Source organism: Pristis pectinata, chromosome 10 (genome assembly GCF_009764475.1).
Source record: "Pristis pectinata isolate sPriPec2 chromosome 10, sPriPec2.1.pri, whole genome shotgun sequence".
Taxonomy (NCBI): domain Eukaryota; kingdom Metazoa; phylum Chordata; class Chondrichthyes; order Rhinopristiformes; family Pristidae; genus Pristis; species Pristis pectinata.
This window is the reverse complement of record NC_067414.1, coordinates 32,901,003-33,045,181: the sequence shown is the minus strand read 5'-3', so window position 1 is coordinate 33,045,181 and position 144,179 is coordinate 32,901,003. Positions and strand designations below refer to the sequence as shown.

General features: G+C 41.7%; 1 protein-coding gene and 1 long non-coding RNA gene across 5 annotated transcripts in view; one reads left to right on the top strand and one right to left on the bottom strand.

Annotated features, from left to right (window-relative positions):
* Positions 1-15,907, bottom strand: part of tnfaip3 (tumor necrosis factor, alpha-induced protein 3) — a 16,295-nt gene extending 388 nt beyond the window's left edge. The window contains exons 1-9 of one of the 2 annotated variants that reach the window (XM_052024601.1): positions 14,810-15,868; positions 7,911-8,101; positions 7,506-7,653; positions 5,961-6,131; positions 4,615-4,795; positions 3,347-3,969; positions 2,921-3,190; positions 2,048-2,265; positions 1-197 (exon numbers count right to left, since the gene is read on the bottom strand). The exon at positions 1-197 is cut by the window's left edge and continues 386 nt beyond it. In XM_052024601.1, the coding sequence (XP_051880561.1) occupies positions 1-197; positions 2,048-2,265; positions 2,921-3,190; positions 3,347-3,969; positions 4,615-4,795; positions 5,961-6,131; positions 7,506-7,653; positions 7,911-8,101; positions 14,810-15,116 (2,306 nt within the window). In that variant the 5' untranslated portion in view covers positions 15,117-15,868. Of the gene's footprint in view, positions 198-2,047; positions 2,266-2,920; positions 3,970-4,614; positions 4,796-5,960; positions 6,132-7,505; positions 7,654-7,910; positions 8,102-14,809 lie in introns of both variants that reach the window. The other variant, XM_052024600.1, reaches the window with a different exon arrangement.
* A 9,489-nt stretch (positions 15,908-25,396) lies between these two features.
* LOC127575165 (uncharacterized) lies at positions 25,397-113,104 on the top strand. 3 transcript variants are annotated; one of them, XR_007957018.1, is made up of 7 exons: positions 25,397-25,601; positions 87,139-87,259; positions 101,587-101,690; positions 104,775-104,944; positions 105,620-105,678; positions 106,987-107,104; positions 112,363-113,104. It is a non-coding gene; the product is annotated as an uncharacterized LOC127575165 (long non-coding RNA). The 3 variants fall into 3 exon arrangements; XR_007957020.1 differs by lacking the exon at positions 87,139-87,259; XR_007957019.1 differs by lacking the exon at positions 87,139-87,259 and having other exon boundaries at positions 25,397-25,609.
* The last annotated feature ends 31,075 nt before the right edge of the window (positions 113,105-144,179 follow it).

The following is a 144,179-nucleotide window of genomic DNA, read 5'->3' as shown; positions in this document are numbered from 1 at the left end:
CACCCTGGGGCATGGCAACGCTGCACTGGTGGGTGATTTGAGGCCGGATCCCGGGTGTTGTCATGATTGTCTTGTCGACACTCTAAGCAAAGTTCACAGTCACTGGATGTTAGAATGTTATTACAGGAGTTCTTCGCACATTTAATTCTCCGATTATTCAATTCATTGCGATCAGTAGGCTGAAGATAGGCTGCATTCTACAAAGATACAAGTTAAATAGATTATCATTTAACTATGAACACTGCAACAAATGCACAAAGACAAACATCTCACTTTCTGTTCATTTCTTAGTATCCCTCACGAGATGTCTTGATAAAAAATATTGTCCAAGTCAAAAGAGCAAGCAAGCAGGGTTGCCCTGGCCCCATAATTTTGATATGGAGTTGTACATCTTCCATTGTTGTACACTATTCAATTTCCATAACAACAACTTTCCAATTACAGAGCACTTATGTTGTAAGGTACATCAACTCCCAAAACGTTTCACAGCAAGCAAAAATTGACCTAACTACATTAAGAAACATTAAAGGCAGAGGACCAGATGTTTGGTCAAAATGGAAAGTTTTAAGTGGCTCAAAAGGAAGAAACCAGGCAGAGGGATTTAGGCAAGGAATTCCAGAACTTCAGGTTTTGACAACTAAAAAAGTATGCCCCAGAACTCTGGAATAATTCAATTTGGCATTGGTCAAGAGGGCAAAATTGAAGAACACCAATATTATGGAGTGTTATGGCTTGGGGAAGAGTTCAGAGACAGGAATTAGAAGACAATGGAGGAATTTGAAAACTGAGGCTGGCAATTTTAAAATTAAGATGCTGCTGAACCAGCAGTGAAAACACATCGACAAATACCAGGGAAATGCGTGAATGGGATGGTGCAAGATAGAACATAGACTCCAAAGATTTAAATGGTTGGAAAATAGACTGAGGGAGGCCTGCCAAGACTGTGTTGGAATAGTCATGTTTAGAGGTAACAAAGGCTCGGATGAGGGTCTCAGTGGCAGAAAGGCTGAGGCAGGAGGTTAAGATTAAAGAGGCAGTGGAAGGTGATGGTCTTAGTGATGCCAATTAAATGACAACATCAAAGTTCTGCTTTGGTTTCAAGCAGTTTCAGGAAGAGCACTGAAGTCAAAGGCAAGAGTATGGATTTTGTCATGAGGACCAAAGATAATTGCTTTGGTCTTCCCATTACTTAGTTGATGGAAACTTCTGCTCAAGTAGGATTGGAAGTAGAACAACTAGTCTGATAACTTAGAGACTGTGACATGGCCAGGAAGGGTGCTGATGAGGCATTGCCAGATGTTGACAGCATATGCGTTGAAACTGGTTGCTTGTTCTCAGATGCTGTTGCTGAGGGGAAGCAATATAGATGGGGACAAATGATAGACCAACTGGTGTTGATTCCACGCCTACAAAAAGGACAGTTGAATTGGGAACCAGATGAGCATGATACAACCCAGCTGTGCCATGATGAAGCAGTATCTAGTGATGGCAGTTTAGAACAAAAAGAGAAGATTGCAAAATGCAAGTGTGGATTGTTGCAAAATTTAAGTCTGAAAAAGTTGTTGTTTTTTTCCCTCTTATGATAATATTTATGAATGCTTTTTATTACTTACGCCACAATACCAAATCATATTAAGGCTAATGCTGAATTTTTCAACTACAGTGCAACTGATTACACAACCTAATAATTATTATACAACCAGTGTAGATATTCAGCAACAAGTCAACAACTTCTCAAAGGGAACCTATTCTATGCAGGAGAAGCACCTCAGATGCAACCTAAGATAAGGCCATAATTTCCTGCACAGCAAATCGCAACTTCAATTGTGAATGTGATCAATAATCAGACAAGGAGACAGGCTGAGGCAGTAGGCTATCTACTTGCCTGGTCCATTGGGGCAGATGTGCGTTGTGGGAGACCTGATGAGGGACAGGGAGAAAATATACAACAGAAGAAGGTCCAAGCGTGCCTTGGGGACATGCATCTCATTTAAAAGTCTAGATTACCGTTCTACATCCAAGTGTATATGCAGCATAAACCACTTACAGCACTAGATTGGCCTTTAGATCCTGTTGCTTCCCTGTATCTTTGATACTGTGTATCTATGAAACATTTTTGACAATATCCTTCAAAGTGACTGTTTCCAAATGCGCTGCAGTCTTGACCGCGACATCGAGGCATGTTCTGGAATCTCAAATCACTCTGAGGTGGACGGTGAGAAGACCGTGCACTCCGGCGGTTCTGATTAGCCGAAGAGCTTTCACCTTTCAAAAATAAGGATAAAAAGATAAATATTAAACGTTGTTATAACTCTTCAAAATTAGCAGCACTGCACAACTCACAGCCTAACAAATTAAACAACAAAAAACTAAAAATTAAACTACATGCATTCCGAACAAACAAGGCCTCTAAAGTGTCACTCAGTACTGATATTATTGGTTTGTCCACAATTTTTCCACAGAAATCTAAGGAAAAAAGTTCTGATGTTCACAGACTAAAACTAGTGCTTAATAAACAATGGGATAGATTAAATAATACAGTAACTGAGCAACAGGACATTGATCATATACCTCTTCTACATATTTTGATTAGAATCTGATAGTGTTTTTTCAGCTGAAGACATGTAGCACCAAAAAGAAGACTTCCCTGCCCCATAATTTGAGGTCAAAATATTAAAGATACAGATTTAAATAATGCAGAAAAATGGGGATTGTTTTCTTAAAGGACCCACAACACTGTGTATTTCAGTTTTCTGAAGGTAACTGAGTGAATCAGAGAGAAAGTAAAGCTTCCGACAGGAAACGTACACAGAATGAAGAGACACGACAGACATTACATGCTTCACTTGGACAGAACTCTTCCGGATAGCCATACTGAAAAGGATTTTGAATCATTGCCTTAAAGGTGTACACAACTTACCTACGTTTTCTCTATACTCAATATAGCAGATGGTGCAGTAACCGTGATTTTCTTTTGTTCCAAAAAACTGGCATCCAGAGTTCTTGCACGATTGGCAGGCCCTATTTGGTTCCTCTGGGATGTAGGTGGCTCGGTTTTGTTGTGTGGTGTCAGAAACCTGTGGCCCTGTAGCAGAAGCCCATACATTTGAGGTCTGGTGTTGATCACTGGCTGATGGGTGACCCACATTCCTTGTAATTTGGCTTGGATCTGAATGTGATCTCTCGTGCCCTGAAAATTGAGACCCAGAGTCTTCATGTGAAGATGAAACAATTCCTTGAAATGTCTTTAACAAGCACATATTACATAATCCATTAATTGTCTTTCCAGTGTCCTGATGACATCGACTGCACTGAGTGCACTCTTGATGTAATGGATTACCCGTACCTTGTTTAGTCCTGATGTTCTCCTGGGGCGAACCCAACCTCTCAGAGCTGAGCTCTGTTTGACAAGCTTTTTTCAACTCAGAAGTTCTATCGGAAACGTTGTTTGCCATCACTGTCCTTGATTTAAAGCAGCGTTCACATAATCCATTATGCTGCACATTTAATGTAAAGGGACAATTGGGAACCTTGCATTTCATAGCATTTGTTTCACTGAAGAGAGCAAGACTGGGAGCCGTTGGGGGTGCTGAACGAGGCCGCGATGAGCGCTCTGGGTCTGTGGATGTCGCAGCGATAACCAACTCAGTCCTAGGAGGGCAGCATCCCTTCTTTTTCTGCTGCCCATGAGCTTTTGGTTTGCTTTCGGTCTTTGTGGCCTTTGCCTGTTCAAAACACTCATGACAAAATGGCTTTGTCTCTACAGAACAATAAAAAGGACATCCGTATGTGGTGCATTTTTCTTCTGTGAGAGACCCTTGATATACAGTACCATTTATTTGTACCCGGTTGTGAAAGGGCCTGTTTTTCTCAGGCAGATTGTTCTGCCACCGCTTGTACTCATGATTCACCAGCTGATAGTAATCCTCCACCAAGTTCAAGTCTTCAGGGAGATTGCCTTCATCCAGCCTGAAAGCAGAAACAATACGCTTAAAACCTGCCCCACATTTACTCCATTAAGAACAAAAAAAAAGAAATCACACACTTTTTACAGAACCAAGTTTGTGTGAACCAGTCTGGATTGTGGAACTGCTGAAAACCAGTAGCAGGATTGCCAGACTAGTGTCCCATCAATTCCAGAAAACTGCTGACATTAGGGAGATAAAAATGAATTCAATAAAACAATGATAGTAAAAGCTTTCACATTTGATTGAAGTTTGTTTTGCAACTAAGAACAAGATGTGCAGCATTTTGCAACTTGACATGCACAAAGAGCCTCAGGGTGCAATAATAAAAGTTAGAAATGACATTCAAAAAAGTTTGAAGCTATATTCCAGGAAAAGGATTTCTACATTAGAATTTTCTATCTGATTCTTCTAGTCCTATAGTTAGTTTTATTTGAGCATTAGTGAGGAGAATCCGACCAATCTAACACTTAAGCTTCAGATAGATCTTCCACATAGTCTGAATCACAGTGAAACTGATGGCACAGCTTAACAATTAAGCAATTCTCTGTCCAGTAATACAGACACAAGCAGAAACAAAGCTATTTCTAATCAACAAGTGGCACTAATAGATTAAAAGTTGCAATAAATCAACGGGACATTTACTCACCTAGCAGCTTTAATTAAGTGGATGGTACCAAACTCCAGACCAGGTACAGGTATTTCAACCAGATTGAAGTATTCTTCCAACAGCTTATCTTTATTTTCTTCTTCTTTTGGTATCAAAAAGTGAATGGTGAAATCTTCAAATCTTCTTCTTCCATTGTGGACCAACGGAATAGCAGATATTTCTGTTAGAGCGCAAAAAAAGTTTTCATTAAACAACATGTTCTGAACATCTTCCTATGGAACAAACATTCATATTATGCAGATTTGTGGAAACCAGGTCAGAGTTCTACTTTCTGTTGAAGCAACAAATGAGTAATGGATTAGCCACATTAATGTTCACAACCAATAAAACAAGATGGATCAATAGTGCATCACATGCTTATTCTGCATTTTGCTCAGGAAATGGAAGTTCCTTTTCGAAGCAAACAGGAAATGGCAAACCCTTAGTTAAGTATCTCAAACACCTATTCATCTCCAGGTCACCTTATCAGTCTTGGGTTACAAAATATGCACAAACAATTTAACCCCGAAATCTCAGAGCCTCATCGGTGCATCGACATAGAATTTTGGGTCAGATCTGGATGTCCGAAGATACACCCCATTTTCCACCTGATTGGAATTTTAGCCACCATTATTATTTTCCTCCATGAGTATCATAACATAAACTCATGCATTTCCAGATCTGGCAAAGCTAGGAATTTTTTTCTTGTTTAAGCCTTCTGTGCAAATATTGCACCAATTAACCAGGAGCCTGGGCTAATACTTCAGAAACCATGAGTTCGAATCCTACTACCATTGTTTAAGAACTTTAATTTGGCTAAAAAAAAGTAAAATATAAAACTGGTATCAGTTTTTAAAAAATGATAACAAAGCTATTGGGCTTGTGCAAAAACCCAACCAGTTTTGGAAAGGAAGCCCATTTCTTACATGGGGGACTTAAACATGACCCAGAACCCTCAATAAATTGGGCAAACTGTTAATTGGCACTGCATCTGGCCATCCCCAAATAGGACAACAGTTGGAGAGAGCAAGTTACTTAACCCAACCTCTCAGTTGTGACTCAGGCACATAGAGAGTCAATTAAGAGTTAGCCAATTTATACCTAGATGAAGCCTAAAAAAGTTCAGGAGGAAAATTAATAATGAAACCAGCTTTACTAGCAACAGAATAAAGAAAATTGAGAGGTGGATGGGCCCACCACAACCCCGTGTTTCCAGCTTTTTGTTTTGCGTTACAGCTTTAATTTTTCTTCTTACTTAAACAAATGAATACGAAAATGCTGATAAATGAAAGCTATAATAAATGAACAAATTAAAATTAATCAAAGTAAAATAAAACAGCAGATACCTAAATTCCTGTCTTTGATAGCAACAAGCGGAGAAAAATGTTGCATGTCATAGCCCAACACGATGGGGTACTTGTAGCACTCGTGGGCTGGCCAGTGCAACGGCAAGTAAATTCCTCCAAAGTGCAAGGGAGCCAAACTAGTGTTATTGTCAAAGCTTCTCAGCACTCTGTCTGTGGAAAGGAACAGCTGCATGTTAAAGTCAATATTATGAGAGAAGCATTTCACTCTGTAGAAACAAGCTAAACTTCCAAAACATGCTCAAATTCCTAAGTTATCACATAAAGTCTAAAAAATTTCTTCTCACACACCAAACCTGTTCTAGATAAATCCATCACAATTTGCACATTGAAAGCTTCGGATATTGTAAATTCTGACACAGTTGAGTTACATTCTGCACGCAAATGGATTATGCTGCAATGAGATTACTATCCCTGGGTGTGAGTCACCCAAATCCAAATTCATCAATCCTTTTGTCTTTCCCTTATTTCCTGGAGCTGTGACAGAGTTCTGTGGCACCATCTGCCCTTCAGTTGTTCACACACATGGCTCTCTTTCATAAGTTCAATGAGCACATGAGAATTCACTCAAAAAGAGTTTCAATCTTTTCTTTTGATCCTTACCTAAACATGTTTTCCATCAAATGTGTTACTTAATCAATAGCAGCCATCCTGGAAGACTACTACCATCTCCAGAATACAGTGAACTCTGCCAATTATAGTATCCTTACCAGAAGAACTGACAATTATTTCTTGAAGCAAAACCAAAGGGATGGAATTGATCCTGACATTTGTGTCTGCTGTTTGTGTGGAAATAACACAACTAAAGACTACCAAATGCCTGCTTGCTTTAAACAACAGTGTAAACATCAAAAAATACTCAAGTCATTGTCAGAATGGTAACTTTGGATCCAGTCCCAGTACAAACAACATATAAACCAAATATTTTGGTTACTGCAACAATGTTAATTTGGAGCTGTACAAATTTATCTCTTAAAGGCTGCTATTGAAAGTGGAGAACAGACCACTGTGTAAATACATTTAGTTACACAGCAACCTGTCCAGTACTGATCTTCAGGGATGGAAAGAACATTCGTATTGAATGAAGGACCAAATGACATTGAAATTTACTTTGCTTAACAATGCCCTGGCAAGAACAGCTTTTATTGCCCATCACTAAGTATCTTCCACCTGAATGGTTTGCTCAGCCACTTCAGGATAGTTAAGTATTCGCCACATTGCTGTAGCTCTGGTATGACACGAAGGCCAGACTAGGAAGGATAGTAGATTTCCTTCCCTAAAAGCAATCGAATAATTTCATACTAAACATCACTGATACTACTATTTTAATTCCGAATTTGTTTAATTAACTAAAATTAAGTTTCCCAGGTACCGTGGTGGGATTTCAACAAACATCTCCAGATCATTAGTTCAGACCTCCAAATTACATAACAATGGTCCTACTATCTCCATATTTCCAAAGACCATTATGATTTACTCTTACAAATAATTTCCGAGGCAATTTTTAAACTTCCATTCAATACTCACCTGCAATGACAATGATTGGTCTTCTAAGAATATTGGCAAGGACAAATATGTGGATTTCCTCCAGCGAATCATATGACAGTCCACGTTGGTCTGAATTTGAAGTTACAGATGCCATTTTAACTACTTTTTTCCATTCTTCCTCCCAGTTCTAGAGAAGAAAAGTGTTATGTCAGATATGACATGGAGCAAGACCACCACAATGGCTGTTGTCAAACTCATTAATTGTATCTTCAGTGAATCTGTCCCAACAGATATCAAAGGAACATCATAAAAGGTACAGACATTATTCCATGTAATATCAAGGTATTGATTGCTCAGTTGCTGTGTATTGTAACTATTTTGATTAATATCCCACCCAACATCAAAAGCATAACCATGAAATACTTAAAGTCCCACCCTACTCACCTTGGTGTCATAACGAAGGCCCGTGGCCTCAAACTCTTGCAAGCGGACAGATTCAATCTGCCAGCGTAATTTGAAGTTTCTGGTGTCTGTTTCTGTCAGAGTTTCCCAGAGCGTCTTGCGAAGGGTGAGGTCAATGTCCTGAATTCCCCACATGAACTGGGATGCGGCATGCAGCAGGCAGTTCCCGTCACCTGTCACAGAAACAGAAAGGGGAAGAATTCAAAATGCGTCTTGAAATTAAAAAAATTGCTCCATTTCACTTTGCTATAGGTAATGCAATTTCCAGGTACATCAGGCAGGGTTTGCTAAATACCAGAGTAGACTTTCAAAAAATAATTGGTTTTTCATTTTCATATGAGCCACATAAGAGAACTGTTGTTTCACCCACGTGGAAACTTAAATGATTTCACTGCTGTAATTATAACTGTCAGCAGTATACAAAAGCCATAGATTTCATCTGAAGTTACAAATTTGATTACAGAATAATAGTGACATGCAACATAGTGAGTTCCAAGAAATTTCCCACTTTTAAATGTGAAGGATATTTCCTATGGTGCTACTAGTTGCCAGATCATTCATTAAGATGGCTACAGACAAGGTGAAAAATCCACTTTGAGAAAATAAAGCAAAAAGAAAACAAGTGCATCTGTCGCTGTCCTATCTCCTTCAGACTCCTCTGATCATCCACCTCTAGGCAAAATCAGTGGCTCACAGCTCAAAGGCAGGAGAGTCAACGTAATTTATTACTGCCGGTGGTACTGTTGAATCATTGGTAAGATAATCCAAAGACTCTTAACGAAAACTGCAAAATTGAAAATGTCACAGTCTAAACTAAATAATCCAACTTTATAATAATACACTCATGCGTAATTTATATCTTCTGGAAAATATAGTAAGTGCAGTCATAAATTGTTATTGCAGGTAATGGTTTATGTGAAAAAAAAACACAGATGATGGGCCAAGGTAGAGGAAAAATGCCCATAAGTTCTGGACTGCTACAGAAAGGGCATTCCATGATGCCCATGGGCCCAGAAAATGGAGGATGCCCTGGGGGAACCTACATTCATAACACACAAGTGTCATACTTTTGTCTGGCGTTGATACTGTGAAACTTCTTGGGATGTTTTATTAATGATGCTATTGAGAAAACCAGGCTGTTTCCCTATGATCTTTAATGGTACCAACTCTGTTGAGCCTATCCATTCCCTCACCATCAATATGCTGGAGGTTATCACTGACTAGGCATTGAACTGGATCAGGAATATCCATGAGGGTTAAAAGAGGAGGGGGACGGACTATTATATAATGGATGACTCACCCCATGATCCTTCAAAGCCACCTTGTCATTTGTGATGGTTAAGGCACATGTGTGACGGAATATTCATCACGTTTAACCTATGCCTATGCCAGTGAACTTAAATTCAATTCTACCAAAATACTGTTGCCACAGTATGTCTATAATGTAATATAGCAACTTGAGGTACTTACTTTGACTACATCTACCTCACCCACCATTGGGTACAATACAGCAATGCTGTCTGAATACGCTTACCTCCAAGTCATACAGCATCATAATTCGATTATCCCCTTCCTAGGGCCAGAAATCTGGAACTGTATATCTAATACTACTGAAGGGATACCTTAAACCTTAAGAAACCCTCATAGCCATCTTTGCAAAACAAATGGGAAAAGCAATAAACACCAGCCTTGATCACGTCACTCATATCCCAAGAGAAGTGTGAAGTGGAAAATAAGCTCCATCTGATCTGTACTTATTGTTGGAGTGTATACATAAAGCCTGTCAGAAGGGTCACTGTCCTGAAACATCAACTCCTTCCCCTTCACTGATACTGCCTGACCTGCTGAGCATTTCCAGCATTCATCAACCCCTGCTGACACAACACCAATCCTTAACAACAGGTTCTCCATTGACAAGTACAACATTCAATCAGAAACCAGAATTAATGTCAGGCAGTTAACTGAAGCAAATTAGTGCAGTGAAATTTCTTACAATTGTGCTATTTGAGACATAAAACATTTAGTACTTGGGGTTTTGCTAACCATTAATTATAAAAGCCTAACTGGTATTTTGGTTATCAACACTTTTGTCCATGTTGAGAGACTCTGGACTAAAGCGTCACTACACTTAAGCACATAAGCTCAACACTTCAGTGCAGCAGTGAAGACGTTTTGCTATGATGCTTTCAGATGTGACATTTAAAGATTCCATGGAATTTTTTGAAGAGTGGTGAGATTTTCCACATGTTCTGGCCAACAGTTCTCTCTCAGCTAATAAATCCTGACCATATGATAATTCATTCATTTTACTAGTTGTACCATCTTGTGTACAAACCAGCAGCTTTTCCTCCCCTACTCACAACATCAACTGGATTTCAAAAACAAACTCAAGTTCATTCAAGTTCTTTTTTGATTTGAACAAAAAACACAAACAGTTGATTATCCAGCCAGATTGGTGCTATTTCTGTCTATGATACATGAACAATGATCCCCCTTATTAAAGCATTGGAAACATCAAATAGACAAAATTTTGTCCAAACTCTCTTTAAATAAAAAATATAACAAAGAAATTACAAAAGTGGCAAATGATTGCGAATGTGCTTTGTGTAGTACTTGTGTAATAAATTCACACATACTGTACAGCATGAAGGACCCAAAGTCATTGAGTTGTGTACAAAAGAACTGAAATGTGGGGAAGTATTCAATATCAAACATTAATTAATCTGGTCCATATGGAGGTATACAAGCTACCACACTAATTTTCAATGCGGCTTTAAAATCTTAATATTTTCCTTCATGAAATTAAGGAAGAGATGGTTCAGGTGCAGTTGAAGCACATTCCCATGTGGGTCAAAGGAAGAACAAACAGAGCTCTTTGGATCATGGATAGAGGAAGATAAACCAAAAATAAGGGTGCTTATGACAAATGCTGGGTTGTAAATCCCAGCAAGAAGTGTGCTGATTACAAGAAAGAATCAGAGGGAAAATAAAAAAGTTAAATAAACATGGCAAAGAGAGTGAATGACAAAGGATCACATAAGTGGGAATCTGAATGTGTTCTATAGACATATGAATAGTAAAAGCAGTGTACACAGAGGAGAGGGGACTCTTAAGGATAAAAATGGGAATTTGTACATAGATGCTGAGGGCACTGTTAAGGTACTAAATCAGTACTTTATATCAGTCTTCATCAGGAAAGAAGCTGCTCTCACATTGTAAAGAAGAAGATAGGTGACATTATAAATTGATTACATTGAGCTATCAGAAAAGTTGGCAGAACTTAAAGTAAGTCACCAGGGTGGGATGGGATGCATCTGAGGGAAATGTTGGAGGAAATCATGGGTTACTGACCATAATCTTCCAATGTCCTTTGGATATGAGGATGATGCCTGAGGGCTGGAGTGTCGAAAATGTTATTCCCTTGTTCAAATACAACAGTAAGAATAAGCTCAGTAACAACAGACCAGTCAGTTTAACCTCAGTTGTGAGAAAGATTTTAGAAACGTTGGCCTGGGACAGGATTAATAGTCACATGGAGGGATTAATTAAGGTGAGCCAGCACGAAGTTGCTAACAGCGAATCATGTTTAACCAATTCAATAGAATTTTTTTGATGATCTAACAGATGAGGGTAATGCAGGTGATGCAGAATATATTTTCTTCCAGAAGGTTTTTGATAAGGAACCATATAATTGAACGATCAGCAAACCAGAAGCATAAAAGAAATAATGATGGCATGGATCTGAAGTTGGCTAAGACAACAGAGGAACATGATGAATGGTGGTTTTTCAGACAGCAGGGAGTGGCGGTCCCTGGGGATCAGTGTTAGAGCCATGGCTTTTTTCCATCTATATTAAATGACCAAGATTGAGGATGCAAGTCCCAACTTCTAACTTGGCAAATGACACAATTCCTGGCAGTATTGTGAACTAAGAGATGGATATGATAGATTGCTGCAGGGTATAATGGCCAAATATAGCAGATGAAGTTTAATGCACAGAAATGTGAGGTGTTATACTTTGGTAGGAGGAATGAGGAGAGATAACATGGAATAAAGGATATTGTTCTAAAAGGGGTGCAGGAACAGGGAGATCTGGGGGTATGAGTGCACAGATGATTAAAACTGGCAGGGAAGGTTGAGAAAGTGGATAGAAAGGCATATAAATTCTGGGTTTTATCAATAGAGGTATAGAATATAAAAGTAGGGAAGTCATGCTAAATCGTTATAACACTGGTCTTGCTTCAACTGCAGTAATATGTTCATTAGTGGTTGCCACAGCATCGGAAGAATGTGAGGGCATTAGAGAAAGCCCAGAAATGATTTACCAGCATGGGTCTTAGAATGAGGGATGACAGCAATAAGGACAGATCAGAGGGGCTGGGACTGTTTCCTTCAAGAAAAGGCTGAGGGGAGGTTTGATAGAAATATAAAGCAAGGAAGGATCTGGACGCAATGAATATCAGGAAATGGTTCCCATTGGTGGAGGTGTTAAGGAACAGAAGTCATAGGTAGAAAATAAAGGGGGAAGAGAATTAAGAGTAACACGAGGCAAAAGTTTTCTTTACATGGCATGTGATTGGATTCTGGGATGCACTGCCTGCAGATATACTGGAGGCAGGTTCCACTCTGGCCTTCAAGAGGGAATTGAATAAATATTTGTTGGAAAGAAATGTGCAAGGTTGTGGAGAACAGGCTGGAGAAGGTGGGGAATCTACTGCTCTGGTAGAGAGATGGCACAAAGATGATGGACCAAATGGCCTCTTTCTAAGCATAGAACTATGATTCTATGAAATACATCGATCCATTCAACCATAAAGCCTGTACTGCATGAACCAAAACATAAAAGCACAGTAGAGCTTTTAATCAAGCATACAATGCTAAGAACTGTTAAGCTTGCTTAATGATTTTATTAAAACATTTAATGGAAGTCATATGGCATATGACGTCTACTTCAATAACATGTGCAGCAGTTTGCACAGAGACTTAGAATTCTGTCTGCAATGGCCTACATGCAAAACCTGTACTTTTTACATTAACTTTCCTGAATGAATCATTTGTAATTTTTTTGTGGGGCGGAGTTAGAAAGAGGGGAAGAAAGAGAAAGGAATAATAAAACTCAGTCAAGTATTGTAACCAAATTTACCCCACATACACACAAATCTTTTTACAAAGGGCAGCAAAATGAATCAGCTAGGGAATGCACAGAGTTCAGTGTTTAGACTTCCTTTTTAAGAATGGGCCATGTAAAATTCCCGTGTAATCTATGGAATTTCCAAATGAGTAGTACTTTGACTAATATTATATGTTGTCAGTCACCATTACTCTTTAGTAATGTATGGCTATCTGAACCCTATTTTATGCAGTGGAATTTCCAAGTGGGTGTGGTTGGGGAGTTTGGGTACTTGGAATGTTTATGCATTACACAAGTCAAATTTGATACAACCAATCGCAGTTGGGACTTTTAGGGGAAGTTTTAATTTTAATAGACACCTACACTCTTCCCCATTTACTATATTTTCACATCCCCAGACACGTCAGCATTGAATCACCAAAAATACCTAAATTTCTGAATGTAGATATATGTGCATACCATGTTAGCAAATACCATGGATAAAAAGTAAACACTAATTTGTAAAGAATATTGTCTGCACATTCCAGATAAATCTGTACATTTTTTTAAACAAATATTCTTCTTGCAGTGCATGTTAACCTATTGAGTTATTTAAATGTTTTATTCCTTAGCTGTATAAACTGAAAATGAAACTGTAAAAAGTTAGCCCTAGACGGTTTCAAGATAACTTGAAATTTTCAAAAACTACATCATGTAGCAATGGTTATCCAACCATTCATGCAGAATTAGAGAACAATGTGCTTCTGAAGATTCAGGGGCTCTCCTGAATTTTAACACCAAATTGTGAAAGGGAATATATAAGTGTAAACTTCATTGTCCCAAGGAACTTTCAAATTAAATTATCAGCTTTTAGTAACCCATACCTAATAATCCCAGGCATTTTACTTTCATGAGAAAATTCAGTATTGAGCAGATTCCTATCTTGCATATTTGCTTAAAAATGAGACCTCAAATTTTGCAATAACATGTTCATAGAAAAGCAAAACTGAAAACTACACATATTATGGATTCTACTTAAATCAAGCAGAAGGATGGAAACACAAATGTCATTGTACCAATATGAAGCAAACTTACAAAGTGGTCCAACATTTGGATTCTAAACCAACTTGCCTGCTTATTTCTATGAAAAGTCAAAATACTATTTACCACAAAATATGCCCACATTGGAAATATACCATGAGATTTTGACTGAGAACTGAAAACATCATACCAACTATTTGTTCATTGAAAACCTAACAAGCTAAACAGATTTAAAAAAATCTATTGTATGGTGTTCCTTCTTTATATGTTATTTGTAATAACCAAAAAAAAGACACAAAAACATAAGCTCTAGGAACAGGAGTTAGCCTTCTCCACCATCCATCGACATCATGCTTGATATTCTACCTCAACTCCATTTTCGGAACTATCTCCGTAACTCTTGATTCCCTTAATATCCAAAAAAATCTATCGGCCCATTTCAACTGAACACAGTAATTTATATTCTCAATACACCACATCTCTAATTTTGAGTAACAAAAAAAATTCTTTATTACCCTGGAATAATGGCGATTTAACTCACTCTCATTCTGCATTGGGTACGTTTGTCCAATAAAAACAACAAACCATAAGTTAGAAAGCACATATGCTCCCTCCAAGTTAATATGCTAAAAGACAATATGCAATTGAAGGTAATGTTCCTGCAAATGCAAGCATTTACAAAAGGAATGATATAGCAAGCACAGATTAGAAAAAAAGTTTTCATTCTCACCGTTTGTTTTCAAAGGGACAAGTTTCTTGACCTCTCTGCACCAGTTGAGATTCCTGTCTCCTTGAAGGGCGTTCTGCTGGGCCCTGTCGAGCAGAGTCTCCTGGATCATAGTCCTGAATTGAGGGCTGAAGTGACTCTGCCGAAAGAGCTCCACCGTGTACTTGTGCAGGCTCCTGAAATGGTGGATCAATCCGTTGGCACAGGTTGGCTTGACCAGGTCCCTCTGGATCTTCTCCCTGAGCTTCACGTACTTGGTCAGGTTGCTGGCAAAGAGAAACTGAGGCAACAGGTTGCCCTCAGCTGCCATCTTCCGCGCACACTGCAGCGAGAATGGGGCTCACTGACCGAGGCACACTCGGGGGAGGAGTGGGACAGGGCGAAGTGAGCAACTCAGCGCACACAAACCCCGCCAGAAGCCGCCAGCAGCCCGCTCGCCGTTTGCAAAAGTGACATTTACCGGCTGAGTGGAGCCCTTCCCCCTCGCCCTGAATGACCTGAAGTCTTAGCTCGCTGTCTGTGCCAGCAGCTGGCTCCACTGCTCCCTCTCCGTCGCGTTGTAAGCAGCTCGTCTGAGGACACTCCTATTTTTCTCTCCCTTCTCTTGGTAAACCAAGAGAAACCAGCTGAGAAGGGGGAAACACGCCGGACTTTCCAGCGGGGGATTTCCAGCCGGCGGTGCCGTGGGACGGTCTTTGCTGCCGGTAGGGGGAGCAGCGGAGCCCCGGCCGGTTTCTTGTGTGAATCACTCACACTCACACACACACACAGGGCTGTGCATCATTGCTCTGCAAATAGCTGGTGACCCTTTCCTCTGCCAACCCAGCCTCAGCTCCTGCTGACTGACCGACCGACCCCTCCCCTTTCTGCTGCTTTGATCTCATTTCAACACCACTTCACCAAAGCATGGAAATGATGTCGCAAATTAAGCTCCCTGGCCAACTGCTGCACCCCTTTGGTGACATAAGAGACTGCAGATGCTGGAATCTGGAGCAACACACAAGCTGGAGGAACTCAGCGGGTCAGGCAGCATCTGTGGAGGGAAATGGACTGTCGCTGCTTCGAGTCGAGATCCTTCTTCAATCCCTACAAGATTCTACCATTCACCTACACACTAGGGGCAATTTATAGTGACCTATTAACCTACCAATCTGCATGTCCTTGGGGATGTGGGAGGAAACCGGAACACTTGGAGGAAAACCATGAGGTCACAGGGAGAACTTGTAAACTCCATACAGACAGCATCCAATGGCAGGACTGAACCTAGGTGTCTGGCGCTATAAGGCATTAGCTCTGTGCCACTGTGCCAACCAAGGTGTCCAGGTCATTGTCATTGCCATTGAAAGGACTGCGCAGTGGTCACTTGTGGACAGATATGTATGTGCCAAAGGCATTGGTGAGAACAATATAAAATGGATATAAGAGCTAAATTCCAGAGGTGCACTGAGAGAGACTTGCACTTGACCTCAAAGCAGTTTCACTGAGTGTGGCATCCAGGAGTCCATGGGAATCAATAGGAAAACTTCACTGATTGCTTAAAGCAGAAATTTGGAGCCAATTATCCTAGCTCCAGGAGGAATTCCATCACACAGTGACTTAGACTCAATCATTTATGGACACATTGGCAAGAAATAGAGGGGAAAAAACTGATGACGAAATAACAGAGATTGGAAGTGAGGAAATGTCAGCAGTGAAACAGCAACCTAGACAGATTGGGTTCCAGCACAGTAACATATAGAAAATTGCTCATCATCCTGATTGCCTCCTATGAGAATTTGCCCCGGAGCATTCTGTCAGTCTCTGGCAATTCCCCTCACCTTCTAATCCCCCCCCCCAATGATTTCTGATCTCCTCTTCTAGTCCACCCCTTCTAAGTCAACCCCTAAGTCATATCCCTGCTGTTACGGAGATTCCACAATCTTCGCTGGGTATTGTGTGGAGTGAAGTATGATATGCCCTGAGTTTGGGAGTGCTTTATCATTGGTTGAATCATCTTGGCTGAAGAATGGCACTGCCTGTATTTGTTTTGTCTTGTGAATGGGATGGGAGGGGGGAAGAGGTGGAAATTGACAAAATTCCTATGGACTAGTCTGGGAGTTTGAGGTGTGTGATATGATAATGAAGCTTGTTGGATCATTATTGATCACAGTGGCGCTGTAACCTAGAGTGGATTGTGTTATCCCAATCAGGTATTTGTATAACTTCCAGTCTAGAAATTTCTCTGGGCATTTTTTTTCATTAATCACCTGCCTGCTCTGTAAGCTACACATGAGCTAGAAATTTCATTGCCCCCTGGTGTATATGACAATAAGCTAATCTGGATCTGGGTCTAGTTACTGTAACCACCACCAGAATATAACAGTAGTTCTCTTGTAGACACAAGAGACTGCAGATGCTGGAATCTGGAGCAACAAATAATCTGCTGGAGGAAAACAATGGGTCAAGCAGCACCTGAAGGGGAGAAGAAATTATTGACATTTCAGGTAGGAGCCTTGCATCAGGACTGAGAGGGGAGATAGCTAGTATAAAGAGAAGAGGGGGAGCGGTGAGACAGGAGCCCAAGGTGATTGGTGACTGAGGAGGGTTGAAGGATGACAGGCTGATCAAGCCAGGTAGGGAAAGGGAGGGGACGAGTGACTGCATATTGGTATTGGTTTATTATTGTCACTTGTACCGAGGTACAGTGAAAAAATTGTCTTGCATACCGATTGTACAGGTCAAAGGAATCTGGAGCAACAAACAAGTTCCCTTGTTCCCGTTAACAGTTGTGAATTGTATCAGGGATCATTTGTTACTGTCCTATCAGCATCCTTTATCCTGGACCTGTTCTACTATGCTCCCAAACTCCATGCTGGATTTGCATTACTCTGGGTTATTTGACAGAAAAGAAGTAAAAAATCTGACCCCCTAGCAGAAGCAGAGTGATTTCTCAGGAGTTGTGTCAAGTTTTTCATTCTTGGCTGTAAAGTAAGTTAATTCTATCAGTAGAGGTGAGCCTATAAAGGAGTTTGGAAGCTCAGAGGAAGTCTTGTCTGAGGTGATAGACAGGAAGAGGGCATTGTTTTCACACATAGCTTGTGATTGCAAGGGGGATTTAATAATTGAGTAACTTTCTAGCCACTTCCTCAGGGCAATGATGCAAGGAGATTGCATTTACTGCTAACTGTCTATGTGATCTCCAGGAGTAATTTCAGCCAGAACATTGTGATGGCCTTTGGGGACCTCACCCAGGCAGCAAGCAGCTGCTTTAAGGCCTGCTTTGGCTTTCTTTTGCAAGTGAATATTAACTACTTCCACTGAACTATATCCTATCTGCATTGTGGAAGAGGGTTCAATGATCTTTTGTGTTACTGCAGGAATAGACATGCTATCTGCCTGTTCTGTTTTCAATCACAGCTGACAAAAATCTTCTATGAAGCACTCTATGAAGGACTGCAAAAACCAGGGAATAGTTTTTTTTTCCAGTTATTTGTTTTCAGTTTGTCCTTTCTAGCACAAGAGACAGAATAGCCCAAGAGTGCACTAATCTCATGTCACGATTCTTGGCATGATCAAAGGTTTTGGTGACAAAGGGGAGTATTGAGTTCTTCAGAATGAAGCTGCAGTAATCTCACACTATGCTCTTTCATCTCTAGTCTAGTGGTGGCATCACTAACTAAGATACTTACTCATACCTGGTCAATGCTGCCAAAATATACTGCAGATAATGTTGGCAAAAACAATTTGCATTTATGTAGCAATATTAAAATATTAAAACATCACAGCAGGTGTTATCAAGCCAAGCCACATAAGACAGACGACCCAGAGCTTAGGCAATAGAATGTCTTTACATCAGAAAGGGAGATAGAGAGCCAAAGGCTCAGGGAGGAAATTCCAGAGGTTGGCGCCTAAGCAGGTGAAGGCATAACCATCAACGATAAAGTAATTACAATCAGACCTAGAGGCTAGATCTAAAGGAGCACAAATATCTTGGAGCATTGTAGGGCAGGAGGAGAAAGGAACATAAAAAGTAGGAGCAGGAGTAGGTCTAACAGCCCCTCGAGCCTGCTCTGCCGTTCAGTGAGATAATGGCTGATGTAGTCTTGGCCTCAGCATCACCTTCCCATCTTTTTCTCCATACTGTTTGTAGTTTAAATGTTGTCACTCTCGGTCTTGAATATGTTCAATGACTCTACCTCAACATCTCTTTAGGTTAAAAGAATTCCAAAGAATCATGGCCCTCCAACAGAAGAAATTGCTCCTCATCTCATCTGATTACAGGGTTAGGATAGTTGACTCTATGGATGGATTTGAAAACAAAGACAAAAGTTTTAAACTAAAACGTTGCTTAACCAGGAGCCAATGATGTTGGACAGCAAACACAGAGGTGGCAGGTGAATGGGACTGACTGTGATTTGACATGAGCGGCAGGTTTTTAGACAGCTTAGCATATATGCAAGGTAGAAAACTGGAAAACAGCGAGGAGTGTGTTGCAATAGTCAAATCTAGAGGTAGCACAGTCATGTGCCAAGGTGTCAGTCATGTGCACTGAGGCACAGGGAAAGCTGGGTAATGTTACGGAGGTGAAAATAAGCAGTCTTAATGATAGGGTAGGTACCTATGGTTCAAAATTCTTTTCACAGCAACTGTGGTACCATGGCAGCCCGCACACACGGGACTTGAACCACCATCGGGAGCCGCGGGTGGATGCACGGTAGCGCGTTTTGAACTACCCGTTTGGGGCGGACCTTCCAGGAACAGTCGGACGTCACGTCCACCCCGCAGGTCGCAGTTGCCCATGGGTAGAGAGTTTTGCGTGCTTTTTCACTTCTTGGAGTAAAGAGTCTTGAGTTCAGCGCCCTCTGCCTCCGTGCATTCCTTCAGTAGAGCATTGCGTTCGGCTACATTAGTGACCCCGACGTTCGAGACGGCATTTGGAACCAGCGACTCAGCGACCAGACATGAGTTCGAGTAACTCGCACAACGCGGTCTCTCTGAAGCTCCCGACATTTTGGGCCACTCAGCCCCACATTTGGTTCGAGCAGGCTGAGGCCCAGTTCAATATCAGAGGCATTACAGCCGACGCCACGCGGTACTACTACGTGGTCAGCGCGCTTGACCAGGACACGACAGGCCGGATCATCGACTTCCTACACCAGCCACCAACAGAGGACAGGTACACTAAGATTAAGGCGCTCCTGATCCATACCTTCGGACTCTTCCACCGCGAACGAGCTGCGCGGCTCCTACACATGGACGGTCTGGGCAACCACACGCCATCCGAGCTCATGAACGATATGCTGGCGCTCATGGACGGCCATAAGCCGTGCCTTTTATTTGAGCAGTTGTTCCTTGAGCAAATGCCAGAGGACATTCGCCTCCTCCTCGCGAGTGAGGATTTCAGCGACCCACCCAGGTTCGCGGCTAAAGCAGACGTCCTTTGGCAGAGTAAACAACGTGGAGCAGCCTCCATCGGCCTAGCCATGACTGTGCGGCCCAAAGCCCAGGCCCCACAACCGAAGCCGTCGAGACCCACGGGGGTAAAGGACGAAAGTTCCAAACAATGGTGTTTCTATCACCAAAGATGGGGTTCAAGCGCGCGCCACTGACGTCCACTATTTGTTTTCCGGGAAATGCTGGGGCCAGCCGTCGTAGCCATTAGCGACGGCTGGCCACCGAGACAGCCTCCTGTACCCCTGGGACTGACGCTCCAAGCGGCGCTTCCTGGTAGACACCGGAGCAGAAGTCAGTGTACTTCCCCCCTCGAACATGGACACTCGTAACGCGGTCCCAGGCCCGGAGCTCACCGCTGCAAGTGGCACCAGTATTCGGACGTACGGCTCACGAACTATCCCACTGCGTTTCGGGTCCAGCCGTTTCACTTGGACTTCCACGTTGGCAGCGGTGTCACAGCCACTACCAGGGGCATGCACAAGTCACCTCTACAGTGGCCGTACAAAGGACCCTTCAAGGTGATCCGGCACAATGGATCTATGTGTGTCGTGGAGGTGGGTGGCCGGGAGGAGACTTTTACAGTGGACCACCTCGAACCGGCGCACTTGGACATTGAACAACCAGTGAGGGTACCTGCACCACGCCGGCGTGGCCGGCCACCCAAGGAAGCCACACGCACTGGGGGCTCCACTCTCCCGATGGACGTTTCTGGGGGGGCGGGGTGGTGTGGTGGCCCACACACGTGGGACTCGAACTGCCATCGGGAGCCGTGGGCGGATGCGATGTAGCGCGTTTTGAACTACCCATTTGGGGCGGACCTTCCGGGAACAGTCGGATGTCATGTCTGCCCCGCGGGTCGCAGTTGCCCATGGGTAGAGAGTTTTGCGCACTTTTTCACTTCTTGGAGTAAAGAGTCTTGAGTTCAGTATCCTCTGCCTCCGTGTGTTTCTTCAGTAGCGCATTGCATACGGCCACAATACCATGTTTGCAAACAGTCCGTTTAACCTCATGCAGTCACCAGTGAAGGGAATGGAATTGTTGACTAGGTTTGGAGTTTGTAGATTGACACAATGGCTTTGGTCTTTTCCATATTTAGTTAAAGAAAATGTTTGCTCATCTAGAACTAAATGTTAGACAATTAATCTGACAGTTCAGTCACAGTGAAGGGGTCTGATGAGGTGCTGGTGTGGTAGAGCTTGGGGCCATCAGCTGGGTTTCCAGCAATATATTGGGGCAGGCTGTCTGAGTCCCAACTACTGCTACCCCTGTTCTTCCTTCCCCCTTCTTATTCTCCTTCCTCCTTTGCTTCCTACAAATGCTGTTCTGGAGTGATTCAGCTCGGAACCGTGACTTGATATTGAAAGGTTGGGTAGCCTGTACAGAAGAAAAGGTATCCCTTGCTAATTTCATATTGGACAGCCAACTTCTGATTTAAATGTGGGTGTCCTGTACAATGCTATCACCAGCAGACGTGTAGAAAATTATGTTGTGTTTTTGGTTGATATCACCAGGGGCAGAATGTGAATGGAAACTTGGATGTATTAAAATAAATATATTATTGCTTCTGTTGGAGTATGGAAAATATTATGGGAATATGGTAATTGACTATCTGCTGATATTGTTGAAAGTAGCTCACAGTTTTATCAATGCCTAACTTTTATTAATCATCATCTATCCTGAAACACTCTCACCTGTTTCAGGAGGGTTACCTTTCATTTCTTGGTATTGATTTATTATTGTCACTTGTATCAAGGTACAGTGAAAAGCTTGTCTTACAAATTGATCGTACAGGTCAATTCATTACACAGCGCAGTTACATTGAGTTAGTACAAAGTGCATTGACGTAGTACAGGTAAAAACAGTAACAGTACAGAGTAAAGTGTCACAGCTACAGAGAAAGTGCAGAGCAATAAGGTGCAAGGTCACAACAAGGTAGATCTTGAGGTCATAGTCCATCTCAATGTATAAAGGAACCGTTCAATAGTCTTATCACAGTGGGGCAGAAGCTGTCCTTAAATCTGGTGGTACGTGCCCTCAGGAACCTGTATCTTCTACCTGATGGAAGAGGAGAGAAGAGAGAATGTCCTGGGTGGGTGGGGTCTTTGATTATGCTGGCTGCTTCACCAAGACAACGAGAGGTAAAGACAGAGTCCAAGGAGGGGAGGCTGGTGTCCGTGATGCGCTGGGCTGTGTCCACAACTCTCTGCAGTTTCTTGCGGTCCTGGGCAGAGCAGTTGCTGTACCAAGCCATGATTTCCCTCAAGATAAAATGTTTGCAAACTCTGTGAAGTATTTTGTGATATTTCACTGTGTTAAAAGCATGACTTTAAATGCAAGCTTTGTTGTTGTTGTTGTGAGGTCAATGTAGTTCCATGCACAGGCAGTTTCAGACCTGATGCCAAAGGCTAGAAAATGCTCTGCTGTGCAACAGAGCAGTCTGAAGATAATGAACACGACAGAATCAGCATTGGTGACTCTTAAGACAAAGGCTGAGCAAAACACAAAGCAGTTACAACATATCCCACAATCAAAGTAGACTCAAAAGTAAAGCGGATACAGCAATATTATAAACATCAGCATGGTTAAGAATGTGAGGATTCAAGACTACAAACTGCCTGGTGAGTTTAAGCTTGTACCTCAGTCATAGATGAAAGACAGCAGTAAATGAGGGTTGATGGAGCTAGGGGTAAAGTGGAGGGAAAGCATAGAAACATGAGTGCAGAAATACTTGGACCTGTGGGATGGACAAAAAAGAATCAGCAGCAACCCACTGCTCAGGTAGAGGGTTACCCAGAGTCGCATTGATTTACAGACAATTGTAATCTATCTCATTGTAATTATTGGTGTGAAACCTGTAGAAATAGGTGTGGGAGATTTTGATCACAATTAACCCAAGTCTGTTGGATGTAATGCAGGCAATTGGCACCTTCATGCTGTCTACTCAATTATGTGATTTCTACCTGTAGCATTAAAACCTGTTGTTGGTCAGCTGCACGTCAGCAAACATGCTGGCAGAACCAGCCCGCGAAACTTAAAACATTGGGCAAAATCTTCCTGGCTATGGCAATGGTTCTGAAGGGAACCATTATACTTAACCATTCAGATGGAAGTATATCCCAGATTTATGTGGCCTCACAATAAGCCTGGGACTTGCTGACTTACAGATGCATCTGTCACCACATTCCATTGTAGGATTCCACATCAAGTCCTGTTTGGATTCTCTAGAATTTCGGTCATGAATCACCTTTTTGATCCCACATCATGCAAACTCGGCTTAGGAATGGAAACCGTATTCATTTCAAGGAGATTCTTGGGCTGTGGAATGGAGAAGGTAAGTTATTTTTTTAATATTTTACTTTAGAACATAGAACATAGAACATTACAGCACAGTACAGGCCCTTTGGCCCATGATGCTGTGCTGATATTTTATCCTGCTTTAAGATCTATCTAACCCTTCCCTCCCACATAGCCCTCCATTTCTCTATCATTCATGTGTCTATCTAAGATTCTCTTAAATGTTCCTACTGTATCTGCCTCCACAACCTCTGCCGGCAGTGGGTTCCACGCACCCACCACTCTCTGTGTAAAAAAACTTGCCTCTGACATCCCCCTTATACCTTCCTCCAATCACCTTAAAATTATGCCCCCTCGTGTTAGCCATTTTCGCACTGGGAAAATGTCTCTGACTGTCCACTCGATCTTTGCCTCTTATCATCTTGTACACCTCTATCAAGTCACCTCTCATCCTCCTTCCCTCCAAAGAAAAAAGCCCTAGCTCACTCAACCTATCCTCATAAGACATGCTCTCCAATCCAGGCAGCATCCTGGTAAATCTCCTCTGCACCCTCTCTAAAGCTTCCACATCCTTCCTATAATGAGACAATCAGAACCATACACAGTATTCCAAGTGTGGTTGAACCAGAGTTCTATAGAGCCACAATATCACCTCATGGCTCTTGAACTCACATAGGCACAGTAGTGTAGTGGTTAGAGTAACACTTTACAGCGCCGGTGACCCGGGTTCAAATCCAGCCACTGTCTGTAAGGAGCTCGTACATTCTCCCCATGCCTGTGTGGGTTTCCTCCGGGTGCTCTGGTTTCCTCCCACGTTCCAAAGACATACAGGTTAGGAAGTTGTGGGCATGTTATGTTGGCGCCAGAGGTGTGGTGACACTTGCGGGCTGCCCCCAGAATACTATGCAAAAAGATGTATTTCACTCTGTGTTTTGATGTACGTGTGACGAATAAAGATATCTTGTCTTATTTTATCTTATCAATACCCCAACTAATGAAGGCCAACACACCATACACCTTCTTAACAACCCTATCGACCTGCGTGGCAACCTTAGGGGATCAAGGTTTAATGATTTAATCTTTTCTAAATGTTTTGATATGTTTTTAACTAAGTTACTTTTGTTTAATATTTCAATATCACTTAATTTACATTGATGTTAACAGTTTTGAATATCTCTAACTGTTTTACAAAGCCTCACACATGTGACAGAAGACAAAGCTCTGCCCCACCTTTGCCAGCTATCAAAGGCTGTCAATGATGTGAGCATGACCTCTACACCACTGCCTGAGGCCTACTTGCCATTTGGTCCTCAACATGCCACTCCAGCTTGCAGAAGGCCAGAGAGATCAACCCTCTGCCAATAGAGAAGGGATGTGGACATGCATCCAGGTTGTGAAACTGAACATTGTCATAGACAGTGGAAGGAACCATTGGCTACATGAACAGTCTATGATCTGTCTGACCTGTACATCTCCGGTGAATGTTATCTGCATATGTGATCATGTTTGCACAGAAATGGCATGCTGTATTCTTAGCAACACAAAGGACACTGTCTTAAACACTTACACCATGCAGTACACAAAAAAATGCTGCTGACACTCCCTGTCCTCTTGACTTTACATTCTGCAGAACAAATTAACTCAACAACTGAATGTTATTCAACTGAAATACTCATTAAGATAAAACCAAACAGTGATCAAATGTCACCTGTTTGAAATCCACAAGATCAGCTATCACATGGTTAGGTGACACAAGATCAAATCTCCAGTAATATATTAGCTAGAATTGTCAACCCACAGACCCACAGCAGGAAGCAACATCACAAGGTCTATGACTACAGTAAAAGGAAAGATGATGCCAAATAAACAAAGCAAATCAGCTCAGTCAGCATTAGGTAATACCAGTGGCATAGTAGCACAGTGAGTAGAGCTGCTGTCTCACAGTTCCAGTAGTCTGGATTCAATCCTGACTTCCAGTGCAGTGTGTGTGGAGTTTGCACGTTCTCCATGAGACCACGTGGGTTTCTTCAGGATGCTCCAGTTCTTCCCATGCACCAAAGACTTGCAGGTCCGTAGGTAATTGTCCACTGTAAATTACCTCTGGTGTGTAGATGAGTGAAGTGGTAGTGGTAGAATCTGAGGAAGTTGATTGGGAAGTGATGAATAAAATAGGATTGGTATAAATGGGTGCTTGATGATGGGTGTGGAGTTGGTGGGACAAAGGGCCTGTTTCTGTGGTGCATGACTCTATGAATTTCTTTGGAAAATGTTGTTAAAGTGTGTCAGGGACCTATTGCATGGATTGAAAAGTCTGCAATGATCCTTACAGATCCTGCATGTACCTGATACATTAGTACATTGAAGCACCCAGATGTGTGCTGTAGTATCTAATGTAGTCCTATGTATGAGGGTGGATGCCAATTGAGTGATAGTCTATTACATGTGTGTGCCCTTAACATGATCATGTCTGAACTGCACCCCATTCATCCAACCAATAACAACCCTGTCTACCCCTCACCCTAGTAGCCAGAGGCATCCTCCCCCCAACGATGTCCCAGACTGACCCTTGCAGGAACCAATTCTCAGTATGACTGATGCCTGAGCCCTCCCTCTCATTGGGTCCCATGTGCTCCCACGCAATCCGCAAATTTACCTGTGACCTGCCTGCTTTCCTCCTTGCACTCTGAAATGGTGAACCACACGAAGGGAAGGCGTGTTCGTTGTGTGAGTTCAATTTATGGCACACTGCAACCATGGGCACTCATAAAAACGTTTACCAGCTCTCCACCCACCACCAGTTTTACATGCCTTTCCTGGTGCCAAACAAACACCTTGGCCCATTTATTTGAGCAGTCTTGACTTGTCAATAGTTTCAATTAAAATAGGTGTTACTTTTCGTTGAAACAATGACACATTTTTGTGGAAAACCCTACAATGTGCTGTACCTAAAACTCCAAAAAATATTCAACAAAATTGTAAACTGGGAGACTGTTAGTCAAAGCAACAGAACTAGGGTAAATGCTGGGAATAGATCAGAACTTCCCTGATCAACAGAAAAGGAAAGGAAATTGGAGGTGGTGTTTGTCAGGAGTTGGGTGTGGGGGATTCCTGAAAGTGCTGGCTCAAGGCTCAATCCTGGAAACACTCAAGTTTCTGATTTGTAACAATATCTTGGATTCAGAAGCTGAGTGTAATCAGGGGAATTTTGTTGATAATACCAAGATAGAGAAAGGTAATATGATGTTAGAAGGCCGATCTAAGTAGAGGCAGCAGTTTACAAAACCAAAGAAGAGGGATTTGAAAATAACGTTGCAGAATCTATGTTGTATTTTTATAAAGAGTTGATTAGGCCACATCTGGAGTATTGGATTCAATTCTGGTCGCTCTATTATAGGAAGGATGTGGAGGCTTTGGAGAGCATGTAGAAGAGGTTTACGAGGATGCTGCCTGGATTAAAGGACATATGCTATAACGAGAGGGTGGACAAACTTGGGTTGTTTTCTCTGGAGTGGCGGAGGCTGCAGGGAGAAGTTTATAAGATTATGAGAGGCATAGATAGAGTAGACAGCCAGTAGCTCTTTCCCAGGGTTGAAATGTCTAATACTAGAGGGCATGCACTTAAGGCGAGAGGGGGTAAGTTCAAAGGAGATGTGTGGGGCAAGTTATTTACACAGAGAGTGGTGGGTGCCTGGGATGCGCTGCCAGGTGTGGTAGTTGAGGCAAATACAATAGGGATGTTTAAGAGGCTCTGAGATAGGCATATGAATGTACAGAGAATGGAGGGATCTTGACACTGTGTAGGCAGAAAGGATTAGTTAGGCATTTAATTAGTTCAGCCCAACATTGTGGGCCAAAGGGCCTTTTGCTGTGCTGTACTGTTCTATGTTCTATGTTCAAATGGCATATAATAGCGAAGTGCAGTCCCTCTGTAAGACAAAACCTTGATTACTGGATTCAGTACTGTTCACTAAGAAACATGAAAGATATTCAAGGTGTAGGGATGAGACTTGAAACTAATCTCTATTGAACAAGAGTTGAGTTATGAGGAAAACCTGGAGAGACTTGGGAGTGGAAATTTTTTCTTATTTGCCTCTACTAAATACAGAATCCAATGTTCTTTTGCAAGAATTCTGAAATTACATAGCTGCCTGCCCACTAAGCACCTCCTACTCCACTTATGGCAGAGTCTGTGGGTCCCACGTTGGGCTCATCAGTCACTTCAGAACTCTCAGGACCAGAGTGAGAACAAGTCACCCTCATGCCTGAGAGACTGCCCAAGAAGACTATGTCCAAATCCTGGACCTCCCGATCCAAAAGCATTGTGGAAGTGTTTTCATCAGACTGAACAGTTCCAAGCATTGACTTATCACCCTTTCTCATTATCTTCCAGTATTTAATTAAAATAAACCTAAAACACTTATGAACACAGTAAGTAATTGACCATTCCTTCAGCACTGTGACCAGATCAAGCTCTCTCCATGTCAAAGGTTATTAAAGTAACAATCGTGGCATTTTGCTTGATGTGCTCTGTGTGTGTGTGTGTGCGTGCGTGCGTGCGTGCGTGCGTGCGTGCGTGTGTGTGTGTGTGTTGGGATAGAGGTTGTTTATCAGCTTTTCCTGCAATCATTCCAAAAATGTGCTTTGTAGGTTATTTCCAAAGTTTATATTGTCTCTGTTGTTCCATGAAAGAAGAGTACATGACAATTTTAACTGGATAATATTCAGGGAAAAAAAGATAAAATTATAATATGCAGGTACTTCAAGCACATTGGAAAGCATTCCTTTGTCAATCCTTATCTGAATCTTCGACAGGCTTTTGAAGAAAAATAACTCTGCTCCTTCTAGGGACTGAGTTCAGGTGGAGAGTTGGTGAAGGAACTGGAATTTCAGAATTTCTGCTCAATGGTGTTCAATTATTTCTTCATGATTCTTAGGGCGCCATAAAATTCTAACTCAGTAGATCAGTTGTTCACCTACCTATGTCCCAACTGCAAATTGATGGTTGTTTTGAGGCTTTGCTTCAGAAATTCAGCCAATTAGACCAAACGTAGGCTGCTCAGCATAATGCATGTGGTAAACAAGTGTAGTTGGCATTCAGTGCTCCCTGCATGCCACACAATGAAGGACTGTGTTGCTGGTGGAATTTGAGACTGCCAACGGGTGAGCACCCCTGACCCCAAATGGCCTATTCCCTTTCAAGGCAATATTGATTTGATACAGACAAGGGACTCTATACTGGCTGTGTCAAATCACACAATGGTCAAAGTGGCAGGTGGACTTTCTGCCCATGTCACTGCTGGCATTACAACTCCATGATCAGAAATCTATCATCATGACTCCATTCTGCAATGAATTACATTGCACATTGTACCTTTTCTGAGTATTTTACAAGAACAAATGCAGCCTTTCTAAATAGCTGTCAATTTTCTTATAGTAGGTTCTAGCTTAGCACACATTACCACCATAGTGGGCTGAATCTCAAATAACGATGAGTCAGAGTACAGGAAGGAGGTAGAGAGCTTAGTGGCATGGTGTCATGTCAACAACCTTTCCCTCAAAGTCAGCAAAATAAAAGACCTGGTCATTGACTTCAGGAAGGAGGGCAGTGCACACTGTCCTGTTTACAACAACGGTGCTGAGGTCAAGAGGGTTGAGAGCTTGAAGTTCCTTGGAGTGAACATTACCAAGAGCCTGTCCTGGTCCAAACACACAGACACCATGGCCAAGAAAGCTCACCAGTGCCTCTACTTCCTCAAGAGGCTAAAGAAATTTGTCCACGTTGACTCTCACCAATTTTTATAGATCCACCATAGAAAGCATCCTATCTGGCTACATCATGGCCTCGTATGGCAACTGCTCTGACTGGGACTGCAAGAAACTGCAGCGAGTTGTGGACACAGCTCAGCACATCACACAAACCAGCCTTCCCTCCGTGGATGCTGTCTACACTTCTCGTTGCCTCAGTAAAGCAAAGTTAAAGTCAAAGTCGAATTTATTGTCATATGCACAAGTACATGTACGCATGGGTGCAATGAAATTACTTGCAGCAACATCACAGACACATAGCATGATATAAGCAGCATTGACAAGAAAAACATAAATTAAACATAAATTATACACAATTTTTAAAAGAAAACACAATTAGAACAAAAAAACAAAGTCTATTTTAGTCAAAGTGGTCTAAGTGGTCATAGTGTTGCTAAACTGTAGTGATTAGGGTTTTGTTGGTTGGTTCAAGAACCAAACAGTTGAAAGGAAGTAGCTGTTCTTAAACCTGGTAATGTGGGGCTTCAGGCTTCTGTACCTCCTGCCTAATGGTAGCTGCGAAAAGGTGGCATGGCCCAGATGGTGGGGATCTTTGATGATGTTGCCTTCTTGAGGCAGTGCCTCATGTAGGTACTACCGATGATGGGGAGGGATGTGCCCGTGATGTATTGGGCAGAGTCCACTATTCTCTGCAGCTTCTTATGTTTTTGTGCATTCGAATTGCTGTACCAGACCATGATGCAACCAGTCAGGATACTTTCAACAGTACATCTGTAGAAGTTTGTTAAAGTGTTGGATGACAAGCGGAACCTCCTTAACCTCCTAATAAAGTAAAGACTAAGAAAGCAGCCAACATAATCAAAGAGCCCACCCACCCCGGACATTCTGTCTTCCCCCCTCCCATCAGGCAGAATATACAAAAGCCTGAAAGAAAGCTCGAACCACCAAGCTCAGGGATAGGTTCTATCTGGCAGTTATAAGACTATTGAATGGTCCCCTGTACAATTATATGGACACTTGACCTCACAATCTAGCTCATTATGGCCTTGCACCTTATTGTCTGCTTGCACTGCACTTTCACTGTAACTGTAACATTTTATTCTGCATTATGTTATTGCTTTTCCCTTGTACCACTTTGATGTACTGATGTGATGAAATGATTGATATGGATGGCATGCAAAACAAAGATTTTCACTGTACCTCGGTATATGTGACAATAATAAACCAATTCGTCATTATGTTAGTCAAAGAATTTGTCTGTGCTTCAGGTTTTAATCAGCATTTTCCACACACATAAACACAGGCTGGAATGCTCTTCACAACTGCCTGAATATGAAGCAAAAGAAAAGAGTGAGTTTCATACTTCCTTTGCTTAGATGAATTGATTAAAAAGAAGAGACTTGATTAAATTTAAATAGAAGGAAGACTTTCTTACATCTTGTGGGTTGTTTGGTGTTTTGAATCCCATTGTGGCTTATTTATTAGTCTAGGACACTGACTGCTTCTGGTACCCTGTTGATTACTAGGATTCAAGAGGCGGTGCCTCAAGAAGGCAGTATCTATCATTAAGGACCCTCACCACCCGAGACATGCCCTCTTCACATTACTGCCATCGGGGAGGAGGTGCAGAAGCCTGAAAACCCACACTCAACATTTCAGGAACAGTTTCTTTCCCTCTGCCATCAGGTTTCTGAACAGTCCATAAACCCATGAACACTACTTCATTATTCCTCTTTTGCACTATTTATTGATTTTTGTAACTTACAGTAATTTTTTTTTATATCTTGCACTATACTGCTGCCACCGAACAACAAATTTCACGACATACGTCAGTGGTAATAAACCCGATTCTGATCCTGACTCCCCACACAGAATCACTATAATGTCCCAAATTCCCAAATGCATGCTGGTAAGTTTTCAGAAAGTTTTCTAGGCTGTTTCAGTTACTGGAACAAAAAGGAGCAGTCAGTTTAGAAAATTCCACCGTGTGAGCCCTGAGGCAGTATGAGCAAATATAAACAATCTTGTGATTTTCATGTGGAACCCTTGCATTCTTTATTTTTTGGTCATACATGGCATTGTACGTCTGTACAACTAGTTTGATATCTTTCTTTCTTTTTCAATCTTTTTATTAGTTTTCAAATTAATACAGATTAATATATCAATGTTTATACATGTAATACAAAGAGAACAATCATGACATGGATAATCATAAAGAACAATAGAGTATAAAAAAATCTGTAGATCCAATGATCTGTTAGTGAATGAATATAATGTAAAAGAAAAAGATTTATTATAAAATATAAAAAAAGAAAAAAAACCCAAAACAATAAGAAAAATTATAAACAATATATCAAACCAAACTAAGCTGAAGAAAAAAAAACAGAAAAAAAAACTGGACTAAAATTTCTCAGTAGAAACAGAGCAATATTATGTCATCAACTCCGTTCCTCTAAATTGAAAGGCTATTATAAGGGGATCTATATCATGTGAAAATATTGAATAAATGGACTCCAAACTTCCCCAAATTTAAGCAAAGGATCGACAGTACCACTCCTAATTTTTTCCAAGTTTAAACATGATATAGTTTGAGAGAACAATTGAAAAGTAGTAGGGGGTATTGGATCCTTGCATTTAAGCAAAATGGATCATTTGGCCATTAATGTAACAAAGGCAATCATACGGTTAGCGGAGGCAGATATATGGCCAGATTCTATCCTTGGTAAACCAAAAATTGCAGTGATAGGATGAGGTTGTAAATCAATCTTCAATACATTTGAAAGAATGTTAAAAATATCTTTCCAATATTTTTCCAAAAGATGACAGGACCAAAACATATGTGTCAAAGAAGCCACATTCGATTTACATCTGTCACATATAGGATTTATATGTTGATAAAAACGAGCTAGCTTATCTTTTGACATATGGGTCCTGTGAACTACCTTAAACTGTATCAAAGAATAGTTTGATATCTTTATCAACTAATTTACAGATCTTAATCCCTTCTAGGTTAACAGTAGTAGATAAACATTACAACCATCTAGCTTTGTGTCCTCATCAATTGTTCCTTGTTTGAATTTTTCTAATTTCTGACTGTCCTACGCATAAAATCAATGCTATGCTGGTCAAAGTCACAAATCTTATCAATCATTACTCCTCCTTGACTTCTCCTCACCATTTTATGCTATTGAACATTTAATTCTGTTCCAGTATCTCCTATTTTTTTGTACAGATCTATAAAACTGGCCTGACGTGGCCTCAATTTTCTACTGGCAAGTGTTTAAGCAGTGCATCCCTCTTTCTTCCTGCCATACTTTAAGCTATAATTGAATTTTCTCCAGCTGTACATAAGAAAGATAAGAGACATGCCAAGAAATATGTTCTAGGTCACATGCATTAACAGGGTGATATGGTAATATTCTGTATTATACTCTGTTTCTAAAATTTGGTTCCATTGAAACCAATGAAACTGAATTTTGGAAGAGGAGAGCACTGTCCTTGTGGGATTAATACATGCAAATGAGGACAAATATCTAATCCAAATTTATATTCACCAATGTATTGATTTCTTCTGAATGAATATAACCCTAAGCCCATTTGTTCTTTATTGCTCAACCTTAAAGCATTTTTCAATGGCTTTTTACTGCAGACCAGGAGCCTAGTAGCTAGGATTTGCTTATCTTCTTAATAGTATGAGATCATATGGTTTCAAATTTGAAAACTTGCTTTACTAGGAGGAGTGTGTGAAGGATGTTGCTTCCCTTCCAAAATACAACACCCACAGCACAGGCCGGTTCCAAATATCTGGTGCTAATCGAAGGTAGTGGCCATCATCAGGTCTGAGAAACCACTTGACAGTGACGTGTATATCTCTCATATATAGGAGGCCATACAGCCCATCGAGTCTATCCTGGTTCTCAGACCATTCCCATCATTCAATTATCCTACTAATTTCTCTCCCATTCCCCTCACTCTACTTTCAATAACATTCTAGAACACCTCCTGCTTGAGTCTCATTTTGCCCAATGGCACGGTGTGGCATGCTGTTGAAACTCTCAAAACCATCTGCTGTGTCAAAACTCTACTACTAACTAATTCCATGATTAGCAACTGACAACCCATGGTACACCTTGGAGCACAAGTCACTACCAATGCACAATCAATAATAAGTGCACACAGGGATCACTCTAGCAACTGCCGCTCTTCAATTTAAACATCAGTGTATCTCCCACAACACCACAACTCTTCACCTGGCCCAGGCTAGAGAGCTCCAGGAAATTGTACACACTTTGACAAGTGATTGATGTTCTTTGGCACCCTACTTTAAAAAATGGATGCTTTGACCAAAGGCCAAGATGGTCATTTCAGTGACCATCACGGCAGTTTATCTCAGACAAACATCTTCTGATAAAATGCGGACTGAATCTGAGGGCTGAGGATAAGGGAAGTTCTGATATAGGAAGTCCCTGCTAGCTCCTGCATCGATGACCTTGCTTGGAGCAAGTAGAAGCTCTACCGACAGTGCACTTCTCTGAAATCCCCAACAGTGTAGTCAGGTCCTAGCCAAATTAAGACAAAATTTTAATAAGCCAAAAGTCTACTGCCTTAATTAGGCTTTTCATCTGAACAAAACAGGGAAGCTTCATGTCCAGTTGTGCAGCAAACCACTCATCCATCATCCAACACCAAAAGAAAACTAGCATCAGTCTTGAACCTATAGCCAAAACTTCAGGACGTCAGAGCTGAGGTCAAGACAAGATTGGTATTGGTATTGGTTTATTGTTGTCACTTGTACCAAGGTACAGTGAAAAACTTGTCTTGCATACCGATTGTACCGGTCAATTGATTGCACAGTGCAGTTATATTGAGTTAGTACAGAGTGCATTGTATGTAAACTGGTGGATATCACACAGAGTAGAAGATCCAGTTATGTTATATACTGTTACCCTTGCTTGGGACTGCAGCTGCTGCACAAGTTGGTTGAGAAGGTGGCACATAATTGTGGGAAGCCACAAGGATCATGTCTGAAGCACTGAGACCAAAAAAGCTCAAGTGGTTTCCTCTGTTCACTGCTATTTGGCTACCTGATGCCCACAGGGAATACATCCTCCTTAAAGAACACCACCAGCTGACAGCTATCAAAGCACAGCCACCAACAAAGTACCTTAAAAAGTTGAGCTACGAAAAGCACATAGCATCCATTACTTAAACCTTTACTTCCACTTCTATGTAACTACCTACCTCATTCCTTATGCCAGTGTTTTATCACACTTTAATGGATAAATTCTCGTGGCAGAAAATGTGCCGAGATGAGTCATTCTTGCCTACGTTTTGTAGTGGCAAGCAAAGATGGTTTTCCCCCACCCCTAACATCTTACGAGTCAATATGGTGGGTGCAACTGCTCTGATGCACCCAGATAGGAATGTTTGATTTGGACTCTTCAAAAGTTTCCAACGTCAAAGGGACTTTGGCTGGTCTTGGTTCTGGACTGGAGACAACAAAGGTTGTACAGCTTCCCACTCATCCACCCCAGTGTCTGACTTGGAGGTGGGGTGCAGTATGGTGGCAAGGAAGATTGAGAAGAGGGTTGGTGCAATGATACAGCCTTGCTGGAGCCCAGCCTGTGCAGGGATTGGGCCCATGGTGGATCTTTTAGTGAGGATCACAGCTCACATGTCATCGTGGAGCAGGTGGAAGATGTTAAGGAGTTTTTGAGGACAGCTAAATTTGAGAAGGGTTTTCCACAATCCCTCTTTCTTCACAGAAATGAAGGCTTTGGTGAGGTCATAAATGGTCACGTACCACGGTTCCCATTGCTCCCTACATTTTACAAATGGATGTCACTGGCGGTTCAATTATTCAGGCCCCCAGCTTATTTGTGGTCCCGGAGAGTGGCCACTTTGGCTACTTGGTATGCTGACATGGAAGTTGATCTCAAATATCCTCTGATAAAATGCTGACTGAATCTGAGGTCTGAGGATAAGGGAAGTTCTGATATAGGAAGTCTCTGTTTGCTCTTGCATCAATGACCTTGCCTGGGACAAGTGGAGGCTCCACCTACTGGACACCTCTCTGAAATCCCCAACAGTGTATTCAGGTCCTAGCCAAATTTAAGATGAAAGTTTAATAAGTCAGAAGTCTACTGCCTTAATTAAGCCTGGAGTTATAGAGCCAATATTAAAAGACCAAGATTCCAGTTGTCTCTGCATAGATCATCCATTTAACATGGATTGGTGCCCAGCAGAAGAATGTTACAGACAGAATTTACACGTAATGGGTTAATATTTCTAGCAGTAATTTCTAGGCTTTCAAGTGACACTTGATTGCACAGGATGGGCCAGAAACTAGAGCAATGTGCAGCTCTGGTTAGCAGAAATTAGGTATCACAATTTAGCTTATTCAGCAAGTGGATGAAATGCATCTACTTGCAATGCATTTTACTGATTCCCTGAAGAAGTGACTGGAGACAGCCCCGGGCCTGCAGTCAGTAGGTGTGTTATAGTTAGCTACAGGTGAAGGCAGAGATGCTGAGTCTCCTGACCCAGTCATTAAAAAAAGGAAGAAATATCTATCATCACTTTCTACCACTATTTCTCTATTTTCATGGTACATTTTTTAAAAACAAAATTTTGTATCCATAGAGACATATGGAAATACCCCTCCATGTAAGGTAATTTGCACTTGTGTAGTTAGCTTTTTTTTCATGGGAAATACAGTGTTCAGAGACTAGTTCCTCTTTTCTGCATCTGGGATGTAGCTTGAACTTTTGTACCTTATTTAATGATGGTTTCTTTAACCATGAATGAGGCTTTACTGAAGATCAACAGCATGTACAACCACAGGGTGATTAGAAATAGAATGATCTGGAAGGTGGGTTGTGTACAGTTGGGAGAGAGTTGCCCCAGGAGTCCTTGAAGTCCTCAATACTGACTCAGCACCATACAAAACCTCATGGCTTTTGATCAAGTATAGGCAAAGTAACCCTTGCCAGCTACAAACTACTACCATCCCTCAGCTGATGAAATAGTTCTCTCCCATTTTGAGAAGAAGAGCTGAGGACAGCAAGAGGATATGTTGAGTGAGCTAGGGCTTTTCTCTTTGGAGAGAAGGAGGATGAGAGGTGACTTGACAGAGGTGTACAAGATGATAAGAGGCATAGATCGAGTGGACACTCAGAGACTTTTTCCCAGAGTGACAATGGCTAACATGAGGGTATATCATTTTAAGGTGATTGGAGAAAGATGTAAGGGGGGGATGTCAGGGGTAAGTTTTTTTACACAGAGAGTATTGGGTGGGTGGAAGGCACTGCCGGCAGTGGTTGTGGGGGCAGATACATTAGGGACATTTAAAAGACTCTTAGATAGACACATGAATGATAGAGAAATGGAGGGCTATGTGGGAGGGAAGGGTTAGATAGATCTTAGAATAGGTTTAAAATGTCTGCACAACATCGTGGGCTGAAGGACCTGTACTGTGCTGTAATATTCAATGTTCTATGTTCTAAGCACAGCATCTCACTGTTTCCTGCTGACTGCAAAATCAATCTCAGTTTGTTGACATTCTTTCTGATTAACAACTCTCTTTTTCTTTTTTGACCATCTTTATCACAACCTCTCAGTGTGGACTCCCTCCAGTCTCAGAAAGCTATGCTGGGTCTCAGCCTGTTGATTCTGGGCCCAATGGCGTGCTGGTGGGTGTTTGAAAGTGTGGCCCTGCCACTCTTGTTATGACAAAACTAGGGTATGAATGAAGTCCCTGGATGGGCTGACTTGGTATTATCTGCTCTTTCCGTACCACTGGTGTGTACCACTTCAGAATACAATCCCAGCCCCCAAAATGCTCTCTTCATTCAATATGTGTCTGTAGATCAAAATCCTGTTCTGTTACAGTAGGAAAATGTCAGAATCAGAATCAGAATCAGGTTTATTTTCACTGACATATGTCATGAAATTTGTTATTTTGTGGCAGCAGTACAGTGCAAGACATAAAGACGTAAAAATTACCATAAGTTACAAAAATCAATAAATAGTGCAAAAGAGGAATAATGAGGCAGTGTTCATGGGTTCACGGACTGTTCAGAAATCTGATGTTGGAGGGGAAGAAGCTGTTCCTGAAATGTTGCTTGTGGGTCTTCAGGCTCCTGTACCTCCTCCTTGATGGTAGTAACATGAAGAGTCAGATATCTCTTGAATTTCTTGTTTACTTTTTTATCAGCACTTGTGAAATTTTTGGCTTCCTTCCATTCTTTCCTCATTGCTGCAGTATCCACTGCTGCTCTTGGTCTTCCATAGGGTTCTGGAGCATGACAACAACCAAGTTCAAATCTTCACACAATAGATTCAAGTCTTTGAGATTCTTGGTTAAAATGGCTGTTCCGATGTTGGGAGGAGCAGCACTCATTAGAGCTCTGACAAAACGTTAAGTGAGAATTAATTTGTTCATCCTTTGCTTTCTCCTGCACTGTTTAAAATAAACGACAATCCATAGACAAAGTGAAGAAAGTTGGGTAATTCCCATGTCAAGGAAATCTGTTGGTCACTTTGCTGTAAGTGACTGGAATTGATGTTACATACAAAGCTTTTCTGCAGAAATTATCTGTTTTATTTGGATAAGTTGTTATAGTTTCTGCTGTTACCCTGATTTCTCTGTAAATAAGTTTGTTTACTGATGTCAGTCTCAAGGCTCAAGGCCAGCTCTGTGATTCACTGTTTGCAGTGATGGAGACTCCAATGTCTTGGGTGACAAAGTGTTATTAGTCAACACTCTAAAATATAATATGCACATCTTCTTTTTGCCTTCTGAACACACCTGAGTTTGCTGAATGTCATTGTGTACTGATTTGTTACTTAAACAGGTATGTGCTTTTCTGTTGCATCAACAGCAACACTTTCCATTATATAGCACCTTTAGAAGAGTGAAAACATCCCAAGACACTTCACAGGAAAAAAAAGGATGAATCACATTAAAGCAGATGACTGAAAGCTTAGTCAAAGAGATTGGTTTGAAGGAGTGACGAAAGAGACGTAGTGAGGCGGGGAAGTTCAGGAAGGGAATTCCAGAGCTTAAGACCCTAGGAGGTGACAGCAGAGCCATGAATAATTAATCAGCGAATGGTCAAGAGGCCAGAATCAGAAGAGAGTGGTTTCTCAGATGGTTATAGGACTGGATTAGATTACAGTGATAGAGAGGAATGTAGGGATTTGAAAACGAGAATGAGAACTTTAAAATCAACAGGTCACTTAATTAGGAGCTCATATAGTTCAGTAAGGCTAGGGATGATGGGTAAATGGGATGGTGTGTGCTAGGAGTTTAGTGTGAGTGATACTGGAATAAAGACTGACGTTCAGATGAGCAAATACTGACTAACGTTTGCATAAGATTCTACAGGGGATTCCAAAACTTTGGGTCACATGTTTTAGATACGAAGACGCCAGCTAAGTGCTGGAAGTCACTTTGGTGAATGGGACAATTCTGAGGTGGAATCAAAACGTCCAACACGTCAGCAATGACTTTTTCAAAGACACCATTAGTCCCAGTGGTTAATGGTTAATTGTGAAGTCCGGGTCTGCAATAATCAATGACATCAATATGATTACACTGTTTAACTAGAACTCATCACCCACGTCATTGACTCTCTTGGGAATGAAATACAAGAAATCAGAGTGATTTCCAGGCTTTCTAGTTGTTTATTATTTAATCTGAAAACGAGGTTGCCTTTTCCCCGTAAACAACAGCGTCAGAGAGCGATATAATTATAACTAACCCTGCTGTGTAAACACTTCTGATGATGTGTATCCAGACAGAATAAAGAGGAACAACACCAGCCAGGACAAAGCAGCCGGCTTGAGTGGAACCCTTCCATCACTTTAAATATTCATTCCTTCCACCACTGACGTACTGTGGCTACAGTGCGGGCCATCTACACAATGATTTTGTTAAGGCTTCCATGACGGCACCTCAGAAATTCAATAGAAGCTCAAGGACGGCTGACGCCAGCTGCAGATTCCCCTCCAAGTCACACCTCATCTCAACCTGGAAATATATTGCCACTCACTGTCCCTAAGTCCTGGAACTCACTGCACACCAGCACTGTGGGGGTGACTTCACCAGAAAGACGATAACAGTTAAGGAAGGCAGCTCAAAGAATGGGCATAACTTGCTGGCCTTACAAGTGATGTTCACATGAAAGAATAAGATAGCTGAAGCACTGGAGGTCCCAGCTCAGAGAGTAATTGAATGCATTCATTTATGTAAACACATAGTTGAACTTGGGTAAGTAATACATTAAACAGCATTCATAGCAACTGCTTGGACAGCTTGTTTCTCATGGATAGGATTATGACAAATAGCTACTTTAATTAATTAATGCCCTGGGGCTCTTTCTGAGCTCTCTGTTCCCCTTAGGTTCTCACGGACAAGTTTCCAACACAAAATGCAGACCTCCCTCCAGGAAACCTGTCTGATTCATGAGTACGTTTTCTGGTGGGTCGGACAAAGAACTATTTGAGCTTGGAAAGATCTGAGGATCTCAGCGAGACAGGTATCATCTCCAGATGAAGGGTCTTGATCCAAAATGGCAACCGTCCATTTCCCTCTACAGATGCTGCCTGACCCACTGAGTTCCTCCAGCAGTTTGTTTTTTGCTCCAGATTCCAGCATCTGCAGTCTCTTGTGTCCCTGTTAGAGCAAGGTGCAGTTTCCTTCTGCAGGAATCCACAAGTTTTCATTGTTTGGAACTGTTGCAGTGAGTCTCCAGGCATCTGTGGTCCTGCTGGAAGAGGTCAAGAGAAGAGGGAATTCTTCTCCTCCAGTTCCAGGAGGATACCCAATATCCATAACTGAGCTGCATGGAGAGAGGATGATGAGGTTATCTTCTTGAGGCTTTTCACCCCTGTAGTACTATGTAACATTGACTTTGAACTATTACTGTTGCTTGAAGGGTGGTATCCCTTTAAGGATTATGTCATAAAACTAACTGCTCCCAGGGCTGCAACAATGTGTGTGGAAAATTCTGGACATAATACGTGAACGTCCTTGACTAAGTGACTACCTGAGCTCTTCATGCCTCATGTGTATCAGTCTGTAGACTCTGCAATGGATATTGTTAGAGGTTAAGAACCCATTAAGAACATATACTCTACATTGGCAAAAACGATAGAATGATGAAGAATCACAATCATTTATAAGTGACAAAGTTGTTGAGGACATTGTGTGACTACACGGTTATGTTGGCAGGGTGGGTCTGAGAAGCTCAGACTAATTGTGACAAGTTTGAGGAGCAGGCTTGAACATGAAGATAAAGATAGAACCTGCAGAAGTACCTGCAAATTGAAGGTAAGCCTAATAACTGTTGAAATGGAAGGTAGTGCAAAATGGCCATCAATTCCCAGACCAGTTTCATTTGAAAACTCCATAATTATGAAGAGCAGCAAATGTGAATGCAAGAAGGCAGCCCTGTTGGTTGAAGCAGGACCAGATACTTACAAAAGTTCGTGTGATTGATGTCCATTTAACAAATCAGTAGAAAAGCGACAGAACTATTTCAATGGAGCACTGTTAGAAATTGTAGTGAGTTATAAGTTTGGGATCCATATTCAAATGTCAGGGGAGTCGATTTAGTTGTGGCATTGCAACCTCAGTCTTGTGTCTCCAACCTCAGTCTATTCTTGGAGCATGCACTGTGGAATATCAGTGTGTGGATTAACTGAAAAACACATCCAGCCCAATTTACAAAACATCCTGGATTAAACACAGAAATGGACATGCTATATTTACGGAAATTGCCTCCAAAAATAGAAAGGAATTTCTTTTGGCACAGGAGGTTAGTGTATATAGACCAGAGTCTCCAACATGAGTACAAAAGTCATGACAAACAGGTGGGAAGTCCTGCTACTGTTGTATTGGGAATCATTTAGCACAAGTTCATTAGCTCAGAGCAGCAGTATGTTTTAGTTCTGGAGCGCAATGGCGCATAACCTCTCCAAGTAGGACTACATAGAAAGTGCCAAGGTATTCGCACTCCAACAGTATGAAACAGAAGGGAAACAGTTGCAGAAGAAAATCACAAAAGGAAGGTCTGTATAACGTTGAGGAGGATGAGGAAAAACAGGAAGCACATTTTGAAGACCATAAACACAGTATTGATGATAGGAAAACACCCAGCAATTTCAAAACTAATGATTAAAAACATTGATATGAATATTGACAGAACCACAGACTGCCTCTGGAATGTCTATACATGTAGGTACAGCCCAGAGAGCAGGCAATCACAACCCTTAAAGGGACAACAGCTCTAAAGCAACAATTATTGTTTACAGCCAGTATTACATATGCCACAATCCCCATTATCTGGAGTCGAGGTGGGGAGCATTTCAACTACCTCACAAGAATGGCAAACTTTTCATTTTTTGATTTTGATATGCACCAACTGTCCCTTTGATTCATTCACGGTAGCGTAGCGGTTAGCGCGACACTATTACAGCGCCAGCGATCGGGGTTCGATTCCTGTCGCTGTCTGTAAGGAGTTTGTACGTTCTCCCACGTCTGCGTGGGTTTCCTCCAGGTGCTCCGGTTTCCTCCCACATTCTAAAGATGTACGGGAAGGTTAATATGGGTTTAAAATGGGCGGCCTGGACACGTTGGGCTGGAAGGGCCTGTTACCATGCTGTAAATAAAATAAAAAAAAATTCTCAACAACCCTCCGTCTATTCTTCACTACTCAGCACATGGCCATACTGCAGCTCCAGTTATTCACAGCACACATACTCTTTTTGGCAGCAGCACAAGCACTGATCTCTTGTTGGTTTGTCTTTCCCCATGTACCAACTTGTCCAGTCCCATTGAAACAAAAAACATAGGATATACTCAGAAGGTCAGGCAGCTTCTATGGAAAGAGAACAGAGTGAATGCTGAAGGTCAATGGCCCTTCATCAGGACCTTTCTGAGGTGTTAGCTCTGTTTCTCTTTCTCTAGATGCTGCCTGATCTGCTGAGTGTTACCAGCATTTTCTGTTTTCATTTCAGATTTCCCGCATTTTTTTTTACCATTTTGTATCTCTTGTTCACACATCTTCACCTGGTTCAAGAATTGCCCATCCTGATTTCACTCACTTTCAGTTTCTGCAGGGAATATCAAAGGCCCACTATTTGAAGAATCTTTTCTATTGCTGCCATAAGCTTTCACCCTCCTTCTAAGATGAACATGGAAGCTTGCAACAGAGACCAGCAACATCAGGGAGTACCTTCCAATTCAATTGCAGTTTAGTGAAAGAATTTATTTTTAAAAAATGGCTTGCATAACATCAGCAGCAGGTATAGCTGTGATGTTGGTGTGCTGTGACTTTTCATTAAAAGCCATTAGAGAGGACTCCTAGTATCAAAGCCTGCACTAGGCCCGACAATACTTTAGCCACCAGGTAGCACTGTGCCACATTAAATATAACCAGGCCTGCAGATGACAATGCAAAAGTAATAAGTAACTTCTTCTTAGATGACTCCACTGGGTCAAAGATAATTTGCTTCTTCTCCAGTTCCATTGGCTCTAAGGTGGCTCAAGTTCAGTATTAGGCCAATACTGAACTTGAGTCTAGCACAGATAGGGCAGTAGGTGCCTGATGAGGCGCAGGGTGGGTAAATTGGGAGATGTGCTCTTTCCACTGTTTACATGGACTTAAGGTTTTCATTGCCAACATGAACACTCCTCTTCTACTTGAGTTAGAGATTCCCAGGAGTCAATGGGGATGTTACATTTTATCAAGGAGGTTCACAAATAACTGATGAGGCCAATGTAACAATCATAAAAGGTGCAGGTGCTGGAAATCTGAAGTGAAAACAGAAAATGTTGGAAACACTCAGTGGCTCAGCAGCATCTGTGGACAGAGAAACACTTGATGTTTCAGCTGGGAGACCCTTGGGCCAATGTGGGACATGCAGACCCTAGCGTGGATGGGGCAGAAGATGGGTAGTTTGTAACATTTTGCACTTCTTTCACCATTTACCTTGGACATCTTTATGATCTCGATGCGTGGGTGCAAGGCTCTCACTGCCAACTCGAATGCTGCTCTCCACTTTGAACGATCCTGGGCTAGGGATTCCCAGGAGTCGGTGGGGATGTTGCACTTTTCCAAGGATGCTTTGAGAACATCCTTGAATATTTTTCCTGTCCATCTGGTAATGCCTTCCTGAGACAGAGCTCAGAATAGAATGCCTGTGTCGGAAGTCTGGTGTCAGGCAAGGGAACAATGTATGATAGAGCTGACTGACTATAACAAGGGCTGCAAATACTTTTCAAAAACCAAGGTCAGCATCACCTCCCAGGTCAACACCCACAGTAATGAGGCCCTATTGACATGGATCACATTTTGCTTGCTTACCATGACCCTTCCCATTTGCTTGCACTGGTTATTGCACGGTAGTGTAGCAGTTAGCGTAACGCTATTACAGCGCCAGCGACCCAGGTTCAATTCCTGCCGCTGTCTGTAAGGAGTTTGTACGTTCTCCCTGTGTGCCTGCATGGGTTTCCTCCAGGTGCTCCGGTTTCCTCCCACATTCCAAAGATGTACAGGTTAGGAGCTGTGGGCATGCTATGTTGGCACGGGAAAAGTGTCGACACTTGCGGGCTGCCCCCGGAACATCCTCAGTAATGCAAAAAGATGCATTTCACTGTGTGTTTCGATGTACATATGACTAATACATAAATACCTTATTTTACAACTTAATGAGCTCCATTTTGCTGCCACCTAGTGCCCATGATAATCACTACAATAACAACTCATTCTCCTCTGCCTTCCTGTTAATAACCCAGTCTCTCACAAAGAATGAGACAAACATGGTGACTGTAGGATTAGGAGCAACTACAGGTAGAATGACAAGGTTTTCTGATCCATTTAGAGGTGAAAATTGAGTTGCAAGGCCGAACAGTTTAAGGAATGATTTCCTGGAGATTTTACACATGGGCAAAGTCAATCATGCCTTCTTGCGCAGTTTTGCTTCATCAATTAGGATAAGATGAGATAAGATATCTTTATGAGTCACATGTTCATCAAAACACACAGTGAAATGCATCTTTTGCATAGAATGTTCTGGGGGTCAGCCCGCAAGTGTTGCCACGCTTCCGGCACCAACATAGCATGCACACAGCTTCCTAACCTGTACATCTTTGGAACGTGGGAAGAAACCAGAGCACCAGGAGGAAGCCCACGTGGTCACAAACTCCTTACAGACAGTGGCCGGAATTGAACTCGGGTCACTAGCGCTGTAATAGCGTTAATCTCCTTGTGTATTGGTATTGGTTTATTATTGTCACTTGTACCGAGGTACAGGGAAAAACTTGTCTTGCATACTAATCGTACAGGTCAATTCATTACACAGTGCAGTTTAGCCTGTTTGATCTTGGCAGAGAGATATGGGCAAAACTGGATGTATTGTTCAGATCACCTGCTGCAGTCTGTTCTTACACCTTCCTGTGGAATTTTCAGCACCTTGTTCCAGACATTTGGGCTCACTGCTTTACTGCAGATTGAAGAATGACAGAAGGGAGAGGAATGCCATGGGTCTGGGTCACTTGGATTGTTAATGCACACCAACCATGCAGCAGCTGGATTGGGCTGCATGTCAGCTGCTACACTGGAGGTCAGCAGGATTGGAGACCAGGGTGAGTGAGATTGAATTACAGAGGGGAGGAACTTGCACGGCTGGGTAACAAACTGATGTTTAAAACAAACAGAAATGCCAGCAGAATGAGGTAGGGGCTAAAGTGTCAGGTTTGGGTGAGAGCCTTCTTCACGGCTCGCTATGGCAACTCTCAGTATGGCAACTGCTCTGCCCGTGACCACAAGAAACTGCAGGGAGTTGTAGACATAGCTCAGCACATCACGGAAACCAGCCTCCCCTCCATGGACGGCCTCGGTAAAGCAGCCAGCATAATCAAAGACCCCACACACCCCAGACATCCTCTCTTCTCCCCTCTCCCATTAGGCAGAAGATACAAAAGACTGAAAGTATGTACCACCAGGCTCAAGTACAGCTTCTATCCCGCTGTTATAAGAGCACTGAACAGCACTCTTGTACGATAAGATGGACTCCTGACCTCATAATCTACCTCGTCATGGCCTTGCACCTTATTGTCTGCCTGCACTGCACTTTCACTGTAACTGTAACACTTTATTCTGCATTCTGTTATTGCTTCCCCTTGTACTACCTCAATATACTGATGTGATGAAATGATCTGTGTGTATGGCATGCAAAACAAAGTTTTTCACTGTACTTCAGGACATGTGACAATAATAAGCCAATTACCAATTACCAGGCTACTCCTCCGGGTCAAGCAGGACTTATTTGCACTACAGTTCTATGGTTCTGAGATGAACAACGAATGATGCAGGAGGAACAGTTGGAGTTTGACAGGGCAGGTGCATGGTTTGCTTGGATTATTCAAGCTTCTCCTTAGCTTCCACAAGCTCGAAACAGGGAAATTCAAAGCACTCAGTGCCTTCCCAGAAGCTCTGCCATAACTGTGACCAACCAGAGGATTCCAAGGAGTTGCCGAGGATGTTGTTCTGAGAAAATCCTTGGAGTATTTTCTCTCTCCTCCTGGAAATCTCTTGCCATGAAGGAAGTCAGAGTAGAACACTTGCTTTGGATGTCTGGTATCACGCTACAATGTGTCGTGCCCACAACGGTGAGAATGATCACAGTCTCATTGGTGGGGGTGTGAGCTTGAGAGAGAATGCTGGAAGAGATCATGGTTTTCCTATCTGGCCAATGCATTTGGAGGCTTTTATGAAGGCAACATCAATGGTTTCTCTCCAGTGCTTTGAAGTGCCTATTGTAAATGACTTGGATGAGAATGAGGATGGAAGGGTGGGTTAGTAAGTTTGCTGATGATACAAATGTTGGTGGTGTTGTGGATAGTGTAGAAGGTTGCTGTAGATTACAACAGGACATTGACAGAATGCAGACCTGGGCTGAGAAGTGGCAGATGGAGTTCAACCCAGATAAGTGTGAAGTGATACACTTCAGGAGATCGAATTTGAAGGCAGAATACAAGGTTAAAGGCAGGACCCTTAGTAGTGTGGAGGAACAGAGGGATCTTGTGGTCCGCGTCCATAGATCCCTCAAGGTTGCCGCGCAGGTCTATAGGGTCGTTAAGAAGGCGTATGGAGTGTTGGCCTTCATTAGTCAGGGTATTGGGTTCAAGAGCTGCGAGGTGATGTTGCAGCTCTATAGAACTCTGGTTAGACTACACTTGGAGTATTGTGTTCAGTTCTGGTCGCCTCATTATAGGAAGGATGTGAAAGCTTTCGAGATGGATGCAGAGAAGATTTACCAGGATGTTGCCTGGATTGGAGAGCATGTCTTATGAGGATAGATTGAATGGGCTAGGGCTTTTCTCTTTGGAGAGAAGGAGGATGAGAGGTGACTTGATAGAGGTGTACAAGATGATGGGGCATAGATTGAATGGACAATCAGAGACTTTTTCCCAGGGCGACGACAGTTAACACGAGGGGGCATGATTTTAAGGTGATTGGAGGAAGGTATAAGGGGGATGTCAGGGGTAAGTTTTTTACGCAGACAGTGGTGGGTGCATGGAACACACAGCCGACAGAGGTTGTGGGGGCAGATACGTTAGGGACATTTAAGAGACTCTTAGATAGCCACATGAATGATAGAGAAATGGGGAGCTACAGTATATGAGAGGGAAGGCTTAGATAGATCTGAGAGCAGAATAAAATGTCAGCACAATATTCTGGGCAGAAGGGCCTGTACTGTCCTGTAGTGTTCTATGTTCTATGTAACCTACTCATGTCTCTAATTCATACAGGATCACTGCTGCTTGGTACACCTTGAACTTAATGTTGGGATTTAAGGTCTTCGTCTTCAAACAAAGCTATGCTGTCACATCGAAGATGGTGGTGGATTTTGTCATCAATGCCTACCTTGCCGAGGAGTGGCACTTATAGAATATAGAACAATTACAGCACAATTCAAGCCCTTCGGCCTACAAAGCTGTGCCGAACATGTCCCTACCCTAGTAATTACTAGGTTTACCCATAGTCCTCTATTTTACTCAGCTCCATATACCTATCTAACAGTCTCTTGAAAGACCCTATTGTATCAGCCTCCACCATCATTTCCGGCAGCCCATTTCACGCACTCACCACTCTCTGAGTAAAAAACTTACCCCTGACATCTCCTCTATGTCTACTCCCCAGCACCTTAAACCTATGTCCTCTTGTGGCCACCAATTCAGCCCTGGGGAAAAGCTTCTGTCTATCTCCCCTATCAATACCTCTCATCATCTTATATACCTCAATCAGGTCCCCCCTCATCCTCCGTCTCTCCAAGGAGAAAAGGCCGAGTTCCCTCAACCTGCTTTCATAAGGCATGCTCCGCATTCCAGGCAGCATCCCTGTAAATCTCCTCTGCACCTTCTCTATGCCTTCCACACCTTTCCTGTAGTGAGGCGACCAGAACTGAGCACAATACTCCAAGTGGGGTCTGACCAGGGACCTATATAGCTACAACAATACCTCATGGCTCCTAAATTCAATTCCCTGATTGATGAAGGACAATACACCATATGCCTTCTTAACCACAGAGTCAACCTGCGCAGCCGCTTTGAGCGCCCTATGGACTCGGACCCCAAGATCCCTCCGATTCTCCACACTGCCAAGAGTCCTACCGTTAATACTATATTCCGCCAACATATTTGACCTACCAAAATGAACCACTTCACACTTATCCGGGTTGAACTGCATCTGCCACCTCTCAGCCCAACTCTGCATCTTGAGATATAAAGAGTGATTTCAAGGTCTTATTATGGATTCTAGTTGCTGGTGATGGTGTCGTACAGAGATGGTAGGTTGTTGAAGGATCTCTATCTTACCTATGCTGAGCGTAAAGCTTTCATATGCTTCAGTGAAGGAATCAACAATGGTTGGTAAAAGTGTTACTTAAAATCCACAAGGACACAAATTCCAAATCCAGCAAAATATATTAATGAATTGAATAAACCTGGTAATTTGAGGGTTAATGCTAGAAAAAGGGTGACCATGAAATTGTTATTGTTCACCCCATCCTAGGCACTTGCCAGATTGTGCTGCAACCCACAACAATAAAACTGACCTTAACACCCACTGGTCAACGAAGGATAGTCAACAAATGCTGTTGAATGAGCATGACCCCCATCTCAAAACATAACTTTAACAGTCATTGAGGAGGTGGAATTGTGTTGCCTTGGTTTGTGGATGGGACATGGTTCTACCTTGTACTGGAAATCTGAAGGGATCAAGGATCTTTTGTCGAGAAGGGGAGGGATGACGGTGGGATTGATGGAAAGTGAAAATCTGTCCAATGAAGGGGTGAAGAGGTTTGGCAGGAAATGGAATGTTCGAGAGCTGAGGTCTACTCAGACTGTGGTGAAGGAGAACATGGGCAAGAGAAGGTGCCAGTGCCAAAAGTAACAGCATGGAGGGTGAAAAAACAGTGAAGGAGCCAAACAGGGAGGAAAGGCTAAAGTCAAAATAAAAATGAGATGGAAAATGATAAAAAAAAAGTGAGGTTGGGCCCAGGCTGGGTAAATCTCTGTCTAGGGAAATATACAAGCCAGGGAGACTGAGCTTGGAGGAACACTCTAAGGAGGCCACATGGGGGAGACCTTCAATTACAGCCATGTATGACGAATGGTATTGGGTTACAGCATTATCTCTTTTTGGAAGGGGTAAAAGGCAAGCATATGGCACATGTGAATCACCCTAATCAGGGTTCTACCTCATCATATGACCAAAATGGCTCAGAGATAAACTGCCCTATCTCAGGCATATTGGCCCATCAGTCACCTTGCTGAGCTCACCATTGTCCTCCAAGGACTATCCAACGTCCTCCGAAGAGTGAGAGTGCACTCACTTAGTTCTATTTTCATCCAATCAGCTGCAGCCAGTGAATTATCACCATTCCGGCAAAATTACCTTTGCATCACCCAAGGATCTAATCTTGACCTTGTCACATTTCCCATCATCATGCTTAATTCAGAAACAGCATTAGTTTCCACTTGTAAGCTGACAATACCCATCTCTAACTCACTATCAATTCTTGCAAACTCTCAGTTGCCTCCAAATTATCTCACAGTTTATCTGACATCCATGAGCAGGAATTTCTTTCAAATATCAGGAAGGCTAAACTCATTACTTTTAGTCCCCATCACACATCCATTCCTCTGCCCCTACCGTTTGTGACTATGGTGGTAGAGAAGGTGAGATACACTCTGGACCACAAGTCCATATAAGCACCAGATATAACTATTGTACTGCACTCCAGGCACACTTCCCATTTTGTACTTTTTGTAAGTTTGTGATGATTAAAATTGCTGAAGACCCAATCTAATTCCACCCTTTCCTGTTCAATCATTATTGTGCCACCTCCAAGTTAATCAAAGCTTCATTTTTCATATTCTATCCTTGTCTTAAAATCTCTCTACAGTCTTGCCCTTTCTAACTCCGTAAACTCCTCCATTCTCACAACACTCAGAAGGCTCTGAGCTCCCCTGTCCAGCCTCTTGAGCTTCCCCAATTTTAATTGCTTCACAATTGGTGGCCATGCCTTCAGCTGCCAAGGTCTTCTCTGGAATCTCTTTCTAAATTTCTCTGTCTCTCTATCCTTCTTCCTTAAGACAGTCTCCAAAGCCTATCCTTAACCAAGCTTTTGATCACCTGCCCTGATGTTTCCTTATGAGGCTTGGTGTCTCATATTGTTTGATATTGCTCATATGAAGCACCTTGTGTTATTTTACCTAGTTAACTCTGCTGTATAAATACAAATTTTTGTTGTATAATGAGAAGTCTGCATATCCAACGCATTTTAACACTAGTTCTTATGAATGGTACAGAGGAGCAAAGGAACTAGTTTGTCTTGGTCTCCCTGTAAGCTCAAACAGGAATGCCACAGTTAGTATCTCCAGTACGTTATAGAGATGTTCTATTGATTTGGTGTCATTCAGTCTTACAGTCATTTGTGGAAATGGTCATCATATAGTGGATATCTGTAATCTGAGCATTAACTATGAGGAAGCCTGCATTACAGGATTATGATAGAGTCATTGTAGGTTTATTGAATGGTAATGAAGAGCTGATTTAATGTGCATAGAAAATTTAGTTTGAATTTTTAATTGAAGTTAGCCATGGGGAAAAGAATCATTACAGCATTGAAATCCATCTGTGTTCAAGCTCAGGACCCAAAAATATACGTAAAAGGAAATTAACTTTTTTATAATGCAGCTGTTTTTTTTAGTTTGAATATCACATTTAAGTTCTTTCTTTACTGCTCCCCACATTATTAAATTTCGGCTGCTCTCTCCACATTGATGATTCACAGGGGTCGGGGAAATTGCACTTGTAGGGTACCCTAAGGTTTTTTCTGATCTGCTACTTCCATTTTGTGTTGGGTAATAGAAAAGTCCTGACTCATTTATAAAGGTCGAATAAATGAATGGTGGTGGACAATCAAACAGCCCATGGGAGGAAGCTCTAACATCATCCCCATCCTGAACAAAGGCAGGATAAGGCTGAAGCATTTGCAGCCACGTTCAGCCAGAAATGCCCAGTGGATGATTCATCTCAGCTTCCTCCTGAGATTCTTCACCAGCACAAAGCCAGTCTTCAAACTAATTTGATTCACTGCACATGATATGAAGTAACAGCTGAGAGCACTTGATACAGCAAAGTCCATTGGATCAAACAACATAGCAGATGGTAATTGGTAATTGGGTTAATATTGTCACATGTTTTGTATGCCATCCATATAGGTTATTCCAAAACGTAAGTACATCAGGGTAGTACATGGAAAAAGCAATAACAAAGTGCAGAATATAGTGTTACAGTTACCATTACAGTGTAGTGCAGGTAGACAAATAAGGTGCAAGGACCACGTTGAGGTAGATTGAGAGATCAAAAGTTCATCTTTATCATATAAGAGGTCCGTAACTGAAGACCTGTACTTCAGAACTAGGCATACTTTAAGCACATTGTTCTAGTACAGTTACTGCACTGGCATCTACCTGGTAGGTATCAGTTACCTCCTGACACCCCAAAGCCTTTCCATCAATTACATTGATGTATGGAATATTCTCCATCTGCATGCATAAGCAAAAGTCTAAGGACATTCAAGAACATTAACATCATCCAGAACAAAGCAACCCACTTAATTGGTACCCTATCTGTCATCCTACATTCGGGTGTGCTGTAGCTGTGGTATGTACCATCTACAAAATCCAGCTACTCCCCTAAGCTAACCTGACAGAATCTCCCAAGCCTGCAACCTCTACCTTCAAGAATGACACTGACTTAGATTGAATTTGGTGCACTTGCTTATTTCATGTTGGCAATAAATTTATCCACTATGCCAATCAATAACCTAGTGCTGGTTCAAATTGTCCATATTCTCTTACATTCTGCAGTAAGTTTCACTTGCCTGGGATTTTGTCACTTCTTTACTTTCTGAGTCAAAAAGTTGTGAACAAGCTTCCTTAATAATATCCGGAAAAGATAATGCAGACTGTTGTTTTGGCATACACACCTTTAGGATGATGCATTAAACTGAGTTTCCAATCACAAGTTGAGGTATATGCATAAAATCTCTTAATGCAAATGTTAAGAGTAGCAGAGCTGTCTTGGAATTTTCATGTTAATGTTTTTCATCTCAATGACACTTCATCAGAGCTCTCCACAGGTGCTGCCTGAACTGCTGAGTTTTTCTGCCATTTTCCGTCTCAGATTTCCAGCATCTTCAGATGTTTGCTTCAACAGCTGCAAAACTGAGTTTTTCACATGTGTTCTGATTGACCGTTGGAGAGTAGGTGTGCCAAAATCTCCAAATGTGGGGGTTAAAATTTACCTTTAATGGATAAGAGACAGTGTCCAAGCCAAAAATCCTCAAGTCCCTTCCTGCACAACATGTCCCTCATCAGGAACACTAAAGACGTAAATTTGCCTAAATTCGAAGCAAACACTTTTCCACGTTAAATGCACTAAATCATGCAGTTGCATCCCAGTAAGAAACAAGAAGAAGACCATGCTCAGCATTCATCAAGCATGCTATATCCATAGCACAGCTAAGACCCTGGCACGCACCACCAGCATCTATTCCAAAGTTTTCATCTCAATCCTGTTGTCTTCTCCAAGGACCAGTGATTACTGTAAGGTTGTAATCAACTATCATGGGGTTGGAAAAGGTGACTTAAGATGCCTTATGCTTTCATCTGTCCAGAATCCATTTTTCCAAAATCTCTGCCAATGCTCATAATGATTTATTATGGTCATGTAGGTAGCAGTTATTTGGGAAAACATGTATGATTCTCGAGTCATCACTACTCACTAATTCAACACTTACTTAGTTCAATTAGAGAGCATACTTAATTGAAATCATTACTATTACTGCCAATTAATTCAAGGCATTTTTGTGTGATGGAGAGCAAGCTGGGCACAGGGTCCTATCCTCAAACCTGCAGTAGGTTGTAGGTTTTTTTCATAGAAGGTTAGGTGTGCTTGCTGGTTAACCAACTCCAAGACCCATAAGTATTCTAGCTTCAGCTGTGTTATATTACCATTCAATAAAGCTTTTCATACTTCATTATGACTGCCAATACATTATTAAGCCATTTTGCCAGAACTTCTAAAATATTTTGATGTCTTCATAGCATTTATCTTTGTGGTTATAAATTTGTAGTCTCTCATAAATATCACAGGTTTTCTTTGGACATGTAAAAAGTGCTATTGTCTTATTTGCAGTATTTACAGCCCTAAGTATTACCACTTAGAGGCAGTAAAGAGCCATAAACCCATAAGGTTAAACCTAGGCTGAAAAAACAGAAACCTTGGTTGTAAACCTTGGCTGTAAAGAAACTAGAAAATCACCATGCTCACAATGACAAAAAATTATGCAGTTCAAACTCTTCCAATCCGGTACTTTCAGATGAGGTTTCACTCAAAATGTCACTTGCACCTTAGAAAATTGAATTACCCATTGTCTAGGCTTTTCTTTCTTGCTAACTGACAACAAACTTTTAACTCTTTCCTGTCAAAAACAAATGAAGTGTGATGTTTGTTCTTAATATTATGGAACTTATTATTTGACTGTAACAAAGTTCAGTTTCAAATGGAGAAGCTGATAACTGGTGCATCGATATTTCAGTGGAACAAAGGAAATTACAGTGGTATGAGAGAGGAGCTGGCCCAAATTGATTGAAAGAGTAAGCTAGCTGGAGGGACGGCGAAGCAGAAATGGATGGAATTTCTGCAAGAAATAAGGAAAATGCAGGATAGATATATTCCAAGAAAAAAGGTTTTGAATGGAAAAAAGGCACAAATGTGGATAACGAGAGAGCTGAAGGCTAAAATAAAAGCAAAAGGGACGGCATACAAGGAAGCAAAAATTGGAGGGAAAAAAGAACACTGGGAAACTTTTAAAAACCTGCAGAAAGAAACCTGGAAGGTTGTTAGGAAAAAAAAGATGAATTATGAAAGGAAGTTGGCAGATAACATTCGAAAGGATACTAAGAGTTTTTTTAAATATATAAGGAGTAAAAGAGAGACACGGGTTGATATAGGACCAATCAATAATGGTGCGGGAGAGATTATCATGGATGATAAAGAGATGGCAGAGGAGCTAAATGAGTATTTTGCATCAGTCTTCACTGTGGAGGACATCAGCAATATACTGGTTAGTCAGGGGTCTCAAGGAATGGAACCGAGTTCAGTTAAGATTACTAGAGAGAAGATGCTAGGAAAACTAAATGGACTAAAGACTGATAAGTCTCCCGGACCGGATGAGGTGCATCCCCGGGTTCTGAAGGAGGTGGCTTCAGAGATAGCGGAGGCATTGGTGATAATTTTCCAGGAATCGATAGACTCCGGCATGGTTCTGGAGGACTGGAGGGTCACAAATGTAGTTCCACTGTATAAGAAAGGTGGGAGGCAGCATAATGGAAATTACAGACCTATTAGTCTGACGTCGGTGGTGGGAAAATTATTATAATCGATCCTCAAGGATGAGGTTATGGAATACCTAGAGGTGCAAGGCAAGATAGGTCCAAACCAGCATGGTTTCGTGAAGGGAAGATTTTTTGAAGAAATCTCAGGTAGGGTGGATAAGGGAGAGGCGGTAGATGTTGTGTATTTAGACTTTCAAAAGGCCTTCGATGAGGTGCTGCACAAGAGACTGATTAATAAGATGAGAGGTCATGGAATTGCAAGTAGGATAACAGAATGGGTGGAGCATTGGCTGATTGGCAGAAAGCAAAGGGTGGGAATAAAAGGATCCTGTTCTGGTTGGCTACCAGTTACTAGTGGTGTTCCGCAGGGGTCAGTGTTGGGGCCACTTCTTTCTACCCTGTACATTAACAATTTGGATGATGGAGTAAGTGGTTTTGTGGCTAAATTTACGGATGACACCAAGATAGGTGGAGGAGTAGAGAGTATTGAAGAGAGAGGAAGGTTGCAGAGAGACCTAGATAGTTTAGGAGAATGGGCAAGGAAATGGCAGATGAGATTCAATGTTGAGAAATGTGCATTTGTACACTTTGGAAACAGAAATAAACGGGCAGATTATTATCTAGAAGGGAAGAAAATTCAAAGTGCAGGAGTACAAAAGGACATGGGGGTACTCGTGCAGGATACCCTAAAGGTTAACCACGAGGTCGGATCGGTGGTAAAGAAAGCAAATGCTATGTTGGCATTCATTTCGAGAGGTATAGTGTATATAAGTAAGGAAGTGTTGATGAGGCTCTGTGGGGCACTAGTGAGGCCTCATTTGGAATACTGTGTACAGTTTTGGGCCCCATATCTTAGGAAGGATGTGCTGATGTTGGAGAGGGTTCAGAGGAGATTTACGAGGATGATTCCCAGAATGAAAGGGCTTACATATGATGAGCATTTGTCGGCTCTTGGACTGTACTCACTGGAGTACAGAAGAATGAGAGGGGACCTCATAGAAACATTTAAAATGTTGAAAGGATTGGACAGAGTAGATGTGGCCAAGCTGTTTCCCTTGGTGGGTGAGTCCAGGACCAGAGGACACAATCTTAGAATTAGAGGGTACAGGTTTAAAACAGAGATGAGGAGAAATTTCTTTAGTCAGAGGGTAGTGAATTTATGGAATTCCTTGCCACGTACAGCAGTGGAGGCTAGATCATTGGAGGCATTTAAGGAGGAGATAGATATCTAATTAGTCAAGGTATCAAGGGATGTGGGGATAAGGCCAGAAATTGGGGTTAGAATAGTTTTTTTTCTCATTGCCCCCCCCCCCACATTTCTCATTTCTTTTTCTTTTTTTCCCCTTTTCTTTGGAGCAGACTCGATGGGCTGAATGGCCTACTTCTGCTCCCTTGTCTTGTGATTTTGTGATCTTGTGAACACACAAAATATTGGAGGAATTCAGCAGGTCAGGTAGCATCTATAGAGGGAAATGGACAGTCGAGAGGCACAGCATTTTGTGTATTGCTCCAGATTCCAGCATCTGTACTCTTGTGTCTCTATTATTTGACAGTGTTTGAAAAAATAATTGATATTCTTCATTAATTCTTTCTAATTGCAGAAGATGACACAAATCAAGGATCTTTATTATGTTGCTAAATACAAGATCAAGATTTTGGAGAAATAGTGGCAGGAGATCTATTTTTAAGGAATGGTAATTTTCTCTGATCTTCTAAAGCATTGAAGATATCAGAGACAAAAGAATTGTTCCAGTACTGGAAAATATTTAAACTTTATTTGAACAATAATTATGCTTAAAATAATTGTAGAATATTGAAAATACGATGAGGCATATATTTCTAAAAATAATTAAAATACTGCAAATGTTTTGATTTCTGTGGAACCAAATGCATGTAATAAGTACATCTGACAACCAATACTTATTGATGACAAAGGATCAATTTTTACGACAACATCCAATGCAAGGCAGAGCTTATCATGAGAGAATGTGGAGAACAACAACTTTTATTGGAAGGGTAAAATCTCAGCTTAAGTATTAAAAACAGTGGGTTGGAAATTCCATCACAAGTACTCATGTTCGCTTATGGAATTTAAATCTTTCTTTCTTGAGCACAGTAGGTTAATGTATCAACTGCAAAACAGAAGAACATCTCTTTTTTGTACTGTAACTGTGATTCTACCATTAATAATGTCTACACTGAAGACTCAACAAAACTAGAAATTAGCAGTCGTTTATTACGGGATCCTTGTTTACATTATTCCTGTACACAGATTGCAGGAAACCAATTTATGTACAAATGGTGAAATGTGGTATGTGAGGTGATGTTGGTGCAGTTGGTGGTTATACTCCAACTTTTTGGAGCTAATCTTGTGTGGCATGAATTTTGTTTCCGTCTTGAACATTGCCTGCATGTTGTCTATTCTTGTTGCTTGCAAATGCAGGTGTTTCAAAATCTGAGGGTTTGTGAATAGAATTGAACGTTGCCCAATCATTAGTGAACATCTTAACTTCCAAGCTTATGATGGAAGGAAAATCTTTACTGATGCATTTGAAGCTGGCTTGATCAACAATTTCTATGAGGAAATCTTGCACCAATGTCCTGGGGCTGAGATGATTGACCTCCAGAATTACAGTCATCTAGTTTTCTCCTTGATTCTCATTAATGCCACATTTGGTCAAAAGATAAGATAGTTTTATTGGTGACATGTACATCGAAGCACACAGTGAAATGCATCTTTTGTGTAGAGTGTTCAGGAGGCAGCCCCCAAGTGTCGCCACGCTTCTGGCGCCAACATAACATGCCCACAACTTCCTAACCCGTACGTCTTTGGAATGTGGGAGGAAACCAGAGCACCCGGCGGAAACCCACGCAGACAAGGGGAGGCGTGCAAACTCCTTACAGACAGTGGCCGGAATTGAATCCCGATCACTGGCACTGTAATAGCGTTATGCTAACCGCTACACTACAGTGCCTGCGTTAATGTCAGTTCAGAGTGAACTGTACTGGTTCTAGCAAAAATCAAATTGAACATTGGTGAGCAGGTTATTGATGAGTAAGTGCTACTTGATAACACTGTCAAAAAACACACCATGTTGATGATTGAGAGTATACACAGGGTGGTCCTTTTTTCATAGTCAACTTACTTGTGGGCTGGCTCTTGTGGGACGAGGTCCTGAAGATGGAATATAGGGAGTTAGGAAGGAAGCTAAAAAGCAGGACCTTAAGGGTGGTAATCTCTGGATTGCTGCCTGTGCCACACGCCAGTGAGGGTAAGGACAGGAAGATATGGCAGACAAATGTGTGGCTGAAGAGTTGGTGTACGGGGCAGAGTTTCAGATTTGTGGATCACTGGGATCTCTTCTGGGAAAGGTATGACCTGTACAAAAGGAACGGGTTACACCCGAACTCGAGGGAGACCAATGTCCTTGTGGGCAGGTTTGCTAGAGCTGTTAGGGAGGGTTTAAACTAGGTTGGCGGGGGATGAGAACCCAAGTGTTAGGTTAGATGATGGAGCAGTTCGTGTAAAGGTCCATGCAATATGCAGAGAGACTGTGAGGAAGGATAGGTAGTGGATAGGGTATAAACACGGTCAGTTGGATGGGTTGAAATTTGTTTACTTCAATGTGAGAAGTATTAAGAAAAATGGTGATGAATTTAGAGCATGGGTCAGTACGTGGAATTACAATGTTGTAGCCATTACAGATACTTGGCTGTCGCAAGGGCAGGACTGGCTGCTTGATGTTCCAGGGTTCAGAAGTTTCAAAAGGGATAGGAAGGGAGGCAAAAAAGGTGGGGGAGTGGCATTACTAATCGGGGATAGTATCACAGCTGTAGAAAGGGAGGACGTCGTGGAGGGATCGTCTACCGAGTCAGTGTGGGTGGAAGTCAGAAACAGGAAGGGAGCGATCACTCTATTGGGAGGATTCTATAGGCCCCCCAACAGTCAGTGGGACACTGAGGAGCGGATAAGTAGGCAGATTTTGGAAAGGTGCAAAAATAACAGGGTCGTTGTCATGGGAGACTTCAACTTCCCTAATATTGACTGGCACCTCCTTAGCGCAAAAGGTTTAGATGGGACAGAATTTGTTAGGTATGTCCAGGAAGGATTCCTGACACAGTATGTGTACAGGCTGACCAGAGGAGAGGCCATACTGGTTCTAGTACGAGGCAATGAACCTGGTCAGGTGACAGGCCTCTCGGTGGGCGAGCATTTCAGAGAGAGTGATCACAACTCCCTGACCTTTAGCATAGCCATGGACAAGGATAGGAGCAGAGGATATGGGAGTTTTTAATTCAGATGTTCTCAGGGAAATGTACAAAAGGAATATGGAGGCTGTTGAGGGAACACTTGCATGGGGTTCTGGATAGGTTTATCCCACTGATACAGGGAAAGGATGGTAGGGTAAAGAAACATTTAGTCAAGAGGGAAAAGGAAGCATAAGGTTTAGGGAGCAAAATTCAGGCAGGGCTCTTGAGAATTATAAGGTAGCCAGGAAGGAGCTTAAGAAGGGACTTAGGAGAGCTAGAAGGGGACATGAGAAGGCCTTGGTGAGTAGAATTAAGGAAAACCACAAGGCATTCTACACGTATGTAAAGAACAGGAAGATGACTAGAGTAAGGGTAGGACCGCTCAGGAACAAAGGGGGAAACATATGCCTGGAGGTGAAGGAGGTCGGGGAAGTCCTTAATGAATACTTTGCTTCAGTGTTCACTAGGGGAGAGGGACTTTGACAAATGTGAGGTCAGTGTAGAACAGGTTAATGTGCTGGAGCATGTTGAGGTTAAGAAAGAGATAGTTTTGGAGCTTCTGAAAAACATGAGAATAAATAAGTCCCTGGGGCCGGACAGGATATACCCAGGTTACTATGGGAGGCGAGGGAAGAGATTTCTGGGGCATTGATGATGATATTTGTGTCCTCCCTGGCCGCAGGGGTGGTACCAGAGGATTGGAAGATGGCAAATGTTGTTCCCTTGTTCAAGAAAGGTAGTAGGGATAATCCTGGGAATTATAGATTAGTGAGTCTTAAGTCAGTAGTGGGCAAGCTATTGGGGAAGATTTTTAGGGACAGGATTTATGAGCATTTGGAAAAGCATAGTCTGATTAGGGATAGTCAGTATGGCTTTGTGAGGAGCAGGTTGTGCCTCATGAGCTTAATTGAGTTTTTCGAGGAGGTGACAAAACAAATTGATGAAGGTAAAGCGGTGGATTTGGTGTATATGGACTTTAGTAAGACATTTGACAAGGTTCCCCATGGTAGGCACATCCAGAAAGTCATGAGGCATGGGATCCATGGAGACTTGACTGCGTGAATTGGCTTGCCCACAGAAGGCAGAAGGTGGTGGTAGATGGAGAGTATTCTGCCTGGAGGTCAGTGACTAGTGGTGTCACACAGGGATCTGTTCTTGGACCCCTGCTCTTTGTGATTTTTATAAATGACTTGGATGAGGAAGTGGAGGGATGGGTTAGTAAGTTTGCAGATGACATGAAGGTTGGAGGTGTTGTGGATAGTGTAGAGGGTTGTTGTAGGCTACAACAGGATATAGACAGGATGCAGAGTTGGCGGGAGAAGTGGCAGATGGAGTTCAATCTGGAAAAGTGTGAAGTGATACACTTTGGAAGAATGAACTTGAAGGCAGGGTACAAGGTTAATGGCAGGATTCTTAGCAGTGTGGAGGAACAGAGGGATCTTGGGGTCCAAGTCTATAGATCCCTCAAAGTTGCCATGCAAGTTGATAATATGGTTAAGAACGTGAATGGTGTGCTGGCCTTCATTACTTGAGGGATTGAATTTAAGAGCAGAGGTAATGTTGCAGCTCTATAAAACTCTGGTTAGACCACACTTAGAGTATTATGTTCAATTTTGATCACCTCATTGCAGGAAGGATGTGGAAGCTTTAGAGAGGGTGCAGAGATTTACCAGGATGCTGCCTGGATTAGAGAACATGCCTTATGAAGAAAGGTTGAGCGAGCTAGGGCTTTTCTCTTTGGAGCGACAGAGGATGAGAGGCGACTTGATAGAGGTGTAAAAGATTATGAAGGACATAGATAGAGTGGACAGCCAGCAACTTTTCCACAGGGCACAAATGGCCAATACCAGAGGACATCAGTTTAAGGTCAGAGGAGGAAAGTTTAGGGGAGAGGTCAGAGGAAGGTTTTTTACACAGAGAGTGGTGGGTGCCTGGAACACACTGCCAGACGTGGTGGTAGAGGTTGATACAATCAGGACATTTAAAAGACTCTTAGACAAGCACATGGAAATAAGAAAAATGGAGAGTTATGGGCTGTGTAGGAGTGAAGGGTTAGATTGATCAGGGAGTAGGTGTTTATATAGGTTGGCACAACATCATGGGCCAAAGGGCCCATACTGTGCTGTACTGTTCTATGTTCTTTACTCTGCTCTGGACCAGCTGGACAGCAGGAACTCCTATGTCAGGCTGCTGTTCATCGATTACAGTTTGGCGTTCAATACAATCATTCCCATCCAAGCTCATCATCAAGCTTCAAGACCTAGGCCCCTGTACCCCCCTCTGCAACCGGATACTCGACTTCCTCATCAGCAGACCTCAATCCGTGAGGATTGGGAACAATATCTTCTCATCACTGATCGTGCTTCAAGGCTGCGTGTTTAGCCCCCTGCTCTACTCTTTATACACATATGACTATGTGGCTAAGCACAGCTCCAATGCCATATGCAAATTTGCCAATGACACTACTGTTGCTGGATGAATCATAGGTGGTGATGAGTCAGCTTACCGGAGTGAGATAGGACACCTGGTTGAGTGGTACTGCAACAACAACCTGTCGCTCAATGTCAGCAAAACTAAAGAGCTGAATGTTGACATCAAGAAGGGGAAGGAGGGTGAACATGTGCCAGTCTACATTGGGGAAATGGCAGCGGAGAGAGTCAGCAGCTTTAAATTCCTGGGTGTTAACATATCGGATGACCTGTCCTGGGCCCAGCACATTGATGCAATCATAAGGAAAGCGTGCCAGCATCTTTACTTTCTTAGGAGGTTAAGGAGGTTCCGCTTGTCACCGAACGCTCTAACAAACTTTTACAGATGTACTGTTGAAAGTATCCTGACTGGTTGCATCACGGTCTGGTACAGCAATTTGAATGTGCAGCAATGTAAGAAACTGCAGAGTAGTGGACTCTGCCTGATACATCCCCGGCACATCCCTCCCCACCATCGGTGGTATCTACAGGAGGTGATGCCTCAAGAAGGCAACATCCATCATCAAAGGTCCCCACCATCCAGGCTATGTCATCTTCTTGCAGCTACCATGAGGCAGGAGGTACAGAAGCCTGAAGTAACACATCATCAGCTTCAAGAACAGTTACTTCCCTTCAATCATTCAGTTCTTGAACCAACCGGCAAAGCCCTAATCACTAACGTTTAGCAACACTATGACCACTTTGATCACTTTGCACTAAAATGGGCTTTTTTAAAATTCTAATTGTGTTGGTATTGGTATTGGTATTGGTTTATTATTGTCACTTGTACCGAGGTACAGTGAAAAACTTGTCTTGCAAACCGATCATACAGGTCAATTCATTACACAGTGCAGTTACCTTGAATGAGGTAGTACAGGTAAAAACAATAACAGTACAGACTAAAGTGTCACAGTTACAGAGAAAGTGCAGTGCGATAAGGTGCTTGTAAAAATTGTGTATAATTTATGTTTAATTTATGTTTTGCTTGTGAATTCTGCTTATATGATGCTATATGCCTGTGATGCTGCTGCAAGTAAGTTTTTCATTGCACCTGTGCGTACAGGTACTTGTGCACATGACAATAATCTTGACTTTGACTTTGCCGATGATGATGATGAGTATCACCATCTCCAATGTGATTCATGATCCACATGAGCATTGTTGCAGAGTTGGCCCACATCAAGATCAGTGCTGTTCCCAGGGACATCATTCAGCATGATCAAGCAACACTTCTGATGCTTGGACTATATGTGAAGTGGTCTATCATACAGATCTGCCATTTATCCAATTTTGCGGGCATTTGTTACATGCTCTATAACATAGTGATAATGCAGAATCTAGCTCTTGCCTTCACCTGGACAAACAAAAACAGATCTGATTAGTTTATTGTCATATACACTAGGGCACAATGAAATTCCTTGCTTGCATGAAACTCACAGAGCAAACAATATACATGATGATAATAATAATAATAGGGGCAGGCACGGTAGTGTAGTGGTTAGCGTAACGCTATTACAGCACCAGAGACCCGGGTTCAATTCCCACAGCTGTCTGTAAGGATTTTGTATGTTCTCCCTGTGTTTGCGTGGGTTTCCTCCAGGTGCTCCGGACCACAAGACTTAAGGACAGCTTCTACCCCACTGTGATAAGACTATTGAACGGTTCCCTTAAAGGATGAGATGGACTATGACCTCACGATCTACCTTGTTGTGACCTTGCACCTTATTGCACTGCACTTTCTCTGTCACTGTGACACTTTACTCTGTACTGTTATTGTTTTCATCTGTACTACATCAGTGCACTCTGTATTAACTCAATGTAACTGCACTGCGTAATGAATTGACCTGTACGATCAGTATGCAAGACAAGTTTTTCACTGTACCTCGGTACAAGTGACAATAATAAACCAATACCAATACCAATGCTATGTTGGCGCTGGAAGTGTGGCAACACTTGCAGGCTGCCCCCAGAACACTCTATGCAAAAGGTGCATTTCACTGTGTGTTTCGATGTACATGTGACTAATAAAGATATCTTAAATACCACAGTAAATACAACAATGGGCACAAAACAGCAGAATGGAATAGAGAAGGAGGAGGGGAAGAAGGAAGGAAAATATCATTAAGAGAAGGGAGAAGGAGCAATATTGACCACAAATGGTCCTTGTGAACCATCCCCCTGACTCTTGGTACACCAACAGTCCTACAATCTGTATCATCACCATCCTTACCATCACCATGTCCCCCTTCAGTCTTACCTTAGTGTCCTCTCCTTAATTTCGCTACAAATATACATCAAACCTAGAAAAAGAATGAATTCAAAAACGCCCACACAGCATTTAACAGGGATGATCAAGAATCAGACATGTGTAATTGTATTCACTGTAGTTGCAGGTTGGGAGGTTGAAGGTTGCTGACCTTCTAATGAGGGCACTGTAAATAGCCAAGGGGAGGTGTGTGGGGCAGTGGGGGGTGTGGGGGGGGGGCGATGGAGGTGGCTACCTCGGACAGCTCTGTGTGTTGAGGCCTGCTCACAGTTCACAGCATCTTGTAGTGGAATGAAGCATGTTGTTTGAAGCCTTCTCTTCCACAAAGCAAAACAATGACAGCCTTGTAGGGCATTTAGGAAACGTGCCTGGTCCAGTTATTTACATACTTCTGGGAAGACATGAAGTGTGGGGAATTTGAGGGTTGCATGTGATTGATTTAGAGGGTTTAAGTGGGTGACTGTAAGCACCAATGGATTGAAGCACATTGCACTGACTGCAGGACAGAACAGAAGTGAGTGAACGGGCCATTCTAAGTAATGAGGCTACGTGAAGAGCAAGAATGAGGAAAAGATAATTGATACATAAAGAATACAAATGGGACTAGCTTGGCGCGCACCATGGTCGGCATGGACGAGTTGGGCCAAAGGGCCTGTTTCTATGCTGTATTACTCTATGACTCATTGACTCTATGTCATTGCAGTGAAATTTTACCTGCATTTAATGCTGAATGCTCTGATCAGGCCATTGAATATATTTTTTCATTCCTAAATAAGTTCCTGGCATTCCCCTCTTCTATAATCTCCATGATCCCTAGACACTGGTGGTAGCTGTGATGGCAGGAGGCTTTTTGCCCTTGGGGAAAAATTTCTCCTTCCTTCTCACAAAAGACCACATCATGCCCTCCAAAGCTTCAACCAAGAACCAGAGAACTGCTTTTATAGCTCTCTGAGCCATTGTTGACCTTTCGTAACACTTTACTCATGTGTACCTTCCATGAAAGGGTTGGTGGCTTTTAAGTATCACTTGTTAAGTCTGATTTCCCACTTTATACCTCTTCCACCTTCATACATGCACTTTATCACTGACCTACTTAACCATGTTTTGCAGACGTCTGCCTGTTCCCCTAAATTGCCCAAGGACTTCTGTGAACTTTTGTATTTTTTCCTCCCAATTATCTATGCCCACAATTTGCTGACCAACAAATGTTAATGGTCTTCCTCATACAAGTACATCTAAATCTGGAGAAATGCTTTGTCTTATCAACACTCGAAATAGTTTAAATCTGCTCTCTATGTTTCATCCTTTAGCCATTCTACTATAAAACCTTTAATACTTTGGGAATTAAGTTTTGTTACAAGTCTCAACATATTGTATAGACATACATCTAGTGCATTTCGTTTGCCTGTGTACTTAGCAATTCTAGTCACAGTAATCAAATTTTGATACCTAAGAAATCTGGCCAGGGAATGATTGGAAGCAGAATCAATTTAGTTTAAAGATTTAGTAAAACAGCCCCTTTCTCCCACAGGATTTAGGATTGTTCAAAGCTCTCTCTGGATGATAAGTGGTCTCTAGTTCAAGCAAGAAACACAAGGCCCTACTGTTTCAACATAATTGGAATTGTAATCACCAGAGAAGGTGGTAAAGATGCCTTATAAACATGAAATAATGTGTTTGTGATGGAGTGTAAGCACACTGTACTTTTATTTTATCTTATTGATTACTAATCTCACAGAGACTCGAATATCGACCTACAAACTGTCATCACTAACCACATAAAACCTTTGTACCATTTGCTTACTGCATTTGATTTGGCAAGGCTGATGTAAACATCCTTTGTGATGTTTCTCTCTGGGTGTAAACATTGGCATTATTAGTTTTCATATTCCTTCTGGGTTTTCTTCCCATATGCTTATCCATTTGATGGGGCAGGAATTTTAAATTTCTCCTGAGGTTGGTAGAGGTTTTAGGGGTTCCCCAGCAGAGGCAATAGGAATGAATCTTCTTACAATTTTTTTCTTGTTGATGTAAAAGAATAATGGACCTCTGATTCATATGTTCCCAGAATAGTTAAGTTGCTCACTGGTTAAGAAATTAGGGCTATGACTCTGTGCACTCATCCACCAGGTACTTTAAAGAAAATTTGCCCTTTAAAGATTATTCCCCTGTACACTAATACAGGAAGTGGTGGGACTCAAAATAGGTTATTTTGACCTTGGCCGGTTATGTGAAATTGTATCAAATTTCCTGCCCATTGTAAATCTACAGCAGATTTTACTTTTAATGTAGTCAAACTGGGATTCAGTATAAATTTAATCAGACCAGATAGAATCAGACTATTCCTTGTGAGTTCTTCCATTAGTGTTATTCTGAAGAATGTTATGCTGATTTTTTTGTGTTAAATCACCGTTTTGCTTCATAGTGTTGTTATTAGACTATCCCCAATGATAAAAAATATTGTAGAAATGACTTGGTTATGCTATCATAGGATTTATAGAGCTTTGTTTTTAAATTCCATTATTCAATGTTTTAAGGGAGGCATAATTTTAAACCTCCTTTAAAAAACAAAGAGCTGAATTTATTATGAGAAGTTGGTATAAGAGCTGGCAGTTGTTTCACTGGCAAAAATAATTTCCAGGATACTGTGAGTTCAAATTACCAGGAAGTAGAGATGTTCCTCTTTACTGCAACCAAACAGGTCAAGAATATGAAGGAAATGTCAGGAGGGAGGTTCACAAACCCATAACAAAATCTAATCAAATCAACTTCCATTAATGTGACGCATTGTTGGGTGGGCTCCATGCAATTCTTACTGCATGATTTTCCTTTGTGTTTAAATGTAACCGATTATTTAATGTCCTAGCAGAAGAGAAGAAAATTTATTCTCTAATATCAGAGATTTGGCCTTCATTAGTCGGGGTATTGAGTTCAAGAGCCGCGAGGTAATGTTACAGCTCTATAGAACTCTGGTTAAACCACACTTGGAGTATTGTGTTCAGTTCTGGTTGCCTTATTATAGGAAGGCTGTGGAAGCTTTAAAAAGGGTACAGAGGAGATTTACCAGGATGCTGCCTGGATTGGAGAGCATGTCTTATGAGGATAGGTTGAGCGAGCTAGGGCGTTTCTCTTTGAAGCGAAGGAGGATGAGAGGTGACTTGATAGAGGTGTACAAGATGATAAGAGGCATAGATCGAGTGGACAGTCAGACACTTTTTCCCAGGGCGACAATGGCTAACATGAGGGGCCATAATTTTAAGGTGATTGGAGGAAGGTATAAGGGGGAAGTCAGGGGGAAGTTTTTTACACAGAGAATGGTGGGTGCATGGAATGCACTGCCAGCAGAGGTTGTGGGAGCAGATACATTAGGGACATTTAAGAGACTCTTAGATAGACCCATGAATGATAGAGAAATGGAGGCTATGTGGGAGGGAAGGGTGAGATAGATCTTAGAGCAGGATAAAATGTCAGCACAACATTGTGGGCTGAAGGGCCTGTACTGTGCTGTAATGTTCAATGTTTCAGTTGTAAAAGAGTTAAAGGCCATGAAGAAGATGCACAGGATTCTACAACTGAAATAGTTTCAGGCCCTCCAACACCTTAAATACTCAATCCCTCCACCACCTGCACACTACAGCTATAGTTCGTACTATCTACAAAATGGATGATAACATCGTGACAAGACACCTCCAACAGTACTTCCCAAACCCACAATCTCTACCCTCTGGAAGAACAAGGGGAACAGTAGCCTTGTAACACCATCATGTGCCAGTTCTCTAACAAACTACAGGTCATCCTGACTTAGAAATATATTACTGTTCCCTCGTAGTCACTGGGCCAAAATCTTGAAATGACTACCTCACATCCCAGAGGTGTACCTTCGTCAAAAGGACTGCAGGAGTCCATGTGGGCAGCTCACCACCACCTTCTCAAGGATAATTTTGGATAGGCATTAAATCTGCTAAAGCAGCTATTATAAAACTAGTCATGGATGTTTTAAGAAGACAATCATCAAATCCTATGCCTGAATTTTTACATAGTGCCTCATAAGGTAGTGGGACATTGGGAAGAAGGGTATTACTAGGATTGATAACTGCTTTATGTCAGCTCTGCTTTGTCTTTTTCATGATCTAATCACACCATCCCTGGATAGTGAGTGTGATGTTCAAGTGAAGTAGATCTGGACGATTGGGATAACTGGACACAGGGTGCCTTGTCACAGAGAGCCTTGTTTAAAGTACATGTTCTGTCCACACTTATCTATTTTCTCCAACACCCAATGTTGAGTTTTATAAAGGAAAGTGGTCCCCTCATCCAATTTTTTTTAATCTAAACATATAGATTGATATCTTCTCTGATAATTTTAGCTGTCTTGGACCCCTGATGTGACATTTCTCTCTTAGCATTACCTCACCCTCTTTTCATTCCTGAAGAATCTATTTAAAAACCTTCTCTTAAACCAAGCTGAAGTAACCCATTTTCATAATGCCTTCTTTCCATTAGCATCTACTAAGTAGAACCTTGGGAAGCTTATGTTAAAGATAATATGCAAATATTAAAATTTCATATTCAGCTGATTTTTCTAAACTATCAATATGGAAACTGTATTTGCCATGACATGCTTTTTTATGATGTGCCAGAGAGAGACTCTGACTTTAATTAGTTTTGAACTTGAGGCACTGTCACAATTCCTTGGATGAATGAAGAATTAAGATGTGTACTAACAGCTTGTGTAATAGGTAGGTTTTAGAGAGAATCCTCATGGAGGAGAAGGGAATAGAAAGGTTTCTCATCTATTATCCCAGCACCTCATTGCAGGAATGGAGCAGTTTCATTTGTCCTGATGCCCAGACAAGGTTTAGGGCCTTAAGACGTTTTAATTGAATTGCTGCCCTTACCCACTCATCCTGAGGGAATTGCCTCTGGCTATATCAGGTGCTGGAGGAGCCCTTTTCTTACTTAATGTCCCAGCAAATTCTGGTGCATCAATGCAGAATCACTGCAGAAATACATTTAAACTGTCTCATTAATATGCAGTTGGTGGCAGTAAATGTTATTCTGTATTTGAAATAAAGTACGCCAAGCATTGTTCAAGGTGCAGCAGCAAAAAATCAAACCTGCTCTCAAATCTTCACCTCTATCAAAGAACCAGTAACAATTGCTCCTAGCAGAGTTTTAACATTTAATAATCAGACTTAATAAGCCTCACTAATAAAAATGCTGGAACAGACTGCACTGACTTTTTTTCAAACCAGACACTGTGTGGCCTTATTTAATGTGCTAATGTTAGTCAGCCAGTAGGCACAAGCCCATATCTCAAACTTTTTATGATTTTTTTAAGTAATATTTTTGTTTAGCAAATGGAATTTAGCCAAAACTCATTACAGTTCAATGCTTGTTTTTATCCCTCCCAAACTTTTGTAGCACAGAATTAATAAACCTGCCACAATGAATGTTCGGAATCCTAATGACTGTCACACCAGCTATCAGTTTCTTTTGATTAACTGAATCTTATAAAAACTTTGCTTAATCCCTTGAGCGAAACTGCAGTTGTAATAATACTGAGACTAAATTCACTGCTGCAGAACGTTTAAAGCAGGAAATACTATGCAATCCATCATTTAAATCTACTGTATAATATCAAACTTTATTACTCACTTACTTCATGTAGGAGATACTTATGCATTCATTTCAAAAAAGGGCACATCAACCATAATTCAGTTTATAAACTGTAGAATAGGTTGTGAATGTCGGCATGAATATTCATTAGAATCTCTTAATCTGCCATCTATGGTGATTCATTAGGGGTATGTAAATATCACTCATTGGAATTGTTCTAAACCGACTCAACTATAATTTTGTCATTATCAAATTATTAATTGTTCTGTGTAATGGTGCATTATGATGTGCTTGTTAAATCACAAAATATATGATAATGGTAATGATAATGCGCTGTGGTGCGTGTTTACACTATAACCTATGATGCATGGTGGGAATGGGAATCTGTTATGTTAATGAGTACATTACAGGATAGTTTTACCTTCATTATATATGAGCAATCAAATTGCCCACCACTTTGATGCATTACATATTGCTTTCATTTTCTTTCCATTTCAAAGACTTCACTTACTTTCACATGCCAATTAATCCTGAATCTAATTGCCATGATTTTGGTTAATTATTGCTGAAATTAGCTGCATTCTGCATGACCTTTCAACTCCATGACCTGGGTGGGAGATAATGATAGACAAAACCATCCTCTCAACATGCTGCGTAATATGAAAGAATTCCCACAATCTGCTTAACCACTCCATAAAGTATTTTTGAAAACTTTGCATTTAACAAGCTGAAATTTAATTGCATTTGTTAATTAATGTTGTCTTCCTTCAAAACTAAACATGTAGTTGAATATACATGTAATCTGAAGAAACACTTGGTTACATACAGGTCAACTTGCTTTCTGTTTCTCATACTGTAAATCAATTGTGACCTGAAAGAATGCAAATCCTTTGCTGGCATCGCTGTACAGGGGCCAATAACACCTTCTTTTATATCCTTTGTAAATTTTCATTCTGTAATTTTCTTAATTGCAGTTCTGGTCAGCAAAGTAGACCAATACCTCACACAATGATTTTTCAATAGCTTGTGAAAACACAATAATAAATTGATAAGAGCACGTGATTCTTACTGGAAATTGATGAGGCTGAGGGAGATGGATAAACCGCTTTGTTGTCATTGTGTGTGTGAACTCTTATCAGTGTAGTTTAGTCTCTGTAAATCACAGTGGGCGGATATTTGATGCATCAAACATCATCAACACGATTCACAAGTCCACGAAAGAAACTAATTGATTCCAGCCACTCCAACACCAAAACCCGACTGTTGATAGAATTATATTTTCTTCTGCTGCCTCAAGAGAGCCTATGGGACAAAGGTATCGTCCCAAATCTTGCTGGTGTTTCCAAAGGGAACCCTTCTGCTGTCACCCAACACATGGCTCACCTCATCTCACAATTCTGCAGATGTGCAACAAAAGATGGGAGTTCAAGATGAACAGGAGATCAAATGCTGACAGATCGGACAATCTGATTGGCTGCTGGGCTTATCATTGAGCCCCACAGTGGAGCAGTGTCACGTTGAAGAGGGAGTCTGGAAGCACTTTGCATCCAGTCCTCAACTTCATGCCAGGCAAGGCTGGCACTTGATCACCGACCTCAATCATTTGAATGCAGTCACTGACCCTGTGGGAAGAGGTAAGTGAATTATTTTACCATATTTTAATATTTTTAATTATTTGTTACTACTGTTTTAAATCAAATTTATTAAAAGAATAAAGTTTGTAAATCTACTTGCAAAGTTTTAAGATGTTTCTTATTGAGAGACATTTGCAAGCAGTATTGAAGCCTTTGACAGTTTGTTGTCAGGGCAGTCTAATTTTTTTTAAGATAAGATAATATATCTTTATTAGTCACACGTACATCGAAACACACAGTGAAATGCTTCTTTTGCGTAGAGTGTTCTGGGGGCAGCCTGCACTTCCGGTGCCAACATAGCATGCCCAAAACTTCCTAACCTGTACGTCTTTGGAATGTGGGAGGAAACCGGAGCACCCAGAGGAAACCCACACAGACACGGGGAGAACATAGAAACTCCTTACAGACAGCGGCAGGAATTGAACCTGGGTCACTGACACTGTAAAGCATTACACTAACTGCTACACTACCATGCCTGTTGCCTGAGGCCTACTTGCCACTTGGATCCTCCTCATGACCTGCTGGCTGTGGAGAGTCAGTTCAACCACAGCTCTGCATTGGAAAACATAAGTGCAAATGGGTGGGAACCATAGGCGGTGAGTCCAGGCAGTAAGATGGGTCCAGCATGATACGGCATCACAGAGATTTTTTGGAATCGAACTGTCAATGAAGATTGTAGAATCAGAGAGACTGTAAATGGGCCAATTTCCTTAACTGATTCATTGTTTCTTTGATTCTTGAATTCAGACCTGCCTTGTTTGAAGATGTCCATTGCAAGGCTTCATTGTGATGAGGGGAGTGATGGAGGTTTTCATTTCCATCAGTGTGTTGATTCTGAAGAGGTGATGCCGATACCTTTTTCAAATAGATTGCAAAAGTGTACCAGGAAATAGATGACAGTGAATTTGTCATTCATTGTGGGAAAAATTATGGAAGTATCTATCAAAACTAAGACTAGATCATAAATATGCAAATGATTCATAGCCAAAAAAGGTGTTTTCCAAGATTTGAACTTGGGCATTGAGCAAAAAGATGAAATTCAGATGTGTAGAAATGCAAACTGTTTTCAGCGGGAACAGGATGCTTAGGACTTTTACCCAGTGGAAATAAAATCCATTATACAGTAAATGAAGGAAATGTATAACTATTGATCAACAATGAATTGAAGCATCATTCGTCAGTGGTACCAAGTAAAGAGAAGAGATGTTGAGCTGCTTTAATCCATTAATATTACTAATCTGGAAAGGTGAGATAATCCTGTCACTTCACTTAAAAAAATAACATAAAAGCATCTGGAACCTTGCAGTTCTGGTTGCCACAGATCAGAAAGTATATTGCTGCTTTTGAGATGAGGCAGAAGCGAGTGATCAAAACGATGCACACAAAAAAGGGGTAAATTTAAAATTAAACCTCAGAAACATTGGGCCCAATATTTACAGAAAGACAGGGAGCAGCAGACCAAATGGTTAACTGGACTGGGAAGTGGCTTGGAGCACAAGTGACTGTAGAGCAAGGCCAGGCACCCTTGGGGCTTGTCAGCAGAGGTGAAACAAATAAGATTCTGAAAGAAGGAGAAAATTGGCAGTCAGGAAGGAGGGAAGAGAGCTCCAATTGATAAACAGGATGGTTGGCAGAGGACAGAAGGCTTCCTTTGGTGTCCTAGGGGATTACTTCTGTCACTATCCTAGCTTCAGGACACCACTGCAGGGGTTACTCAAAACAGTGCCCAACGCTCTTCGGCTGCCTGATCAATGACCTTGCTTCCATCATAAGTAGGGATGTTTGCTGATGATTGCACAATGTTGAATTCCATTCACAGCTCCTCAGCAAATGAAGCTGTTCATGCCGACGTGGAGCAAAACCTAGACAATATTCAGGCACGGGCTGTTACATTGCAAGTAAAATTTGCTGCACAAAAGTGCCAGGCAATGATGTCTTCAACAAGGGAGTCTAACTATCTCTTCTTGATATTCAATGACATTACTGTTACTGAGTCCTCCATTGTCAACTTCGAGGATTCACCATTGACCAGAAACTCAAATGGACACCTCATAAACACTGTGACTGCAGGAACAGTTCAGAGGCTGAGTACTCTGCAGCAAGTAACTCACCTCCTGGTACCCCATATCTTTTCCACCATCTACAAGGCCCAAGTCAGGAGCACGGTAGCAAACTCACCACTTGTCTGGATGAGTGCAGCTCTAACAACTCTCAAGAAGCATGACACCATCCAAGTTGGAGCCCATAGGATGCAGGGCAAGTGGTCATGTTGGATCTAAAATTGGTTTGATGATTGGATGAACATGATTGAACATGATAGGCATTTCTGTGGCTGCAAAAGTGACTCCAGGTTCGTATGTTGCTTCTCTGGTTCTAGGGTCAAGGTCATCTTGGAGCGGCTGCAGGACATTCTGAAAGAGAAGAGTGAATAGTTGGAGGTTATGATACATGTAGTTACCAATGACATAGGTGGGAAAAGGGATAAGGTCCTGCAATGTGAGTTTAGGGAGCTAGGACCTTTAAAGAGCAAGACCTCAAAGGTTGTAATCTCTGGATTGCTACTGGTGCCAGGAGCTAGTGCGTATAGGAATAAGATAGGTCAACTGAATAGGTGGCCTCTCAAAGGTATAAAAAGAGTAGGGAAGCCTTTAATAAGAAAACTAGGAAGGCTAGGAAGGGTCACAAAAAAAAAATCACTGGCAGACAGGATTAAGGTAAGTCCAAAGGCATTCTACAAGTATATTAAGGGCAAGAGAGGGCAGGCACAGTAGTGTAGCAGAAAGCGTAACGCTATTACAGCACCAGCAACCCGGGTTCAATTCCGGCCACTGTCTGTAAGGAGTTTTTACGTTCTCCCCATGTCTGCGTGGGTTTCCTCCGGGTGCTCCTGTTTCCTCCCACATTCCAAAGATGTACAGGTTAGGAAGTTTGTGGGCATGCTATGTTGGTGCCAGAAGCGTGGCGACACTTGCGGGCTGCCTCCAGAACACTCCATGCAAAAGATGCATTTCTCTGTGTGTTTCGATGTACATGTGACTAATCAAGATATCTTTATATTTATTTTTATCCAGGGAAAAAGTGGTGCCCATTAAGGACAACTGTTCTCTGTAGCAGTGACACTTTACTCTGCATTTTGTATTGTTTTACCTTGTACTACCTCAATGCACTGTGTGATGAAATGATCTATATGAACGGTATGCAAGACAAGTTTTTCACCGTACCAATTTAAACCAATTCCAATTCCAAATTCCAACAGTGTCAATCTGTGCATGGAGCCAAAAAGTATGGGTGATGTCCTAAATGAATACTTTTTATTGGTATTCATGAAGGAAACAGACTTTGTAGTTGGAGAATTCAGTGAAGAGGTAGGTGAAAACCTAGTGCAAGTTTCCATAAATAAAGAGGAGGTAATCAATGCCTTAGCAGGCTTAAAGTTGGATAAATGCACAGTACTGTATGAAGTTTATCCCAGGCTACTAAGGAGGTATGGGAAGAGATTCCTGAGGCTCTGACTGAGATTTTTAAATCTTTGCTGACACAAATGAAGTACCAGATGATGGGAGGATGGCAAATGTGGTCCCCCTTTCAAGAAAGGCTACAGGGTAAAGCCTGGTAACTATAGACCTGTGAACGTAACATCAGTGGTAGGAAAGATACTGGAAAACATTTTGAGGGAGAGGATCACTTGGAAAGGCATGTACTAAGCAGAGAAAGCCAACATGTCTTTGTCAAGGGCAGATTCTGTCTGAACAATTTGATTGAATTCCGTGAGTAGGTAACAAAGTGTACAGATGAGGGCAGGGTAGTAGATATGATTTACGTGGACTTTAGTAAGGCCTTTGACAAAGTCCTGCATGGGAGACTGATTCAAACGGTTAGGGCCCAAGTAATGCAGGGCAAGTTGTCAAACTGAATCCAAAATTGGCGCAGCAATAGGAGACAGAGGGTGATGATAGAAGTTTTTTTTTTGCGATTGGATGCCTGTGACTAATGGTGTCCTATAAGGATCTGTGCTGGGACTGTTGCTGTTTGTAATATACATGAATGACGTGGATATGGATGTGGGAGGCATGATCAGTAAGTTCACGGATGACACAAAGACTGGCGGAGTTGTTGACAATGAGAAAGATAGTCTTAGGCTGCAGAGAGATATCAAAGTGTTGCTGAAATGGGCTGAAAAATTGCAGATAGAGTTTAATCCAGGTAAATGTGAGTTGATGTATTTTGGTAACACTAATGAGGCTAGGACATACACCATGAATTGTAGAGTCTTAGGGAGTATGAGGAACAGAGGGACTTTGGAGTACAAGTCCATAGATCCTTGAAGGTAGATAACGTGGTTAGGAAGGCTGATGATGCTGGCTAGTTCCTCATTCTCATCATTCTCTGAGTAATGAAGATTCCACTGAATTCATTATCAGATATGTTATTGTATTTTTGCAGTGATTATATTTTTTCTTTGTTTATCCTATCAAACACAATTTAAGAAAGGAGGAAAAGAGAAAATGGGGAACTACAGAATAATTATCCTGATGATAGTGGGGAGTATGTTGGAATCTATTATTAACGAAATTTTAACAGAATAACTAGAAAACAATAATGGGATTGGACAGAATCAACACGAGTTTATGAAAGGGAAATCATGTCTGACAAGTCTGTTGGCAATTTTTGATGTTGTAGCTAGCAGAGCAAGTAAGGAAGAATCAAAGGATGTGGTATATATCCTTCATCAGATTGCCTTTGATAAGGTGCTACTCTAGAGGTTATTAAAGAAAATTAGAGCATGTGGAATTTGGGGAATATACAAGTATGGATTGAGGATTGGATAGTGAATAGAAAATAGTCAGAATGTGTTGTTCTTTTTTGCACTGGACTGCTGTGACTGAAAGGATGCTGCAGGGATCTCCCGTGGGGACCCAGCTGTTCACAATCTATATTGATGATTTGGATAAGGAGGTTGTGTTATATATATTTAAATTTACTTATGATACAAAGCAAGCTGGGAGTGCAAGTTGTGAAGAGGATGTTTAAACACTTCAAGGGTATGCAGACAGGCTAAGTGAATGGACAAGGGCAGAGCAGATGGAATGTGAAATCACTCAATTTCACAGAAAAAAATAGAGAGCTGAGTACTTTTTAAATGATGAGATATTGAAAAGTGTTGGTGTACGTAGGGACCTGGAAGTCATGGTACACAAATGAGCATGTAGGTCCGCCAAGCAATTGGGAAGGCCTTTATTGTGAGAGGATTTCAGTACAAGAGTAAAGGCATCTCAGTGTAATATATTGGGCCCTTCTGTGACTGCACCTGGAATATCGTGTGCAGGTGTGGTCTCCCTAAGCAAGGAAGGATTTACTGACAATAGAGGGAGTACAGCAAAAATTCACCAGATTAATTCCTGGGATGCAGGTATCATCCTAAAAGGATAAATTAAGCAGATTGAACCAACACTCTCTAGTGTTTTAGAAGAATGAGAAATTCTCACTGAAACATAAAAATTGTTACAGGGCTTGACAGGCCAGATGCAGAGACAATGTTTACCCTGGCTGAGGTATCCAGGGGTCATTGTTTCAAAGTAATGGATTGGCCATTCAGAACTGAACTAAGTAGAAAACCTTTTCACCCAGAGGGTAGTGAATCTATGGAATCCTCCACTCAAGAAGGCTGTGGAGGTTCAATTACTGAGTACATTCAAGACAGCGATCAATAGATGTTTTAGAAATTAATGGAGTCAAAGGATATGGGGTTAGTGCAGGGAAGTGGCTTTATCGCAAGAGGATTTGAGTACAAGAGTAGAAATGCCTTGCTCCAATTATATTGAGCTCTGGTGGGACCACTTCAGAAATATTGTGTACAGGTTGTGGTCTCCCTATCTAAGGAATGGCAGATATTTGGACATTCAAGGAATCAAGGGATGTAAAGTTGGTGCAAGAAGTTAGAGCTGAGGTAAAATATCGGCCATGATCTTAGTGAATAATGCATGTTCATTCTTTTGTAATTTCCAAACTACTTTCAGGTCACCCATAATCTTTTATTTTTTACAGAAAAGATTTTCAACCAGTTCAATCTTCCTTCTTGATGAAACCTTTCCATTCTTATATCATTATAATAAATTTTCATGCACCTTTTCCAGTGTTCCTACACACTTCTGGAGTCCACTTCTGGACAGTTAATGGGCAATAAATGTCGGCCTTGCAGAGAGCATCCATTTCCACAGAATAAGTTTTAAAAGTAAACAGGTTAAACTTCATTCTGGGAGCAGTCAATTCCCTCACTGGATTCAATATTTCTTGCTATTTATATAGGTTGAGTGAGCTAGGGCTTTTTTCTTTGGAGAGAAGGAGGATGAGAGGTGACTTGACAGAGGTGTACAAGATGATAAGAGGCATAGATCGAGTGGACAGTCAGAGGCTTTTTCCCAGGGCGACAATGGCTAACACAAGGGGATGTAATTTTAAGGTGATTGGAGGAAGGTATAAGGGGGATGTCAGAGGTAAGTTTTTTACACAGAGAGTGGTGGGTGCGTGGAACCCACTGCCGGCAGAGGTTGTGGGAGCAGATACATTAGGGACATTTAAGAGACTCTTAGATAGCCACATGAATGATCGAGAAGTGGAGGGCGATGTGGGAGGGAAGGGTGAGATAGATCTTAGAGCAGGATAAAATGTTGGCACAACATAGTGGGCCAAAGGGCCTGTACTGTGCTGTAATGTTCTATGTTCTATGTTCATAACAGCCCAGTGAGCGACAGAATGGAGGAACAGGAACATCTTTAAGGTAAACATATAGGAAACAATTGTTCAGTCCGTTTGGAATATTGTATCCAATTCCAGGCCCACATCTTAGGAAAAATGTGAAGAAATCACAAAAGAGATTCCCCAGGATGGTTCAGTGGATCGATGATTACAATTCTGTGCACAGACTGGAGAAGGTGGTAATATTCACCTTCGAGCACAGAAGGTTAAAGGAGATTTGATAAAGATGTCACTAATCACAAATGGCTTGAAGAAAATAAATAAAAAGTAAATAGTGGTGGGTCATTAGTGGGAGGACATGAATTTGAGGTGACTGAAAATCTAGAGGCAACATGAAGAATTGTTCTTTTCACAATGAGCAGCTAGAATTTGAATGCATTGAATGCATTGCCTGAAAGGGTGATAGTTGTAAATGGACTGGTAGCTGCAAAAGGGAATTGATTAATACTTAAAAGAGAAATTATTGCAGGGATATAGCAAAAGAATAGACCGTGTGACTAAATGGATTGTTCTTTGATAGTGCCAAAATAGCTTCAATGGGCTGAATGGCCTCCTTCTGTGCTGTACTGTCCTGTGAATTGTGAGGTGCATAAACCAATATAGTTGGCTTTAAAATACAACAGGAAATGCTGGAAGTATTCAGTAGATTATGGAGTATCTTTGGAGAGAAATGGAGTTAATGTTTCAAGACAAGAATATTTAATCGTAACATTTTTGGGTTAGGTATATATTAGGCTTTTACAAAGTATTATTGTGATAAAAATAAAATCAGGCAGAAACCATCTTTACAGAGCAAAGATAATCCTTACAAAAGGGAAAAAAATCATTAATTAAAATCATCAAATAAGATATGAATGGGATGACTCATCCATTCAAAATTCTTGACTAAATTGTACAAAAAGTGGAAATTAAGGAGGTTCAATACTAACTGAGTGGACAGCAGCCACTGACAACCAGTTGGAATGATGCTTTTCTTAAACACCCCATTTTCATCAAGATCCACCTGATGCAATTTTTGGGCAAGTTTGTTAATGAATAATCAGTATGCCCAGATACTTCTGATAGAATGCTGCTTAAGTATGCAACTGAGAAGTGTGGATCTACATTTACAATTTTCAGGGACAGATAACCTAGAAGATGTCACTTGTTTCCACCTCCTATACTTCCTGTTCTTTCAGCCAATCATCTTACTGGCTAACCTCCCCTCTTCCCACAACCTACAAGCTTGAGAAAGTAGGCATCTCGCCATTGACATTTATATGGGGTCTGAACCAAAAATTCTTCACATGTCCCAAAGACCACTAGCAATGTTACGATTATAATATAAATCCTGTTTACATCAGGGTCCTTTCAGCAACATTTTGATGGTGGTGATAACTTAATTGTTCTAAATAAATCTATGCTACTAAGTGAGGAATGAAGGGATACGATCGCAAATTAAAGAAATTAAATAACTGGTTTCGTTTTCATTAGAGCAATGGGGGTTTTGGCAAGGTTTGATAGAAGAGTTTAAAGTTATAAATAATATTTAGAGGTCAACTGCTTGTTTTAGCTGAGGGACCATGGATTAAGATTAAATGTAAGAGAGAGAAACAGCAAACCATAGTTCTTTGCACAAAGTGTTATGAGACTGCAGGATTCACCTCCAGGTTTTGTGGTTAAAATTGAAGAGAAAGGGGAAAATTTGTCTTTGGTCAGTAGCCTTAAAGTTGCAAATGAGTATCACCTCACCTTGACACATTGGGAACCATCAAAGCTGATGGAACAGAGTGTTCAGGGATGAGTATAATCTATACTTACATTAAGCACTAGCAACTTAGAATTCCAACTATTCCCCCTACATGTCATTATTGAGGATTGCATATGTGGACAAAAGAAAAGGCTCATCAAAGAATATGGGTACAGGGTGGACAAATGTAATTAGTACAGTTTGGCTGTTAACACAGACTGATTGGGGCCAATGGCCAGTTTCTAGTCTGTAACTTCTCTAAAGTTATCTGTTAAAGCAGCAGAGTGGAATGTGTTAGAAACACACTGCACATTCTCTTGATAGTTTTGTTAATTCTGTTTCAAAAAAATTGATCCTGTATTTGCTTTGAAAAACCTTACCATGATCTTGAAATACTTATTAGGTTCTAATGGATCTCTAAAATTTTCTTCTCAGGTAAATAGCAATATGTATATATTTCTCAAACTATTCCTGTCTTGACAAGTTTAATTGATTAACCTACTAATAATCCAATACTGAATACTGTTATCCACTGACAGAACTCCAAAGGGCTCCAATGGAACCTTGCCATAAACCTTTTATGAAAGCTCAGATTAAATGGGAGGTAGTATTTTTATTTCTAATACATGATTTTACATGGATTTTATTCAGTGGGGGCACATAAATGACCCTTTTTAACAAACCTGAAGCATTTAGTCATGCTCTGATTTTCCCAGCTGAACAGGACACTGTGCATGTAACGATGTTGCTTAATAGTCAGAGCATGCATAGGGTAACCATGACCCTATAGCTTACTTAAAAACCCAGCTATGCAGAACCACAATAGTATTTAATTTGTAATTGGTGCTTATTAGAATTCAGCACTGAATTAGACACGTTGTCAGTGGGTGACCTTTCTCCAGTGATACTTTTATTTTGCATGATTGTTGGGGCCTTGTAACAAATGCCTGACACCATTTAATGATAAAATTACCCATCTCTGATATGCAAATTTTACAGCATAGCAATTAAGCAGTTTAGAATTTTATGACAGTGTTTGCGCTTTGCACAACAAAAAGAGGGCCAATAAACTGCTTTGATGGATGAAAGAGTCCCCAAAGGGAATAGACCATGTAAATTTCTGGTGACAATTCATTATGGTTTAGGTGTTGCGGTTATTGGTTGTTAATCTGTCTTCCTCCCTAGTTAACTCCCTTTGCCTCTGTCTCTCCCAATGAAAGTGACATGTTCTCGGCATTGTGGGGGTATGGGCATCAGAATACAGATGGGAAAGAAGGGGCATTGCAATCTGCTTTGTTCAGAGAGCTGGCAGAGGGGGGTGAATGGGGGACTTAGAGCAAGATAGTGTGTCAGCAGGGAGTAGGACTGGGGCCCATATGCCTCCGTTCTTCTTCCTTCTGTCACTAGGTACACAGTCTGACCCTTTTGTCAGGGCACTGGGAAGGAGATGGGCATGTGTTACTTCCATTTACTCCAGCAACAGATTTACACAAGCTGTCTATCATATTTTCTGATTAACACTTGTCCATTTCCCTTTGCTTTCTGCTATAACAAGTTATGTTCCTATAGCACATTAGGGAGATAAATTGTTCATTGCAGCCTGATTATCTCCAGTACAACAGGACAGATAATACATTTTATAGCATTTAAGCAGAAAAAAAAGTGCATTTAAGAGGGAAAAAATATTTTAAAAGCAGTTAACTAAGACATTGTTCAGCTGTCAGTGAAAGAAAAATACAATTAAGGGTGAAAAAATTTTGAAGTAATGTTAGAAAACTATTAGCATAAATTGCCTTCAGAAAGGAAACATTAAATGCCAGTGTGGCTCAAATGTTCAAAGCGGTTTTAAATCCTTCAACACTTTATGACTTGATTATAATAAACTATTTCAGCATCTTGCTGATTTTGTCAAAAACTGTAGACCCTTTACCACATTGCATAATATCACTATAACATTTCATAGAAACCTATTTCCAACACAGCACAGTGATTGAATACCATTTGCCTTCTTGTTACACAGCTATAGTATAAGCCTAATTCACAATGCTGCCCGGAACCTTACTTTCCCACATTGTACATTGTCCAAAAATAATTCACACTTCAGTGAATTATTTTGCAATTCACATTGTTTGCTGCTTTCTCATTACTGCATAACCTTTGTAAAATGCCTGCTTTTTGAGAAATAATTATCTTTATAAGGTGCACTTGAATCATCAAGGCATAATAGATTAAGGACAATGTGTTGGTAAATGGGATTAGTATAGATAGGTACTTGATAGTTGTCATGGACATGGTGGGCTGAAGGGTCTGCTTTTTGACTCTATGACTCTTTTTAAGTGTGGCTCCCAGTGCTGCTAAAGGCACTGGTTTGAGGCAGCTACTTGTTCATATTTATGCAGAACCATAGAATGGAACTAAAGTTGACAGCTCTGCACCACTCCTATGTATTAAGCAGCATTGTGCAAAAAGCACTTGCCTTAATACAAGGAGCTCTCTTGACCCATGTGCAAATATTGATTCAATTTTTAATGTAAGGCAAGAATTAACAATTTAGAAAGTTAGGACTGTTTAAACAATTCATAAACAGTCTAACCAAACATTTGGAACTTTTTAGGATTTGGTATTAGTATTGGTATTGATTTATTATTGTCACTTGTACCAAAGTACAGTGAAAAACTTGTCTTGCATACCAATCGTACAGGTCAATTCATTATGCAGTGCAGTTACATTGAGTTAGTACAGAGTGCATTGATGTAGTACAGGTAAAAACAACAACAGTACAGAGTAAAGTGTCACAGCTACAGAGAAAGTGCAGTGCTATAAGGTGCAAGGTCACAACAAGGTAGATTGTGAAGTCATAGTCCATCTCATTGTATGAGGGAACCGTTCAATAGTCTTATCACAGTGGGGTAGAAGCTGTCCTTAAGTCTGGTGGTACGTGCTCTCAGGCTCCTGTATCTTCTACCCGATGGAAGAGGAGAGAAGAGAGAATGTCCTGGGTGGGTGGGGTCTTTGATTATGCTGGCTGCTTCGACAAGACAACGAGAGGTAAAGACAGAGTCCAAGGAGGGGAGGCTGGTGTCCATGATGCGCTGGGCTGTGTCCACAACTCTCTGCAGTTTAATGTGGTCCTGGGCAGAGTCGTTGCCGTACCAAGCCGTGATCCATGATACAACCAGATAGTATGCTTTCTCTGGTACATCAGTAAAAGTTGGTGAGAGTCAAAGGGGACAAACCAAATTTCTTTAGCCTCCTGAGGAAGTAGAGGCGCTGGTGAGCTTTCTTGGCCGTGGCATTCACGTGATTTGACCAGGACAGGCTGTTGGTGATGTTCTCTCCCAGGAACTTGAAGCTCTCAACCCTCTCGACCTCAGCAGCATTGATGTAGACAGGTGCATGTACACCGCCCCCTTTCCTGAAGTTAATGACCAACTCTTTTGTTTTGTTGACATTGAGGGAAAGGTTGTTGCACTGGCTGCAAACTTTACAGGTGAAAATGGTGCAGAATTATCATGTTGACTGGTGGCCATAATGTACTTCACTCCCCAATTCTGCTATGTAGCCTCATCCCACCCTGCTCTCCCATGTAGATTAAGGCTTGCTATTGTGTTAAATGTGCTTGAAGGGAAGTCATTTTTATTTTCAGTGCAATGACTGCTAATCATGCAGAGGGCAAACATCAACCATTATACATGGCCTTTTTCCACCCCACTAAAGCCTTTGACTCCAATAGTTGGGAAGGACTATGGAGCACTCTCCTCAAATTTGTTTACCCACAGAAATTCATCTCTAGTGTTTGTTTCACACCCTGATCCTAACCCAACAGATCTACAATGGAGTAATTCTGAGTAACATCTTAGTCAAGCAAGGCTGTCTGGAAATTTGTTTCAATCCATCTCACTGCTGCATTGCACCTCACCTCCAACAAAATTCCCATGGGAGTGCAACTAAGCTTAGAACCAATGGATAGCTGTTCAACCTGTGGCGACCACACTCCAGAACCGAGATCATCTTGTGACCTGTGCTATTGCAGACAATGCTTGCATTTGTGCAAACTTGGAGGATACGAGGCCATTGTTGAATCATTCATTGATGTATACAAGAGGATAGAATTTATTCCCAACATCCAAAAAGGCTGTGATTCTTTGTCAAGTTCCCTCCACCGTATAATGCTGACCTCAGACAGTAAAGGTTCATGACAAGACCCTGGAAAACATGGACTACTTGCTATATCTTGGTGCCACCTCCTGGTGAAGGCAGCCTTTGATGATGAAGTACACCTTCATTGTACCAGAGCAGCCTGTTGTCCATTTAGGAAAGGAGTGTTTGAAGTTCAAGACCTCACACCTGGCACAAAACTCATGGTCTACGGGACAGCGATGAACCCTGCCCTCCTATATTCTTCTGAGACTTGTGCTATCTACAAGGAACTGGAAAGATACCACCGATTCTGCTGCTACAAAATCCTTCAAACTGATTGGTAGGATAAACAAACTAATGTCTGTGTCCTTTCCCAGGCCAATATCCCCAGCAGCGAAGGGCAAATTTCACTCTGTCTGTTCTGTTGGGCAGGCAATACCATTCAGAAGTTTGATCACAGACTTCTGAAACAGGCTCTCTGTTCAGAAGAATAGATCATTAGGTAGATAGAGGAAAAGATTCAAAGATATGCTGAAGGTCTCCTTGAAGAAATGCAACATCCCTGACTCTTGAATCCCTAATCCAAAGTTAAGACTGAGCATTTGAGATGGTATTGAGAACCTTGAGACAATGCATTTGTAGGACTCAGAAGCAGTGTATAAGTGACAAAAGGAATGTACCATCTCACAAGTTACCCACCCACCCCACCCCCTGTCTGATCAGACACCTCCTGCCCCATCTGAGAAAGTCAGCAGTTCCCACATTAACCTCATTAGTCACCTCAGAACCCACAAACCTGGAATAGAAACATGTTAACCTTGATCCAAAGGAAATTTTCCTTTGTTTCTAAAATTCTTATTCAAACTGAACTAATTGAATACACCTTAGTATACAAAGCTAGATTTAATATTTACTTTTGCTACAAAAGCTTATGAAGTACCAAAGGTAAACATACATATTTCCTTAAAGCCACCTTTGATTTTGTTTATGCAATTAAAAATGTTATTAAAAATCTGGCAATATGAAGGCGAGGAGTGTCAGAACAAAGCTGAACAGGTGAAAATGAAAGCTTTGAATGAATTGTTTTATTTGTAAACCTCACTACATTGGAGGAAGAGGAGGAGGAGGAGCTCTAGGGAAGACTAAGATATCATCTGGAGGTCCACCAGGAATCCAGTGCTGTCAGAGCTATCTGTACTTCACCAAGTTCAAAAAAGCTATATTGCATGAAGAAAAGCACTTACTAATTGGAAAAGGACTATAAAAGAGCTTCTAGAGCCAAAAAGTAATATCAGCACCATGCTGACTGTTGTGCTGAGAGTGACAACCACAATATGTTGTTTATCCTACTTCTAGGCAACATCAGTGACTTGTCAAGAATTAGTCATTTTGTGACTGTTGTTTCAAACAGATCACAGTTACTTTGCTTCAACCTTTTGAACATGTATAATAGCAGAAAAGACTGACTGGATTTTATGAAATTTGATGCATTTCATGGATGTATATTTCATTAACTACACCCATGTGGCCATTCAAGCATCTGTGTAAAAGAGCTGGTATTCATTAACTAGAAACCACCTTTGAGTTTCTAAACATTCTGCAGCCACTGACACAGAATACAAATGTAGGCTTTACACTGAAATGCCCATATCATTCCTATAGTAAGGGAGCCACTATTCTTGGGTATACAAATAAGAACAAGAAGTGGGTTACTTCCTGATATTTTAACTCATGCTGTCACAACCCCTGTACCCCTGCTCATTGGGAGGCAGCACTGCCACTGATCAAACATCCATCATGTTCAACCAATAGTTCTGATGGGATGACAGGATGCACAACACCATTCACTGGAGAGAATTGACGGACATAGTGCACAACATAACCATGGAAACACCACATGGGAATTTGAGAAGTAGCAATAAATAGTAGGAGGAGTGTAGGATGCACATAGTAAGGATGTAATATAAGAAGAGCAGTCCTTGTACAGTTCCAGCAGCTTATAATTGAGGAGCCTGTTTTTCTTTAACCTGTGCTTTATTTGCTTTGGATTTTTATTTTACTTTTTAGTGAACTCACCATTATCATTGCTGCTTAATTTTCTTCTATCGGTTGATTTCCAGCATTTTTGGTCGCAAAATAGTGTACTTTTGGAATACAATTGTCCTTTAACTCTTGAGGGGTACATTATAAGATCCTTCTGGAGGAGGTAGTCTTACTTGAAACATAAAAGAAGTTAAAGACACATCCTGTGAACTTTCACGCTTGCATTTGTTTTAAGCATTGTGATAATGTGCATTCCTCCTATGTACTTCCAAAATATTTACCATTTGACTCATTAGAAGTTGAATGTGAGTATTCAATCAGATGCCAGGTGCTGTAAACTAGGACACTGCTGGCTGGAACCAGTTTTGTTGCTGCTGGTCTTACCACTAGCATGCTAGTGAAATGAAGGTGTGATGAGGCCCATGTGAATGTGGAGCATAGACTCTGTCATAGGCCAATTGAGCCTAATGAATTGTCTCTGCCACAGATTCAATGTAAAATTGTCCTGAGTTTTTTCGAGAAAGTGATTAAAGCTGAGTCTGAAGGCAGTCCAATGGACATTGCTAACTTGTATTCCCTGAAAATTTTGGCTGGAAATTCTAAGAGATGCTTGACAGGCACAGAGATTGCAAGCACTTTTTGGGCAGAGCATTGGCAGATGAAATTTAATCCTGACTCATGTGAGGTGATGCATTTTGTGAAGTCAAATAGGGGTAGGACACATACAGTAAGTGGTAGGACGCTGTTGATGAACAGATAGAACTCGGGGTTCAATTTACAGTTTGCTGAAGGTGGCAGCTCAAGTAGATAGGGTGGTGAAGAAGACATATGGCATAGAATATAAAAGCAGGGATGTTATTTTGCAACTTTATAAAACACTGGTTAGACCGCACTTGAAGTATTGTGTGCAGTTCTGGACGTCGCACTATAGGAAGGATGAGGTTGTGATGGAGCAAGTGCAGAGGAGATTCATCAGGATGTTGCCTGGATTTGAGGACTTTGATTATGGGGAGAGATTGGATAGACTGGGCAGGTATGGGTAGGACATAAACAAGAGGGCAGAGGTTTAGGTTTTTAACACAGAGAATGGTGGATGTCTGGAACTCACTGCCAAAGGAGGTGGTGGAATGAGACACAATCACTACATTTAAGAGGCATTTAGACAGGCACCTGAATAGTCAAGGCATAGAAAGATGCAATCCTAATGTGGGTAAATGGGATTAGTGTATATGAGCAAAGAGGTCAGCATGGATATAGAACATTACAGCACAGTACAGGCCCTTCAACCCACAATGTTGTGACGATATTTTATCCTGCTCTAAGATCTATCTAACTTAAGATCTATCTAACTATCTATCTTTGGATATGGTGGGCCAAAGGTCCCACTTATGTGCTGTAAAACTCTATGACCCAAAGCATGATCCTTCCAGTTGGGACAACACATGGACATACACTGACAGACAATGAGCTGTGGGAGTATAGAACAGATCAAATAAAGGCACCTGATCTGCTAGATTCCCAGACAGCTAACCTGTCTAATGAAAGTGGATGATGGAAGGAAGACTTTAAATCATATATTGACGCAATGACCCACAGCTAGAGGAGTTTAAAGTACATGTGAATGTGCATGTTCAATAAAGGATATAGAGAAACCCAGCATAATTTTTTTTGCACATCAGTTGTCAGAGAGCGGCGGTCTCAGAGTGAGGGAGAGGAAAGTGTATATTATTTTATTTTGTGTTTATCTTAAGTTTGGTCATCAAAGCAAGTTACATTTACAGTGATATCCATGAACTCTTGAGGCATTTAAGCTGGAGATTGTATTTTCAGATGAGGAAGTAAACAAGGAAGGTACCTTGTCATCGTCACTGTAAACTATTAAACTGAGATCAAGTAACTTCAGCTGAGGGGACTAGTGCTGCTTAGTGAAACCACACTGTTTTTTTGACAGTGATCCTTGGGGTGTGATCATCTCAGAATGCAGGAGCTTCATTGAGGAGGATCTGTGGGAACTTCTCAAATTAGCCTTTGGTTGGACAGTGTGACATTGGTGCCAGTCAGGCAGGTGATTGGTGAGTATTTTCACTTTGTTTTTCTGGTTCATATACAGTATGGGAATAGAGACCAGATTACCTTTTAAAGGGCCTTTTCAAAATGAAATGTACAGGCAGTCTGGTTTGTTGTACAGTTTTCAGTTTGTGGGAATTCCCAGACACTCCTCACAGTCTGGACGACTGCATCTGCAGGTGATGGCCCCAGTTTGGCCAGGTTGAACATCTTAGTGAATATAGCTGGGCACATGGCTGAAGTGTCAGCAAGAGAGTGTTTTAGAAACAGTGGTCATAGTGCTTCTTTTTTTATTTTCTTTGCCCAATCAATTAATCAGTCTATATTCCTTTATAGGGTCCTCTCTAACCAACAGAATCACAGGCCTTACCCAACCTATAGAATCACAGGCCTTGCACAAACTATAGACTCACTGGCCTTACCTAACTTGTAGGATCACTGGCCTGACCCAACCTGAGGTCCTCTTTACAACTTACCTTCCTACCTATCTTTGTGTCATCGGTATATTTAACAACCATACCTTCAGTACCTTCATCCATTGTCAGTTATATAAATTGTAAAAGCTTGAGGCCTCAACACCAATCCCTTTTGCACAATACTTAATACATCTTTCCAACTAAACAAAGAACAATTTATACTATCCTCTGTGTTCAGTTAGCTAGCCAATCCTCTATCCATGTTACCTCCTACACCATTAGCATTTATTTTCCGCAATGATCATTGACATGGCAAATTATCAAATGCCTTCTGGAAATATAAGTTCCGTTCATCCACCGATTCTCCTTTATTCACAGAACATGTTGCATCTGCAAAGAATTGCAATAAGTTTATTAAATATGATTTCCCTTTCACAAAACCACATTAACTTAACTTAATTACCTTCAATGTTTCAAAGTACTCTGCTCTAACAACTTCAACAATAGCTTCTAACATTTCTCAATGACAGAGTTTCCATAGTATCCTGCTTTCTGTCTCCTTCCTACTTTGAATAAAAGACTCATTTTTACTATTTTCCGATCTAATGGAATTTTATATGAATCTAGGGAGTTTCAGAAAATTAAAACCTCAACTATTTCACGAGTCACTTCTTTTAAGTAAAAATGTAATTGCATATCATTGGTTACAAAGGGAGAGAATTGTACCACACTATAAAACCATCAAATGAGACCCTGGAGAATTCATTTGATGCTCATTGAAACCAGCCTAGACGTGAAGTTGGGAACCATTACTGGTCCTTTACATGCAACCAGGATCAGGGAGAATCCTTTAATACTTTGACAGTGAGCTGATAATTGCAGTTTTGCGGTTTTAAGGAATAACTCATTGTAGATCAGGTGAGTTGTGGAACCTAGGACTCCATGCTAAGGAAACAACTGTTGCATGAAAGTGAACTCTGGAAAAGTACACAAAAGTCATGGAGATATCCAAAGCCAGGCTGGAAATGTTAGGTGGCTAACAACAGGAAATACGTGAGGCATGAGTTAAAAGGTAGACAAGGAAAAGTACAGCTAAGGTGACCTAAATTTTGTCAGTGTTACAGACAGCAGCAGGAGTGGCTAAATGTGTGCATGTGGGGAAAAGGATGCATGATGTGGACCTCGAAACTATTTCTACCAGCAGTGCAAATTGAAGAGGATATTGGAATAGACAAGGTGAGCTGTGCAGAAACAGAAGATCAGATTCAGAGTACCCTTTGAATACAATGTACCTGCTGCAAAGTCAATTCTGTGGAAGGAAAACCCACTAAATTTATTTAAACTAAGACCAACCAGTGACATCTTAACTGGACTTTGGAGCAATTTGTAATGTCCTCCCAAAACGAGCCATAAATCTTGAGGCAATGTATTTGAAACTAACACATTATATACCGTGTGTGTGAAAATATTATACAGAAGTTTTATGGCAGGTGTTCTCTGAAGGTACTGAACCCAAAGAATCAAGAGAGATAGGATGTGGGTTTCATCACAGTAGCCCAGAAAGATGCCGTATCTATACTTGGAAGTAATACAGCAGCAATAATAGGGGATGGAACTGATAAAGGTGCACCATGACAAGATTGCTTTAATGCAACTAATTACTTCAGCCATGCAACTTACAAATGAATACACAGATATCTTTCATGGAACAGGAAAACCAGAAGACAGTGGTCATTCTGGCCTAGGTAAGAGGAAGCTGATCTATTTCACTTCGATAAGAAAACATACTTGATAACAGCTGATAAATTTTTAGATTTTTGTGAGTTAGATTTATTAGAAAATGCCCACTCATTAACAATCATTCACAGATTCCAAGGACTGATTTCCAGCTATGAGGTGCTGATTACAGGTAATAGGCCATATTTCATAGTAGACAACTTTGTGAGGCTGTGAAAGACCTAGCAGTGTGGTCACGGGACAAGATCACATCACTTTCTGCAGGATAATGGAAAGACTGAGAAGGTTGAGAAGGCAGCCAAGGAACCACCAAATGGTGGTTAAATCAGTAGTCAGAGCATTTTAGCTTTCTGCAGTGTCTCAGCCTGAGGGATGGCAAGCTGCTCTATGCAGAGACTTGTGAATGAATGAGACAGAACACTGGTGCCAATGACAGAAAGGCTGTTAGAACCAAAAGTGCAAAAACATGGACAAATAGAGGCGATCAAAAAAAAAGGAAGGCTTATCAAAATGGAAAGAGTGCAAAGAAGGTTTACGAGAATGTTGCCAGGACTTGATGGCCTGTGTTATAGGGAGATGATGGGCAGGCCAGGACTTTATTCCTTGGAGCATAGGAGACTGAGGCGTGATCTTAAAGAGGTGTATAAAATCATGATGGGCATAGATACGGTGAATGCACACTGTCTTTTTCCCGGAGAAAGGGAATCAAAAACTAGAGGGCATAGGTTTAAGGTAAGAGGAGAAAGATTTAAAAGGGATCTGAGGGGCAACTTCTTCAGGCAGAGGATGGTGTGTATATAGAATGAGCTGCCAGAGGAAGTGGTCGAGGCAGGTACAATAGCAACATTTAAAAGACATTTTTACATGGAACAGAAAGGTTTAGAGGGATACAGGGCAAACACAGGCAAAGGGGACGAGCTTGAATGAGTATCTTGGTCAGCGTGGATGAGTTGGGCCAAAGGGCCTGTTTCTGTGTTGTATTAATCTATGACTCTATGACTCTGTGACTACAATGAAGATGCCAAAGACCTTCCACTGTTATTAGTTGGAGAAACAATAAGGATAAAGCCTACATTAGACCGATACCAGACTGACCAAAAGGTGAGTTGACACTCATCAGATCCCTGGTTTCAATAAAGGAAGATCTTGTATTGAAGGAACAGGCATTACTCAGAAAGAAACTTTACCACCCCACTTCCCACATAATGGCACTTTTCTCTGTCAGCCAATATGAATTCACCCTCAGCCCAAACCATACGTCAATTCCTTTCCCCCCACAATTACTGCTTGACCCACTGAGTTCCTCCAGCAGTTTGTTTTTTGCTACAAATTCATCCTTCACTATTGGAAAAACAATGATATCTTGATATCTTTATCTTTATTAGTCACATGTACATCGAAACACACAGTGAAATGCATCTTTCTGCGTTGAGTGTTCTGGGAGCAGCCCACAAGTGTCACCACGCTTCCAGCGCCAACATAGCATGCCCACAACCTCCTAACCCATACATCTTTAGAATGTGTGAGGAAACCGGACCACCCAGAGGAAACCCACGCAGACATGGGGAGAACGTACAAACTCCTTACAGACAGCAGCCGGAATTGAACCCAGGTCGCTAGCGGTGCAATAGCGTTATGCTAACCGCTACACTACTGGCAATGCAGCTAAACCAACAGAATGTGGATAAAAACACAAGTATTTTGTGCTAATGACCATGTGGAAATTGGAGATAAAAAGTTACTGGAGATGGGCGAAAATGAGAATAACTTGGTGAAGCAATTGAAATGGGGTCATCAACAATCCAAGATATTAAAGCTTGAAGAGTTCACTTACTGAATTTCATGAAGTCATTGGAGGTGAATGGAGATGAAGACTATTGAAACCAGCTGCGCTCTTCAAAACTGGTATTGGTTTATAGTTGTCACATGTACCTCCCAACCCAGCCCATTCTGAGAAGATTTTGTATTCATGGCTTGCTTTGAAATATTTGGAAAGCACACTGATTTCTAGATCCATGCTGATTGTAAAGGGATTCCATAATCTTCATTCTCTCATTAAAGTCCTTAGTCTGTCAGATGTTTGGTTGTGGTGCTTCAAGTTTGAGCATGGCATCTGAAGGCTTAATATTTTTGGGGAGGAAAAGTCTGTTGATCACGAGAGTGCTAAAAAAACTTGTAAAAGAACATGGTCTCTCCTTTGAACAAATCTACAATGCTGACAAGACTTCCAAAATCCTGGAGGAACTCAGCAGGTCAGGCAGCATCTCTGGAGAGAAATAAACAGTCGACGTTTCGGGTCGAGACCCTTCATCAGGACTGGAAAGGAAGAGGGCAGAAGCCGGAATAAGAAGGACGGGGAAAGGAGAGGAGTACATGCAGGCAGGGGATAGGTGAGTTCAGGTGGTGGGTGAGTCCAGGTAAGAGTGAGAAGGTAGGAGGGTGGATGAGGGGGGAGATGTAAAAAGCTGAGAGGTGATAGGTAGAAGAGGCAAAGGACTGAAGAAGAAGGAATCCGGTAGGACAGGTCTGTGGACCATGGAATAAAGGGAAAGAAGTGGGGACTAGATGGGCAGGTCATGAGGGCGGGGCAAGGGTAAAGAGAAGGGGGGAGGGGCCCACAGGAATGAGGGAAGTCAAAGGAAGGAAAAAAAACCTGAAATGTTGACTGTTTATTTCTCTCCATGGATACTGCTTGACCTGCTGAGTTCCTCCAGCATTTTGTGTATGTTGCTCTAGATTCCAGCATCTGCAGAATCTCTTGTGTCTCTGTCATGCTGGCAAGACTGTTTGTCATGCAGCACAGAAACAGGCTCTTTGGCCCAGCTGGTCCATGCCAGCCAAGATGCCAATCTAAGCTGGTCCCATTTGCCCATGTTTGGCCCATATCCCTCTAAACCTTTCCTATCCATGTTTATGTTATTCTTATCTTCCAGAATTGACATTAGTAGGCGCGAACCAGAAAACAGTATCCAACTTCAAGCAAAATAAGGACGATCTCACTGTGCTCCCAATATAGCGGACACGCTCAAGGTAAAGCTGTTGGTTGTTGCAAAATACAAGTCAAGAGCTTTCAAGGGCACCATCATCTATCAGTGGAATATAAAGCTTACTATTTAATGCCTGGATGGACACAGATATCTTCTTGTATTGGCTTTGTCATGTTTTTGGGACAGCAGTAAAGAAATATTTGAGAAAAACGGGGAAGCTAGAGCAGTGGTTTTCAACCTTTTTCATGCTGTGTCCCCCCAGAACATCTCCTTGTTAGATGGTGGACCCCCAAAGCCCACAAAATCAAACAATTGATAATTCATGCATACAACACTCAAATTACTGCACATAGGCCCTATTGAAATAGTGACTTTATCAAAGCAGCCTGGCTTAAAGTTAATGATTTTAATGCACGTGGAAAACAAATCCGCAAGATTTTCATCCATATCCTTTGCAGCCAAAGCCTCATGGTGAATCATGCAGTGGGTTGCTGCTACATGTAGAGCTACTTCTTTCACTCATGTGACTAGACCCGACTTCCATCCCATCATTGCGGCAGCACGATCCATACATACTCCAATGCACTGTGTCCACGCCAATGCCGATTGAACAAAAATAGTGTCAAGCACACAGAAAAGTTCTTCACCAGTTGTACGCCCTGGGAGCGCCTTGCAAAACAAAAAGTCTTCCAAAGCCTCTCCTTCCCAGCAATATCGAATATAAACCAACAACTGCGCAGCACTGGCAACATCAGTACTTTCATCGAGCTGAATCACAAATCTGACTTGCTGAAGATGTGCTACTGGCTGGCTCTGTATATCTTCCGCCATATCACCAACTCTTCTGCTTACTGTGTTGTCAGACAGTGGAATGGCTTTCAGTTTTTGACTGGATTCTTTTCCCAGTACAACTTCGCACATATCTACTGCTGCAGGCGGTATAAGCTCTTCTCCAATTGTGTGAGGCTTTTTGGAATGTGCTATTCGTAATGCTACCAAATATGATGCGCGAAGAGCCTTCTCATTTACAGTGGCGCAGGCTGTCATTTTGCCTTTCTGCTTGAGGTACAGCTCCTTTTGCCACTCAAAATATTCCTTCGGCTTACTGGCAATATCTGGATGCGCTGTTGTTAAATGGCACTTCAATTTCGCTGGTTTCGTTGCGTCGTTGGACAGTGTTTGCAAACACACAACACAGAGAGGTTGGTTCGCATTTGTCCCCACTGCGATGAAGCCATATGAAATGTCTTCTGGATCGTACTTTCGTTGTTTTCTCTTTTGGTCACCCTTATCCCCTTCATCATCAGAATCTTCCAGTTTCTGGTCAGCTTTTCTCTTCATAAATTTCTCCATACTCAACAATACATGCTGGACAGTTTAATTACTAATATTGATAAACAAAATTAAAATTTACATGCTTGCGCACTTTTCGTTTAACAGTGACGTCACTGTGGCGTAAATGCACGGTAAGTAAGCAATATTATTAAGGCACACCAACAACGTCACTCAGTCTCGCTAACACTACAGTGCACAACAGAATAGTAGTGAGTAGTGAACACTACTGACTACTGTGACTACACAAATTGAATATTAAGCGGCAGCTTACCAGAAGGGAATACCGTCTAAGTCTCTAAGATTGTCGCCTATAACAGATAGAATAGATATGGCCGATTTTCTGAATAGTGGAAAACTGGAACAAGCAAGTAAGCTACGTCTTTGTAACAGGTCACTTTTCCATTTTTTCTTGGCTTGCTCGCGGACCCCCCTGGCAACCCACCGCGGACCCCTGGGGGTCCGCGGAGCACAAGTTGAAAATATCTGAGCTAGACAATACTACGGTGATTCTTATTCTTGATAACTGCAGACCCCATCCTTCAAAGTCCGAGTTAGTTGCTGAGCAAGCCAGTGCATCAGATGAAGATTCTGAGGGAGACAATGACTATCTTGATTAGCTAGAGAGATGCTGGGCAGATAGTAGAAAAGATCTGGAATCATCCATCAAAGTCTGCGATAAGAATTTCACTTATGCTTATCAGGAAATGACACAACTGCATGTCATCCACAACAATTTTCTAAAGGAAAAGCAGTTTAGATTTAGGCTGACAGTCATTCAAAAATTGCTGCAAAGACGTTCTGCAGCATGTGAAACCTTAAAGCTGTGCATCTTCACCAGCACCATCAACATCAATGGCTGGTGTTGTAAATTACCCTCCTCGAGCCGGAAGGGATTAGTGCACTGTACAAACATTGAACTACAGAATACAATACTGTAATGATAAGGAAAATATATACAGTCCTGTAGTGATAACCTAGTAATAGATGAAAATTTAATTTTTAAGTGTGGAATTTTAAGTTACTATCTAGTGTATTTGTACTGTACTGTGTAATGCTGATCAACCATATTGAATATACTACAATAACACTGATACACTACAATAAAAGGATTACAACTCATTGATGTATGCTATAGACCATCATGTTTCATTTCCTTTATTCTATAACTTTTAGTAATATTGATTATATGTGAAGTGAAAACATACTTAATTCTTGACTCACTAGCATTTTTGACGGACTGGAAACCTCCATTCCCATAGATGCTAGATAAGTAAAACTTTTACTTATGAAGAAGATGATTAAAGAGATTTGCTTGATGGCAGCAGGCAGGGAGATACCAGAGGGTACAGCAATAACCCTGCAGAGGGGAAACACTACACTTAACAACAGGATCTGGAGAAAACAACAACAGTTAGAACCAGATCTGGGAGGACAATCTGTCGACCCAAGTATCCAGAGGATTTTATGCACAAAGATTAGACAGTTATTTTGGATATTAATGTGGAAGCTTTCAGAAATCTGTCTGTCTCTGTAGAACAAGCAGATAGTAGAAATGCTTTTCTGGTTCTCTGTATTTTTTCATAAATAAAGTTCTGTGTTAATTTAATTTATTGATAATTCTCCAGTATTTTAAGGAGAGTTTGAGAAAGATACTGAAGGAGAAGCTACATCATGAACAGCAAATACACAATATTAAATTGATAGGAAAGCAAATAACTCGCTACTTCACTTGGAATTGGTATTTGGAGCCCAGAAAGGGCTCCAAACACTCATTCAAGGCCATTAAAAAAAACTATCCTCGTCCCAATCCCTTGCTTTCAAGCTTAAAATGCTGCTACACGCTAATATCTGGTTCTGACTGCCGCTCAGAAATGGTGATCAACTAACCAAATCCCCAAACCCCCACATTTTGTTCCTGTATTCTCCCCCGAAATGTCATGCTCTTAATCCGGAATAGTGAAAGGGAATAGGGATTGTGGAGCTTGATGAGCCAAAGAACATTGTTCCCATATAGGTTTCATGGGAAGCTCCTGAGGCCTTTGAACCTAGTGTAATTCATTGTGCAATTTGTTAATTGGTGTGTTATAACAATAGTTGACAAAAGAAGTAAGTTACAAGATGATGTTGAAAAATTTATAAGACTTGTGACTGAACAATGTCGGGCAAACAGCAGCAGAGAAACTCCATTTTGCTAATTACACCTAAGCAGGTGCTGACTCTTTAGGTGCACCCGTCCATCATAATCTGACTGCATACCTGCTTGTTCCTGTATTAATTTTCAAATACCTATTAAAATTTAATTTTAATGAGAGTGTAGCTTCCCCCTCAGTAACCATGTACTAAAATAAGGATTAAACAAACCGGACAATAACATCTTTAGCATCTGTTATTTTGAAAGAAGAAGTAGGTCAATGTATAGACCTAAGATGTAGCACATTTGAACTTGTATTATTGCATGCAGTTTAGATTTCCATATCTGGTGCTGAAAAACATGGTTCTAGAGAGAAAACAGAGGAAGACAACACTGTAGCTAAACTCTTGTTCACAGGAATAAACTATTCTGGATGGGATTAGGAAGTTAGTACCATCCTTTAGAGAAAAATGTTGCCTGATGATTGTGAGTGAAATTTCTACAACTTCTACAAAGTGTAGAATGCAGTTGATTTTGTAGATATGGATAAAGATTTTGAAATTTCCAATAATAGCATGACGAGAGCAATAGTCCTTATGATACTTTGGTAGAAAATATGTCTGGTTATGTACCTTGTCTTGTTATGTGACTTCTAGAAACTTGCTTGATTGCTAGAGAGAAGCTTCCTTGCCTATTCCTGAAGTACACCTTTCTCCCTCACTTGCCTCTTCACTGCCAATGACATAATGAATAGCTGAAGAAGTGGAGCATGTAGACACTTCATTGTGGCCAAGCAGAGCAAATATGATATTCTTTTAGACCCTTTCATTATGCTTTGAAGGAACCCAGGTTGAAGTTACACAATGTTCATTATATTTCAATTTATCTTGAAACCCTATCATCAGACCATTAGTAAATAACTGATCCTCACTAGTAACATATTCTTTGTTTAATTCAATAATCACTTTTTTTTCAGTTAAGGCAAATATGAAGAGAGACAGCCTGAAAATAAAATTGAAGAAATACAGCAGTGTTTTTGATGTCAATCAGCATCTGAAAATGAAAGGGGTTAATGTTTCTGATGTGACACTGCATGCAAGGTCACCATTAATCTCTCCACTTTTGGATTCTGGTCTAATAACCCTGTATTTTTGACATTTTTCATTTGTAACTTTCGTTGCCTTTTTTCTCCATTTTTTTGAGGGTTGGGAAAACCATGAACTCACAGTAAATCTTTGGCTGTGGCTATGAACAGCAGGGGGTGCCACAGTTTATTAATTTGATTTTGCTAAATGCAAGCCTCTTCCCTGCTGCCATTGCCTCGTGCCCTGGTTGCAGCAGGATGGAAAAGCCATTGTGTTCATTTAAAGGATTTCATGCACCATATGTTACTGGTAGAAAAATGACATCAATTGCACAAACAAGTTTCCAATGTGTATTCTAATTATACCATTATTTAAATGTGTTTATGTAATGAGGTAATAACTATAATTTATAGCACATATAAAAGAAATCCCCATTGAAATGGTGGATGTTTAATCCAGTAGTTTAGTTGGTATTGCCATTAGTGTTTTTAACTTGTTAAAGAACAATAAAAAAATCAGTGTTCTGATACTATAACTTTGAGTTTGCCATTACACAGAATACAGTCAATTCGTTGCATTATAGAGTGGATGCATATATAATTACCAATGATTTATATGTATGTACCTTTGCTGGAGAAAAACTTTACCGAAATATTAATTTGAGTGAAGTTTAACTTTTGAGTTTAGTGTTTTTTGATCCCAATGTACATTGGGACTATTGTTTAATAGAAGCATTCAATTACAGAGACATCCTCTTGCAGTTTACACTTTGCTGATAAAGGGTTCCCCGGCTGTATTAAGCCAATACCAACTGTATTTGGAATAAGTGGGTTGCACAAGCACTCTCTGCCTGTCACAGGCTGCCCATTAGTATGGAAATGAGGCATGTGTATGACAGGTGGCCTTACAACCAACACAATTAACTTTGCCCATTAACTGAAAACAGACAAAACAGATGCAGCACCAAGAATCACAGCAGACAGGAATGAGAAATTTAAGCTATACTGGCTGCTAATCAAAGGGAACAAGATGGAAAGGAATATCTATAATGAATTATCTAGAATTTTGCAATTGTCTTTAAACATTTAAATAATCTATTTTATAACATGTTTGGTTAAAAATTTACCCTACTCTGTGGAAAGGTGCACATGGCTCTAATGATTGTGTTCTTATTGGGCTGACCTTTTACTCTGCCTCCTCTTCTGACAGGGTTATTTCACCTGACTGCCTAATGGCACCCCTTCCACAAGTAGTATTTAAAAGATGCAATGCTATGTTAAGGTCAATTGGATCCATCTCTGGAGAGAGCAGTGAGCCATTATGGAGGTAGACTCTGCTTCATTAGTCATAATCAGTGAGCAATGGGTAAACTATTAGCTTTGAATTGTAAAATAACTGGATGAAAGTGATTGTCAGTAAGATTGGAGGTTATATTCTCTCCTGTCTCTTCATTAACTCCCTGCTAGTATCTCTAATTCTATATGGCTGTAGCTTTTTTTATCCTTGCTCCTTAACTTAATCCAATGAATTTTGGAATTCCCATTGATTTACATTCCACCAAAAATACCCTATGAAATTAGTATGTCACTTTACAATGCTAGTAGCTTAAATCATACCATGCTGCATTACCTCTTTTATTCATATCATTTTGAGGAGGCTACCTTGTTCTTCTTTCATTGTCCCTCCCCTCAACATGTTTATCAAGTATTTTTTTGAATGAAATAGTAAGACTTTAATAATTAATTCTTTTACAAAGTACTCACTGAATAGTTCAATACAGCTTTGATTTTTCAAAACATGACATGACATGAGAACATAGAACCGTAGACCATTTAGCGCCTCAAGTCTCTCTCGTCATTCACTGAGCTTAGGGCTGATCTACAGCCGAACTCCATGTACCCAAATTGTCCTTTATCCCTTAGCACTTCTGGTTAACAAAAATTCTGAGAGTCATAGAATTAAAATTATCAATTGATTCAGCACTAGTTGCTGTTTGCGAACAAGAGTGATGTCAAATTTGTACCAGTGGAAGTTATTTCTAACTTCAGTACTGAAGCATCTCTCTCTCTCTCATTTTTAAACTATAAACCCCAGCCCCAGATTTCCCAATCAGCAGATGAAGTTTCCTGTACCTTCCCTCCAAGTTCCTCCTAATATTATCAAATTGGCCCTTGGCGTTACAGATTCCAGGGAATAGAGTCTTAGTTTGAGTTCATCCTCTCTGCAATGGACTCCAGATATCACTTTGGTAAAGCTGCACCATAGTCCTTCTAGGTCAATGTATCCTTCATAGATGTGATGCCCAGAACTCCTCTCAATTCCCCAGATATGGTCTTTCAAGGCCTTGTGTAGCTGTAGCATAATATCCATGTCCTTGTATTCTATGTCTCTCAGACAGCATTCCATTGTTTTTATTTCCCATGCATTTTAATGATCTATGTACATGGACCTCTAAATCTCTTTGTACCTTCACTATTCCTAGTTTATTAGAATGCACATGTTTCAGTTGTTTATATGTTCAAGTTACCTCAAATGTGGCTACATTTAAATCTATTTGTCATAGTTTAGTCCTACTGCTCAATCTCTCTTTTTTATATATAGTCTAATACTCACCATGCTATCCAACTCTATGTCACCAGGCTAATAATTTGCCTTCAGTTCAATGGGCTTCACCTTCAGCTGTCTCTAATGAGTTTCTTATTTCAGGATTTCTGGAAATCCATGTAAATAACACTAACAGACCTATTCCCACCTCGCCACCCCCCCCCCCCAACTGTTTTTGTCGCCTTTTCAAAAAAATCAGTCAGATTCACCAGGCACAGCCAACCGCTCTGACTCTCTCTGCTCAATAGAAAAATTTCAAATCATTCATTTTATTCTTAGATTATAGACACAATTTCCTGAACATTGGGAAATTAGCTAATTATCTCTAAATCTCTATTTCTTTCTTTCACTTGTCTTAAAATAGAAAGGCACACTACTGAAACAGTAAGGTACATAACCCTGGTCTCAGCACATTTTTCAATTGTCCCTAGTGAAGTGTAAATGTTTGCAGAGGTACTGTGCATGGCTGTGATTCACTGGAAGGCTATGGTAACCCAGAGAGGCAGCAACTCAGCATTAAGGGGAAGAGTAGTTTATGATGGAACAAGGGAGTCACAGATCATGAAGAACTAGAAGTTTCTGAGTACATTCCAACAATGTGTGCAAATGAAATCTGGGATATTTAGCCATGTGGAAAGAAAACTCCTTACTGCTATAGGAAAATCTTTGCCTGTAAAAAAAAAATGAGCAAACTGCTGGAAAGAGAGAGTGAGGCAGAATGAATGAAAGAAAGAGTGATGCAAAGGTTTACATTTATATATCTTTCATAACCTCAGGATGCCCATTGTATTTTGCAACTAATGAACTACTTTGGGTGTAACCTCTTTTGAAATGCAATCCTCACAGAGGAACAAGAAGGATACACATCAACAGTAACTACATCCAAAGTATTTCATTAATTGCAAGGTGATAATGGCCAGACAATCTGTTTATAGTTTCATTGGTTGTGGGCAAATATTGACTGGGAAAGTGTTGTGTATCTTTGAACTGATTATTTAAAACCTTTCGTATCCTCTTGAGTGGTTTCTGTCGAACGCCTATTCTGGTATTCACATTTTCAACAGTGCGGCACCCCCTCGCAGCACTGGAGTGTAAATCTGGATTACACGCTCATGGCTCTGGAGAGGGATTTAAACAGCAGCTTTATATTGCAGAAGCAAAGGTACTGCTGCTGGCACCAAAATACAGTATTTTCAATCCACAGGACCTGGAGATGAATGTGACGGTTCCATTCATCAGGACAAGTGGCTATGTAATTTTACCCACATTTAGATCACTAGTATTAGAACTGGCACGTAGAGCTAAAATGAACTTGAGACTTGGTGGACCTTCAGGGAGGTAGGAGGAAAAGTACAGAGACATGAGTTCACCTCTTTGTATTACATTTATTGGTTTACAGAGCACAAAAATAGCATGTCAATTGTGCTGATAAATAAAAATATTCAAGGGTGTGCTCAGAACCAGCATTGCCATTAAAAACTGCACGGTAGTATAGCGGTTTGTGTAACACTTTACAGAGCCAGTGACCTGGGTTCAATTCCAGCCGTGCCTGTAAGGAGTTTGTACGTTCTCCCCGTGACTGCGTGGGTTTCCTCCGGGTGTTCCAGTTCCCTCCCACATTCCAAAGAAGTACAGGTTAAAAAGTTGTGGGCATGCTATGTTGGCGCCAGAAGCGTGGCGACACTTATGGGCTGCCCCCAGAACATTCTACGTAAAGATGTATTTCACTGTGTGTTTCGATGTACATGTGACTAATAAAGAAATCTTATCTTACTTATAAATGTATTTCATTGCAGTAGACTTTCACATGTAAAATAGGCATGCTCTTCGCTCCCTGTGTGTTATATAAAATTCTTACATCACTCTGCTATGTGCTTTTACTAGAAAACTGTATTATAGCACTAGGAGAAAATTCCCATAAGGAATCAGCTGATTTGGAAAAACATCCAAGGAAAGGCAGCCAGCAAAATGATCAAGATTTTTAAAAGCTTCAGGAAATGAAGGTCCATAAACTCAATGTCTGCTTTGGATTCCTAGCATGTATGGTGCATAATGCAGCTAATGGAAGTTAGAGGGGAGCTGAGGAGGAATTCTTCACACCAAAGGTGATTGGAATCTGGAGTGTGCTAGCTGAAGAGATGGTGAGTACAGATACTCTTATGACATTTAAGAAGCATCCAGACAATACTTGAATCACCACAGCATAGAAGGCTATGGACCTAATGTGAGTAAATGGAATTAATATACATAGATAAAGGGTGGCATGGGCATGTTGGGCTGAATGTCTTGTTTCTGTGCTGCATGGTTTGATGACTGTATGACCCTTTGTTGTTTGACTTACAAGAGCCGGCCAGTGAGCTGAGTCTAGCATGATCCTGTCTGACCTAATTTGAACTGTGCAATAATGGAGGTAGTTATAGGCCCAATTGGATCATCACGACAACTACATGGAAGAAAAGATGTGTCACATTGAATTTGGGAAGAAAGGTTTCTTGATTGGAAGTTAAGTGCAATCAAACTTTCATATAGTGAAATATGGGGGAATGTGAAATTGTCCATTTTGGCAGGAAAAGTAAATGAGAAGCATATTATTTAAATGATGAGAGATTGCAGAGCTCTGAGGTGTGAAGGACTCCAACTGTCCTAGTGCATGGTTCACAGAAGTGTTGCATGCAAGTACAGCAAGTAGTTCAGAAAGCTAACAGAATGCAATTGGGGAATTGGATACAGAAATTGGGAGGTTATGTTTCAGTTATATACAGTACTGATGAGACCACATCTGGAGTACTGGGTATAATACTGCTCTCCATATTTAAGGAAGGATGTAAGAGCACTGGAAGCAGTTCAGGAAAGGTTTACTAGACTGATGCATGGAATGAGCAGTTTGTCTTATGAGGAAAGATTAGACAGACTGGGTTTATATCCAGTGGAGTTCAGAAGAGGAAGAAGGAACTGACAAGGCGGATGTGGAGAGAATGTTTCCTCTTGTACGAGAAACTGGAATGAAGGATCACTGTTTAAAAATAAGGGGTCATTCATTTAAGATGGAGGTGAGGGGAGTTCTTTTCTCTAAGCTCTGTGAGTCTTTGGAACTCTCTTCCTCAAGGGATAGTGGATGCAGAGTCTTTGAAGATCTTTTAAGTCAGAGGTAGATAGATACTTGATAAGCAAGGGGGTGAACAATTACTGGGGATTAGGTGGAAATACAATTTGAGATTATAATTAGATCAGCCATGATAGTATTGAATGGAGGACAACAGACCAAGTGGCCTACTCCTGCGCCTAATTTGTACATTCGTATGTATATTGTTAACGGTGGAAATGGGGTTGAAATTCATCAATAGGCAGCAGCATTAATCATGCATATGTACCAGCATCTATCCACTATTCTCCACTTCCAAAATTCCAACATTTACTTGCATTGACTTCAGTGGGGCTGAATTTCAGAAGTACCTGTACTATATTGATCTGTTGGTTCAAACCTTGGAGGACAGGTCCAGAGAGCCAAATGCACTGACCCTCTGCACTCTCGAGTCAGATGCCCCAACCCCGGACAGGGTTTGACAGAAGGTAGTGCCGGGAGTGGGACTTGGTCCCCTGTTAAAGCAGTGAGGGATTTTAACAATTTTTCAATGTCTGATAGCCATGGACATTTAAAAACTGTTAACATTGAAGTAAATTATTTAAAAAAATAATTAAAATTCTTTTTTTAAATACAAACTAACTAAGAATACATAGAAATATTTGGAAATTATTAAAAACATTCAACCTACTGTTGATCCTTCGCTTAAATTTGAGGAAGTTTGGAATCCACTTATTCAATATTTTCACATGATATAGATCCCCTTATAATAACCTTTCAATTTAGAGGAACAGAGTTGGTGACATAATATTGCTCTGTTTCTATTGAGACATTTTAGTCCAGTTTTCTTTTTCTGTTTTTTAAAAAATTTTTTTCTTAGCTTAGTTTGGTTTGATATATTGTTTATAATTTTTCTTATTGTTTTGAGGATTTTTTTTCTTTCTTTTATATTTTATAATAAATCTTTTTCTTTTATATTATATTCATTCACTAACAGATCATTGGATCTACAGATTTTTTTGATATACTTTATTGTTCTTTATGATTATCCATGTCATGAGTTTTCTCCTGATCTCTTTGTATTACATGTATAAACATTGATATATTAATCTGTATTAATTTGAAAACTAATAAAAAGATTGAAAAAGAAAGAAAAACATTCAACCAAAGTAAAACAATTAAAATGTACTTACCTTCTGCATTTCCTCCAAGTCCAATGTCAGGAAATCAATGGGGCCTCAGATCCTGCACCAGGTGTCACCTGGTAAAGGACCTGAGTTATGATTTGCCTGTCGTAAGGCTGTGCTTTGCTATTGGAGTCCTTGTGGAATCAGTAACAGAGGATAGGGACTTTACTTCACTCATTAAGTTTCAGGCCTATGTTTGCAACAGTGGATGTGTGGAATTCTGAGACTTACTGAGGGGTAAACAGCTGAACACTGGCAGCACGATCTTCATCCAGCACGATTCACTTATTGTGTCTCACTCTTGAAGACCTCACACAGCTTTAAGTGAACTTGAGTAGAGAATAGGAACCATCTATTGTAAGTAAGGAACAGCACATGAAGAAGGCACTGGGAAGATAGGCAGCAAGTAGTATTTCAAGCGTGGATGTGCACCTGGTGCACTGACCATGGACTAGTGCTTACCTACTCAGTCTGTATAAAGCAATTATCTCTGACCTGACATCAGAGATGTGATGAACAGTTTGTAGGGGAAGTGCAGCAGTGTGGCACAGCTCTCCCTGTCTCTATCCTACTGTTTGCATGTTGCTGTTTGTAAGCAAATTCCTGAAGCATGCCACAGATTGTAAAGACTTTCAAGACCTTCACTGGACCATACAGGAGCATCCCACCCCATGACTAGAAGCTTACCTAAACCAGGTTAATAAGGCTCAGAAGCCTATTTTGGGCCGATATCAATGTGCCCAAAGTTGTGAATATCACCCATTTTATGTCCAAAAACAGGCTTGAAAGAATTCAAATATCAGTAAACCTTTTATCTGCAAAATCATCTTTCTTATCTGATCACAGTGTACAAATGCTACCCAGAATGTATTTCCCATTGATATTTTGTATGTTGTAAGTTATATTATGGCTTTGAGGAAGAATCAAAAAATAATTAATAACTGTATATCTTCCAGTGCAAGAAGAAGTGCATGTATCTGATCAAAATCCAGTCGAATAGATATGCTTGTCCAAAAAATACTGTCCATTTACAAAGAAACTTCAATGTGATGCCAACTTTAAGAAGCCTACAACTGAAGATTACGTCAGTGCAATAGTCCTGCACCTGTTTTATATTGGCAAGAAGGTGGAGTAGAACCAGCAAGTAAAAAATGAAATCTAACATGGGATTAATTTACATAATTTTAATACCAATAATAAAATTCATGCTTGGTATTGGTGCTATCCTCCGAGTACTAGCCAATTACTTTGCCAGAAGCAGAGAACTATTCTGATCGAGAGCCTCAAAAGGTCACAGCTCATAAGTTATCCTAGAACGACGGCGATAAAACCAATGTCATAAAAACTTCTAATACACTAAATTCCTGGCGAAGCACCACAGAATAAACTAGTTAATGAAATCGCAGCCCATAGGATTAACAGAGCAGCGAATGCTTGAATAAAAAGTTTGTTTAGGACCACAAACGAAGGAGGGTTAGAGATGAATGTTTTGCAGAGTGGAGGGAAAAATCTAATGGAGTTTGCCAGGGACCGCTGCAATTCTTTTCTATGCTAATTTTTTTGATATTAATGACCTCAGCTTAGATATATAAGGTGTAATTTCAAAGTCTGACAGGGAACAGAAAGGTAAGGGCAGAGTAACAGACTTCTAGAAGGAAAAGGCACAACAGGAAAAGGCAGGTCAGACCTTCGGTACCTGCTTGATCACTATTCTGTATATGTATAACATGTTGCTGAGACATGCTGTGAAAATATTAGAGAGTGAAAGAGCCAAGCACTGTTTTTCTTCTTTGTTCCCCAGTTTGCCACTGAAGCTTGCAAGCTGCAATGTATTTTTAGAGGATGCACAGAGGATCCCAGGTACTTCAGCTGCTAGCTTATCTCTAACTGTTAGCTTTTCTCTGTAACTGTAACACTTTATTCTGCATTCCGTTATTGTTTTCCCTTGTACTACCTCAATGCACTGTTGTAATGAAATGATCTGCATGGGCGGCATGCAAAACAAAGTTTTTGACAATAATAAACCAATTTATCAATTTATCTTCAACACAGAGTTTACACCAATGGCATTGCAAATGAGCAATCATTGGGGATGTGCATGTAACTCCCTCTGTAAGATGCAATTTCTTTTCAATTGCAGTATTAACTATGGATCAAATATTCGGCCTAAAATCTCTGACTTATAATAATCATCAGCTTACACCAACTAATCACATGCCAAGATGAGGTCAAAATCAATACATTGTACTTTTGCATGTCAGAATTGCCAACTGTTTTAAATATAATTGTTTTGAATTGTGACGTCGAAATTTAAATCTATAATTTATTCACCTTTAAAATATGTCATTTTGAAGTTTTTCTTGGCCTGAAGTGACCCAAATACCCTTGATGTTTGGAAAGATGTGGCCTTTGACCTGGCTTTACTGATGGCAGACCTGTATGTTAAGAAATTTCTACGCACCGTCTGTTGCGTCCCCAGCCATGAACATTTTGCGATTGTTGCTCATTAGTGAAAGATTATGAAATTTACATGTTCAGGTTCGCTGACCAGGGCAACAGTTCCCAGGAGAAGCCTCAATTCAATGAGTGTCATTTGAATTTGAAAGCTGTAACACAAGCAATTACATAACCTATCTACTAATGGACATAGGGCAATCACTCGCAGTTTCCATTCTGGAATGGGAGGCTTTAAACTGTTCCCTAACCAGTTCCCGTTTCCTATTCCAGTTTACAGACAGTTGGAGACTGTAGTCTGATGATATTGGACCATTTTTAGAAATAAACAGTGAAAAATAATGCATCTCATCATCTTATATAATTAGTAAAGTGAGCCCGCGATTAAATCCTGAGTTTGTGCAATGGTCTAAAACAGATGAAGGTGAATTCACAACCTGTTTTGCATTTTTTCCAATGTTTTCCATGTCTTCAATGGAAATAAGAATTGGAAGCAATGTGGAAATGGGATTTCTGAAATACTATCACCTGTTTCACACTATTGTGCCAAGTCAAATTTTTCCCAGTGTCTGGTAACTGCAACACTCATATCATTGCACTACCGTTCATTGCACTGACACATTTTTGGGATCTGGACATCACTGTATTTATTTCCCATCCCTAATTGTCTCTTGCAAAGATATTGGTGAGTTATTTTTTTTTGAATTGCCACAGTTATTCTAGTGAAGACACACCCATAATGCTGTTGGAGAGGGAGTTCCAATGCTGATGGTGGTGCTTCCACGTGCCTGCTGCTCTTGAGGACTTGGGAGATGCTGTCAGAGTAGCCTGGGTGAGTAACTGCAGAGCATTTTGTAGATGGTACACATTACAGATACTATGTGCCAGGATATTTAGGATGCTTGTTGTGCCAGTTTTGTAGACAGCTTCGTCCTAGATGGTGCTGAGCACCCTGTGAGCTGTTGGCACTGCACTCATCCAGGCAAATGAGTATGCCCTGTAAGATGGTGGAAAGGCCTTGGGGTATCAGTAGGCATGTCACTCCAGACTCTGACCTATTCCTGTAGCCACAGTATTTATGCGGCTGATGCAGTTGAGCTTCTGGTCAATGATGACCCCCAGGCTATTGTTGGTCAGGGACTTAGTGAAGGCAATGGCATTTTTGTCAAGGGTAGATGGTTAAACTCTTTTTTTTGTTGGAGGTGGTCATTACCTGGCACTTTTGTGGGATGAATATTACTTGTCACTTACCAGTCCAAATGTTGTTTAGGTCAAGCTACTTACAGGAATGGGCTTCTTTATTTGCTGAGGAGTGACAAATGGGATTGAACATTGTGCAATCATTAACAAACATCTGACTTCTGACCTTATGATGGAAGGAAGGTCATTGATGAAGAAGATGAAGATGGTTGGGCCTAGGACACTGCCCAGAAGTCCTGCAGTAATGCCCTAGGGCTGGGATGATTGATTGCCAACAACCACAACTAACTTCTTTTGTGCGAGGTGTGATTCCAGCTACTGGAGTGCTTTCCCATTGATGCCCATTAACTTCAGGTTTATCAGGTTGCTTTGATGCCACACTGGCTCAAAATACTGCCGTGGCTTCACGGGTGGTCACTCTTATTTCAGCTCTTTGATCCATGTTTAAACCAAGGCTATGATGAGATCTGGAACTAATGATCCTGGTGAAACCCAAGCTGAGAATCACTGAATGGGTTACTGGTGAGTAAGTGCCACTTGAAGAATAAATGATGACAGCTTCCATCACTTCTCTGATGATTGAGAGTGGACTGACTGGGTGACAATTAGCCGGATTGGATTTGTCCTGCTTTTTGTGAACAGGACATGCCTGAGCAATACTCCACATTGTTGCATGGATGCCAGTGTCATAACTATACTGCAACAGCTTGGCTAGAGACTCAGCTAGTTCAAAAGCACATGTCTTTGGTACTACAACTGGGATGTTGTCTGGTCCCAGTGCCTTTGCTGTATCCAATGCCCTCAGCTGTTTCTTGATATCACATGGAGTAAATAGAACTGGCTCAAGAATGGCTTCTTTGATGTCACAGATCTCAGGAAGAAGTCGAAATGGATCATTTTCAACACTTCTGGCTGAATATGTTTGAAAATGCTTCCGTTCTTTCCTTAGAGCTCATATGCTGGGCCAAGATATCACTAAGGATGGAATATTCTTGGAGCATCCTCCTCCTGTTCATTATTTAATTATCCTCAATCTTTCATGACTAGATGTGACAGGACTGCAGAGGTTTGATCAGATCTGCTGGTTGTGGGATTGCTTCAGTCTACTTATTGTATGCTCTTTCTGTTGTTTATCATGCATGTAGACTTGTACTGCAGCTTCACTAGACCCTCACTTATTATTTTTGGGTACACCTGGTGCTGCACTCCTCATTTGATCCAGGATTGATCCCCTGGCTTTAATCATAATGTTGGAGGGATATGCCAGGCAAGGAAGTCATATATTGTAATGGTGAACATTGCTGCTGCTGCTGATAATCCAAGTGCCTCATGAATGCTAGGTTTGCAATGCCAGACCTGTTCTGAGCTATTCTCATAAAGTACGTTTCAGGTACAGTTTCTTCCCCTCCGCCATCAGGTTTCTGAACAGTCCACGAAAGCACTGTACTGATGCCACAAAACAACAAATTTCACGACGTATGTCAGTGATAATGAACCTGCTTCTGATTCTGATTCTGAGAACATGTTGGAGGATGTCCTTGACGTGAAAGCAAGATTTTGTCTCCACCAAAACTGTGTAGTAGTCACTTTTACCAATGCTATCATAGATGTATCTGCCATGGGTAGATTGGTGAGGATGAGTTATGCCATATAGTCATAGAGTAATACAGCATACAAACAGGCCCTTCAGCCCAACTCCACCATGCTGACCAAGGTTCCCACCTAAGCTGATCTCATTTGCATTTGTTTGGGCCATAAGAAAGCACATCTTACCACAAATCCTCTCACTCAATCTTGTACTGTTTTGTTGTTTCCTTACGTTGCTCAATATGCATCTTCAATCTGTTATTTGTAACATAAGATAAAATTGATTTATGAGTCACATGTACATCGAAACACAGTGAAATGCGTCTTTTTGCGTTACTGAGAATGTTCTGCGGGCAGCCTGCAAGTGTCGCCACTTTCCCAGTGCCAACATAGCATGCCCACAACTTCCTAACCTGTACGTCTTTGGAATGTGGGAGGAAACCGAAGCACCCAGAGGAAACCAACGCGGACACGGAGAGAATGTACAAACTCCTTACAGACGGCGGCGGGAAATGAACCTGGGTCGTTGGCGCTGTAATGGCGTTATGCTAACCGCTACACTACCGTGTACCTCTGAAGTGAAGAGTCCATTATTCTCATACTTAAGCAGCCTCTAATAAACAAAACACCGGGAATAGGTAAGGATCGATCAAAGGAGTGAGTATATTCAAACTTCAATGAAAATTGGAGCTACAAAGAATGATTTAGAATTAATACAAGAATGGACAATTTAGGGCAAAATCACAGCCAGACTGAAGGCCCCTCCCCTACCTCAACCAATCAAGCCTCATTCCCTAATCAGAACCAAATGCTGAGCAATGAGCTCCGCTTGGACTCGGCCAGCTTGGTCAGTGGTGGCGCTAACAAGCCACACTTGAAGATAAGCTTTGGTTTCCCTACCCAGAGTATATCTTATTCCCTTGCTGCTTTCAATGTTTCATCCATGTGCTGTTCAGTACGGAAGACCACTAATTCTTCAGTTAAAGAAGGACAGTAAGGGTGGTAATCTGGAGGAATTTTCCTTGCCCATGTTTAACCTGATGCCATGAGATTTCAGAGGGCCTGGAATCAATGTGGAGGACTCCATGGGCTACTCAGCTACTCACAACCGCCCCCCCCCCCCCACCACCACCTATCTGCCACTTTGTCACCACTTCTGGTATTGGTATTGGTTTATTATTGTCACTTATACCGAGGTACTGTGAAAAACTTGTCTTGCATACCGATCATACAGGTCAATTCATTACACAGTGCAGTTACATTGAGTTAGTACAGAGTGCATTGAGGTAGTACAGGGTAAAAACAATAACATTACAGAGTAAAGGGTCACAGCTACAGAGGAAGTGCAGTGCAGGTAGACAATAAGGTAGACAATAAGGTGCAATGTCACAAGGTAGAGCGCGAGGTCAGAGTCCTCTATGGTCCCGTATAAGGGAACTGTTCAATAGTCTTATCACAGTGGGATAGAAGCTGTCCTTAAGCCTGGTGGTATGTGCCCTCAGGCTCCTGTATCTTCTACCTGATGGAAGAGGAGAGAAGAGAGAATGACCTGGGTGGGTGGGGTCTTTGATTATGCTGGCTGCTTCGTTAAGGCAGCAAGAGGTAAAGACAGAGGCCAAGGAGAGGAGGCTGGTGCCATGATGTATTGGGCTGTGTCCACAACTCTCTGCAGTTTCTTGTGGTCCTGGGCAGAGCAGTTACCATACCAAGCTGTGATGTATCCAGATAGGATGCTTTCTATGGTGCATTGATAAAAGTTGGTGAGTGTCAAAGGGGACATACCGAATTTCTTTAGCCTCCTGAGGAAGCAGAGGAGTTAGTGAGCTTTCTTGGCTGTGGCATCTACATGATTTCACCAGGATGATGTTCAGTCCTCTGTCCCATGGGTGGGGTAAGATACATCCAGGGATTGTGATAGAGGAGTCTGGCACACTATCCATAAGGAATGTTAGGCAGTTGTTTGACTAGCCTGTGGGACAGCTCTCCCAAATCAGACATCAGTCCTCAGATTTTTTGTGAGGAGAACTTTGCGATACCAACTGAGCTGAGAATGACATTGCCGTGTCTGGATTCTGTGCTCGGTAGTCTCAACAGTTTTATTCTTACTCTATTTATACGTAATGCAATAGTACAACAATGATTTATTAGGCAACTTCAAATGTATTTAAAAGTCAACCACATGTTGATGGGTCTGGAGTCATACACAGGCCAGATGGGATAAAGGCGGAAGAAATGGATTTTTACAACAATGATCCCTTATCATTACCAGGACTGGTGTTTTTTTCAAATTCCAGATCATTAACTAAATTTAAATTCCATAGCTGCCATGGTGGGATTTGAACTCAGGCCTCTAGATTGTTAGTCCAGGTTTCTGGATCACTATCTGCTAACTTAATTGTTGCATCAGCACCCATCGTATTTGGTCTGTGAATTACTAACAAAGTCTTCAGTTGCACATCCAGTTACGGCATACCAAAGTAAAGATTTCCTCCCCCACGAAGCAAGCAAAAATACCCTGCAGAAGGAGTATTTTGCTTTGTTGGGAATGTTGTGACTGTGACTAACAAATCTACCTTTTGCTGGATAGGTCGAGGCAACCGATCATATAGCAAAGCTTCTCCACAATAAGGGGGTTCATTGCGTACCTCAAAAAGAATGTGATACAGTCGGCTCAGGTTAACAGCTCCTGTGCGTTGTATTGCAGCTCCAATAACCACTGATGATCTTTCAGCCTGCGCTTTTGTTACTAATCCACTTTTATGACTGCAGACATGATCCAGCCTTTCTTTCCATTTCCAGTTCTGTGAATTATCTTGATATGATTTCCTGTGATAAAAGTGCTCTACAAATGGAAGCTGCTGGTCTTGCTAGTTGCAAGTACCCACTGCAATATTAAAAAGGTAAAAATTGCATTAGTCAGTGCTTCTTCCAATGGAAGCAACTGTGTAATATAAAAGAACAACAAATAAACTCAGGTACTCTGTTCATGGCTCTGGTAATGGATGATTATCATTTCACATGCTGAATGTTCTTTAACATAGATCTTTTACATACATTCCACAATCATCAAGCATATACTGAATATAGTGTAGCTGTACTTCACTGCAGTTTTAGGCCTTTATTTTGGGTGATCACTGAAGCAACATTTACAGAGTGGAAGCTGAGCAGAATAGTTTTTTGCAGTTCGCAAAACTTTTGATAGTTAAAAAAAGAACAAGCAATAGAGCTCAAGAAGTATCGTTTTTATGTTTGAGTTTCTGACATTATAATCCTCTTGCAATCTTTCTTCCATCTTTTTTTTAGAGACACGTCTAGGCTCCTTGTTCAACTCCAATGGAAAAGTTCAGAAAAGAGGAATGGCCACCAACGTTCAGAGTTTGTACAGTATGACCTCGGGGCTGAACATCTACCAGAAGTTGAGTAGCAAAAGGCCAGGCTCTGAAGCATAAAAGGGACTTACATCACTATTAAATAATTCTTTCTTGGAGAAGCAGATTTCTAATTAGTTACTGTGGTAACTGTAGAGGACTGGAAGTAAGCCTCAGACAATGAAAGCTAAGAAGATGTGTTTCAGAGGAGTAGAGCATATTCTTTTGTATCTGTTAGTTTGTTTTCTGATTTGCCATGGTGCGCCCAAAGCAAAAAAAGACCCGCCATTTGAAAGGACATTGATAAAACAGTGGCTTGGGATTAGCAAAGGAAGAATGTAACAGACTGCAATAAAATTCCCAAGTACTTCAATGCAGCTTTGCAATAGTCATTGCTCAAGGTTAGTTTTATTATGGTCGCATCTTGCCGTTTTTCAATAAATTATATACATACATTTAAAATTATTGAATAATAGTAGAACACCAAATTTACATTGTGGTAAAAAGGAAAAAATAAAGTATTGCATGCTCTTTGTGGTATTTTGTATATCATAAGTTTCCAGAGCTGGTGCATGTTATTTATTGGTAGTTTAATGCCTTTAAGAGTACAGCAATATAAATGATATAAACTATTTCCATACACTTTTCCAGATACAATTACAGGTGGAAAATTGTATATTTTAGTCTGAGAATTCATAATAAAATGACTTTTAACTTGCATGCTATCCTTAAAGTCTTATTATCCTACATAAGTTATATTAAACTGAGACAACATTCAGGTGGTTTTGCTTAAATAATGGTGAAATCAGTTGAATCGCTTTTAACAAAACTATCAAGCTACACATGGTTTAGCGCCAATAGATGATGGAATAACAGAGCCTCAAGATAATTTGGGAAGAAGTAATGATTAACAGTAGGGTGTAGAAAAAATCTAAACTGTGGCTATATGTTGTAGGTGATGCATATTTGACTTGCAGAACAAAGCACTCAAATAGTCTAACTTGGGATTGCTTTCTCTTTTTGTGATTGTCAATCAATTTACCTTTTGAATTTTAGCATCTATTCTTGTGTCTTGTTTTAGTGCCCTTCATAAAATACTGTCTTTTCAGAATATCTAATGGCTTCATCAGTGTGACTACGACAATGGATGGTCATTTTACTGCTGTAAAAAGGTTTAATGATTAAGAGGCTGAACCAGGACACTAAAATACAAACCATTCTTTAGCACCCATGAAGCTCCTTTAGTTCAAAATGTTCTTTTGACAGGATCAGAAGTGTTCTTCATTCTATTCCACACCAGAAACATCTGCATTTTTATCGATACCTCCCACTTAGCAGATATGGTTAATGTGTAATTAACGAAACAACCTTTCTAGTAGAGACATGCACTAATCAACCAGCATCCCTCCAGCCTTGCCGAAGCAAAAATAAAGCTGGCATGCCTTCCATCCTTGTACTGCCATTCAGCTATAATAAACCCTGTTCCCAGCTTATCTGGCCAGCTTACATCTTAATCTTTTTTTATCAGCCTCCTTGGGGAGTTGAGATGAAAACCTTAATTTTCTGGTCGCATGAGCACATTGGAAGTGGATGAACCAAATGCCAAGCTACATACAAAGCAGAATAGAGGTTGCAGTGCTGAAAGGAATATAGATAGGAGCCAAAAAGAGATGGACAATTGGCTGGATTGAAAGGACAGTTAAACAGTAGGGATTGGGACACAGGCTCGTTCAAAGCTGTAACACATACATGGATTTGGCTTCAGCTGCCAAAGAAAGAGGCAAATGGGTGCTGCCTCAGGAACCAATCAAATTTCTTGGATTGGAAGACAAATTAATCCCCCTGTTTGTTTTTTTGTGTCGCTGTTTTACCAAGGTTTTTATCATTCTGTCACTATATCCAACACATGGTATGCCACTTAGTTGACGAATACAATGCATTTGTGTATAAATTGTACCTTGGATTATTTTCAAACATTATTGTGTAGGCACTCTATTTATTGTTCTGTTCTACAAGTTCTGATGGGTTTTACACACATAGATACATTAAATTTATTAATGCTTCAGACAGGCAAAAACAGAAAACCAAAAGTGTCTTGGTGTTACTTTAATTTAAAATCTTCATTCCTATATAAATTATTGAAAAGAAAAATTTAACATTAATGTACCATAGAGATATACATGCCTTCAACTGCAAGAATATGGAAGTAAAGCTTGAGGTAAATAGGGTGAGAATGGAGGTAAATGACAGCAAAATCCCAACCTTAAACATAAAGATGTCAGTGAAAGAACCAAATTAGCCTACATATTAGAAACTTTGCCACAGTAGCTTGATGGAGAATGATCCAGCCAGGATATACCTTATTTTCTGTATCATCTTTGCTTAAGTCCTAGTGGCAGAGTACTGACGATATTCTTAATTGCTCTTGGGAACTCAATACGAGGAAAGCACAAAAAGCACAAAATTCTGCTGTAGAATTTGGGTGCCTACAACAAATTAATAGGTCTAGTGATTTTGCCAGTTTTGAATCTAGCCACATCCATTAAACTTAAATATTGCACCAATTGTATACTTTATTCTATCTTGTGACCCTGTTTGCTGACTTTTTTTATTATTTGTGTGTACATGGTATTTCAGAATGAGGCTGGGTAAATAGTTATGGGGAACTAAGAAACTACAGAAGTTAAACAGGTATTTACAATAGATAATACTTTGAATGCCTCATTAATAATAAAAGTATGGGAGAGTCATACTATTGTCACCACAACCAGATAATTAGGAATAGGCAAACTAATGGAGCTTATAAATCCACTAGACATGATGCTTTGGCCCCAAGGTTCCTAAGAGAAGTGACAAATGAGATGGTGGATGCATTGGTTGTAATCTTCTAAAAATCCTTAGATTCTGAAGAGGTAGTGAAGAATTGGAAAATCATCATTGTGGTAACCTTATTTGAAAAGGATGGGAGGCAAAAAGCAGATACAGTAACTAATGGTTAGCCTAATGCCTAGTATTGGAAAAAAATGTTAGAACCAATTATTAAAGAGCTGATAGCTGAACATTTGGAAAGTCATAACCTGATCAAGCAGAGTCAGTGTGGCTTCATGAAGGGGAAATCATATCTTACAAGCCTACTCAAATCCTTTGAGGACATATCATCCAGACTGGATAAAGAGGAACCAGTACATTTGGGTTGTCAAAAGGCATTCAACAAGGTGTCATACAATAGGCTACTTCACAAGATAAGAGCTCAAGGGGTTGGAGATAATAGATTAGCATGGATAGTAGATTAGCTAAATAGCAGAAAGCAGTGGGTAGGGATAAGGTGGTAATTTTCATACAACCTACCTATAAGTAGTGAGGTGCCACAGGGATGAGTGTTGGGACTGCCGCTGTTTACAATGTGTATTGATGAATATAGAGGAGGAACTCAAATCCAAAGTTCAAAGTCGAGTTTATTGTCATGTGCACAATTACATGTATGCAAAGGTGCAATGAAAAACTTACTTGCAGCAGCGTCACAGGCAAGATGATACAAAAGTAAGAGGGGAAGACAAAATGGGAGGAGGACACAATTTACTGAGGTGTATTGATAGATTAGGTGAATGACTAACAAGTTGACAAATGGAGTATAATGTGGGAAAATTTGAAGTTGCCCATTTTGGAAGTAAGAATGATAATACACATTATTTGTGAACTGGAGAAAGACTGTGGAAATCTGCAGCACAAAGCAAATCAGGGATCAGAAAGCTGGCATATTAGTGCAGCTGGTAATCAGGAAGACTAATGGAATGCTGGCTTTTATTGCTTCAAAACCTGGGCCTCTGTATCTCCCTCCGCAACTGGATCCTCGACTTCCTTATCGGAAGACCACAGTCAGTGTGGATCGGTGGTAACATCTCCTCCTCTCTGACAATCAACAGAGACACACTCAAGGGTGCGTGCTTAGCCCACTGTTCTACTCTCTCTAAGACCAGAGGGTATAATCTCAGAATAAGGAGGTGCCAATTGATGGATCAGCCATGACCTTATTGAATAATGGAGTAGTCTTCAGGGGCTAAATAACTTCCTTTTGCTTCTATTTCTTATGATTTTATCATTGGAAATGGCAGCATTTATCGCTGATCCTTGCACTAACTGAATGCATTCAACAGAACTTATATTAGAAAGTGCATTAGGTTGAAAGGTGTGGAGATTTATAGAGGGCTTTGGCTAATTTGTCATCTCTCCCAGCTATTGTGACACTGCAAGATGGCAAATAGAGGAAAGTTTTACTTGATGAATTTGTTTGAATTTCTAATTTTCAGGGACATAAATATGTTTAAACTAAATGAATTTATTTCCACACCATAGAAATAACAAAGAGGGAATTTCCAATGAAACTGCTCAGTACCTATATACTAGCATTTGATGGTGTAAATTCAAGGTTGGTGTTCTTTTCAACCTGGCAAAATAACTCACATATAACTCAGATAGCTTGTCACTCAGAATTGTACAAGACATGCATTTAATATGTCCAACATATTAACGTTTCACTTTCAGTTGTTGATTGCGGTTGTGTAGTTTCTGAATTTTCCATTTTGATTCCAGATTTTCAGCATTTTCCATTCTTACCTTTAGAGATCCTTTTCCTGCCACAGGAAACATTGATCACTGAAAGCATACATTGGAAATTTACCCTGGTTTTTTACTTGTTTTTCTTTATAGGTTTGAAAATTACATTTTCTTATATCTATTGTGGGCGGGAAGAACAAAACCTAAAAATGATTCCTTTAATCTTAATTCGTTTTGACACATGGTTTTATGGCTGGCACCCCTTTGTTACCTTGTCATCAACACCATTAAACACTAAAAATTAATTTAATTGTTAAATATGGTAATTTCCAATGGTAAGATATGCTGTAAACCAATTGTGACATGTTTCAAGAAAGAGAACAGGATAGAAATTGTCTTCACATGCCTTGGGATTCCATGACTTCCTGGAAGTCTTCAGTTGCTGGATTATGCAGATAGAGTGTGTTAGTCTGCATTGCAATGGACACCATATAATCAACATGTATCAACAAAAATATCACAGAAGCTGCTTTCTACACCTTATAACACTATAAGCCAGCAGCTGTAGTGCAGCCTGTTCAGTCACTTACCAAAAGGAACAGCTTTAGTGAAGTTTTCTGTGTCTGGTATGATTTGCTTCTACCCTGAGAGTGAATAAGACTTAGCTTTTGAGTGATAGATGTAATGCAGACTAAAATATTTTATTTACACTCAGGTGACTCAAACAATCTGATTCAACTACATAATTACAAAATAGCTACAGGTACAAATGAACACTTTACCCATGATGGTGAATCCAATCAGAAAGATCATCATCTTATACTGAAGTCCCTTCCACCATGATGAGAACACATATGGCTGTCAATCCAAAACCTGCTTTTAAACCACTCTGAATCTCTGTCCTTTTGTTATGGGTTAGTCTGAAGCAGCGTTCCTGTTCTATACCTCTTGTGAACAGTTAAATATATTACTGCAGGATCACATTTCAGACATAGAACAATAGAAAAACTCAAGTCTCTCTTTACAAATCAGTCTTCTGAGATTAGGTATCTGCCTTGTGCTTGTGCTCTGAATTAGTTCTAATGCTTGGATTTCACCTTTGCTTTTAGTGACCAGTACTGGACAAAATGTGGCGATCTGAATGTGGCCTCTGTCAACTTGTGCTCTCCTGATCTGGTTGTATGGTTTAACATTCTGTTTGTTTCAATGAATTCTGCGCTCATTAATTGAACATATTCATTTAAATCCTTGCTATTGTCGAGATCGTTGGCCGCCACCAGTATGTATCCTGTCCTTTGGATTACTGTTAAGTAATCGATTGATAATTGAAACAGCACCCCCACCTCCCCACCCCCTTCCCCCCAGCCCAATCTGGATAAAGAAAAAGTGTTGGTCTGAAGAGATTTACAAATCAATTACAAATCATTAAAGTGCAGTGGTGAGGTACAAATAATAGTCAAGGGGGTGAATTGAATAATAACCTTTACACTTAGAGAGCTAGACTATAAAAGGAACCATTGCTCCTGTGCAAAACCCCTGGTAAACCATGTCAGGATTTCTGCACCAGATTCAGTTCATGAGTCCTGGAAAGTGATGTGTAGATTTCCCCAAAACATTACCAGACCTCCAAGGGTTAAATTATGTATCTGGCACTTTCTAGAATATAGCAAGTGAAAAGGTGATTTGAATGAAGCTTTTGGACATTCACTATGATAAAAAGAGAGTGAAGCTTTTACCACTGGCCAAGTGTCCAAGTCAAGGAGATTCAGGGTCTGGCCATTCAGGAGAGAAGTGAGGACATCATCACAAAAATAGGGTGGTGGACATGTAGAACTTGCTGTGTAAAAAACTGAGGATGTTAGCACAACTGATAATTTAAAATCTGAGATTACTAGAGTTTTGTTACATGGTCTAATAAGGGGATATGGTAAACTAAATTGGATAGCCCAAAAAAATGGAGAAGGGGAATTTTGATCCATGATCCATGTCACTTCAACTCCCCCTCCCACACTATCATTGATATGTCAGTCCTCGGCGTCCTCCACTACCAGGAGAATTCCAAGCGCAAACTGGAGGAACAGCACCTCATTTTCAGTCTTGGAACCCTGCAGCCTAATGGCATGAACATTGAATACGCCCACTTTAACTAATCCCCACCCCACATCCACAACCCCCTCCCCCCACTTGCTTCTTCTCTTCCCTTTCCCAGCTTCTTTTTTCTACCTTTATTTTCCTTTCTCTCCTTACCTTTGACCCACCCCCCCCGGTGGATCTGCTCTTCCCTCCTCCCCCACACCTACCTATCACTATCTCTTACCTGCATCTACCTATCACCACATTGTTCTCACACCACCTCCCCTCTTTTGTCCACCTGTCACTGCTCTGCTTTTCCCTCCTATATACTGGGCTTCCCCTTTTCCTATTTTCAGTGCTGGAGAAGGGTCCTGACCTGAAACATTGACCACCTGCTTTTGTCCACGGATGCTGCCTGGCCTGCTGAGTTCCTCCAGCACCATCACGTTTTTTATCTAGATTCCAGCATCTGCAGTCCTTTGTTTCTCTACAGTGCATTGGGCTTTATTTGCAATAATATTTCTGAATCTGGAGAGCACACATAAATCTGCACCATTTCCCCCAACTTGAAAGAGCACTTTTAGAAGTTTTCCTGTTAGCATGCCTTTGTTATTTCTGAGAGGAATCCAGAACAAGGTAATATAATCTTTGTATAGGGCTAGATTATTCAGAAGAAAAATCATGGATATCGAAATCTTGAAATCTCTTCCCAGAAGGATTGAATGCTGGGTTATTGGTGGAAATTGATAAACTTTTGATAGTTATCAACGTATGTGGATCAAAAGAGGAGGCAGGATAATCATAAGACAACAGAAAATTTTGTTGATTAAGTTAGATGATAACAGATGGAAGGAGTTAAGTCAAGCACAAGCACGGCCATGAACTGCTCAAGTTATGCGGCATCATGTTATGCTGTATATTGTATTTAATTCTTGTATATAAGGCAAAGTAATAATGAAACTGGATGGTGGATCACACTGGTGAGACTAATTGTCCGACCTGTTGCCATAGATCTATGAACTGAATAAAGGAGTGGAAGTATGATAAACCTTTACTTTAAAACTGTAGGAGATTAGGAATTAGAAAGTGTGCATGGAGCAACGCAGTCAGAGGTTTGGAAGAACAAGACAACAAAGCTCCACAGATAAGTGAATAGTAAAGGCATTGCTAAACCAAGGCTTATTGAGTTAAGGTAAGAATAGCCAGTATATTATTTGATGAGCAGAATATTCTTGTGGTGTTATGGTCACTGATTTCGCAAATAATTTGGCTGGCTATTGTCTTTTGTGGGCAAGCTGGTTGGGGTGAGATGTAACATGCAGAAGCCAAAATGACAATTCATCATGACTTTAGAACTGATTCGTGCTTCTCTGGTCAGTTGGAATGCTTTGACTGTCTAATGATGAAGGTCTCTGCTGTGAACATGCTTGTCACTCAGTGTTTGACAACGTGTTATATACAAAAGAAATTTAAACAGAGAGAGGGCTCATGGAATTCATGCCATCATTTATATGAATAGTAAATGGCTTGGAAAAAGATGTCTACAAATGATGAAAGAATTCAGATTAGGCCAGTACTTACTTCTGAGAGCCCTGCTGTTAACTTTGTGAAACTGTAGCACAGTTGCTCAGTTTCTGGAACCCAGAGGCCTGAACCACTAAGCTAGAGAAGCGAGTCTGACTCTCACCATGGCAGCTGGGGAATTTAAATTCAAGGAACTAAATAAATCTGGAATGAAAAGCTAATATCAATAACAGTGATTGTGGAACTGCCAGATTGTTGTAAAAAACCCATCTGGTTCATTAATGTCATTCAGAAAATCTGCTCTTCTCACCCAGCCTGGCATATGTGTGACTTCAGATCAACCTTAATGTGGTTGACTCTTAACTGCCCACTGACTAGGCCAGCAAACCACTTGGTTTGGAGAAAATGAAGGGTGGGTAGTAAATATGGGCCCAGCCAATGACGTCCACATCTCATGATCAGATAAGTGGAAAAAATATTCATAAATAATTGAAGGAATCAAATCAAAGTGATGAAGTTAACCCTGCAAGCACAACGTTCAACACAATCTAAAACATTTATGCAACTAGGCTAAGAAGATTCAGACAGACTTAAACTTTGCTATTTAAGCTCGTAGAGGAACTTCCTATAAACAACGATGAATTTAAGATCCAGTCATTGCCTCAGAAGCTTTTATAAGGTCCATACTTATAACCAAGTTTTCTATCACTTCTACTGGAAACCCTTGCCAATGCCCTTTCAAGTCTTTGTCTATCTTTTCCATAGGTTGTTTTGTCACAACCCTAATATAGTCACACATAGGTCCACTGTAACACAATTTATCTACTTGATGTATGGATGGGATTCAAGATGGATTCAGGTTGCTCTACTCAGCAAAATCCTTTTTCTCAAGGAATGATTTCCTTTGTCTCTGGATGGCATTCCCATGAGGTTGTGGATGACTTGCTTCTGCTCTGGTTCACTGGGTTAGAAGGTGACTGCTGTCTCCTTTGCAAGATCTGCAGACTCTGCCACAGGTGGAGCAGGAGTGCTTGACTAGAGCAGATGGGTGGTTTGGTCAGATTCTTGCACGTTCCTACTGGTTGCACATGGCCTCCATGTGATCTCACTGGAAACAAGAGAAGTATTCAATGCCTTCACAGATGCTCCTCTGCCTCTTTGAGCAGTCCTTGGGAAGGGATTCCCATGAGTTGGTGAGGATGTTACAATTTTTAAGGATGTTTTAAGTATGCCCTTGAAGCATTTTCTCTCTGCTCCTAGAAACCTCTTGCTGTGACAGAGCTTGGAGCAGAATGCTTATTTTGGGAGTCAGGTTTCATTCACATGGATGATGTGATTCACTCACTGGAGTTGGTTGAGGGTGATCAGAGCTTCAGTGCTGGGGACAATGGCCCTGGAGAAGACATTGATATTGCCTCACCTATCCTGCCCCTGGATTTGGAGGATTTTGTGGAGATAACATTGGTGGTACTCTCCAGTGCATTGAGGGCTGTAGGTTGTCTCAAAAACATGCAGGGCAGCAGAGCTCCCTTTTGCTTAAATTGATATTGGGATTGAGGTCCTGGTCTTTGAATACTATTCCTCAGGAGGTCAAAGGTTGCTCTGACACACTGGAAGCAGTTATAAATATTATTATTGATGCCTGCTCACACTGAGAGCTTGCTCACAAGATTTGTGAAGTGATCTATACGGACCTAGGACAGGTGTTCTATCATGGAGGGTAGGTTGGTAACTTCCTCGTTAGTATAGGTAACTTCCTCCTCAGTATAGTGGTTAGTATTCCCACCTGTTACATGGAAGACCACGGTTCAATTCCCCGGCAGGGAGTTATAAATCTTTGGCAGGCACAGTAGTGTAGTGGTTAGCATAACACTATTACAGCGCTAGCAACCCAGGTTCAATTCCGGCCACTGTCTGTAAGAAGTTTGTACGTTCTACCCGTGTCTGTGTTGGTTTCCGGGTGTTCCAATTTCCTCCCACATTCCAAAGACATATGGTTTAGGAAGTTGTGGGCATGCTACGTTGGCGCCAGAAGCGTGGCGACACTTGCAGGCTGCGCCCAGAACACTCTACACAAAAGATGCATTTCACTGTGTGTTTTGATGTACATGTGACTAATAAAGATATCTTATCCCATCTGAAGGACATTTAGTTTAAACCCCATTGTCTCATGAACTTCAGTGAACAAGTTGATGGTGTGTTGGAGCTTGGCCTCTGAACATACACAATTGTACTGTAATTCAATGACTGAAGTTGGTATGACCTTGGTTCTGAAGTGGAGGGAATCAAAGGCTGAGCAGTTTCCTGTTCATCCTGCAGATAAACTCTACTGGGATTGGTTTGTGGTGGATCTATTGGCAATGATCGGATGAGGTTGACCAGTTGGAAGTTGATGACACATTTTTGGGGACAGCCAAATTTGAGAAGGATATCCCCTTTGTTGATGATATCAAAGGCTTTAGTGAGGTTATAGCAAGTCATGTACAATAGTTGATGCAGCTCCCTGCACTTTTCTTGGACGAAGTCCGCCATGTCTCTCGAAGAGCAGAATACACATTGGAACTTTGGGAGGAGCTCTTTGGGTCAGCAGGAGATGGTTAAGGACTTTCCCACTGGCAGACAGCATCCCCCTGTTAATACCAAAATCAGAGTTCTTGCAGGTGAAGTTCTTGAAAGTGAAGACTGCAGCAAGAAAAGCAGAAATTGATGGAAATACTCAGCAGGTCAGGCCGCATCCATGGGAAGAGAAACAGAGCTAACGTTTCAGCGAAAGACCCTTTCTTAGAACTGGGAAGGAGACAAAAGAATCTTGTTAAGCTGCAAGGCAGGTGGGGGAGGGTGGATAAAACTGGGGTGACCCTGAGAATCAGCTGTAAATAAGGTTATATGGTCAATGAGTGAATGGGAGCAGTTAGAGATTGAGAACACAGAAAAAAGAACAGGGACAAAAGGATATGGGAGTTGTGAAATTCAAAGCAGAAGAACATGCCCGGTGAGACTTCTAAAATGTCCTTCTTCTTGGTTGATGGGGTCCTCACATGTAATTCCTCCATTTACCGCACATCTGTCTCACCTCATTCCCCCCCCCTCCCCAGACAGAACGGCAATAGAGTTCCCACGGTCCTCATATTTCACCCCACCATCCAACGCATCATCCTACACCATTTCCACCAGCTGCAAAGTGATCCCACCACCAGTCTCATCTTCCCCTGTCCACCCCCCCCTTCCCCCCTTTGGCTTTCTGCATGGACAACTCTCTTTGTGACTCCCTGGTCCTCTCATCCCTGTCCACTCACCCCTCTCCATTCCTTGGTACTTTCTTCTGCAATCATAGGAAGTGTAACACCTATCCCTTCACCTCCTCCCTCACCACCATCCAGGGATCTAAACAGCCCTTCTAGGTGAGGCAGAGATTCACCGGCACCTCCTCCAACTGGGTCTACTGCATATGGTGCTCACGATCTGGCCTCCTTTACACTGGTCAACCCAAGTGTAGACTATATGCCTGTTTTGTGGAGCATCTGCACTCTGTCAGCAATGGCCACCTGAAGCAATACAAAAAGAGTTCTGGAGGAACTCAGCAGGTCAGGCAGCATCCATGGAGGAAAATCAACAGTCGATGTTTCGGGCTGAGACCCTTCATCAGGACTGGAAAGGAAGAGGGCAGAGGCCAGAATAAGAAGGTGGGGGGAGGTGGAGGAACACACGCAGGCAGGGGATAGTTGAGTTCAGGTGATAGGTGAGTCCAGGTGAGAGGGAGAAGGTAGTTGGGTGAGGGAGGGAGAGAAGATGTAATAAGCTGAGAGGTGATAGGTAGAAGAAGCAAAGGGCTGAAGAAGAAGGAATCTGGTAGGAGAGAGCAGTGGACCAATGGAATAAAGGATGGGGGTGGGGAGGAGAGGAGATGGGCAGGTCATCAAGGCAGGGGGAGCCACAGGAATAAGGGAAGACAAAGGAGTGGGGGGGGGAGGAGAGAAAAAGAAGGGGTGGAGTTACCAGAAGTTAGAGAAATCAATGCTGAGGCCATCAGGTTGGAGACTCCCAAGGCGGAATGTGAGGTGTTGTTCCTCCAACCTGCATCTGGCCTCAAGCTTCTGGTTACATGTCATATTAGCTCTCCTTCCCACTCCCACACTGACCTGTCTGTACTCAGCCTTCTCCATTGCAACGGAAAGGTCAAACACAAATTGGTAGAACAGCATCTCATATTCTGCTTGGGAGCTTATAAACCACTTGGAAGTTTTGCAGCTCCTAAATTCAATGTATGAACATTGAATTTTCCATTTCAAGTAACCCAAACCCCTCCCCCCCACCTCAGTGCTCTCACAGACACACTCACCCGTCCACATAGTTTCCTTTTCCTTTTGTTTTCTCATCCATCTCCCTCCTCTGCCCATCAACCCCTCCTCATCTTGTTCCACCAATCACCTTCCAGTCTCAGTCCTACCACCCCTTTGTACTGTTACGTACTGACAACCTTTCCTCTTCTCTTTCAGTTCTGATCCGGGGTCTCAACCTGAAACATCGACTTTCACCTTTTGCTTCCACAGATGCTGCCTTCACCTGCTGAGGTCTTCCAGCTTTCTGTTTTTTTTTTAAGTCCAGCTGGTCAGCCTAGGCATGGCTTCCACTCCCAGAGGAGTAAAAAGAAAAAAAGAGAAAGCGAAACAAAAAACAAACAGGCCGAGCCAATAACTCAGATGGACAACTGATACAAACAGAAATAAAGTTACCTGAAGTTGCAGGATTCAATATTAAGTCCAGAAGGCTGCAACATACCCAGACGGAAGATGAGGTGCTGTTCCTCAAGCTTGTGTTGGGCTTCTTTGTAACACTACAGGAGACCGCTGACCAATAGATCAGAATAGGAGCTGGATGGGGAATTAAAGTGGCGGCAATGGGAAGCTCAAGGTCTCCCCTTGCAGACTGAATGCAGGTGTTCCACAAAGCAGTCATCCAAGCTGCGTTGTAGCGGCTGCTACCACGATGTGAAAGTAAGACACTGGTCAATGAGCTGTGGAACAAAACTGATTTATTTTCCCGCCTTGCGCGGGCCTTTTAAGAGGAAGGGTTCCTGCCCACCGAAAACGGAAATGACGTATGCGCTACGACATCAAACCTTTCCCATACGAGGGTTCTCCCCGTCGCTCGGGGAAGACGAAGGCCCAGCGCCATCTTGGGCCTCGCTGCTCTGACGATGCGCGACCCGACTGCCAAGCCAGTTCGCTTGTTTGGACGGTGAGTCACTACACAACCCCTCCCCCCAGAACCGGCGATACGGTCCCCAAGGTTCGCGGGCTGTGCTAGCCGTTGCTTAGAAGGTCGGCCTCTGCGTCGCAGTGTTGGGACCTTGACCAGTTGTTGTAGATCTAAATGGGCCAGTTTGAGGCGGTCCGTTGTGAAAACCTCTTCCTTGTCCCCAATGTCCAAAATAAAGGTGGACCCATTACTCCTGATGACCCTGAACAGCCCTTTGTATGGTCATTGCAACGGTGCCCGGGGTGTGCCCCTGCAAACGAAAACGAACTTACAGTCTCGTAGTTCCTTGGGCTCACAGGATGGGGCTTGACCATGCCACAAAGTGGGAATCAGTGCCAGGCTGCCGAGCCCCTCGCGCAGTCTTTCCAGGACTGCCATGGGTTGTTCCTCTTGGCCCCAAAGGGCAGGTATGAAATCCCCGGGGACGACTAGGGGCGCACCATACACGAGTTCAGCTGATGAAGCATGGAGATCTTCCTTGGGGGCAGTGCGTATGCCGAGCAGGACCCAAGGCAGTTCGTCGACCCAGTTAGGACCTTTCAGGCGGGCCATCAGGGCTGATTTCAGATGGCGGTGGAAACGTTCCACCAACCCGTTTGATTGAGGGTGGTAGGCCATGGTGGTGTGCAGCTGCGTCCCTAGCATGTTCTCTAATGCAGACTAGAGGCTGCAGGTAAACTGGTCTCCCCTGTCTGAAGGTGGGCTGAAACACCAAAACGCGAGATCCAAGTTGTGAGCAGCACCCGGGCGCAGGAATCAGTTGTGATGTTGGATAGAGGGGTTGCCTCTGGCCACCTCGTAAACCGGTCCACGATGCTAAGGAGGTACCGGGCTCCTCTTGAAACTGGCAGAGGACCAACGAGGTCGATGTGGATGTGGTTGAACCTTCTACGGGTAAGCTCGAACTGCTGTGGCGGGACCTTGGTGTGTCATTGGATTTTTGATGTCTGGCAGTGCGGACAAGTCCTGGCCCACTCACTGACCTGTTTGCGCAGGCCATGCTAGACGAACTTGCAGGCGACCAGTCGGACAGTTGATCTGATGGACGTGTGCGCTAACCCATGTACCAAGTCGAAAACACGTTTCCACCAGGCTGCAGGAACTATAGGGCAGGGCTGATCTGTTGCGATGTCGCAAAGGAGGGTCTGCTGACCTGGACCGACTAAGAAATCTTGGAGCTGCAGGCCCGAGACTGCGGTTCTGTAGCTGGGCAGCTCGTCATCAGCTTGCTGTGCGTCAGCCAGGGCCGTGTAGTCCACACCCAGGGACAGGCTGTGGATGGTTGGTCTGGAAAGCGCGTCAGTAACGACATTGTCCTTTCCGGAGACATGTTGGATATCCGTTGTGAACTCAGAAATGTAGGACAAATGTCGCTGCTGACGAGCTGACCAGAGATCGGAGACCTTGGAGAAGGCAAAGGACAAAGGCTTATGGTCAGTGAAAGTGGTGAAAAGCCTGCCTTCTAAAAAGTATAGGAGATGCCGGACCGCCAGGTACAGCGCTAGAAGTTCCCGATCAAAAGCGCTGTACTTCAGTTCGGGTGGTCTAAGGTGCCTGCTGAAAAACGCCAAGGGTTGCCAACGGCCTTCGATTAGTTGTTCCAGTACCCCACCATCCGCGGTGCAGGATGCATCCACTGTGAGGGCGGTTGGGACATCTGTCCTAGGGTGTATCAGCATCATGGCGTCTGCCAGGGAGTCCTTGGCCTTAACGAAGGCAGCCGCGGCCTCGTCGTTCCAGGCGATGTCCTTGCCCTTGCCGGACATCAGCGAGAACAAAGGGCGCATGACACGGGCTGCTGAAGGGATGAACCGATGGTAAAAGTTGACCATCCCCAGGAATTCCTGCAGGCCTTTGACCGTGTTGGGACGAGCAAAATGGCAGATAGCGTCTACCTTGGCAGGTAGAGGTGTTGCTCCTTCGCTGGTCATTCTGTGGCCGAGGAAATCGATAGAATCGTCCAAATTGGCACTTGACCGGGTTGATAGTGAGGCCAAAATCACGGAGACGGGAGTACAGTTGGCGGAGGTGGGAAAGGTGTTCTTGGAGGTCATGGCTGGCGATTAGTATGTCATCTAAGTAAATGAACACGGAGTCCAGGTCGCGGCCTACCACGTCCATCAGCCGCTGGAAAGTCTGCGCAGTGTTCTTAAGGCCGAATGGCATTTGAAGGAATTCGAAGAGGCCGAATGGAGTGATCAGCACAGTTTTGGGGACATCGTCAGGGTGGACTGGGATTTGGTGGTATCCCCGGACGAGGTCCACCTTGGAGATGATGTGGGCCCCGTGTAGGTTCACCGCGAAGTCCTGGATGTGAGGGACGGCGTAGCGGTCCAGGGTGGTGGCGTCATTCAGCCTGCGGTAGTCGCCGCAGGGCCTCCACCCACCAGTGGCTTTGGGGACCATGTGCAGGGGGGAGGCCCAGGGGCTGTCTGACTTGCGAATGATCCCCAACTCCTTCATGCGACGAAACTCTTCCTTTGCCAGGCAGAGCTTGTCTGGAGGTAGACGTCGTGCTCGGGCATGAAGGGGTGGCCCTGCGGTAATGATGTAATGCTGCACCCCGTGTTTGGGCATCGAATTTGTAAACTGAGGTGACAAAACCAATGGGAACTCAGCTAGGAGCTTGGTGAACTCGTTGCCAGACAGGGAAACGGAGTCCAGGCGCGGGGCTGGTAGGCTGGCTTCTCCCAGGGGGTAGGTTTGGAAAGTTCTGGAGTGCACTAGCTGCTTTCGTCGCAGGTCGACTAACAGGCTGTGGGCCCGAATGAAATCGGCTCCCAGGAGTGGCTGGGTGACAGCAGTAAGGGTAAAGTTCCAGGTAAAATGGCTGTCGCCGAATTGTAATTGAACTGTACAGGTACCGAAAGTCCACATCATTGTGCCGTTTGCAGCTTTGAGTGCGGGATACTGTTGCCTGCTACGAGTATCGCGGCCGGTCGGGGACAAAATACTTACCTCTGCTCCAGTATCGACGAGGAAACGTCGCCCAGACTGCTTGTCCCAAATGAATAGGAGGCTGCGTTGGCGGCCAGCCGCCATAGCCATCAGCGGCAGCTGGCCCAGGCGTTTCCCTGAAACTTGCAGGGTGGGTGGCATTGACGGGCCTCTGCGCCCCACCTCTGATGGTAGAAACACAGCTGGTCGCCAGTGTCGTCGTCTGTGTTTCCAGGGTGTGGTCGCTCAGTTGCTGGGACTGGTTTAGGTAGGCGTTGGGCCCGTGGTCTGGCGATTTGGCCAACGAATGACCCGCTGTTATGTTTGGCTTTCCACAGGACATCTGCCTCACGTGGGTTGCTGAAATCTGCGTCGGCCAACAGCAGGTGAATGTCGTTGGGTAGTTGTTCGAGGAAGGCCTGTTCGAACATAGGCAGGGCTTGTGTCCCTCAGCCAAGGCCCGCATCTCGTTCATCAGGCCTGATGGGGATCTGTCCCCAAGGCCGTCGAGATGAAGCAGGCGGGCGGCGTGCCCGTGACGGGAGAGGCCGAAGGTCCAAATAAGAAGGTCTTTGAAAGCCGGGTACTTGCCTTCCTCCAGAGGAGACTAGATGAAGTCTCCGACCTGGGCAGCTGTCTCCTGGTCCAGAGAGCTGACCACGTGGTAGTACTTCGTGGAGTCGGAGGTGATCTGCCGATGTTGGAATTGTGCTTCAGCCTGGTCGAACCAGTCGCGGGGCCGAAGCGTCCAAAAGGTGGGCAGCTTGAGTGCCACTGCATTGGCTGCTGCGTTGTCGTCCATTGTGCAGGTCCAAAATCCGTTTGGACCGTTGGAGTCACCAATGTAGTGGCTGTTACCGTGATGTGAAAGTAAGACACTAGTCGGTGAGCTGCAGAACAAAACTGATTTATTTTCCCGCCTTGTGCGGGCCTTTTAAGAGGAATGGTTCCCCCACCGAAAACGGAAATGACGTATGCACTACGTCATCAAACTTTTCCCACGCGCGGGTTCTCCCCGTCGCTCGGGGAAGACGAAGGCCCAGCGCCACCTTGGGCCTCGCTGCTCCGATGATGAGCAACCCAACCGCCGAGCCGGTTCGCTTGTTCGGACGGTGAGTCACTACAGCATTTGGTTTCTCCAATGTAAAATTGACAACATTCTCTTCTCCTCTAGTCCTCCCTTTGGCCATGAATTTGTGGCAGAAATGCTCCTCTGTCGGTTTTAGTACATCAGAAAGGTTTTCATCTGATCCAGAGGCCATGTTGTTTTACAGCTATCAGTTGGCATTTCAGCCTCTTACCATTATGAGGTAACACCGAGGTTGTGGCAGATACTGTGCTGTGGAATTAAATCAGAGATACTTCATGGACAGAGACAGTCAAGGAGTTCTTCTACATTCTCATTCCATGCAACATGGTATGTGCCTTGCTATCCTTCATAAGATCTCCTCCATTCTTGGTTCCTTGAGTGTTTGGTTCATTGGTGACATTGAGATTGAGATGCTCATTTTGTCCAGGTGTCCATGTATGAAAACCTTGCAGCAGAGCTGGACTCCAATCGTCTTGGATTTCCTTGCCAACGACCATTACCTTGCTATGTTATGCCCACGCAATACCTGGTATGCAACTTCACCCCAGGTTCAAAGGCAATTTCCAACCTTCAATATGAAGTTTGGGATGGAACACGGAATGTTTGGACTTTCGTGAACAGCCAGAGCAGTGACTGACCTGAACATCATTCCACTGTCATAACCCAGGAATTCAAATGCTTCAAAGTTAGCATTATCACCTTGAATGAGATATGATAGATAGGAGGGGGCCAGATCAAGGAACAATACAGAACATAAAACTTCTGCAAATTCAAACTCGAAGAGTTATGCTGTTTTCATCAGGTTGGTTTTACCATCAAGAATGAACTAGTCTGACACTCAGTGATTCATGCATGGTAAACAAAAGTCTTATGACCCTTCAGCTCATTCTAAATAGTCTACAGCATATATGCCCTGACCCTGAATGCAATGGACAAGATCAAAGAAGAGAGACAATGCTGTAATCTGGAGCAACAAACAATCTGATGGAGGAACTCAGCAGGTCGAGCAGCATCTGTGGGCTGAAAGAAATTGTCAATGTCTTGGGTCAAAACCAAAGAAGAGTTCTACTTCAACCTGAAGCAATCCTCATCTGATTTCCAACTAGACATGAGTTGATCCTCCTTAACGATTTCAATGCCCGAGTTGGAAAGACATGAAAAGGTGTTTGGCAGGGAAGGTATATAGAACACAAGAGTTCCCCTCTTTAGAATGCTTGGAGTCTGGCCTTCCCACAACCAATACCCTGTTTTGTCAGAGAGAAAAGGACAAAGCCTCATAGCAATGACTCCCAAGCAAGGCACTGGCATCCATTAGAAGACATCATCATCTGAAATCAGCATGGTATTGGATACTGGGCTTACACTGCTGTTGATATTCAACAGAAAAGGGAGCGAAAGTGTTAGTTAAATAATTCAGTTGAATGCATATGTAGGCAGCAGGATGCCTGATCACAGTTCAGGAGGAAGCAGTCCAAAAAAACAGGGAAGGGAGAAGGTGGCCTTAACTAGCAGTTCCATATCAATGATGCTGTTTGGTTATCTCTTATAGCAGATGGCTTGAACCTCCAACTGACTGCGCTAATCCAGAAGCTGCCCATCCAGCTTCTCGGGGTGATTGCCAGCTGTGCATGCCAGGACTTGCAGATGTATTTGGTGGCATAATGACAGAGCACAGGCAATGTGAGTTCTGCTGCCTGCAGCTCTCACACTCATGCTTTTATTTTGTGCCACTCTGGCCATTAGACACTGTATATCAGGGTGCTTCAACCTAACTCACATCATTAATTTTAACTTGATTTGCTGATTGCCATGAGATTGCACTAATTTGCCTTTCTATTCCCCAAGCTCCCATGCACATTCATATTACAAAAATTCATTCCCTTTTTTTGAACTCCTCCGACTATGCTAAAGCCTTAATTACAGTTGTCCAGTTGGCTGTTATTTGAATTGGCAGACGATATACTGGGATTTTGTGTTCTATAATAATACTACTTAATTTTAAGGGGGGGCAGGAGAAGATAAATAAAATAACTCTTCAAATATTAAAAACAAAGCATCGAGTACTTTACATTGAGCATAGAGGGCAGGCACGGTAGTGTAGCGGTTAGCGTAACGTTATTACAGTGCCAGCGACCTGGGTTCAATTCCAGCCACTATCTGTAAGGAGTTTGTACATTCTCCCCGTGTCTGCGTGGGTTTCCTTCGCGTGCTCCGGTTTCCTCCCACATTCCAAAGAGGTACAGGTTAGGAAGTTGTGAGCATGCTATGTTGGCGTCAGAAGCGTGGCAACTCTTGTAGGCTGCCCCCAGAACACTCTACATAAAAAATGCATTTCGCTGTGTGTTTCGATGTATGTGTGACTAATAAAGACACCTTATCTTATCTAAAATGTACTGGAAAACTGGAAGGTTCAAATGGTAATTAAAAGTATTTTGCAAGCTTTATCTAGCAGGTGGAAGAGGCTCTTTAAACATCCTCACCCTCAAAGATGAGCGACCCCTATGTAAAAGTGAAAAAACACCCCGAACCACACTCAGCCAGAAGTGACATGGTCAGTCTTTTATCAGCTTCTCCTGAATCACCATCAGTACAGAAAGCCAGTCATCTGCCAACTTGATTTACTCCATTTGATATGAAGAAACAGTTGAGTGCAAAGGCAGCAGACCACGACAACGTCCCTGCTATTGTGCTTATAACCTGACCCTAAAACTGCCCAACACTCTGGCTAATCACTTCTAGCTTTGACACTGGTATCCCCTGCAAAGGGAGAAAAGTACCCAACTGTGCAAAAGAAGTCATATGAATCCAATTACTGCTCCATTATACCACTCCCAGTCATTAGCAGAGGAACAATGTCGAACAATGTCACTAAATGACACCTATTCAGCTACAATCTGCTCATTATGTAAAAACAGAAAAATTCAGAAATGTTCAGCTGGTTGGGCAGCATGTGTGGAAGGATAAACAAGAGTAAATGTTTCAGGTCAATGACCTTTCATCAAACGTCTTCCCTCATGATTACTTAGTTCGATATTTCATTACAGCCTTGGACCAAATAGATATACAGTATAGAACACAGAACGGTACAGCACAGGAACAGGCCCTTTGACCCATCTGATCTGTGCCAACCATGATACCGATCTAAATTAATCCCATCTACCTGCACATGATATATATCCCTCTATTCCCTGCCTGTTCATGTGTCTGTCTAACTGCCTCTTGAATGTCACTTTCGTATCTGCTCCTACACCTTGCCTGGCATTGTGTTGGAGCAGATACACATAACTCTCTCTGTATAAAAAAACTTCCCTCACACACCTCCTCTAAACTTTTCCCCTCTCAACTTAAAGCCATGCCTTCTAGTATTTGACCTTTCCACCCTGGGAAAAAGACTCTGACTATTTCCCCTACCTATGCCTCTCATAGTTTTATATACTTCTACCAGGTCGCCCCTCAGCCTCTGACGCTATAGAGAAAAACATCCAAGTTTGTCCGCCCTCTTCTTATATCTAATACACTCCAATCCAGGGAACATCCTGGATGCTGCTGCAAGTAAGATTTTCATTGCAACCTGTGCATACATGTACTTGTGCATATGACAATAAACTCGACTTTGATTTTGACTTTGAACCTCTTCTGCATCCTCTCCAAAACCTACACATCCTTCTTATAGTGTGGTGATCAGAACGGCACAGAATACTCCAAATGTGGCCAAACTATACTTTATACAGCCGCAACGTGGCTTCCCAACTCTTGTACTCAATGCCCCGAGCAATGAAGGCAAGCATGCCATACATCATTTTACCACCCTATCCACTCATGTTGCCACTTTCAGGGAGCGATGGACACTTATCTCAAGACCCCTCTGTATATCAAGGCTGTTAAGGGTCCTGCCATTTACTGTATACTTTCGTCTTGCATTTGACCTCCCAAAGTGCAACTCCTCACACTCGTCTGGATTAAACTCAATCTGTGGCGAGAGGGCAGAGGTGCCGGAAATTAACAAGGAGTGAGCTTTTATTTCTTTCCAGCGTTTGGGATAGCAGCGAGTGACTGCGCAGGCGCATGATGGTCACTCGGAAGCGGGCGGGCGATTTAAAAAGAAGACTGCCATATCCAGCAGGCAGCATCGGAGCGGGCAGCTGAGTGAGAGGGAGCAGAGTGGTTAGGGCTTTGGGTCAATGGGCTTCGGCGATACCAGGTAGGAGGCAAGATTTATAGAGAGGGGGTAAGTTATTAGTTTATTTATTTATCTCAGTGGTATTTAGCAGTATGCATCTGGGGTTGGTCTTATGTTTGGAGTGTCAGATGTGGGAACCCTGGGAGACTACCAGCCTCCCCGATAACTACATCTGCACAAAGTGCACCGATATGCAGCTCCTCAAGGAACATGTTGAGAGTCTGGAGCAGCAGCTCGATGACCTTCGGCTGATTAGGGAGAGCGAGCAGGAACTAGACGGGAGTTATAAAGAGCTTGTAGAGAGTACCTCTGTGGCGGTCCCCCTCAGAAATCGGTATCTCATTTTAGATTCCATTGGAGAGGATGACCTGACAGAGGAAGACCATGGCAACCAGGACCTTGGCACCGTGCCTGGTACTGTGGTCCAGTGGGGAAAGAGAAATGCAGTGGTTATTGGGGATTCTAATAGTGAGGGGTACGGATAACAGATTCTGCGAAACCGACAATAAGTCTCGGATGGTGAGTTGCCTCCCTGGTGCCAGGGTACGGGATGTCACGGACTGGGTCCAGAATATTCTGAGGGGAGAGGGTGATCGGCCAGAAGTCTTGGTACATGTAGGTACCAATTACATAGGTAGAAAAAGAGAAGAGGTCCTGAAGGAGGAATACAAGGAGTTAGGGAGAAAGTTGAGAAGTAGGACTTCAAGGGTGGTAATTTCAGGATTACTACCTGTGCCATGTGCCAATGGTAGAAAGAATAGAAAGCTCTGGCAGCTGAATGTGTGGCTGAGTGACTGGTGCAGGGGGCAGGTCTTCAGATTTCTGGATCATTGGGACCTTTTTTGGGGGAGGCAGGACCTATTCACTAAGGATGGGTTACACCTAAACTCCAAAGGGTCCAATATCCTGGCAGGAATGTTTAATTTAGGGGAGGGTTTAAATTAATCTGGCAGGGGGATACAAGATGTTAGGGTAAGGGAGGAGGTTTATAGAAACAAGTCCAAGACAGTGTGCAGTGAGGAAGGCAAGAAGGACGGGCAGGTGAGAAGTCAAGATAATTTGCTGAACAATAGAAGTACAACAAAATCAATAGCAGATACTGGACTAAATGTACTATATTTAAATGCACGTAGCATTAGGAATAAAGTAGATGACCTAGTGGCACAACTACAGGTTAATAAATACGACATTGTGGCAATCACCGAGTCATGGCTTTATGACGGATGTAATTGGGAACTGAATGTCCAGGGGTACACAGTGTATAGGAAGGATAGGCGGGTAGACAGAAGGGGAGGTGTGGCCATGATGGTTAGTAATGATATAAAATCAATAGAAAGGAAGGACATTGGGTCAGAAGAGGAAGAATCCTTATGGGTGGGGCTAAGAAATAGCAAGGGTACAAGGACAATAGTAACAGTTATACGTAGGCCCCCTAATAGCAGTCAGGAAGTGGACCATAAGTTGCAGTTTGAAATAGAAAAAGCATGCCAGGGTGACAACGTGAAGATAATTATGGGGGATTTTAACAAGAAGGTGGACTGGGAAATCCAGCAAGGCAGTCGATCTCAGGAGAGTGAGTTTGTGGAATGTCTACGGGACAGTTTTTCAGAACAACTTGTTGATGAGCCCACCAGAGGATTGGCTGTTTTGGATTGGGTGCTGTGTAACGAACTGGAGGTGATTAGGAAACTAAAGGTAAAGGAACCATTGGGAACTAGTGGTCACAATATTATTGAGTTCAGTTTCAAATTTGAGAAAGAGAAGCTGATAACTGGTGTGTCCATATTTCAGTGGAACAAAGGAAATTACAGTGGTATGAGAGAGGAGTTGGCCCAAATTGATTGGAAGAGTGAGCTAGCTGGTGGGACGGCGGAGCAGAAATGGAAGGAATTTCTACAAGTAATAAGGAAAATGCAGGACAGATATATTCCAAGAAAAAAGGTTTTGAATGGAAAAAAGGCACAAATGTGGATAACGAGAAAGGTGAAGGCTAAAATAAAAGCAAAAGGGACGGCATACAAGGAAGCAAAAATTAGTGGGAAAACAGAAGACTGGGAAACTTTTAAAAACCTGCAGAAAGAAACTAAGAAGATCATTAGGAAAGAAAAGATGAATTATGAAAGGAAGTTGGCAGATAACATTTGAAAGGATACTAAGAGTTATTTTAAATAAATAAGGAGTAAAAGAGAGACATGGGTTGATATAGGACCAATCGACAACGGTGCGAGAGAGATTATAATAGATGATAAAGATATGGCAGAAGAACTAAATGAGTATTTTGCATCGGTCTTCACTGTGGAGAACATCAGCAATATACTGGATAGTTAGGGGTCTCACAGAATGGAACTGAGTTCAGTTAAGATTACTAGAGAGAAGGTGCTAGGAAAACTAAATGGACTAAAGACTGATAAGTCTCCTGGACAGGATAAGGTGCATCCCCGGGTTCTGAAGGAGGTGGCTTTAGAGATAGCAGAGGCATTGTTGATAATTTTCCAGGAATTGATAGACTCCGGCATGGTTCCGGAGGACTGGAGGGTCGCAAATGTAGTTCCGCTGTATAAGAAAGGTGGGAGGCAGCATAAAGGAAATTACAGACCTATTAGTTTGACGTCAGTGGTGAGAAAGTTATTAGAATCGATCCTCAAGGATGGGGTTATGGAATACCTAGAGGTGCAAGGCAAGATAGGTCCTAGCCAACATGGTTTTGTGAAGGGAAGATCCTGCCTGACCAACCTATTGGAGTTTTTTGAAGAAATCACAGGTAGGGTGGATAAGGGAGAGGCGGTAGATGTTGTGTATTTAGACTTTCAAAAGGACTTCGACAAGGTGCCGCATAGGAGACTGATTAATAAGATGAGAGGTCATGGAATTACAGGTAGGATAACAGCATTGGCTGGTTGGCAGGAAGCAAAGGGTGGGAATAAAAGGATCCTGTTCTGGTTGGCTACCGGTTACTAGTGGTGTTCCGCAGGGGTCGGTGTTGGGGCCGCTTCTTTTTACCTTGTACGTTAATGATTTGGATGATGGAGTAAATGGTTTTGTGGCTAAGTTTGCGGATGACACCAAGATAGGTGGAGGATTAGAGAGTATTGAGGAGACAGAAAGGTTGCAGAGAGACCTAGATAGTTTAGGAGAATGGGCAAGGAAATGGCAGATGAGATTCAATGTTGAGAAATGTGCAGTTGCACACTTTGGAAACACAAATAAATGGGCAGATTATTATCTAGAAGGAGAGAAAATTCAAAGTACAGAAGTACAAAGGGACTTGGGGGTACTCGTGCAGGATACCTTAAAGGTTAACCACCAGGTCGGATCGGTGGTAAAGAAAGCGAATGCTATGTTGGCATTCATTTTGAGAGGTATAGTGTATATAAGTAAGGAAGTGTTGATGAGGCTCTGTGGGGCACTAGTGAGGCCTCATTTGGAATACTGTGCACAGTTTTGGGCCCCATATCTTAGGAAAGGTGTGCTGATGTTGGAGAGGGTTCAGAGGAGATTTACGAGGATGATTCCCGGAATGAAAGGGTTTACATATGATGAGCGTTTGTCGGCTCTTGGACTGTACTCGCTGGAATACAGAAGATTGAGAGGGGACCTCATAGAGACATTTAAAATGTTGAAAGGACTGGGCAGAGTAGATGTGGTCAAGCTGTTTCCCTTGGTGGGTGAGTCCAGGACCAGAGAGCACAATCTTAGAATTAGAGGGTACAGGTTTAAAACAGAGATGAGGAGAAATTTCTTTAGCCAGAGGGTGGTGAGTTTGTGGAATTCCTTGCCACGTACAGCAGTGGAGGCCAGATCATTGGAGGCATTTAAGGAAGAGATAGATAGATATCTAAATAGTCAGGGTATCAAGGGATATGGGGATAAGGCTGGAAATTGGGGTTAGAATAGTGTGTTTGTTTTTTTTTGTCCCCCTCCAACTTCTCATTTCTTTTTCTTTTTTCCCTTTTCTTTGGAGCAGACTCGATGGGCCAAATGGCCTACTTCTGCTCCCTTGTCTTGTGATCTTGTACCATATCTCTGCCATATTTCCAAGCAATATATATCCAGCAGTATCCTTTGACAACCTTTCTTTTCATGTCATCTGCAAACTTACTAATCAGACTACCTAAATTTTCATCCAGATCATTTATATATATCACAAACAATAGAAGTCCCAGCACTGATCCTTGCAGAACACCACAGATCACAGACCTCCAGTCAATGAAACACCCCTCCACCACTACCCTCTGGCTTCTATGACCAAAACAATTTTGTATCGAACTTAACATCTCACCATGGATTCCATGTGACTTAATCTTCTGGACCAGCCTACCATGAGGGACCTTATCAAATTGCTTTACTAAAGTTCATGTAGACAAAACATCCATTGCCTTACCTTCATTAATCACCTTCATCACTTCTTCAAAAAGCTCAGTCAAATTTGTGAGACTGGACTTCCCCTGCGCAAAGCCATGCTGACTATCCCTAATAAGTCCATGCTTTTCCAAATGCGAGTAAATTGTATCTCTATGAACCTTCTCCAATAGTTTCCCTACACTGATGCACTACCGACTGGCCTATAATTTCCTGGTTTGTCCCTTTTGCCCTGCTTAAACAAAGGAGGAACAACACTGGCTATTCTGCAGTTTTTTTGGGTCCTCATCTGTGGCTAAAAAAAACACAAAGATCTCTGACAAGGCCCCAGCAATTTCTCTTGTGTTGACTTGAATTTTAGCAATAACATCAAAGTGACTCCCCTTGACATAATGGCAATATTTAACTGAGTGTGGCAATCCTTGGATAAACTGAAGTCAATGGGAATCGTAGATGAGGTAATTTATGAGACGGAGATGAAAGGAATTGTCTCCAATGGATGTAGTCAGATCTGTAGTGATTAGAGAATAGTGACTGTGTTTGTTTGAGGCCATTTATCTCAGAGCTAGGGCACTGATGTCGTCTAGATTCCTCAGGTAAGTTCCTAGGTCTGGCTATAAATTTCCATTTTCCCTGCATTATAAAACCAAAAAGGGAAGATGGTCCCAATCACTTAATTAGTCTTCAAAGTTATTAACAATAAAGCAGTCCATGTAGTAAGAAACAGGAAAAATCAAGGCTTATTTTATCACTAATAATAAACTATCTCTGACAACAGTTTAATCACCTTCAGAGGACACTCCGTTCTGTTTGTGTGTGTGTGTGTGTGTGTGTGTGTGTGTGTGTGTGTGTGTGTGTGTGTGTGTGTCTGTGTGTCTGTGTGTGTGTGTGTCTGTGTGTGTGTGTGTTCATTCATGTTGGGGTAATGAGGGGCAGTGGGGGGAGTGCTGTGGGTGTTAGTGGTGATGGTGGGGTCCAAGGGAAAGTTCATCATTAACTAGAACCAGACCACCAACTAAAGCACCATTCCTATTAAAGCAGATCATGTGCTGAGAATTCTGTGGTGGTGTCTCATTTTCTGACTCCCCAAAGCATCTCCCCAAGATGCGAGTTAACATGAAACATTCTTCATTTATCAAAGGGTTCAGCTGCACCAATACTCAAAAGGTTGCATGTGATTGTGGACAAAGTTCTCTGCTTTGTAGAAATTTTGTCCATTGGTTTCAGTATGCACTCCATCTACATGCATACCACGACATCAATTGGTACTGTCTACAGGGTACATTGCACCCATTTTCCTGTCAGCCGTTCTGTCTCACATGGCCATCAATTCCACCATAATTCTCCTGCCACCCACCTACAGTAGGGGTAATTTACAGAAGCCAATTAACCTACCAACCAGCGTGTCCTTGGAATGTGAGAGGAAACATGAAACTCACACTGTCACAGGGAGAACGTGCAAACTCCACATAGACAGCACAGGAAGTCAGGATAAAGTCCTGGTCACTGGACCTGTGTCACTGTGCCACCCTGAGCTATGCCACAGTTTATTCCTCAAAGTGCTCTTTAATTCTAATCCCTACTCAATCCATCAGAGTTCCACAGTCTAAATACAAACCAGCCATGATTCAAGGTTTGAATTCCCCTTGACTAACCCCATGTGCCTTTCTTATCTAACTCTGAAGGGCCCATCTTGCAGCAAGTTTATCTGTTTATCTTCTGTTAACAATTCCTCCACCTCAGCTGGGGGTAACTGTACCAACCTCCTTCCTGTATTATTCACTGCCATCCTCCACCCACCACTGCATCTTTGGATGCTGCTAGGCAGTCATGATTTGTGTTATTTTCTGGCACATTTTCTTACATCTTGACCAAAATTTGGCTCAGGACCGGTAACACATTGCACCTTACCAAAGCCTTCTCACCTGGTGATAGACTTCAGAACCTGGTCTGGCAATATCACCATGGTGGTGATGTAATTCATATCGCCAAGTTACTCTTTAGCATCTCCCACTATTCCTCTGAGATGCTCTTCTGAACATTTCACCCTCTTCCAAATCTCACCTCTCCTTTAAAATCCACATTTTTCTGTCCTGTCCCTGAACCTTGGGGTCACCAACCACCAGGTATCCATTATTCTTTTCTTACTCACTGTCATGAACCAGCAACAAAAGAAACACACTGAGCATGATTCAGTGTTAAAAACTATTTTATTAATCACTACTTATGATAATACGTAAAATAAAAGTAAAAATGTTAGTATGTTAGAATTCAAGAATGTTAAACCTCGAACGTTAACCCCAAAACTAAACTTGTCGTGTGTGTGTGTGACAAAGTCCAAAACTCCCAGTTCCTGAATGGTTCTTAAAGTTCAGTTCCGCAAGCCATAAGGTGAAACATGAGCAAGGGCTTCTTCAACAACCACCGTTGTCTGAAGATAAGATATAGATGTAGAAAAACATAGAGAGAGTACATACGAAATCCAAATGTTCCATGATGGAACCCAAACGACACTTCAGTGTTTACTCGGTAGTGACTTCCTCACCCCGAAAAGCATCCGAACCGTGGTCGTCCACACACAAATACCTGTTTCCTTCTACAGGTCAACAACAAAGTGAACTCCACCGGATTACTTCCAACTTCCATACATGGATTTCAGTGGCAAACACAGTTATTGTTTCTCATCCATCGATAGAGAAAACAAGCAGGCTGGTGTCTCTCTCCCTTCTCTCTCTCTCTTCTTCTTCTTCTTCAACCTTCTTCAACAACGTCATTACGTCCTTTATCTTCTATTGACGTAAGCACGCCCCACACACACATACACACACACTCTATCTTAAAGGGACTTTCACTGAGTCCATAACACCTCCCACCTAAAAAAAAAAATTTTCCCAAGAAAATTTTAACCGCGCATAGAGTTAGTAATGTTAATAATTATCACGCTACACAACTACAGACTATCAGATTAGTATAGATACATGTTTCCCATTTAACATCGGGAAAGACAATCAGCAATCACATTATCTTTGCCTTTAATGTGAGTTATCATGAGATCAAACTCTTGCAAAATTAAACTCCAGTTTAACAGCCTTCTGTTCTTGTTTTTGACTCGGCTCAGAAACACCAATGGGTTATGATCTGTATACACAGTCAATGGTTTCTGAGCGGTGCAAACATATACACTGAAATGTTGCAAGGCTAAAACAAGCGACAGTAATTCTTTCTCTATGGTGGAATAATTCTTTTGATGCTCATTAAATTTCTTTGAAAAGTAAGCTACAGGATGGTCAATATCATCAAGGTCACCCTTCTGCAACAACACAGCTCCTGCAGCTTCATCACTGGCATCTACTGCTAATGAAAATGGCTTTTCAAAGTCAGGTGTTCTGAGCACAGGATGGTAGCATAAAATGGCTTTCAGCTTCTTAAATGCTTCTTGACAAGAATCTGTCCAAACAAACTTTACTCCCTTCTTCAGAAGATTAGTTAGGGGAAGAGCAATATCAGCAAAATTTTTACAAAATTTTCGGTAATATCCAACCATTCCCAAAAATCTTCTAACAGTCCTCGTACCTGTGGGAATAGGGAACTCAGATATTGCTTGAACTTTTGCCTGAACAGGAGCTTGCTTGCCTTGACCTACAACATAACCAAGATACGTCACAGTGGCATGGCCAAATTCACTTTTAGCCAAGTTAACTGTAAGGTTAGCCTTGGAAAGTCTTTCAAACAACCTTTCTAACGCAGAGATGTGATCTTCCCAAGTATCATTCCCAGTCACTAAGTCGTCAATGTAGGCATCTGTATGTTTTAACCCATGAATCACTGAATTAATCATTCTTTGAAATGTTGCCGGAGCATTTTTCATTCCAAATGGCAAAACATTGTATTCATACAATCCAGAAGGGGTTACAAAGGCTGAAATTTCCCTTCCTCTATCTGTTAATGGAACACACCAGTACCCTTTTAATAGGTCAATCTTTGTAAGAAATTTTGCCTTTCCCACTCTGTCTATGCAATCATCCACCCTAGGAATAGGGTAAGCATCTGACTTTGTTACAGCATTCACTTTCCTGTAATCTGTGCAAAATCTAACAGTTCCATCAGGTTTAGGTACAATAACACAGGGCGAACTCCAATTTGAAGTAGAATGTCTAATAATATCATTTTCCAACATGTATTTTATTTCCTGATCAACAAGTTTACTTTTTTCTACATTCATTCGATATGGGTGTTGTTTGATTGGTTTTGCATCCCCAACATCAACATCATGGGTAATTATCGATGTTCTGTTTGGAACATCTGGGAACAGATTTTTAAATTTTAAAATTAATTCTCTCATCTGTTGTTTTTGTGAAACTTGTAAATGGTCCAACTTCGTTTCAAGGTTCTCCATGATATTTTGGTTTTTTAGTTTCGATGGAACAATATTTGGTCTAAATTGGCCTTCCTCAACATCAACATCAGGCATTCTAGAAACAACCTTTACACCATCCACCAAGGCCACAACTGAATCCCTCTCATAATAAGGTTTTAGCATGTTTACATGACAGAGTTGTGTTTTCTTGCGTCTATCTGGTGTTTTGATTATATATGTTAGATCAGTCACTCGAGATTCAATAACATAGGGTCCAGAAAAGCGAGCTTGCAAGGGATTATTTTGGCTAGGGAAAAATACCAACACCTTTTGCCCCACTGCGAATGTCCTAGGCCGAGCACATCTATCAAAATATGTCTTCATTCTTATCTGGCTGGTTTTCAAATTCTCTCTCGCTAGCTGGCAGACTCTTTCCAACCGAGTTTTAAATTTTTTGGACATGGGGAGGTCTCCATTTCCTCCTTAACACTCCATTTTTGACATAATATCCAGTTGGCACCTTTTCAATCTCCTCACATGAGAGAGCTTTTTCTTTCAATTCTGTCAACTCAGGGTCCTTTGTCTGTTCCACCATAAAATCCTTCCTCGACAAAGACAAATCTTTAAATTCAGGCTCACTGTAAGGATGTTGATCCTCCAGTGAAGACAGAAAAGTCTCAGATAAGGCATCAAAATTTTCTTCCTGTTTAGGACTGTCACAAGGAACTACATCAGACTGCACCGGACTGTCTGTCTTGGCTAATTCTTTAGCTCTAGCTCGAGTCACCGCACATGATGGGTAAACATCTGGATCATCCTCAGACTCATCAATCCTTGGTTTGGTTGTTAACCGTACCACAGGATCACTTTCTCCATTTGCAAGGTCATTTCCCAATAACAAAGAAACTCCTTCCACTGGCAAACTAGGTCTTATCCCTATCTCGACTGGTCCTTCTACGAACTTTGACTTTAAAATCACCCTGTGAAAAGGGACAGACATGGTCTCACCTGTAACGCCTCGTACTAGATTTACTTCACCAGTGTCACTTTCTTCACCAAAATTTAAAACACTGTCCAGCAAGAGAGATTGACTAGCCCCAGTATCTCTAAGAATTTTCACTGGCACCTGGGGTGACTCATCATTCAGTGAAACAAAACCCTCTGATACATACGAACGGAATTCTTTTCTCACCTCCTCCAACTTTTCCGCTTTTCCCTCTTGCAAGGACTGATCTTTAACAGCATCTCCTGAACCTTTTTGATTTTTAATTGCCTGAAAGCAAGCATTGGGCCCAGCTTCCTTCTTTTTCTTCAAAAGGGCACAATTAGATATCACGTGGCCAGGTTTCCTACAGTAATAACAAGTACGCTCAACAGGTTTCTCCAGCCCTGGCTTCTTTTCATCTTTTCCTTTTTGAT